The sequence below is a fragment of the Chiloscyllium plagiosum genome, unplaced genomic scaffold (assembly GCF_037043375.1).
Source record: "Chiloscyllium plagiosum isolate Xiang-an unplaced genomic scaffold, Cpla_swu_hap1 HiC_scaffold_6, whole genome shotgun sequence".
NCBI lineage: Eukaryota > Metazoa > Chordata > Chondrichthyes > Orectolobiformes > Hemiscylliidae > Chiloscyllium > Chiloscyllium plagiosum.
Window position 1 is genome coordinate 39550416 of NW_028270144.1, and position 144179 is coordinate 39694594.

Genomic DNA, 144179 nt, shown 5'->3' on the forward strand with positions numbered 1-144179 from the left:
ACTTTGGTGGCAAGAACAGGAAGGCAGATTACTACCTAAATGGAATCAATTTAGGTAAAGGGGCAGTACAAAGAGTGTTCTTGTGCACCAGTCAATGAAAGTAAGCATGTAGGTACAGCAGGAAGTGAAGAAGGCTAATAGCATGCTGGCCTTCATAACAAGAGGGATTGAGTATAGAATCGAAGAGGTTCTTCTGCAGCTGTACAGGGCCCTGGTGAGAGCATACCTGGAGTACTGTGTGCAGTTCTGGTCTCCAAATTTGAGGAAAGACATTCTGGCTATTAAGGGAGTGCAGTGTAGCTTCATGAGGTCAATTCCTGGAATGGCGGGACTACCTTACGCTGAAAGATTGGAGTGACTGGGCTTATATACCCTTGAGTTTAGAAGACTGAGAGGGGATCTGATTGAGACAGAGAAGATTATTAAAGGATTGGACACTCTGGAGGCAGGAAACATGTTTCCGTTGATGGGTGAGTGCCGAACCAGAGGACACAACTTAAAAATACGGGGTAGACCATTTAGGACAGAGATGAGGAGAAACCTCTTCACCCAGTGAGTGGTGGCTGTGTGGAATGCTCTGCCCCAGAGGGCAGTGGAGGCCCAGTCTCTGAATTCATTTAAGAAAGAGTTGGATAGAGCTCTCAAGGATAGTGGAATCAAGGGTTATGGAGATAAGGCAGGAACAGGACACTGATTAAGGATGATCAGCCATGATCATATTGAATGGTGGTGCAGGCTCGAAGGGCAGAATGGCCTACTCCTGCATCTATTGTCTATTGTCTATTGATTCCTAGCTGAAGAAGTGGGCTCTGAGATGAAAATGAATAAAGACAATGCAAATCTCGTTAAGTTTAAAATTTATTAAACCTGGGAGGGTAACTGGATGAAGCTGAGGTTTCTGATGACAACAGACTATTCTATGATGGCAGGCAGAAAGTCGGAGGGTTTCATGAATAAAGGAGGTTTAAAACATGTCCGAAATGTGAAACCCACTTTACTATTATATTAGATTTGGCTATTTGAACAAAGAGAGTTCAATCATCTTACTTTTACTGAAGTAATAGGAGCCGCTGTGCTTTAATCTATTGCCAGACTGCAATTCAGTGTAGAAAACACTGAAATGTTTCTGATTACCTTCATGTCATCCACAGAATGTTGCAGGAAAACCAAAAAAGTGCTCTATTAAAATCAAATAATGGTACATAAAACAGAACCTGTCAAATAAATTAGATTTATATCAGATTTTTGTGAAAGGACATAATCAAAAACACAATTTCAGCATGTCTGAGAGAAAGTCAATGACAGCAGCCTCTTATTTTAGTCTGCCTCAAAAATGGTTTACAGAGATGTTTGTTGTCATACATCTGTGCAGTGAGGTCTGGAATTTAGATTTTTAACAGCTAAAACAAATGTGAAATCAGCTGCTATCGGTTCAATATGGCCTATTTATGATTCAGTGTGGGGCTAACAGTGTGGTTTGTATAGTTTGAGGACTGTGGTTAGGTGGAAAGGCAACAAGGTTTGCAAAATGACTGCAACATTTTTATTCGAATCATTTTGAAATCTATGCTTATCATTTCTCAGTTAATGATATAACCAAAAAATGAATTCAAAACATCACAGAAGCAACAGTAATCTTGAGCTGAGATTGTTTTATCATTTAATATCTAGATTCAGTTATAAAATGTTTAGGGTCCACACTCACAATTTATGTAATCATGTGACCTTGAACTCCTGTACCCACCCCCACCCCGGCCTTGTTAATTTTGGCTATCCAGTGTTCATCATGTGCTTTAGTATTTAATAAAGTGGATGTTCCATTCCAAGCTCTCCACACAGTCCTAAGCAGCCTTTTGTCAAAAAAGAAAGCAGTAGGTTTCCTTTAGTACATTTTTAATTGGTTTTCAGAGTATACACACTTTATACCCATTGGCAATATAGCCAAAATAACACAGTAGGACACTATCAGGGTGAAAAGGACATTGGAAACCCAGGTCTACTGAACAGTATAACTGGGTTATTCATCCGTTAGACAAAAGGCCTGATTTTTAAAACTGAGAGTATTTGTTGTGTAATGCGTATCCCCATTTACTTGCCCAAATGTACAAAAGAACTATGTTCAATGTTTTGTGCATTTGTTTTACAATACCAAATATAGAGATTGACCAGTGAAGTAAAAGTATTTAATGTATCTTTGTGATGGCACTTTTTTTTGGCTTTCAATTGCCAAGTGTGTAATTTATGCAAAACTGTTATAGAACAAAAAGGAAAAACATTAACACTTGAGAAACAGTGATAATGCATTGCTGCAACAACAGTAGCAGTTGCTCAGCCTGAGTGTATGGGATTGGTATTTTGTGCGTAACATTGCTGGATATGTACAGGTAATTCCTGACACCTAGGGAGGTCAAAATTATTCATTTGTGAATGTGACTTTGCAGCACAGTAGTTCAATCTCACATGCAATCTCTAAATCTAAACCATAGTACAAAAGGGGAAAATTCAGAATATGTGGAACTGGATCAGATAAAAGAACTTTTCTCTGTTAGTGGAATTTAAATCAAACAGCCCTTTTACTTTGTGTGCAGCCAGACGAACAACGTGTTCTCAATGCTACATCTAAGGAGGTTGGAACATTGTAATTTGCTTGCTACAATTGTCCAAAGTTAGGTTATGTGCTCAACTCCTCACAAAACTTACACATTTTGTAGCTTCCTGAACCTTGAAACAGGACTAAATTATTTAACTACTCGAGCCTGTTCTGCCATTTATTGAGATTGCTGCTAATCTGTATCCTTACTACATCCATCCATTTTGCTCAATATACTTTATAGCATTGGCTAGGAAAAGTTGATTGACATCACAGTACAATTACAATAGATGAAGATCAAAATCTTTGTTTTCAACTGTTAAGTGATTTTGCAGATGCAGTTTGTTTAACTTAAATTTGTTGAAGAAATGCATTTTATTTGTTGGAGCATGGGAACACTCAGGCTGGACACAACCATTGCAGTTCATCTGGCAGGTCCCAGCATCCCCGTGGTGCCACTCCTCACAATTTCTCTCATTCTCTTCTTTGTTTCTCTAGTTGCTTGTTCATCTGGTCCAATCCACAACCATTTCCTTCAGCCATCCATTCTATACAGTTGACATTGTTGTAATAAAATTGAAGCAATACATTCTAAGTTGCTCCCCCGTGTCTGAGACTTTGTCCTCATTTTATACAAACCTTTACTTACATTCAAAACATCAACATTCAATTCAGCTAACTGTTGGAGTGTGCTAGCCCATGGCTGGCACTCATAATAGAAATGAAAGCTGTAGCCTCATTAAGATTGGGCTTATTGGCAAGCTGTGGAGCACAAAATCAGATCTCCAATAAAGCTCACTTTGACTATCATAATATCAGGCTGACTGAGAAGTTGATAATTATGGAAGGAGTGGGTTTTCCGAAGGATGACTGCAAATCTAATTATTTTTGTGGGACCAAGAAGGGCATTCCAGCTGCTCCTGACCCTAACCACATAACATTATACTAACTTCTGCCTCAAAAATTGACAGTGTTGGTTCACCCTCTGACTATTTTCAAACTAATTTAACAGTTGGAATATCAATATTTTTATTTATATATTGAAGTGAATCTATGACCTGAATGTAGCAACGGACCCATAAAATAGCATCATTACATTGTTGCAGTTAATTGGGACACTAAAAGATAAATATTACATTAAGCGTAATACAATAAACATTTAAAAAAATTATATTTATAATTAGAGGCATTTTAAAAAACCAGCACAAAGAAGGTGTAATGTGGAGATGCTGGTGTTGGATTAGCGTGGATAAAGTCAGAAGTCACTCAACCCCAGGTTATAGTCCAACAGGTTTATTTGAAATCACAAACTTTCAGAGTGCGGCTCTTTCATCAGGTGAAGTGTATTAATTGCTCATAAAACAGTGGTTAGTCTTAAGATATGTTTATGTATCTAATTCCACTAGTGGGACAGATTGACTGTTTCTTCAGAACCAGTGCATGCATAAAAGGCTGAATAGCTTCTTTCCTTTGCAAGTGTTCAAGGATTATGCTGAGCTCATTACTACCATATAAACAACCGAAAATATGAGTTACAATGTGCAGTTCTGGTGATGGTCAATTGTCAGTGACTTATACTGTTGATGTAGTGACATGTCCTTACAAAGTGTTCAAATTGGCAATTGGAATTAAACTAGAGGAGCAATGGAATCAGAAGAGATAGCTGAGAAATTGCAGAATGACATAGCTAAAGTATGTAAGCAGTCAGAACAATGGAGGAACAACATTTAACGCAGAAAACTTTCAAGTGCTACTCAGAGGAAGGAGATAGAAATGGTTTGCATAATTTACAAATAGTATGGAAATAACTGAGGAGATAGTTGAAATAGACTCAGGAGTCTTGGTAGACTGTGTGTTCAAGATGGCGAAAGTGCGTACTGCAGATGCTGGAAATTAGAATCAAGATTAGAGTGGTGCTGTAAAAGCACAGCAGTTTAGGCAGCATCCAAGGAGCAGGAAAACTCTTCATTCAGGCAAAAGCCCATACTCTAATCTTGACCTTCATGCTCAAGACCCTTACTAATTGTACAGCAGCATTCATTAAAACAGAAGTGATAGAATGAAATGCAGAATGCATAATAATCAAAGTTTTTAGTCCCCTAGTCATAACACGCTCTGAATAGATCATGTAATCCTTGTGTAGAAGTAATAGATACACAAATTCCACAAACAGGGTAGAGAACGATTTTAGGCTTATTTCCAGTATTAATGCCTGAGTTATGGGGACAAACAGGACAAATTTAGGCTCTTCAAATACAATAGGGTTTCTAAGAGATGATCTTCAGCAATATAAAATATTGTTATGGGTAGAGGAAAATATACCCCAGATTATTACTGCAATTTAAACTGTGACAATAGACCTAGGGAATAGGGCTTAAAATAGGAAAATTTAACTTTATGATTGATATCAGAACATTTCTTTTCATACAAAAAGCAATTACCATAGGGAATAATACTTCTGATAAAGTAAAAGAGACAAAGACCTTGGAATTCTTTAATATCAATGGGATACCATAAAATAGGAAGGGTGTGAGTGGTGGCGACAGAAATATGTGGTATCAAGCTCTCTCTGATAGGTGAACTAAGATTATCAAAGTGACCCTCCCTCATCCTAAGTTTTCTTGTGATTTTATGAGACTTTCCTTCAGCTTTAAATTCTTCAGTGTGAATTTTGCTAACACCTGCAGTCCCTTCTCATAACTTAACATCCAATTGTACTATCAATTTAGTTTCCTACTGCTGCTTTGTTGCTCATAACATAGTGGCTAAAATTGCAATCCTGGTGGTACTGGATCAACAATCCGGATTAATCTTGGATCAATGGCTCCAATTTGTGCTCCACTTTTCTGGCTCTACAGTCTGATAACTTATTTGCTGTCTATCTTCTTGCCAAGTGCTGTGGGCGGCACGGTGGCACAGTGGTTAGCACTGCTGCCTCGCAGCGCCAGAGACCCGGGTTCAATTCCCGCCTCAGGCGACTGACTGTGTGGAGTTTGCACGTTCTCCCCGTGTCTGCGTGGGTTTCCTCCGGGTGCTCCGGTTTCCTCCCACAGTCATAAAGATGTGCAGGTCAGGTGAATTGGCCATGCTAAATTGCCCGTAGTGTTAGGTAAGGGGGAAATGTAGGGGTATGGGTGGGTTACGCTTCGGCGGCTCGGTGTGGACTTGTTGGGCCGAAGGGCCTGTTTCCACACTGTAAAGTAATCTAATCTAAAATCTAATCTAATCTAAATGATACAACGATTGATTTACATTGCAAATATCAAATCATCGTGTTTTGAGAAGATTTGTAGCTCAGGTTGAGGTTCTGGATGTATGTTTGTTCGCTGAGCTGGAAGGTTCATTTTCAGACGTTTCGTCATCATACTAGGAACATCTTAAGTGAGCCTCTGGGCGAAGCACTGTTGGTGAAAGCAGGAAACACTGGAGGCTCACTGTTACCTAGCATGGTGATGAAACGTCTGAAAATGAGCCTTCCAGCTCAGCGAGCAAACCTACATCCACAAATATCAAATCCGTTCATTACGCCATGACTTACAGAATCCTGTATTTTAGCTCAAATTGCTGTTACTTATTATTGCTTCTCAATCTTATAAATTTAGATTTGTCCAGATTAAATGACATTGCCCATCCAATAAACCAATTCATCAAACTCGGTCCTTCTGTTTTAAAAGAAATTACTCTTGCCTGTTGTTTACTTTCCTCCCAGTTTTCTGCTCTTTGCAAGCCTGTAGAGTTCTGTTCTTCTCAAATTTCAAATTGCTTATGTCGAATATAAACAACTAGTGCCGGCATTAGTTGCAAGTTTCCATGTATAGTGCACCATGAACTTATTTCTTCTTTCTGATCGATTTCAAGGCAATCTACCAAAGCCATGCCCTCCAACAATGAGATACTGGGCACTTTATCAAAAACCTTCCAGAAATCAGGAACAAAGCAACCCCCACTGCTTATGGAATCAGAAATTGTGCAGACGCTGGATATCTGATTCAAAAACAAAAACTGCTGAAAAAACTCAATGGGTCTGGCAGCATCTTTGAAAACAGAGTTAATGCATCAGGTCCAATATGACTCTTCTTTGGAACTGAGCTCAAGAAAAATCATGGTGAACCTGAAATGTTAACTCTGTTTCACAGTTCACAGCTGCTGTCAGAGCTACTGACATCCTCCAGCACTTTCTGTTTCTAATCCTGTGTAATCTCTGGCAAAAAGATTTGATATAGTGCTAAAGAGTGCCAAAATTTTAGTTTTAATAATCATACAAGCTGGAGTGGGGTCTAAGTAAGGATAGCAAATCACCCTTCAGAGTGAGACTCAGGATCTGGAGGCTAACTCAACAATCTGATCTTCAGTTTGACATGAATAATTTTTTCTTCATTTTTTTTTTGCCCTGCTTTCTTGTGTATGCCTAAAAATGTGCAGATAGTAAAATGATAATGAGTTCCTTGCTATTCACTCTGTGGCTTTCTCTGCGGCAACTGCAGGCCTTAGAATTCAAGCTCAGAGTAACCTTCAAAACATCCAAGAAAATGAGAAAATGTTTGCGTTTAGTTGCTTTGTTGTTTCCAGTTTGGAATTTCCAAAATTGAATCACAAACTAAAATGTGCCAAAATAACAAAATAGAAACTAAGAATATCCATCTTCTTTTGCAGGTATTTTATTTTATGAAGTGTTTCATGTTCTAACTCACAATAATAATTGTAATCCAGCAGACTGTGATCGATAGTCATATGCTGCAAGACGCTAGCAGTAGCATCTTCTTTTTTCTTGTTTCCTACTGCTCCTGCAGTAAGATTCATGTAATTAGACCATTCCGTAACTCTGAGTCAACATAGTGCCACAGTAGTGAAAACAGGTGAATAAAAAACAATACCCTTTATTTGCCAGAATTAACTAGATTTGAAGAGTTTTAAGGTGCTTTTGACATGTGATTAGAAGCTATGGAAACACAAATGGTTTCTTTCTTCCATTGGCGAAAAGTTAATATTTAAGCCCATTAATTTTAAGAAGATACATCAATGTGTTGTGATGTTTTAAAATTTGTGCTAGAGAGACACCAATGTATACCTTGCATTTTACTTCCATTTAGCTTCGTCAAATCTGGGGGCCTGAATTCATTCGCTTAATGTCAGTGTCAGGCAGCTATTGCATTCTTTACAAATAAAAAGTGTGAAAAGTGCAGTTGGAGAGATAGCGTATATTAAATAATCTAATTGTATTCCAAGAAACATGATATATTTAATAAACTTTATATGATTCCTTGAAATGGTAAAGATTAGACAATGTTCTTCTTTTGTATCTGTAAAATCTTCCTAAAAACTTCCTCCAACTAGCATTTGGAATTGTGTTGCTGAGATCTTTGGATATGAATAAACAATATTCACAACAGTGAAATATCATTACCCTCTGTCCACTATATTTAACTCCATTACATCCAGTGGCATCTTTCATAGTTTTCAAGATGCAGAATTTTGACATAGCTGATCTATTTCCCTGATCCCACCCATATACAAAATATTTCAATGCAATATACTTGTCATAAAACTTTTCCACATTGCCCTGATTCTATCAATTTATATACAAGAATAGATCCTGTTTGTTGGGCTTGAACCCATTACTTTTATTTTAATTATTTTCTCCCAATTTTGTTCCAATTTCCCACTTATTCCTTCCAAACGTATCTCTTCTGCTGTCATTCTAATTGGGAGTAAGAAAGTATTAGGAATGATGGACAAGGGTATTGTTGAAGGAAAGATCCCTGTAGAATACTGACATTGGAGCTGAGGGGACCATGTGTTTGGTTGTGGCATCCCATTGGTGCTTCTTAAAGGGAATTACTCTTACTATGATAATACGTTGGCTTCTCATTGTCTCAATAACCTTTTGAAATCCTAACGGTCTTATACAACACCATCTTATCAATCACACTGAAGTCATCTTTGCCAATTCCTTTAAATTCTCTTCACTCATACTGACTTCTCCCTCCCTGTTTGAAACTGATATTCCTCTTTAAATTGAACTAATTTGACATTTTATACAGTACTTCCAGTGTAGCACGAGACATCATTTGACTGTGTCATAGTAGTGACTAATCTCCCCCAACATAAACTAAATCTCTAGCACTTGAAAACAAATGAAAGTTCACAATAATCACTGAGGGCATGATGTTCTATTGGGCTGATGTCAAATCGAATCACATTACCTTGTGTTAAAGCAGCATTTGAGACAAAATTATGTGTCAGGCTGAGATGGATTGGCAGCTAACCTTCACATGGATGTTGGGCAAGGGGATAACAGCTATCCTGTTGCCAAGAGGAGTTGACCATAGTTGTTGTCCAAGTGAGTTCAGGTAGGTAATAGACACAGCATAGATTGCCAGTCCCCAAACCAAGACATATCAAAAGGGGTGTGTGGGAAGAGTGTTAAAGGGAGGAAGATTCCAGGGGAATGAGCACCCACCTTTCTGGGAGAAAACTAAGGGTATGATTTTAAAAAATGGCTGCTACAACCAAAGACTACCACCAAGACAGTGAAGCTCCACCACTCCAAACTGTAGGGGTTCAGTTCTTTTGCTTTACCACTCTAAAGAACAGCTTCAAATCTGTAAAATGTAGTATCTTCTGTCACAAGTAATGTTTTTCTTTCCTTTTTCAAATTAAATAATGATTAGTATCTAAACTGCTTCATAACAAACTCAAAAAACTATCTGGGAATTGCTTATGGTTTACTGTCTATATTAGGTAACTGTGATAATGAATCCTCAGAATTTAGCACAGCCCCAGTTCATTTTGTAATTGGAATTAGAATAAATCTCTTCCCAATAACATTATGAGTGCCCTTTCAAACTCAACTCTATAACCTTTGACCCTCCATTTTCTAAATTACTCCTGTATGCCAATCGAATCACATTCTCACAATCATCTTTGATGTCTTAGTCCCCAATAAAAGAGGTACACTCTCCACCACAATGATCATTCACCTTATTTCCATTCCTTTGAACTCAAGGGATGTAAACATGAACATGTGATAGGGTTAGGATTAGTGTGAGGGTTAGAGATTATCATCAAATCTGGATGGATTGTACAAAGCATCATTAGTTCCTGCCAATGCTACTCACTACTTCTGGAATGCAAATGCAATCCTAGTGTTTTTATTGTGTGTAAATCAGAATCTTAAACCTCACTGCACTCTTTCTTTTACACTTGCTTTCAACTAGAAATATAAGGGACTCATTGATTTCATTGCCATTAAGTTGAGATGGTTTAGCTGCCTTGACTATTCCTCCATTCACCGAAGTGATTGGGCCAAATATCTTTTCCTGTGTCTATCTTTCTCTGAACAAAGGGTCACTGAACTCAAAACACTCACTTCTTTTTCTCTACAGATGCTGCCAACCTCTTAAGTTTCTCCAGCACTTTCTTTTTTTGTTTCAGATCTCCAAAGTTCATAATTATTTGATTGTATCTTTCTCTACTGCCTCTTCTAACTCATCTCATGCAGTCTCCAATTTCACCTCATCTATGATACCTCTCTCCTCTCTTGAACCCATTTCAAAATGATTGTCTAGAGCACTCTGTAAAATAAGATGATGATCATTTCTTACTCCTTTTCGTCAAACATTCTCAAAACAATCTATGGGCAATCAGAGCAATTATACTTACTGACTCTGTGATAATTTTCACTCTTAGTGAAAGCAGTGATCTTTAACATGTGCACACTCCAGCAGATCCATCAATATGTTTGATATTATGTTGACCAAAGAAGAAAAAAAAGCCAGAATAACAAGAAAACCACTTAAATTAACATAATAGTATGCAAGCCAGGAAGAGCACTAGAGATAGTCACAGTAAATTCAATTGACAGAGAGCTAAGACATTGTCACACTTAACAGGTTTGTCTTGAAAGACTGGCGAGCCATTATTTGCTAGTGAATCTGCTAAGAATCTTGATATTAAGGTAATGTTAAATGCAACCTAAATATATTTTAAAATAATTTTTGGATAAAAATAACAATCATTGCTTCCTTCATGTACATGGACAGTTTCTTTTTCGTAGTATCGCCAAGATGTTTAGTGTTTATAAATGCAAATTTGTCTTAATTAATTGGTTGCCAGAGGACAGCTGTAACATACAAAAACCCATGATCCATATATACAGGCATCAAACAAGATCAGGTGTGAACAAAAACAAGTGACCTGCAATTCTAAGAAATCATGAATCAATATTACAACTGCGTTCACTGAACGCAGAAAATACAGTATCTCCCTTTCAGCACATTGGAGTGACAACTCAGCCACCTTGGAAACAAATTCCAGGATTCAAATGCATTGAATGGCCGAATACATTAGCTTGGGCCCAAACAAATCTGGAACAAATCTGCATGTCATTGTAAAGGAAAACACAAACATTTCTCCATCATGCATTCAAGATATAGAAACATATTCAATGTAAAGAGGCTTCTGATTACTGAAAGTTTGTACAGAAAAAACACTATACATGGTACCTTAGCCACTTAATATCCTTAAAGACTTTTGCACTTGATATCATTGACCTTAAGTAATGAGTTAAGGGCATATCATTGTCAATTTAATTTTAATAATTTAATTAGGATGCAGTTTTAAATTGATGCTAACCTTTTCAAATAATTAACTGTAGCTTTCAAAAAGTCCAAGTCATGGTATAATTATTCATGCTTCATTATAGCATTACTCACAGTCACATTATAATAGGCAATTGAATTCCATGCTCAACACAAGATTATGTAGCTTGCACGGTGGCTCAGTGATTAGCACTGCTGCCTCACAGCACCAGGATCCCTAGTTTGATTTCAGCCTCGGGCGACTGTTTGTGTGGAGTTTGCACATTTTCCCCGTGTCCGTGTGGGTTTCCTCCGGTTTCCTCCCACAGTGCAAAGATGCGCGGGTCAGGTGAATTGGCCATGCTAAATTGCCCATAGTGTTAGGTGCATTAGTCAGAGGGAAATGGGTCTGGATGGGTTACTCTTCGGAGGGTCGGTGTGGACTTGTTAGGCCGAAGGGCCTGTTTCCACACTGTAGGGAATCTAATAACCTTGGGATAAGTGAGAATAAAATAACTTTTCCATTTTATTGTAACAGTACTAACTTTAAAACCATTTGGATAATTATTAGCAGGTCACATAATTAAATAAAACGATGAGGCTGCATGCTTGATAGTGTTGTGTTTCCTCACCTCTTGGGAAACACTACAGTCATAGGAAGGCAATGCTTGCTTTAAGAAAGAGGTAAACATCTTTCTAACAATGCTTGTGGGTGAAGGAAAGCAGCATTTATCAGATCACCTCTTCCAGATATCATGGATATCCTTCAGATATTATGGATCAGATTCCTTGAGGATCGGGAGTGTGTTCAGTTACTCCTCATTTGGCTTTATGAATCTATTTACCACTAATGTACATTGAGCTTAATTGGTGTAAATTCAGAAAATTAGACAAAGCTGTATGAAGAATTGGAATCCAGACCTATAGCATGGAATTAAAAACTTTAAAAGCACTGTGAAAAAAATCAGTTGCACCAGAAACTGGTGTCACCGCTGCACAGAATTAAGAAATAAAACATGTAACAGGATTGGGGATCAGAAATTGTACCCCCACACTCCTAAACTTGCATTGTTGAACATGTTAATCCCACAATCAGAGACACCCTCTCATAATCGACACATCTTTCAACAATCCCAGTTGCAGGCTTCGTACATGCTTTGTCTGTTACCAAAATAATCAAAAACTTGTTTGAAAAAAAGATGCACACTGTTAAGTCCAAAACCCAAAGTATGCAGGTTTCCCAGCCAAAATCTCCTCCTAAGTCTCACTCACAAGACTCACTTTAGCAATGCAGCCTCACTACCTGACATCACCAACACAGACAGTTCCATAAAATATCCTTGAGTTGTCATTATTTATATGTCAGATCTTGGGCAGTCAATTTCAAAGTTGCAGAGTATAATTACTTTAGGTTCAAAATCCAGATTTGTTCAGAGGATTTCAAATAAAAGGCTAAAGTCATTGTTAAGATTCAGTAGAGTGTGTTCATAGAGAAGCAGTACAGAAATGTCTTTTGAAGATAAAGTAAAAATAATAATGCTTTGAAATTAGCGAAATGTAAAGGAAGAGGAATATGGATAAGACTGTCAGTTTGACATTGCCAAACTCTTCATATGCCTCGGGATGGAATTTCTGGAGTCAAGGATGAACAATATGCCTTATTAACTCAGTACGACAAGTTTAAATTCAATTTAAAAGATAGATCTCACTAACTTTGTTAACTACTGTTCTACAATTTCTCCTTCAAGTATGTGATGGTCTTAATTCAGGAAAACACAATTTTATTTCTTGTTATGAGGGTGAATAACACAAGTGAAGATCCAATCTGGAGCCCACTTTGTGCTATACACCATTCTGGTGTATACATTTTGGAGAATGTATTGAGAGTTATAACTGAGTTCTTATTTTCCTGCATTAACTACAGCACAGAAGGAGCTCTTCGGTACCTCTGAACAGCCCATCAGCCATTGGGAACAAAGCAAAACTCATCCCTCATATAGGTCAGTGTTCCCAGGAAATAGGCTATGCCTGAGCGGTATATCAACTTCTTGGTGGATTTCTTCTTGTTTTAGGATTACAAGTATCCAATTTACCATATTGTTAAACACAGTCAAACAGTGCATCCGTCACTTGTTGTATGGCCACATCAAGAGAATACCAGCTCACACTGTGATGCCACATGTTGAAGCTGAAAGCTTCCAGTGAGACAGAAGCTGAGAGCTGTCATTATATTTTCATCGAATGGTACTGCTGACTGCAGCCAGACCTCCTTCTTTAAACATTAGTAGCTGTTTCCTAACCACAACATGCTACACTGATCTCATCAATATAGGTGATTAGGAGAAATCTTTAAAATCTCAAGTTAACTGCTTTTTGACGTTTACAGTTGACTATATACATCTTTGCTTTCCGTTAATCAACCTGCTCATCGATGTTATTGCACATTCCTAGAATAGGTGGGACTAGAAGCTGGGTCTCCTTCTGGAGTTAGGGATACTAACACTGCATCACAAGAACCATTCCAGCTCCCCACATGTACCAATATTATTCATTCAAAATATCTCTAATGATACACATTTAGATAAGTAGGAATAAACACTAACTTCTCAAATATCCATGCTATTCAATGAGAATCCTATGGACATTTCTATGGGAAAAATCAAAATAAAGAATATCCTGATCAGAGATGCAGTGAATAAACCTCAGTCAGAATCTCAAAAAACATCTGAATAGATAATTACCTTTTACAAAGCAAAATACTGAGGCTAAGTGTGGTGCAGCAGTAGGTTTCTGAGAACTGAAACAAGGATTGTAAAGGCTGAAAAGATGATAATGCCCAGTGAATATTGTAAAGGAAGATTAAATGAATTTGTAGTTTCACTCTTTGTGAGTGCGACAATTTATAGTTCTCATTAGTTATTCAAAATCGATAAGATCTGTCAAGGTTATAGAAATATTCAATTAATTAAAGAGGAAAACAGCATGGACTGTATTCATGACCCCATTCACTGAAAATATCAAATCAGTGTGAATGTGTTGGTACCAAGGCTGGTCAATCACTAAAATACATCTCAAGAACTTCAGGTTGCAAGTTATAAAGGTGGGTTTGTGCCCCCGGACCTCTTTCAACCCAGAAGACATGTGAAATGGGTGTAAATCATCTGCAGTAGGCAAAGATTGTGTTGACATTGGAAATGCATCAGATATGAGGAAAATTCTGTATTGGGAGTTTCAGTAGGGTCTCATGGGATGAAAGCAAGGGATGATCAGAGGCTGCAATCCCATCAGGTTCTAGTTAAAATTGTGTCAGGATCCAATTGACACTATTTAAGTTACATGCATTTGCATCAACAATTAATGTTCCAGGGCAGATACAATTTTGGTTATGATTTGCAAGTGAGAGAAAACCTAACATACCATTGACTCCCTCAACTAACAATCAATAAGATCAATACATTCACATCTAGCTGTTGAATGATCCCAGTGAAAGTCAAGAAGCAAGTCTTCAACTTTGCCAATGCTAAACATTAGAAATTTCAATATAATCCAGAATTTAATATCTGGTAGGCATTTAAATGGGTTGAACTCAGCCTTAGAGATAACGCTAGTGGTGGAGAGGTAGAAATGGGCATGGTCTACATCTAGCAAGAGACACCCGGTCAATGAAGCATGTTACATGTAATGTGAGTAGAAATGGACCTAAATTAAAGTTCTGGCACACACCAGAAATAATAAATCACAGATGAGAATTTAATGTATTTTAAGAAACTGCATTTGGCAAAGCAATCAACAACAAAAAAGAAATAGGTACAGTGGTAGTGGTCTACATAGCAAAGATTGTGGAGCTGATTCACATTCAGTATGTTTAGAAACTTTCCACTCTGGGTTTGATTTTGTCACTGGAGATTTCTTGATGCTTTGAACCCCTTTTCATAATCAACGTATTTCTATTTAACTCCTGTGTGCATTCACTGATGTGCCTGGAAATTGCACCAGATCACAAATCATTCACAAAGCCCATTAACAGTTACTGTCAGTCACACATAATTCTTCACGAACTGAAGAATCCACCTTAGTCTTCCGTAATTGTTTTACTCTGAATTGTCCAAAGACTCAAATGCTCACCAGGATGTTTTGGAATTACCTCGCTAACAAAGTTATAAGCCACAGGAACTGATTCCAAGACGTACGAGGGCTACGTAGCACTCCACCTAGTGGGTAAATTGCAACAAATGGTAGGACACATTCTCACCTCAATTTTGTTTTAGGCAAGCAATCACTTCATTTAACAAACAGATCAAGAACGAAAATAATTGTTTTCATTTCCAACAGATTTAGTTTTGTCAGCACACATGTAATCCAGATGTCTGAAACAACACTGTATATTGCTGTTTAGGTCTCAGCGATTCTGAGATAGCTGAGCTAATTACAGATAAGCAAGCATGTTGAACACATTTGTTTTTCCACATTTGTACTTCCACCTTTCTTTGATATATTGTTTGACACTATTAAGTTGTTTAATTATTGAGAACTGGTTTTAAAGTTTAATTTGTAGCATCTCTGGAAAAAATTAAGACTTTTGAAGATTCCTAACATTTTCTGTTTCTGACCATGGATTTTCTTTTGGAATTGGCACCATTTTTTAATCTTTTTATTTTGTTTGCACCATTGCTAAGCAGCTGCTGGAATATAGTTGTTGAAAGTTTTATTTCCTCTCTTTGCTTTACCTGCATTTGCTAGTTTTGTCATTTTATTTTATGTTGAGTATTAAGGTTTGAAATAAATTAAGAATTGTTCAGTCATTGGTCATAGGTATAAATGTTGGATGTTCTGATTTCCAGCATCTGCAGTTCTTTGTTTTTTTTAAAATATTGGAGCTTGGATAGGTCACTGATGTAAAAGCTCGGAGTGGAATGAAATGGTAAAATAGGTGTGGAGAGCAGGTGTGATCAGGTCTTGCAGTGAAATAGTTGAAGAATTATAGGATACGAACCTACAGATTAGTGACAGGGGTAAGCTATTAGGTCCCTCGGACCTACTCCAGCATTCGTCAAGATCATGACTGATCTGATTGTAGCCTCTACATTTCCATTTTCCTTGACTTCATTTATCCGTGAATAGTCTATCCAACTCAATCTTAAATATATTGAATTGCCCCGCTTCCATCATTCTCTGAGCAAGGGAATACTACAGACTAATAACCCTCAGAGGAAAAAAAAACTCCTCTTCATCTTAATTGGAGATTACATATGATTCTGTTAGTGACCATCATTTTATAGGCGCCAAGGTGTCTTATGAGAATGAAGTCAAAGTGACCACATTATTCTAAACAAAGAAATTATGCACTAAAAAAAATATTTCAGACCCTCTGCACCTTCTTCCATGTCCATACCCCAACCTAGGGTGACTGCTTTGAGGGACAACTATGTTTTGTCCACAAAAATGGCCCTGAGATTTCTGTTGTCTGCTACTTCAACACATTACTATGTTGCCTGGCTAACATCTCGGTCTGAGGCCTGTTGTAGTGCTCCAGCAAAGCTCAGTACATCTCATTTTCCATTTGGGAACTATTCAACCTTCAGGGGTCAATATTGAATTCAATAATTTTACAGCATGATCAGCTTCTCTTATGTCCTTGCCCCAACCCCACGCACCAAGCCTTGTCATCATGTAGGCAGCTAGCACAAACAACCCACTGCAACTGAGGCTCTTGATTCTGCCAGGTTGACTTTGACCTATTCCTTTATCTGCCCAACTGTTGTTTTTGCCCTCTCTGGGCTTAATTTCCATCTACTGTCAACTCTTACTCTGTGCTTCTCCCACCACTAGCTACAATTAGTTCTGAAGAAGGATCACTGGACCTGAAACGTTACCTCTGCTTTCTCTCCACAGATGCTGCTAGACTTGCTGATTTTCCAAAATTTGCATTCCTTTTGGTCAGAGATGGATGAGATAGGTAACTGTGACAGAATTTCAAAATTTCCTGACACCCATATGCTGACTGGGCTTCATCAATGATTGAATATTGAGAAAACTGACTGTAGGGCTCTCAAGATTTTCATTTTGATGCAAAATATGAATGGTTTGTGTGACAGAACGTTGATAATTATGATTCTCCAGAGGGCTGCATTTTTTCTGAAGGTGCATTGTTAAAGGATAAAAATGCTCGTGCTTCACTGAGTATGTGGAAACAATTGATTGCATTCAAAGGGGAGCCAAAGAGAAAATTTAACTAGCAAACAGAGAATGTGACAATCGACTGGCAGTTAACATTCAAGCAAACCCAACAAGCATGCAAATAGATTAGAAAATTGTGGCAAGGTTTTCTATTACCTCCACCTCCACCAGCATCTTGAAATTTAGGCAATTTGAACCCAGAAACTTATCCACTTTAAGCATATCAAGTTTTCCAGGTCAAAGAACAAAGATCAAAGAACAATACAGCGCAGGAACAAGCCCTTTGGCCCTCCAGGCCTGCATTGATACATTCTGCTTTTCTATATTAAAACTGTCTTCGCTTACAGGATCCGTGACCCTCTATTCCCTTCCTATTCATTTATTCATCCAAATGCTTCTTGAATGCTGCTATTGTGTCTGCTTCCACCACCTCTTCTGGAAGTGCATTCCAAGCACTCACCACCATTTTTGTGAAAAACCTGCCTCGCATATCCCTTTTAAACTTCGCCCCTTGCAACTTGAACCTGTGTCCCCTCGTAATATACACCTTCACACGGGGATAAAGCCTCATACTTTCCATTCACAATCTCATAAACATTTACCACTCAACCTCCTGCATTCCAGTGAAAACAAACCCAGTCTACCAAACTTTTTTTCCGAGCTCAAAGCCCCATACTGGGCAACATCCTGGTAAACCTTTTCTGTACCATCTCCAAAACATCTATATCCTATTGGTAGGAGAAAAATGAGGATTGCAGATGCTGGAGATCAGAGTTGAGAGTGTGGCGCTGGAAAAGCACAGCAGGTCAGGCAGCATCCAAGGAGCAGGGGAGTCAATATTTCAGGCATAAGCCCATCATCAGGTGGTGGAATGACCAGAACAGTACAAAATATTTCATGTGTGGCCTAACTAAAGTTCTATAAAGCTGCAGCATAACTTCTCTAACCTTTTACTCAATGTACCTTCCAATGAAGGCAAACATGCCATAGGCCTTTTTTACTACCTTATCTACCTGTGCTGCCACCTTCAGTGATCTGTGGACCTGCACACCCAGATTTCTCTGCATATCAATATTCCTAAGGGTTCTGCCATTCAGTATAATTTTCATTTGTACTCTTGACCTTCCAGAATGCTTCACATCATATTTGTTCATTTTAAACACCATCTGTCATTTTTCTGCACATGCCTCCAACTGATCTTTATCCTGCTGCAACCTCTGAACATCCTCCTCACTATCCACAACTCCACCAATTTTTGTATCATCTGCAAACTTACTAATTAGACCATCATTGTTTTCCTCTAAATCATTTATGTACATCATAAATAGCAGGAGTCCCAGTGCTGATCCCTGTGGAGCAACACTAATCACAGTCCTCCATTCCAAAAAGCATCCTTCCACCCTTACCTTCTTTCTCCTATGACTAAGATGTGGAGGTACTGGTGTTCGACTGGAGAGGACAAAGTTAAAACTCACAATTTCAGGTTATAGTCCAACAGGTTTAGTTGGAAGTACAGAGTGTTGTTCCTTCATTAGGTAGCTGTGGAGCAGGATAATTAGACACAGAATTTATAGCAAAACATTGCAGTGTCCCGCAACTGAAATGATATATTTTTTAAAATCTTAGATTGTTTTTAAGTCTTTCATCTTTTAGAATAGGTTGCAAGTTTTGGTTCATTAATATGTAAGTCCCAGAACTGATTTTAAGTCACATTCTTGAAGTAACTTAAGATTTTATTTTTAAAAAGTAACATTTCAGCTCAGACAATGCATTAAGGGTTAGAGTCTGTCTGTAACCCAATCTTGAGTCAGACTGGTTCTATTTACAAAGTGGGAATTTATAAAATGTTACTTGGATTGACTGCCTGCATCGACTGCATGCAGATTGTTTTTTTGAGCAAAATAGATTGTGTCTGCAAATACAATTCTGCAAATCCAAATTCACCCCATAGACATTTTTGTGTGTGTGTGGGTGCATGAGAGAGAGAGAGAGTGAGTGTGAATGTGTGCATGTGAGTGTAGAGTGTGCATGAATGTGATGGAGTGTCACAATGTTGGTCTTTTTAAAAGGTTACTATGCCCTTGAGTTTTTTTCCAGAGAGCAGGTAGTTGGCCAGGCTCTAACTAGGCCGGGTTTGAAAGTGTCATTGGAGCCCTTTTTGTTTATCCCTAACAGATAATGCCTCCAGCCTAAGGCTTTCAAGTCTTTTTAAAAAAAGTATAATCAAAAGGGAGTGGCCAGCTAGCTGTGTAGCCTGCCTTCATTTAAGTTAGATTTTTAATTCAGTGTATGTGAAGGAAGGCTCCTGGGACCAGTTACTCTGTCTCTCTCTCTAACTTTAAGCCTGTAAGCCCTGGTTTGTTTCATTTTTAATCTTTGTGCTAAGGGATGTGTTTGTTGAGACTGTTGCAAGTATTTTAAGAACAGCATCATTACGTCGGGATAGTCTGTCAGATAGGATAAGTTGTCCGGTATTCTATTTTCTGTTCTTTTTATTTCATTCTGTAGTTTTGTAAATAAACTCTGTGAGTTTAAAACTTGGCAGTCAGATCAGCTAATTATCCCCAGGAATATCCACTATACACTTACCTAAAACAAATAGCAAAGTTACAGTCTGAGCTAACTGCTTAAAAGTTTTTGAGGGGTCGGTCTGGTCCATAACAAGAGAATAAGCCTATGAGAGGATGTGTGCGTGGGTGTGAGTGCGGGAAGTGTATGTGTGTGTATGTATGAGAAAGAACGTGTGTTTGGAAGAGGGTCTGCATGTGTGTCTGTGAGAGAGAGAGATAGCAAGAGAGAGAGATAGCGAGAGATAGAACGAGAGAGATAGAGTGAGAGAGATAGCAAGAGAGAGATAGCAAGAGAGAGCGAGAGAGTGAGAGCGAGAGAGAGCGAGAGAGAGAGAGCGAGAGAGAGCAAGAGACAGAGAGCGAGAGGAAGCGAGAGAGAGCGAGAGAGAGAGTGAAAGAGAGCGAGAGAGAGACCGAGAGAGAGGCCTTGTCTTAGAATATTTCTTTTTTGCTACACAGATTTATTGTCACTATTCTAAAATATCCCCTTTAGTGTTTATCGCCGTCTATCCCCTAGCCTAACATTCCAATTAACTTCAGCTAGCTCAGCATTCATGCTCACCATAGTTGGTCTTAATTATCTTTAAAGTAGTAAGCTTAGATTTACTCTTCTTCATAAAAATCAACTATCAAATTCAATGTCAAACACAATACACTGAATGATTGGATAAAAAACACTGAAAAAATTAAGAATATATGAGAGTGAGAATGGAATACAAACACTATAAAGATGTGATTTGCTCTGGTATTCTACTTGGTGTATTGATACAGTTTAAGGTGACCCAAACATAGAAGTAAGAACAGAAGATTTTGGAGAGAAAGCTGAAGGCTTTGCAAAGAAATGGATGTTGACAATTTCAGTTCTCATAATGGCTGGTTTTTGCACTTTAAGTCACAACATAACCTTATCTATAAGCCACTATGTTGGGAAGATTCATCTCCAGATACTTCATTCAGGATGGCAGGTATAAGCTTATTCAATAACTTAATCAAGGCTATAATTCCACTGATATTTTTAATACAAGTGAATCTTACATCTTCTACAAATACACACCAGATAAAACTTACCTTACCAAGGGCCAAACTGCAAACAGCAGTAAGGAGCCAAATATTGAAGTGTCATTTTTTTGTTGCTGCAAATATGTCTGGAACCAAAAAAAATGACTTAATACTCATCACCAAAAAAAAAGGTCTTAAAATTACATCTAGGAGAAAGTGAGGACTGCAGATGCTGGAGATCAGAGCTGAAAAATGTGTTGCTGGAAAAGCGCAGCAGGTCAGGCAGCATCCAAGGAATAGGCGAATCGAATTTTCGGGCATAAGCCCTTCTTCAGGAAGAATGCCCGAAACATTTATTCTCCTGCTCCTTGGATGCTGCCTGACGTGCTGCGCTTTTCCAGCAACACATTTTTCAGCTTAAAATTACATCAACCAGTCAGCTATGCAGCAAACCAAAGATATGGTTTGCATCAACAATTTTTACTTATGAGTTCAGCAACTTGGATTTCAGAAACTCAAGATCCTATTACTCATGAGTGATTGTCAGCTCATTGTAATGGACAAGGACTAAAAGCCACATGATTTTTGTTTTCTCCCACCCATTTCAACTTCAATGACTTAGCCAATGGACAAAGGTGCAATTAAAAAATTAAAATACTTTTACCCTAAGATGCGTACCCATAAGAAAATGGCCTGCTTGGAACCAAATGAAAACTTAAATGCTTCAAGCAATGGACATCTTGAAGAAAGCCTAGGATTTGGTAAAGCAATAAACAATTCAGAACTACTTCATGCACACAATTTTATTTGAAGGTAGAGATATCAATTTCAATTGATTTTTACAATGCACATCAAGAAATTTTCACTGCCACAGCTGTTGATGATGATGATACTCAACCTTGTGTCATACCAAAGGCTGATGATGCCATTGTGGGGATAGGTCCAAAGACAGCAGCTTTCAAGGAGGCAGCTGAGGAAGATGAGACACAGGCAGAAGCTGAATGTTCACTCATCATCAGTGTAGAAGCATTCAATATGTTTGACTCATTGCACAATGCTTTTCAACAGGCTGCTAATACAAACAGAAAAGCATTCAAGTCAATGTACCAGTTTTCCAGCCTCATAAAAAGGAAACAATGTTCAAGAAAAAAGTAACTACCATTGAAATGGGTCATTGGTGATCCTCTTGTTAATAACAAGGTTGTGACATCTTCCTGCCGTATGATCCAATTCTTCATCATTCTCACTATATCGTACAGGGAGCTTAGGAGAAACTGCAAAATCTTCCTGCAAGGCGTCCTTGATGTGATTCATTTTGCCCTCACTTACCATTTAGTAATACATGGATTACAGTTGAATGAAGTCTGCTGAAGTGGACTGGGTTAGGCAAATTCCATAGAAAATGCTATGTCCAACTCTTAGAGGCAGAAAAGCTGCCTCTCATTTAGTGAGGAGCAGAAAGGAATGGGCGTGGTAAACCCACCAGCTAGTGGTGGCAAGGCAATTAGGTTCATTAATGAGCCATGTAAAGCCAATTATCCCTGATCCCACCAGGAAATAATGGTGACTGAATGATTACATGAGATGATTACATGAATGCTGTGTCCCTCTGAAAAAAAACTATCCAATAAATAAACCAGTTAGGCTTGTCAGCAGCCTAACCATCTTGGATGATTATGACAATAAAATGAGTGTGCAAGGAAGTGGGGAAAAAGTAGGAGATTGGCATTAGGTAATGATGACTTTTGAGTTGCTTTTGCAAATACGATGGGCTGATTAACTTCCTTCTGCACTGTAACTATTCTGTGATAGCCATTTTGGGGATGAAGGTGAGATGCTTCTCGTTCTTAAGACCTCAGTACCTAATCAAGGGACCAAACAGTGGTGGAGGAGGGAGGCTTGCCCTAGCATTGTAGGCCATTCAATCACCCATCTTTGTCTACCCCAATTCCAACCCTTCTCCAGGGAGCCAGTTGTGATCCCCGGTGAAAACTCAAATGGACACTTCTCCTGGTGGCATCTGTGATTGACCTAACAACTCTGAATAGCCAGCAACTCTAGGGCAGGGCAATAGGGGAGGGGAAGATTTCTGTCATGATGGTTACTTAATCCAATGGGAATCCCATCACTGCCCAGGCATGCACCTGCCTGCTGTGTTAGTATGACAATCTTCTCAGAGAATTGACACCAATTGCTTCCACAACTGGTTGGAGAGATACCAGTTTCCAGCATCAAATTCCAAACACTGTAGTTGGTGGAGTGTTCCATATCCTGAGAACAGGTAGATTGAGAGTAACTGAATGTTTCTGATTTTCTTGAGAGTGCAACCCAATTGCAAAACAGGCAATCACTGGCTTAGTCGAGACGCTGAATATTGCCCAGAACCCGAAACACTTATTACACAGATTTAATCATTGAATCATATGGACTCAATTACCGTAGTAGTATGTGTTTGACAACAAAACCGAAGACGTCATCTGATGGTGGATTTAGCATGTGCAGAACAGAATGTTGTGCAGGAGTAACTTGCACAGGACAAATGTGAACAGGACTGAATATCACAGCAGAGAGATGGTATCAATGTTATACTTGTATGAGTGTCTACTCTGTTGAATACACTTGTCACTCCAATTCTGAATAGTGACTGGGAAGATTACACAATCATCCCTTTCTTTGGTTATTTTCTGACCAACGCAATTCCCCTTTATCTGTCTTTGCACATTTAGAATTTCACAGCAGCCCGCGTGTTTCAGCCAGAGGTCTTGCTTGGATTCATCAATTGTTTTACTGCCATTAAAAATTACTAACATTGATGTCAAAATGGGCGTCATCTGTTACTCTAATAGCAGCATTTTAAATCAATTAAAAGATTAAAAGATTTTAATTGGTATTAAAATGAAACAGACGAATCCAAATCCACGCCCTCCCTCTTTCTCCCTTATTTATTTTCTTGTTTCTGAATGTCAAACAAGTCACAATTCAGTTTGTAAAGAAAACACAGCATAACTGCCATAGGAATGACAAAGGAATATCGAGCTGAAAAACAATTTTTCTATTAAATTCACTTCATTCATTTTGGTATTTTTTCTTGGATACAAGCATGTCAGTGTTCCCTACTTACTAAGCTCCTTCCATCCGTTCTAGTGGTTTCCCCCAAATAAATAAACTTTTCAAATCATCAGTCGTGTTTTCTCTTTTCAATTTGAATTCACAGACAGCAATTTCAATACTAGCATTCAGATGCATGATTTGTTGAAATTGCAAACCAGACAGCCATTGTAAATATGGGACAATGTGATGGGGGAACCTACTGATTGTAATGGAGTGTGATATGGGCTCACCATTTTTAAAGGTCTTCAGGATCTCGATGCTATGTCCAGTCAGCGGGAATAAATTGAAGGGGTGACAGCTTAGCAGTATCACTGGGAGCACTGACCACTATTGGGGCTACAAAAAGATGAAGAAAAAGAGTAGCACTCTCATAGTTTTGGGGTCATATAGAGATCAATTTGGCAGGCCTGCCAAATGGGCAGAAATGGAGATTGATAAGAGTAGGTGGCTTTGAGAGCTGTAGGCAGGGGCTGAACTAGCTTCTGGAACAATCTGCTGTGGGCTAAAAAGTGGCTGAAGAGGAGGCATCTTCCCTCTCTCATTGCACCCAGACCCACTATGATGTAACCACAGTTTACCAGATGGTGTTTCTTATGAGAGGAGGAAGAGAGCCTTATTAGGTTACTTATTGATGATGGAAGGAAGGAATGGCCAATTACTGCCTTTCCACTGCTGGCAAGATGGAATGATGTTGGAAAAGTGACCACTCCCTCATCTCACTGTGTAGTGTGTGTCCCCAATAACACCCTCTTCCAACTTCATCCCCAAACTTCAAATCCTTAACATCCATCTCCAGTGGGCCTGGTAAAACCCAAACCAGGACACACTTTTAAGGCTAACTGAATGTGATGAATTGAATGAATTGAATTTATTGTCACATGTACTGAGGCACAGTGAAAAGCTTTGTCTCGCTAGCAATACAGGCAGATCACAGAGTTAAGTAGCATAGATAAGTAAATAATAGGTAAACAGTGGCAAAAACAAAAACACAGGTACAGGCGAATGATAAGAGTTTGTGAGTCCATTCAGTATTCTAACAACAGTAAGGTAGGAACTGTTAAGAAACCAGCTGGTGCGTGTGCTTAGGCATCTGTATCTTCTCCCCGATGGTAGAGGTTGTAGAAAAACATTGCAAGGGTGGGATGGATCTTTAAGAATACTGGCGACCTTTCCTTGCTAGCAGGCCTGGTAGATGGATTCTATAGATGGGATGTTGTACATAGATGGGAATGTACATAGCCACATCCTTGAAGTTGGCTAAAATTTGACCTCCAGCAACTTCACCATTCTTCCCATGTGTAGTGCTATTATTCAAACATAAACATAAAAGAGTAACTTAATCTCAAAAAGAATGAAATATTTCTTGTTTCAGCTAATGATTCACCATTATATCATAGAAACTTAAACGTGATTGATATTATCTCAAGGTAATGGATACCAAAGTTAAAAAAGACTCTATGAAGATTTGGCTTGGAATGCATTATATGTGGTTCATCCTGTTAGTTAAGACAGTTGTTTATCAATGGATTAGAAAGCAGGAAAAAGTTATTTTCTTCCTCGCTAGAAAGCCAAGCTCGGTTATGCAATAGGAATTCAACCACAAACTGAAACATTCATTTTGAAAAGGAAATATAAGTTGACTTTATACAAATCAAAGCAAGACTCTGAGCATTGAAGCAGTCAGGAAAATTATTTTACATGTAAGTTATGATACTAACTAATGTAAAAAGAGGCTGCATGTAAATAAATGAAACACATATTTGGTGAACGTCGAGTGTATTTGATTAAGTGGAGCGGAAGTACATTTAAATTAACAAGTGTTTGGTATTTACAGTTCACTAAAACACAGGATTATGAAGTAAACCAGAAAAGATAAACATTCTGATTCAAATTTTTAACGTAAGTTTCCCTAAAGTACTGTTGAAAGTATTTGAGAGAATAACATTGCTTAGTGGTGTTGCTTTGTTTTCACATTTGAAACTTGCTGATGACTTCAGATAATATATAAAATAATCAAAATCATAAGTTGGAGGGTATTAATGAAAAACTAAAGAAGAAAGACTTCAGAGACAGGTTGGTTTCTGAGTGTTCTAATATCTTTACGGTCGTATGTCTCAGGAAAATAGCACTTCGCCGAGCATCTCAGCCGGGCCCACAGGGGTTGACCTGACCTCCCAGTCACCGTTCGTTTCAATTCCTTTTTCCACTCCATTTCCAACATGAACCTCACCTTCGCCTCCTCCATTGCCACAGTGAATCAGGCCGCAAAGTGGAGGAGGAACACTTCATCTTCCACCTGGGCAGTCGACAGCCTGGAGACCTCAACATTGGGTTCTCCAATTCCAAATAACCTCCCTTGCCATCCTCCGACTCCCTGTCCAGCTCCTCCCCCTCCCTTCCATTCCTGACATCGGCCCTTCCTTCCAGCCACTAACCGGATTCATCCCTCCCATCGACCAACCAGGTCATACTCTCTAACTGTTTTCACCTATGCCCACCTCACCACCCTGCCCCACCACCCCCTTTATCTGCAGCTCGCCTTACACCCACTCCCACTCCTGAAGAAAGGTTACATCCGAAACATTGACTTCTCCACCTCCTGAGGCTGCCTGGCTTGCTGCGTTCTCCCAGCCTCCTGTTTGTCTACCTCAGGAAAATAAAAGACTGTATTTTTGGTCTGTATTCCAGCCTCATCAGCTATCTCTACATGCCATTGAGTACAGCCCATGGCACTGGGAGTGTTTTAGATTGGATAGTTGTCACACTGCAGTTGACCTGGTTCTGGCTAAACAGGGAATTTTCCCTCTCTTACCAGCTGCCTTTTACATACAGGATGGATTTGCAACTTGACAATCAACCACCTTGGCCTTGCTACGATCGCTTGTTAGGTGACTATTGACAACTGGAGTGGAACTCCACCCTGGAGCTTCTGGTTCAGAGGGGGCATTATTACCCTCTGCACTACAAGACCTCCATATAGTGAATTACTTAATATCTCTCAGGTTAATTATAGGGGTACTGCACGTGGTCAATATGAAAGGAAAAGTAAATTAACCAGACACTCAGCTTCTAATTGTAATCTGGGAAACAATACATGGGAATGAGTGAATGACAGATAGAGAGAAAGAGTGAGAAATAAAGAGAGTGTGTGTGTGGGTGTGTGTGTGTGAGAGAGAGTGTCTATGAGTGTGAACGTGTGTGAGAACGAGAGTGTGTGTGAGTGTGTGGGTTTGTGTCTGTGTCTGTGTAAGTATGTGCTGACATGTAGAAGCCTGAATGGTACCTACTTGTAGTGTTTCCTCTTCCACGTCATCAGCTTGTGACTTGAATGGAACTATAGAATGCAGACTGGTGAGTATTAGGTGGGAATCTGGATAATGAACTTGTGGTCTCACAAATACCTGACTGAGAAAATTGGCCTTGAGCAAGTTCATTAAGTCATGGTTCCTTTGCATCGCGGCATGAGAATAAATTGAAGGCTGCTGTATTAACCTTGGTCTTGAATTACCACACCAAACGGAAATATTAATGATTATGTGATGTTAAGCTGGATTTTAACAGAAAAGTTGGTGCGTAGTAAGTTATGATCAATCAGTTTACTTACTCATCAACATGCCACAGTGATTCTGCTGTTGGTAATGTTACCTGTTTTCTTTTTAATGAGGGCTATGCCAGCAGATTCCCACCTTTGCAGTATCAATTGGGATCATGTTGTGTCAATGAGTTGCAACTGCAATTTTAAATCTAGTTTGGCGAGAGTGTGTGACAGAAACTTTTGTCATCAGGATTTCTATCCTGTTTTGTCAGAGTCATTGGGGATGAAAAGTTTTTTTCCCGTGTATACAAGTCAGATTTGAAATCAGAGCAGCCATCTTACATCCCCACGGATGCTCAATACTCCAAGTCAACAGGACTGTTCAAAATATAATGAGTCTGAATTTTAAAATTTAACTCCAGGAAGTCTCTCTCTCTCTCATAGTGTGTTTTAAAAAAAATATGGCGACATAAACATTTGCCAATTAATCCCTGTGTGAACCCCTGTGTATTTTGTGTATAATAGTTGCAAAGAATCTGAAGGTGATGGTGCCCTTGCCCTTGATGAAAATGTGCACTACATATAGAAATGTTAAAATGGTCAGCATGCTGCAATTGAGTGCCACAACTTAAATGTGAAGACATTGACATTTATTTGAGATAGCGCAGTTTCAAGCAGAATCTGCTTAATTATTCTTTCCTTCTTCATAGTAAACTGTGAAACTTTCTCTTTTGGCATCTTTAGTTTTTCCAGTTCTGTTGGTAGATCATTCAAATGAAAATTAACTCTGTGTGTGTACGGAGGCGGAATATTTTCAATATTTTCCAATTTTTATAACAGACTTTCACCATCTGCAACATTTTGCTTCAGCACGTCCTTTTTTTTTGTTCTCCTAAAATGTGAACATCATTGTCAAGATCAACCAAGTGAATGGATTGCTAGGCTATTTAAATAGCTTAGAAATAGTGGGCTGAGTGGATTGTTCCTGTGCTGTACTGCTCTATGTTTTATAAGGTTAAGAGTCAACCACATAGTTGTGGGTAAGGCAACATACTTTCATTCCTAAAGGAAATTACTGAAATCAAAGTTCAAATCTCAAATCAATGTGGATTGTCAACGAAGTGAAAAATGTGAGGAATTGGATCTTTCAGTGACTTTTCAAAGCTGTGAATTTCCAAGTAGGCAGCTTTGTTTTCATGGCAGCAAACATTTCACACGAGCAGTCAGTATTTGCATTTTGTTTGCCTTTAATTGTCTATAATAGCACATGTTTATCTTACTTTTCAAAATAAACATATTTAAAACCACAGGCAGGGTGTCATGTCATATTTACAGAATGCTGTTCTTCCTGCAATATAGCTGTATATTTAAGCAATACCTGCAATTAAACCTCAGAAAGGTATGTTACTTCAAAACACAGTGCAAATCCAAAAGATGCTTGCAGGATGAAAGTGAACATTCCACATTCACCTAGCGTGCCAGGTTAATGAAGCAGCAGCAAAGGAGCAGGGGGCTGCCGGGAAGGTAAATTAATCCTTTAATAACTTATCTCGTGAATAGACAGAATGCTGCTAAGCAGGAGTGGACATGGGAGTAAGTGAGGTAATATATTAGGAAGGTTGCTTTACCTGAAACACCACTTATGTAATGTCTCCCAACCATCCTCCTCCTCTAACCAAAAAAAAAGCTTCTGTGCACCGATTCGGTTAGGTTACTTGTTTTTTTCAATTGTCTCTTCGGGAGTTCAGAACAGTGGGAATGGATGTTAGGGCAGTTGAATGTTCCTCCTGTAGAATGTGGGAGGTAAGGGTCACCACTAGTGTCCCCGCTGAATTCATCTACAGGAAATGCACACAACTTCAGCTCCTCAGAAACCACGTCAGGGAACTGGAGCTAGAGCTGGATGAACTTCGGATCATTCGGGAGGCAGAGTGGGTGATACAGAGGAGTTATGGGGAGGTAGTCTCACCTCAGGTACAGGACAAATGTAGATGGGTTACAGTAAGAGGATGGAAAGGTAACAGGCAGACAGTGCAGGGATCCCCTGTGGCTGTTCCCCTCAACAATAAGTATACTGTTTTAGACACTGTTGGGGAGGGATGGCCTACTTGGCGAACCCATAGTGGCCAGATCCTGGCTCTGTGGCTCAGAAGGGAAGGGAGGAGAATAGAAAAGTGCTAGTGGTAGGTGGCTCAATAGTTAGAGGAATAGACAGGAGATTCTGTGATCACGAACAGGACTCTCGGAAGGTATGTTACATCCCAGATGCCAGGCTTCAGGAGGTCTCTGATCTAGTCGACAAGATTCTGAAGGGGGAGGGTGAATAGCCAGAAGTCGTGGTGCACATTGGTACTAATGACGTAGCGAGGAAAAGGGATGAGGAATGATAAAGTAATTTCAGGGAGTTAGGTTGGAAGCTACAAAGCAAGGCAAGCAGAGTAGTAATCTCAGGATTACTACCGGTGCCATGTGCCAGTGAGGCAAGGAACAGGGAGCGAGTGCAGCTAAACACGTGGCTACAGGGCTGCTGCATGAGGTATGGCTTCAGATATGTAGATCATTGGGATACCTTCTGTGGAAGGTGAGACCTGTACATGAAAGAAGGATTGCACTTAAACTGGGGTGGGGGGGCACCAATATACTGGGCAGGAGATTTGCTAGAGCATTTCGAGTGGAATTAAACTAGATTTGCAGGGGGGTGGGAACCAGAGCTACATACCAGAGGACAGGGTAGTTCTTGAATGGGCAGAAATAGAATACAGAGTGTCTGTCAGGAAGGATACACAGTTGATAGGGCAAAGGGATGGGTTAAAGTGTGTCTGTTTCAATGCAAAGAGTATCAGCAATAAGAATGTGAACTTAGAGCATGGATCAATACTTGGAAATACGATGTTGTGGCCATAACAGAGACATGGATTTCACAGGGATGGGAATGGTTGCTGGATGCTCCAGGGTTTAGATCTTTTAAAAAGAACAGGGAGGGGGAATAAAAGAGGAGGGGGACTATCATTGTTAATTAGAGAGTGCATCACAGCTGCAGGTATGGGATACAGGGAAATTTGGCTGTCTGGATACAGAATTGGCTGGCCGAAAGAAATTAGCGAGTGGTAGTGGATGGAAATTATTCTACCTGGAGGTTGGTGATCAGTGGTGTCCCACAGGGATCTTTCTTGGCCCTCTGCTCTTTATACTTTTTATAAATGACTTGGATGAAGAAGTGGAAGGGTGGGTTAGCAAGTTTGTCGAAGACACAAAGATTGGTGATGTTGCAGATAGTGTTGAGGACTGTTGCAGGCTACGACAATGCATTGACAGGATGCAGAACTGGGCTGAGACGTGACAGGTGGAGTTCAACCTGAATAAATGCAAAGTGATTCATTTTGAAAGGTTGAATTTGAATGCTGAATATGGGGTTAAAGACAGGATTCTTGGCAATATGAAAGAACAGTGGGATCTTGGGGCCCATGTACATAGATCCCTCAAAGTTGTCACCAAAATTGATAAGGTTGTTAAGAAGGTGTATGGTATTTTGGCTTTCATTAAAGGGGGAATGAGCAGGGAGGTTTTGCTGCAGCTCAAGAAAACACTGGTTAAATCACACTTGGAATACTGTTTCCAGCTCTGGTCGCCTCATTATAGGAAAGATGTAGATGTTTTAGAGAGGATGCAGAGGAGATTTACCAGGATGCTGCTTGGATTAGAATGCTTGTCTTATGAAGAAAGGTTGAGTGAGCTGGGGCTTTTCATGCTGGAGATAAGATGGAAGAGAGGTGTATTGGGGGCAGAAATGGCTGTCATGAGGGTCATAATTTTAAGGTGACTGGAAGAAGGTATAGTGGGGATGTCAGAGGTAGGTTCTTTATGCAGAGAGTGGTGGTTGGAAAGCACTGCTAGCGATGGTAATGAAGTCAGAGACATTAGAGATATTTAAGTGATTGCTGGACAAGCACATGGACGGCTATGTAGGATAGATTGATCTTAGATCAAGATAAGTGCTTGGCACAACATCATGGGCTGAAGGGCCTGTACTGTGCTGTACTCTTCTATGTTTTATACTGGTTTATCAATGTCTGGGTACTTATTAATGCCAATTCCTTATGTCATATGTCAAAAGTAGAGAAAGACAATGAACCACATATGAATGAAGATTTGATGTATTGCACCTAAAAAAAAGTTAAATTAGCCAGAATTATGTTAAGGAGCAAAAAAAGTCATTTTCTTCTTAATTTTTATAGCTTTATTTGATTCTAGAACTTTAAAATTATGGGCTTACTCAAAAATGATATACCAGAATGAAGGAAAAATAGCACCTAATGATTTTTGTTTTGAGAATTACAGCTATGGATTCAGAGCAAGTTTTAGAACTTTAATATGATGGTATCATCTGCATTCAATTTCCTTTGTGATTATTCCATGCAGGTAGCATTAATTTTGTTGTTGCATAAACACCACAGTCTACTTTTTTGCATATCTCATTGTGCCAGTCATCCAGTAAATTGTGGCCATTCTCTTTTGACCTGCTCATTTCATAGAACCTTGTCACAGTTGTTTTCCACGTCTATATGCCATAAACAAGACATGTGATTGTGGTATTTTAAAAAAGTGACCAAACTGATTAAAAGACCCTCCGGAACACTCAAGGCCACGACTTGGTGCCCAGGACCCCATCAGGGGCATACATTTACCTCTGAGAGCATCAGACTTTCTTAATTAATGCCCGGGATTGACTAGGAGCAGCCACCTGTCCAAGAAATGTGGGAAATATGTTGGACTGCAGGTGAGGCTGAACTGCATTCAAGAACATAGAACATTACAGCGCAGTACAGGTCCTTCAGCCCTCGATGTTGCGCCGACCAGTCATACCAATCTGAAGCCCATCTAACCTACACTATTCCATGTACGTCCATATGTTTGTCCAATGACGACTTAAGTGCACTTAAAGTTGGTGAATCTATTACCATTGCAGGCAAAGTATTCCATACCCTTACTACTCTCTGTATGGAATATTATTAGTGGTCAATAAAACTACTAAGAACATACTAGTAATTAACATCTGCTTACCTAATTTGTGTTACATTCAGAGAGTACACCACTATGTCACTGCACCATCAAGTGCTGAATTTGATCATTTTAAGTCCAACGATATTGCTACTTATCTGACGAGGAACTCTCAAACGTATAGTATGTAATATTATTTTGACTACTGATCCAGAGAATGTTATCAATTTACTTTCAAAGCATTTCATCGTGGAATTTCACAGAAGAGGATGAAGATGGTCAGATAAAGCTTCAGCCCTAATACTACCATGTCAGCAACTATGTCTACAGGTTAATGCACAGATACTTAGCAATAACTAGGCTCGAACTACTGCTTCAGTTAAGCTATGCATTGTGGCTAGGTGATCTGCAGATAATTTTGGCTATTTGAACAGGAATGTCAATTGCAGTCAAGAGTACGTCTCCCTTCAGAATTCTGCTTTCGTCTGTAAGATCAACAATGTTGCAGCCCACAGATGTATTGCACAAGAAATTGTTGCATAGCTGAAACAGAGTCAGCATATTTATTTTCTTTTCCACAGCATAACAAAATTACAAAGTGTGTAACACAACTGCATAATACCATGTCAAAAATCACATAACACCAGGTTATAGTCCAACAGGTTTAATTGGAAGCACACTAGCTTTCGGAGCGTCGCTCCTTCATCAGGTGAAGGAGCGTCGCACCGAAAGCTAGTGTGCTTCCAATTAAACCTGTTGGACTATAACCTGGTGTTGTGTGATTTTTAATTTTGTACACCCCAGTCCAACACCAGCATCTCCAAATCATGCATAATACCATAGTAGAGGAACACTGACCAAAGAAATGTAGGCGAGTGGATTCCATTCATGGCTTTCCTCAATTGTCATGATTTGGAGATGCCGGTGTTGGACTGGGGTGTACAAAGTTAAAAATCACACAACACCAGGTTATAGTCCAACAGGTTTAATTTGAAGCACACAGGTTTTTGGAGTTTCGCTCCTTCATCAGGTGGTTGTGGACGGCACAATTGTCAGACTCAGAATTTATAGCAAAAGTTTCCAGTGTGATGTAACTGAAATTATACATTGAATAATACCTTAATTGTTTGTTGAGGCTTTCATCTGTTAGAATACTATGATAGTTTCACTTCTTTTATGTGTAAATCACAAAACCTTTTTTTTAAAGTTGCATTCTCCGGTTAACTGTAACAATGGGTGTTAGCTAGACAATATGTTGAAGGTGTTAGCCCTCTGTGTTCCCTGTCTTTACCATAATGTTTAGACTGATTGTAAACTAAAAAGTGAGATAACGGAATTTTACATTAATTCATGCAGTCTTTGAGCAAAGTACAATGTAACTCTGCAAGTCCAAATTCACCCCACAAACGTATATGTATATGTATGTGTGTGCATGTGGGTCTTTGTGTGTGTGTGTGTGTGCATGTGTGTGTATGTGTCTGTCTGTCTGGGTTGGGGGGTTATGAGAGAGAGAGAGTGCATATGTGTGTGTATGTGAGTGTAGAGTGTCTTAAGTCTGTGAGGAGGTGCATGTGTGAGTGTGGGATTGTGTGTGTGTGTCTGGGATGGGGGGTTGTGAGTATCTATGAGAGAGAATGTGTATGTGTGTGCGTGAGTGTAGAGTGGTCTCAGTCTCTGAGAAGATGCATGTGAGTGTGTGGGAGCATGTGCGTCTGTAAGGGTGTGTGTGAGTGTCTGCGTGTGTGTCTGTGTACATGTGTGTTTGTGTGTATGTGTGTGTATAGGAGTGTCTCTGTGTGTGTGTAGGAGTGTCTATGTGTGTGTATAGTGCAATGGTGGTCACCTGTAGTGTGACATGAACTCAAGGTCCTGGTTGAGGCCCTCCCTATGAGTACGGAACTTAGCTATCAGCCTCTGCTCAGCCACTTTTCGCTGCTGCCTGTCCCGAAGTCCGCCTTCAAGGATAGTCATCCGAAGGTCCAAGGTCGAATGTCCTGGACCACTAAGGTGTTCCCCAACTGGGAGGGAACCCTCCTGTCTGTTGATTGTTATGCAGTGCCCATTTATCCGTTGCCGTAGACTTTGCTCAGTTTCCCCAATGTACCATGCCTCAGGGCATCCTTGCCTGCAACGTATAAGATAGACAACGCTGGCTGAGTCACATGAGTACCTGCCACATACATGGTGGGAGATGTCCCCACGTGTAATGGTGGTATCCATGTCCACACTCTGACACATCTTACAGCGCTACCGTGACAGGATTGTATGGAGTTCTCCTGAAAGCTGGGCAGTTTGCTACGAACAGTGATCTGTTTGAGGTTTGGCAGTTATTTAAAGGCAAGCAGTGGAGGTGTGGGGTAGGTCTCACCAAGACAGACAGACAGACAGACACATACACACACACACACACACACGCACGCACATGCACACACACACATGCACACACACACACACACACAAAAACCCACATGCACACACATATACATATACATATACGTTTGTGGGATGAATTTGGACTTCCAGAATTACATTGTACTTTGCTCAAAGACTGCATGAATTAATGTAAAACTCTGTTATCTCACTTTTAGTTTACAATCAGTCTAAACATTATGGCAAAGACAAAGAACACAGAGGGCTAACACCTTCAACATATTGTCTAGCTAACACCCATTGTTACAGTTAACCGGAGAATGCAACTTTAAAAAAAAAGGTTTTGTGATTTACACATGAAAGAAGTGAAACTATCATAGTATTCTAACAGATGAAAGCCTCAACAAACAATTAAGGTATTATTCAATGTATAATTTCAGTTACATCACACTGTAAACTTTTGCTATAAATTCTGAGTCTGACAATTGTGCCGTCCACAACCACCTGATGAAGGAGCGGCGCTCCGAAAACCTGTGTGCTTCAAATTAAACCTGTTGGACTATAACCTGGTGTTGTGTGATTTTTAACTCAATTGTCAACACCTTGATCAGTACTGATTACACCGTGATTCACTCAGCTTGACTGCCTAAAGCTCATTAGTTTAAGCATAAATCACTACGCTGATGCCTGAAAACATTTCTGAAAATGTGTAATTGTAAAGCAAGTAGTAAAGAAAGTAAATGTATGTAAGTTTAAAGTCAGCAATCATGGGCTATCAAAACGTAAGCAGCACACAAATCAACATGATGGTGTTTAGTGTTATAGCCATAAAATTGTCACTTCAACTCCCTGAGTTGCATTCTTATTTAATTTAATTCCCTGCTATGAATTTCATTGACAGTGACAAGATACCTGCCTAACTTGAAGGTCAGAAGTCACACCATATTATGGTCCAACAGGTTTATTTGAAATCACAAGCTGTCAGAGTGCTGCTCCTTCGTCAGGTGAAGTGAAGAGAAGCAGACAGGCACTGAATTTAAAGCAAGAGAGATCAAAGGATAGTACAAATGGTGTGAATGGAGTGTTGACAGGCTAAAAAACAAGCTTCTGCAGGTGACCATAAGTGTCAGACAGTGTGAGTAAACTGTCAACAGCTGAATAGCAAGGGAAGGGATGACCCTATTGTTTAATTAAGGTGCAGAGATAATTACAAAAAATTAAATATAAGATTAGATTACTTTACAGTGTGGAAACAGGCCCTTCAGCCCAACAGGTCCACACCGATCTGCCGAAGCGCAACCCACCCATAACCTTACATTTACCCCTTACCTAACACTACGGGCAATTTAGCATGGCCAATTCACCTGACCTGCACATCTTTGGACTGTGAGAGGAAACCAGAGCACCCGGAGGAAACACAGACATGGGGAGAATGTGCAAACTCCACACAGTCAGTCGCCTGAGGCGGGAATTGAACCCGGGTCTCTGGCGCTGTGAGGCAGCAGTGCTAACCACTATGCCACTGTGCCGCCCACAATGGTGCTGGAGACAAAACAAATGGCTGGAATAATATGATACGTATAAGAGTCGCATGCTGAGGGTCTAACCAAAGTAACAAATAATCTAAAACTGTGCAAACAAATTAAGGTAGAGAGATCATAACAGGTTATCAAGGTGATGGTGTCAAAACAGTACAGTGACGATGATTTTACAGATACAGAACAGTGTGGTGGGGTTACATGCAATGCAACATGAACCCAAGATCACGGTGGAGGCTGTCTTCATGGGTACAGAAATTGGCTATCAGTTCCTGCTCAGAGATTCTTCATTGTTGTGTATCCCGGAGGCCACCTTGGATGATGCTTACCTGAAGATCAGAGGCTGAATGTCCTTGACCACAGAAGTCTTCCCCAACTGGGAGGGAGCACTCCTGTCTGGTGATTGTTGCACAGTGTCCATTCATCTATTGCAAGCCCAACGTGTCAGAGAGTGAGGAACCCCGGCATCTGCAGCACCAGCAAGAACAAACGGACTGAGGCAACAGGCAGACCCAGATTGAGTTCAGTGCAGTCTGGAGCTGAAGCCCATTGCAGACTGCTTGAAGGACAGTAAATGCTGAGTTTTTTTTATTTCTTTTTTTTTCTAATTTATCCCTAAGATGTTGTACTTATGCACCTTATTCCTAAGATGGTGAAAAAGACTGTCATGCTAGGCTTTTTATTTCATTATTTTTCTAATTTGTCCCTAAACTCCTGTACCTAGGTACCTTATACCTCAGATGGCGACATAAGTGGCAATTTTGTAAACATTCCACTGCACTCATGTGAGTGCATGTGACAATAAACCTAATTCGGTTCAATGTTTACATGGTCATAATATCACAGACTTACATTGATAGTCTGAGTACTGCCCTTATTGATACTACTGTACGAAACACACATAACTGATTGACTACACTGACTCCGTAACACAGTGAGAGTGATTGAAGGTGGGTCAGATCTAGTTAAATCCAGAATGCCATATGTTGTGATGTCATTATGTGTTAAAGATGCAGCTGTGGGACTTTGCCATAACATGATAGTAGCAAAGGCTTCTGTTGCTGCAAAAAGCAATTACCTCATAACTGTTGCAGTACTTGGAGGGTAGTCACATAGGATTGCAGTGAGGATTGCAGATGCTGGAGATCAGAGTCAAAGAGTATGTTGCTAGAAAAGCACAGCCAGTCAGGCAGCATCTGAGGAGCAGGAAAATTGACATTTTGAGCATTAGCTCTTCATCAGGAATCCTGATGAAGGGCTTAAGTGCGAAATGTCGATTCTCCTGCTCCTCAGATGCTGTCTGACTGGTTGTGCTTTTCCAGCACAACAGTCTTTGATTGCATATTCACATGCGCAATGCTTTCAGTCAGACTTTTGACCCAGCAACAGCTGTCTGTCTGGAGTAACCAGGTAAGAGTGGCAGATGTCCTTGCCTAAAGAACATCAAATGAGCCTGATCAATTGTCACTGAGACTACTTTCAAATGCTGATATTTTATGAATTGAATTCAAATATCCCCAGCTGCTGCGGTGGGGTGTGAAATCAAATTCCCAAAGTATTAGCCTGACCTTGTATTACTAGTACAATAATATGAATATTTTGTGTCATCATCTAAGAGGTAGTTTGCCTCTAACACCAGGGTGAATGGGTTGTATACTTAGGACTGAAATGAAGAAAAATTGCTTCACTTAATGGGGAGCGAGTCTTCAGACTTGTCTTCAACAGAATATGCACAAGGCTGAGATCTGTAGATTCTTAATTGTAAAGCAAAATTTTCATGATGGCAAAGACCCTTCCTACTGTGGCAAAACTGATGGAAGACTTTGGATATCCTGGCTTCTCCCCCAAATGCAGCACTTCACTTTCCCATGGGCAGGAAATGGAGTCAGCTTAGGTTTCACTCAGATATGGTTCATGGATTTCTGCCCTTCTATCCCATTTTTTATAAACCATGCTAAAGTCTGAATTTCGCAGCACAGATGAGATCACTGTAGGTCCAGTCTCAGTGCATTTATTTTAAAAGCTGAGGTACCTCCATGGAAAGCAAAGGTACCCCTCTGGATATGATATAGGGACTCTGTGGGAGTGGGGGTTCAGCTATCTATTGGCTTTAGGTTTGTTAAATAAGATTTTTTTTTAAAGTTGAACTGTCACATCTATAAAAGTCCAATTAAATTTAACATGAACTGAAAAGAACCGTCATACCTGTCAAGAGCTGTCAAGATGTGATTTTCAGGGAGAGTATTTTCTTCAATATTTTAGTTTGCAGTATAGAACATGAAGCAAAAGAACTTTTTTTCTTTTTCTTTGTGCATGGGAACTGGTGAACACTCTGCACATTGGCATGGTGATGAAGGGCTAAGGTTGATGGATCCATGTAGTACGCTTACTTGACACAGGGGTAGAAGAGGCCATGGTGTTGAGGAGATAGCATTAGGCACATGGAGCATAAATGCACATAGATGGCATAGATGTATGTGGATGGGGCATGGTGGTGAGGTGGAATGAGGGGTGTATGAACGGGGAGAGTTAGAAGAGTGTTTCATCTCAAATTATTTTAATTTTTTGGAAGTACTGAAGACCGAAGGCAGGTTTTCTGCCCAGCCTGGCTTGGGAACTGGCAGCCTCCTCAGCTCTTCTTAGATTGCCTGGCTCAAGTTGAAACTCAGCCTGCCCATTCCCCACCTCAGCCTGGACTGAAAACAAGCAGCTGACAATCCTCTCGTCGCTGTGCGTCTGACTCAGGAATAAAAACGAGGGCCGAAGGGAATCATAAGACATTGGGAGTAAATGGAGAAGAGGAGTTGATGTAGAAGGTTGTCCATGAGCCTATTGAAAGGTGGTGCTGGCTCATGGAGCTGTATGACCTGCTCCTGGCTCTTGTTCTCTTCCTGCTTCTTTTTATGTCTTTTATTAATTCACCACTTGCATTAGGTGCAAATTTGGTCTCGGAGGAGAAAGTGAGGTCTGCAGATGCTGGAGATCAGAGCTGAAAATGTGTTGCTGGAACAGCGCAGCAGGTCAGGCAGCATCCAGGGGACAGGAGAATCGACGTTTCGGCATAAGTTCTCCTGTCCCCTGGATGCTGCCTGACCTGCTGCGCTGTTCCAGCAACTCATTTTCAGCAAATTTGGTCTCGCCCTTCCGGAGCTGTGATAAAATCTACAATTTGAATCAACATATTTAAGCATTTTATATTAGCAGCAACAATACTAACAGTCTAAATCTGTGATGCTGACTGCTTTATTAAATTAAAAATCACACAACACCAGGTTATAGTCCAACAGGTTTAATTGAAAGCACACTAGCTTTCGGAGCAATGCTCCTTCATCAGGTGGAAGGAGCATCGCTCCGAAAGCTAGTGTGCTTCCAATTAAACCTGTTGGACTATAACCTGGTGTTGTGTGATTTTTAACTTTGTACACCCCAGTCTAACACCAGCATCTCCAAATTTTGCTTCATTAAGATAATCCTCAACTCTTCCCAGAGAATATCAATCTAAAATGATGGCTGGTATCATGCTTGTAAAAAGGAACTTCTATGTTTTCAAAAAAAATCTGACATCATCACCACTAAGGTGTTGTTTCTTCTCACATTCCTATCTTTATTCCCACCTAAAACATGCCAAGCATGTTTCAGAATTCCAGGTTCATGTCTGCAAGCTCCCACTCAGTGGGCTGAGAGATGGAACTTGTCAACAATACTGAATGATGAGAAACCTTCTGTATATTGTCTTAAAGATTCCGAGGAGCATCTCTCCATTAAGTCACCCAAAATAGAATTTATCCCTTGACAATCTATAAGCTACATCGCAAAATTCTGAACATTTCAATTGAATTTGCTCTCACTCAGTGACTGAGAACATCATTGGCGTGATTTTCAGAAACAGTTGAAGAAGCATTTAGTCGCTGCATCAAGACTGCTATTATTGCTGTCTCTACAGCAACAAAGAAGAGTTTTAAACTTTGAAGAATAGAGACATAAATTTCCATGTGTTAAATATTTAACAGGAGAAAGCTGAACATTTTATTTACATGATATGTTTGTAATGATGTGACTTGTAATTATGTAGCTTACAATGACATGACTTGTAATGATGTGGTTTGTAATGATGTGGTTTGTAATGATATGGTATGTAATGATGCAGTTCACAATGCCTAATTTCTCTCCACAGATTCAATGATATTTTCTTCTTGTTGGCCAATCATTATGTATTTATGGTCGATAGAAATGTGTCCAGCCATAATCTAACCCTGCCATCAGGAATCCGATGCGATTGACTGTAAATCTGGTTTAGTAGAGTGGCTGACTTTATTTGCTGTTGAACTGAATGGATGGTAATACTGTCTGTGTCATAAAATTAGCTTTCACCCGATTCCAAGCGTCTTTCCCCTGTCAAGTTAGGTTCGGACTTTTCAACCTGTCCAAAATGTAATTTAAGATGGAAAAAAACTGTTATATCCATGTGAACAAGCAAATTAGAAAGAAAATCATCCAATAATACCCTGAATGAATATAGGGCTGTCATAGATTGATGAACCAACAGAAGCAAAGAGTTCAAATTGCTATTCATATGTATGCATTCAGCTACTGTAGAGTAGAGTTGCATTTTCCTGTCTGTGATATTTTAGGTAAATGTAAACATAAATTAATGGGTAGATATTTACTTGTCAATGAGAATACCAATGGTGAGAAAGTGCTTGAGGTACTGGTAGTACTGTATTACCCATTTGGTAATGACTCACTAGACTTCGCTCATAATACATTTTTTGCTAGTTATCAATGTTCTGACAAACCGTCATTATTAAATGGTTAACTCTGATTCCCTGTCCACAGATGCTGCAAAACCTTTGGCGAACTTAATCATTTTATGTTTTTTGTTTGTGTTCTGACAACTTCTGCCATTCAAAGATATAAGAAACAAAAATGCAATCAGGGCTAATTGAATTGTAATTGAAATAAAATAAGTCTTTATGATAAAAAAAAGGTTTACAACAGGAGTAAAACAACTTACAAGCTCATACTGTAAGGCACATTGTTGTGGTTCTGTTCGCCGAGCTGGGAATTTGTGTTGCAGACGTTTCATCTCCTGTCTAGGTGACATCCTCAGCGCTTGGATGTCCTCCTGTGAAGCGCTTCTGTGATCTTTCCTCCGGCATTTATAGTGGTTTGAGTCTGCCACTTCCGATTGTCAGTTCCAACTGTCCGCTGCAGTGGCCGGTACATTGGGTCCAGGTCAATGTGTGTGTTGATAGAATCTGTGGATGAGTGCCATCCCTCTAGGAATTCCCTGGCTGTTCTCTGTAAGGCACATTTTAGGAGGCAGGAGCCTTAAGCACCCTTTAGGTCCATATCAATATAAATGATAGCAGAAGAACCTTGCATATCCTAAGGTCAGTATCTCCTTCGGAGTTGACTACAGTATAAACCAATTCCGATAGACAAGATAAAAGAAAGACCCAGGATGGAAGATTTCTGATTATCATACAAGGATAAAATGCAAACAATGAATCATGGATTTAAATGTTGATGAATTTCTGCATGTATGGTTTAAGGACCAGAGTGAAGTAGAACCAGAGTGAGGTAGGACTGAGTTTCAGACAGAATTCTACTTAGCCAGTATAAGAGTTTGTGTGAGTAAATACAATGTTAACCTGCATGTCTGTGTTCTTCTGTGGTCTGTGTGAGGGAATGACCACAACAAACATATTTTTTCATTGAGTTGTGGAATTGGCCAGCATTATTTTCTTTGGATATGTTTTCTTTCTTCATTTCTGTTAAGTTTTTGATGTATATAGGTTGTTTGGTCTTTCACCACAGTACATATTGGCAAGACGTAAAATTTGTGGGTAAATTCATTGACAGAATGCTCTGAGCAGGGATTTGCGCTTGAAAGAAATGCAGGCATGAGACAGCTACTGCATTATTCTCTAACCCACAGTTCCTTAGATCACAGTTCCCTACTTGGAATCAATTCATCATGAAGTTGCCTTCAACTTTATAAGCTACGTGATGATAATTCTACATTGCCTTCACTGCCCCTTGTGAGTCTTGCATTTTTCTGCACTGATTATAAATATGCCCTTTGAAATCTGATTTTATGCTGCCTAACTTTCTGGAGTTTCTCTTTTGCTCACTGTTAATTAAGGGTTTAGTAAGAGACAACCTGTGCAGCAGGATTTAATTGCATGACACTAATTCTTCAGTAGTTCTACATACTCAAAGCTCAGTTGGAGTGAGCATAAAGATGCTTCTGTCAAGTGATATTGCTGACTGACAGATATCACTTATTATCTTAGACAATCATTTAGGAAGTCAATTACGAATATATTACCTGTCTCTCAACAATGGGCAAAGGCAACTTCAAAATTTATCTCCTGTCACATCATGAAAGGCCTCTGCGCAGACATACTTCAGGGCAGCGTTTAATTCTCTCTGGAAGTGTATTGGCTACACCATTTTCCCAATTATATTTTTGTTTTCAGTAAGTGAACCCTCTTTAAAACCTCATTCTGTGAAGTAATGATGCTTGCAGACTAAAGCTGCAGTCTGGGAGGAAACATTTCCACTGTGTTGTCTGTATCTTTCAGTGCAATGCGTCAGACTTCTGGATTCCAACCCTATGATTCAAACTGTTCGGCAAACCATAAGTCACTAGTATTAACTATGCAATGTCTCAAATTATTTCTTCATTAAATAAATAATGTAATATTTACTGGCAGCATTCTAGCTCAGAATCAGAATAAATTATTATGGAGAATGAGAAAATGGCAGAGATATGAATAAACATTTTACATCAGCTTTCACAGCACAACATATCTGTTCAATATCAGAAATAGACTGTACTCAATGGATGAATAAGAGTGAAGAACTTAATGCAATCGATACCAGCAGATAAAAATACTGAAGAAATTTGATGGACTAATTTTCACCAAATCCCCTAGACCTGGTTGCTTACATATTATAATGTTCAATAACCAATGGTTGAAGAGACAATGGATACACTGGTTATGAATTTCCTTGAATCTAAAATGTTCCCACTGGATTGGAACTTAGCAAATGTAACACCAATTTTCAATAAAGCTTGAAGAAAGAAAACAGGGAAATAACAGCCCAATTACATTCCTTCAAGTCAGTCAAGAAAGTGTTGAAATAAGAATATCTTAATAATGTCTGAGAAAATCATATTACAATTAAGCAAAGACAACATGGCTGTATAAAACTGCAAACATCTGTGACAAATTTGTTAGAGTGACTTGAGAATGCATCTTTTACAAATTATAGAAATCAATAAGGTGTAGTATGCCTGAATGCATCCATAATGGTGCCAAACAAAAGGTTAATAGACAAGGTAAAGGTGCATTGAGTTGGGGATAATAATTAACATTAAAAGAAGATTGGTTAATTGGCAGACAGCAAAGATATAGAAATGGTAGGGCATTTTCAAATCAAACATTTGTATCAAGAATCAATGCTATTCAATGAGTTTGATGAAGATATAGTGTAATATATCTGACTTAGCTAACGAAACAAAGCTTAGCTGGGAATGAAAACTGTGAGCTGTGCAGAAAGACACTGCAAAAGACTGGTTAAATGACTGGGCAACAAAATGACAGATGAAGTATGACGTATTGAAATATAAGGCTTTTCACTTTGACAGTAACAATAGAAAAGCAAAATGTTTTAAAAGGATTGAAACTTGCAAACAAGCTGTCAGAAAGACTGAGTTGTACCTGTACAAGAAACACATAAAGCAGATAAAGCAAGAACGAGGAAAGCTCAAAACATGTTGGCACTGTGATGACCAGCTAAGGAATGAAATGAGTCCCCATTCTTTGAAACAAAGATATTAAGTTATTTTCAGCACAGAGCTGTATCAAACTCAACTAAAATGTAATTTGCTAATTCAACATTAAGAAGCTAATTACAAGTTTATCTTGAGTGAAAGAAAGAATAATTTTATTTCTTTTGAATTCCGAGGAAAAGAAATGGAATACTACATTGATCAAACACAGAAACTCAGATGTAAATATTTAAAAAGAAGCCAATGTGCTAAGTAAAAAGAATGAGGAATATGAAATTTTAAAATTCCTCAGAGTCCTTGAAACGTTATATTCTAACCTGAGACCAAGAATGCTTAATTGTTGACTCATACCAAGAGCAGTAGTGAAATTTGTAAATGCTTTTATGTTTTTTTTGTGATGAATGGATATTTCTTCAAATATTTTTTCACTTGGCATTAGCTTCAAAGAGGCAAAGACTTAAACTGCAATTTGAAAGACTTTCTCAAGTCATTTTTTTTTCCTTTCTGCTCTCTCCAAATGTTTGAAATGAAGGTATTCTTGATTGAAATAAAGTTAATTTGTTCATTTCTGTCTGCCTTCATTTTTCTAACCTGAATAATCTGCAGGCATGTTTTCCATCTTAACAGGCAAAATTCCTTAAAGGTGAAAATGAAACAAGAGATGCAGTTCTGAGTAGCTCTTGTTTATTGATGGTTTTATGAAAAATAAATTCAACTTATCTGCATGCTGTTACAAGCAGTCAGAGCTGGGCAGAAGTCCTAAGATGTTTGAATTCACTGAGAAGAAAGGTTCAGAAGCAGAAGGTTGTGGTATTTTCAGAGAAAAAGACATCCTACAAAAAGCTGTCAAAGACTTAAATTTGGGGAACTTATTTTAAGGAATGGTGATCTGAGTTAGCAGTTTGTTTTAAGGGTTTTGGGGAGAGGTATTAACTGCAGAAAATAGCATCCAGCAAATTTGCAAAAATTGTGTTTTTTTATAACTTTGATCAGGGTAAAGGAGGGAGGGTGGCCCATCACACAAGACAAAGATTGTTAATTGTGGTGAAAGGAGGATAGAATTAGGGAAGAAATGGGTCCATTCTATTGACAGTATAGTAAACAAGAAAAAACTAAGACTAATTTTAGGACTAATCCTACACATGTTTTCCCACTTGTTCTAATAGCACCTTCATTCTTATCCAATTGCAAAATTTTGATCAAATAGGAATGTGCAATTAAGTCACTTGTTCTTTGGACTGACCAAGCCTATTGTTTGAATCTATGATTCCAACCATAAATTGAAAAGATGCACACAAAGACACTTGGGCTTTATAAAAAATGTTATTGAGTACCTTTATAAAGTTCTGCTTCGGACATTAATTGTGCATTGCATCCAATTCTGGTCAGTACACTTTGCAAATGTTTGCTGATAGGAATTAGAAGAAAGTGAGGATTGCAGACGATGGAGATCAGAGTCAAAACGTGTGGTTCTGGAAAAGCACAGTTGGTCAGGTGGCATCTGAGGAGCAGGAGACACAAGGTTTTGAGCATAAGCTCAACGTTTCAAGCATAAGCTCTTCATCAGCTCACCATCATTCCTGACTGGAATTAGAGTCATGCCAACTGCATTAGAGTCATTAGCGTGGAGGTAAGAATTTATCTCACTGAAGTTTTAATGACTCAAGGATATTACTGAGTAAAAGGATCTAATCTTTCTTTCTGAAATTGTAATGAGATATTCTAACAGTTTTTTTTTCTTCCTTTGTATAATGAACCTCAATGTTATTTTGTTGAATGTACATTGCAGCCTCATGTGAGATATGTTTAGTGGCTGACCTCTACAAAAAGATTAAACTTGTAGTCTATCAAGCTGGATTTCACCAGGGGATCTGACTTGTCTACTGTTGCTGTTGACAGAAGAGGTTAAGTCAATTAGGTCTACTGTATATTCTCTGCTGGTTTGGGAAGCAAGAGCATATAATCATTAACATGTATGAATAAACACAATTGAAAGCAATTGGAGTTGTTTTCTGTGACCAGTATTGTTCAGTTTCACAAACTTGTAAAATAGACTTGCCAAATATCTCTGCTGATTGAACAATTGTTCATGATGAAGGCTGCTGCCATCACACTGCTTATATGAAGCATATGTTTATCTGATGAGGCAATGCTTAATTTATCTCCCGTAACATTTAAACCTGGACATGGGCAGTGGGATATAGGAAGAGTCAACAGACGTTTATTATAGCTCACTAAAATATACAGACATTACATTTACAGTCACAGAGATGAGGAGAATAGATTCTTGAGAATACAAGAGGTGAAGTGAGATTTACAGGGTTGGATGAGAATGTGGAATTCAAAACAGAGACAGATCAGACATGATCTTACGGAATGTTGCAGCAGGCTTGAGGGGTCGAATGGTCTACTCCTGCTCCTATTTCATGTACTTGCATATATATTTGGATCTGGGACAGCATTAAGCTATTTTCTTATATAGAGTATTGTGCTTCGATTGGTGTGTAACACTTCAAGTGACCTAGTTCAGATGGCATGTGAGACCTTTGAACTTTCAGGTTACATGCTTTGATACACTGAAGATATCATGAGTGTATCTCTTAAAGATATGCCAATATACTCTCTATTATTGTTGCCAATTTGTAGAGTGGACACAAGTATTCTTTAAGAGAGGATGATATCCTTTTAGCTTTTTTTTAAATACCTAAAAAATATACTAACATACCAATTGTGAGGTATAATAACTTTAGCACCTGCTTGGTCTTGCATAATACAGGAAAAACATTTCTTAGATTAACTCGAAGCAACAGGTAACATTCACATTTGTTGTATAAGATGCTTAGTATCTAAAAAGGTTGACATATATCATGCCATATGTTCCAGTCATCAGGATATAGCTGGTTGTTCTAGGGAATCAGTGTAGTCTTATGTTGCAAGAAGAGCCAAATGCAACAGATGTGGAAATCTGAAATAACCATAGAAAATGCTGGAGAGACTCAGCAGGTCTAGCAGCATCTGTGGAGTGAGAAACAGAACTAATATTTTGAGTCTATTATGACATCTCAGAACTAATAGGGGTTGAAAATTGTGCTTTTTTATAACTTTGATCAGGGTAAAGGAAGGAGGGTAACAGTTGGTAAGAGAGGCCCATCACAAAAGACAAATAGTTGCTAATTATGGTGAAAGGAGGATAGAAATAGAGAAGACATGGGTCCTTTCTACTGACAGCATAGTAAACAAGAGATAACTAAGACTAATCCTACACATGTTTTCCAACTTGTTCTTATAGCACCTTCCTTCTTATCCAACTGCAAAATTTTGATGAAGCAGGAATGTGCAATAATGTCAGTTGCTCTTTGAATTGACCAAGCCATGATTCCAATCATAAATTGTAAAGACATGCACAAAGACACTTGGGCTTTATAAAAAAGTGTTATTGAGTACAAAAGCAGGACAGTGTTGATGTACCATTATAAAGCTCTGCTTAGGCCATTGCATTGCATCCAATTCTGGTCAGTAAACTTTAGGAATGATGCAAGCATCCTTGAGGGGTTTGCAGGACAGATTTGTCAGAATTGTTTCAGGGATGGAAGATCTTAGCTTCAAAGTTATGTTTGAGAAGCTGGTACGTTGTTCTTGGAGCAAAGGAAATGAGAGGTAGATTTAATAAAGGTACAAGATCATGGCAGGTTTGGATAAGATAAACCAGAGAAACTGTTTCCATAAGTTAATGGTACAAGGATTAGGGGTGCATTTTTTAAGGTTTTGGCAAGAGATGCAGGAGAAATGTGAGGAAAAACATTTTTACACTTTGGATAGTAGTAACTTGGCTCTCACTGCCTTGGAGAGTGGTGGCAGTGGAGATGAGCCATTACTCAAAAGGAAATTTCATGCGCTCTTGAAGGAGATTAACTTGCAGGAAGAAAGAAATAGAGCAAGACAATGAATGAGATTGAGTGAATTGTTTTGCAAAGAACCAGCACAAACACTACAGGCCAAATGGTCTTGCCTGGGCTGAAAATAACTATAGGCCACAGTTTCATATATTTGGGAAGAGGCTGCAGATATTCAAAAATGATGCTCAGGACCTGGTTGCAGAAATCCAACTGATTCTGAAAGATCATCATTTTTGCTGGGGTGAAGGGATGAATCTTGATTCTCACAGGAGAGAGACCAAAAATCAGTGAGGTTATTTGAAACTTGTGTTGAGTTCAAATAGACTGCATTTTCACTATTACAAGGGGCATGACACAGGAGTATCAAGACTGTGAGTCGCAAATTTGAAGGGTGGTCACATATATTCTTTAAGGAAGGATGATGTCCCTTTGGCTATCATTTTTTTTGAATATCTAGCTCCTTAAACTGGAAAATATAACCAGCTGTAACTGATAATGATAATTAAGAAAAGATATTTGATAGATTGCTTTAATTGTAAGGCTAGAATCCATTTATGTTGTTTTAGTTGAGTTCTTTGCTGATATTTTTTCTAAGGGATATTCATCATTAATGCATGGATGACTTTCAAAAGCTACAAATATCTCAGTAGAGGGTTCTGAACTCATAGCTTGACTTGGATTTAAAAAGCTTTTAGTGAAGTACTTGTGTTATGACCAGAGCTTTTTGCTTTTTTCCATAAGAAATAAACCACTTGACACAAATTTTTAATTCAACTTTGGGCACGGCATAAATGTCAGAGGACTGAAGAATAGCAAATGTGGTTCCACTTTTTAAGAATAGTGTTAGAGATGCATCAGAAAATTAAACACCAGTGAGTCTCATGTCAGTGGTAGAGAAGTTATTGGAAGAAGAGAATTTACATCCACGTAGAAAGGCACGGTTTAATTAGGGATGCCTAACAAAGTTATTTAATATTTTTTAGGAATTTCATCAATTGTGTAGATGAGGGAAGTTCACTTGATGTAGTTTGTACAGATTTTAACAAAGCTTTTGACATGGTTCCACATGGGAGACAAACTGAAAAGGTTAAACTACATGGAATTGAGGGAAATGTGGTGAGATGGATCAGAAATTGGCTTAGAAATCGGACACAAGGTGTAATAGAAGAAAGTTGCTTGAGTAGTGGAGACCGGTGTGCAGTGGTGTACCACAAGGATTACTATTAGGGCTCTTACTGTTCGTTATATGCATAAATGATATAGATAAAAATGTGGGAGGAATGTTAAACAAATCTGCAGACAACACCAAGATCAGTAGCATGGTAAATCACGAAGAAGATGGTTGTTGATTACAGGAAGACATAGATGGGTTGGTCAGATGGGTAGTCCAGTTGTATAAGGTATTTAACCCTGATAAGTGCAAGATGATGCACTTTGGAAGAAGAAGCAAGATAAGGAAGTATTAATGAATAGCTTAGAGAAACAGAGGGATCTTAGGGTGATTATTCGCATATCACTGAAGTTGGCAGAGCACATGAATAGCATAGTTAAGAAGGCATAAGGGACACTTGCTTCATTGCTCTTGGCTTAGAGTATATGAGCAATATGATAATGTTGATGTTGTACAAAGCAATGGGGGTTAGGCCACAACTGGACTACAGTGTGCAGTTCTGGTCGCCTCACTACAGGAAGGATGTGATCGCGCTGGACGTACACCAGGATGTTGCCTGGGATGGAGAAATTGAGCTATAAGGAGACACGAGATAGGCTTGGATTGTTTTCTTTAGAGCACAGAAGACTGAGGGAGGGCGTGATTGAGGTGTATCAGAAAAGAGCAGCTGTTCCCCTTGCTTGAGGGTTTAAACACAAGAGGGCATAATTTTAGGGTACAGGGCAGGAAACTCAGAAGGGATTTGGGGAAAAACTTTTCTTTGAGCAGGTGATGGGAATCTGGAATGTACTCTCAAAACCTTTCAAAAAAAAAATTGGATGAGCCTTCCAGTAGCATAACATTTGAGGATATGGGACAAATGCAAGAAATTTGGATTAGTGCACTTTGAGTGGTAGTTATGTTGGTGCACACTCAATGGGCCGAAGGGTTTTATCTGTGCTGTATGAATCTATGAATCTACTTGAGGAGATCTAAATGGTTAGATTAGATTCCCTCCAGTGTGGAAACAGGCCTTTCGGCTGAACAAGTCCACACCAACCCTCCAAAGAGAAACCCACCCAGACCCACTTCCCTCTGACTAAATCACCTAACGCTATGGGCAATATATAATGGCCAATTCACCTGACCTGCATATCTTTGGACTGTGGGAGGAGGAAACTGGAGCAACCGAAAGAAACCCACGCAGACACAGGGAGAATGTGCAAACTCCACACAGGCAGTCACCCAAGGCTGGAATTGAACCTGGGTCGCTGGCACTCTGAGGCAGCAGTGCTAACCACTGAGCCACGATGCAGTCCTAATGCTTTGATGCTTTCAAACAATTGATTTTTTTTTTCATTAATAGCAACTGGTGTAATTTCATTTTTAGAAGTTCATTGTATTTCTTATGTACTTAGATTGTGAGGTCTTTCCATATTGGATACTGGGCAAGTGGCTATGGAATTGCTATGGATGCTACGAGAGTCTATAGGATATTATGGACTTTGATGTGTGAGTAATGAGGCATGGAGGGCATGAAATCTTATAAACCAGTTGGACCAAAGACTCAGAGAACTGTTCAATAAGACTGGGACAGGCTGTTCCTCAGTCATAAAGTCAAAGACTCACAGAGACGTACAGCATGGAAACAGACCTTTCAGTCCAACTTGTCCATGCTGACCAGATATTCCAATCCAATCTAGTCCACCTGCTAGCACCTGGCCCATATCCCTCCAAACTCTTCCTATTCATATACCCATTCAGATGTTTTTAAATATTGCAGTTGTATCAGCCTCCACCACTTCCCCTGGCAGCACATTCCATATGCACACCACCCTCTGCATGAAAAAGTCGCCCCTTAGGTCTCTTTTATATCTTTCCCCTCTCACCCTAAACCTATGCCCTCTAGTTCTGGACTCCCCTACCCCAGGGAAAAGACCTCTTCTACTTATCCAATTCATGCCCCTTATGATTTTATAAACATTTAGAAGGTCATCCCTCAACCTCCAATGCTCCAGGAAAAACAGCCCCAGCCTATTCAACCTCTCCTTACAGCTCAAATCCTCCATCCCTGGCAACATCCTTATAAATCTTTTCTGAACCCTTTCAAGTTTCACAACATCTTTCCGATAGGAAGGAGACCAGAATTGCACACGAAATTCCAACAGTGGCCTGACCAATGTCCTGTACAGCTGCAACATGACCTCCCAACTCCTGTACTCAATACTCTGACCAATAAAAGAAAGCATACCAAACGCCTTCTTCACTATCCTATCTACCTGCGATTCCACTTTCAAGGAGCTATGAACTTGCACTCCAAGGTCTCTTTGTTCAGCAACACTCCGTAGGACCTTACCATTAATATATAAGTCCTGCTAAGATTTGCTTTCCCAAAATGCAGCACCTCGCATTTATCTGAATTAAACTCCATCTGTCACTTCTCAGCCCATTGGCCCATCTGGTCAAGATCCTGTTGTAATCTGAGGTAACCCTCTTCTCTGTCCCCCACACCTCCAAATTTAGTGTCATCTGCAAACTTACTCTCTATAGCTCTTATGCTCACATCCAATCATTTATATAAATGATGAAAAGTAGTGCACCCAGCATCAATCCTTGTGGCACTCCACTGGTCACAGACCACCAGTCTGAAAAACAACCCTCCACCTCTATTCAATGTCTTCTACCTTTGAGCCAGTTCTGATCCAAATGGTTAGTTCTCCCTGTATTTCATGAGACTTAAGCTTGCTTAACAGTCTCCCATTGTTGAACGCCTTACTGAAATCCATATGGATCACGTCCACTGCTCTGCCCTCATCAATCCTCTTTGTTACTTCTTCAAAAAACTCAGTCAAGTTTGTGAGACATGATTTCCCATGCACAAAGCCATGTTGACTATCCCTAATCAGTCCTTGCCCAGAGAAGATGGTTACCTCAGATTACAACAGGATCTGGACCAGATGGGCCATTGGGCTGAGAAGTGGCAGATGGAGTTTAATTCAGATAAATGCGAGGTGCTGCATTTTGGGAAAGCAAATCTTAGCAGGACTTATACACTTAATGGTAAGGTCCTGGGGAGTGTTGCTGAACAAAGAGACCTTGGAGTGCAGGTTCATAGCTCCTTGAAAGTGGAGTCGCAGACAGATAGGATAGTGAAGAAGGCGTTTGGTATGCTTTCCTTTATTGGTCAGAGTATTGAGTACAAGAGTTGGGAGGTTATGTTGTGGCTGTACAGGACATTGGTCAGGCCACTGTTGGAATATTGCATGCAATTCTGGTCTCCTTCCTATTGGAAGGATGTTGTGAAACTTGAAAGGGTTCAGAAAGGATTTACAAGGATGTTGCCAGGGTTGGAGGATCTGAGCTACAGGGAGAAGTTGAACAGGCTGGGGCTGTTTTTCCTGGACCATTGGAGGCTGAGGGGTGACCTTATACAGGTTTACAAAATTATGAGGGGAATGGATAGGATAAATAGAGAAAGTCTTTTACCTGGGGTCGTGGAGTCCAGAAATAGAGGGCATAGGTTTAGGGTGAGAGGGGAAAGATATAAAACAGACCTCAGCGGCAACTTTTTCACACTGATGGTGGTACGTGTATGGAATGAGCTGCCAGAGGATGTGGTGGAGGCTGGTACAATTGCAACATTTAAGAGGCATTTGGATAGGTATATGAATAGGAAGGGGTTTGGAGGGATATGGGCCAAATGCTGGTAGGTGGGACTAGATTGGGTTGGGATATCTGGTTGGCATGGACGGGTTGGATCGAAGGGTCTGTTTCCATGCTGTACATCTCTATGATTCTATAAATATATCTTGTCCCTCAGGATTCACTCCAACAACTTGCCCACCACCAACGTCAGGGTCATTGGTCCATAGTTCCCTGACTTGTCCTTATCACCTTTCTTAAACAGTGGCATCATGTTAGCCAACCTCCAGTCTTCAGGCACCTCATCTGTGACTATCGATGATACAAATATCTCAGTAAAAGGCCCATCAATGACTTGCCTAGCTTTCCACCAGAGTTCTAGAGTACACCTGATCAGGTCCTGAGGATTTATCCACTTGTATGCGTTTCAAGACATCCAGCACTTCCTCATCTGTAATATGGACATTTTTCAAGAGGTCACCATCTATTTCCCTACATTATATATCTTCCAAGTCCTTTTCCACAGTAAATACTGAAGCAAAATACTCGTTTAGTATCTTCTCCATTTCCTGCGGCTCCAAAGGCCGCCTTGCTAATCTTTGAAGGGCCCTATTCTCTTCCTAGTTACTTGTCTTTAATATATTTATAAACATCCTTTGGATTCTCCAATTCCAGGAGCAGCAATTACTGTTTTATATGCTGTTGCATTGTTTTGGAACTTTGGCACTTTCAAAAGGGAGAACTACGGACAAAGAATGCACATGGTGAGGTCAGCACAGGAGAGAGAGAGAAAGAAACTTACAGAGCAGTGAATCTGCACAGTTACTGCCTTTGCTGTTTGAATTCATGTTTTGCTAAACATCGGAGTGCATCTGGAAAAATTAACCAACAGTGAAATTCACAACTAATCTTGGAGGAACCTGTTTGGGAGAGGTCACAGCACAGAAACGGATAAGTGGATATTTAAGTGTGACCTTACAGTAAGTCTGCAGTAATGACTAGAGTGGGTTCTTTCTTGATTATATGTTTTATTGAGATATGTCTCTGATTAAACTTAAAATGTAAGCCATAAGTATTAATATAACCTGGAGCAGTGTTTTGTAGAGGAATAAGACGGTGTTATTTTCTGGGTCTGTGGATTGAGAGAAGCAAAAATAGCCTTTAGTCGAGTGCTTTGCAGTTCTTGTCAGATGTGGGAGCTTATGGAGAGTTTACGGGTTACTGAGAATTATATCTGCAATAAATGACATTGGTTACAAATCCTATCAGATCGAATGGATCGGTTGGAGAGACAGTTAGAGGCAATGAGGAATCTGCAAGAGCAAGGGGATGTAATGGATGGCACTTATAGGAAGGGGGAAAGATCGCAGATACAGTCATGTAGATGGGTCAACTCTAGGAAAAGTAAAAGAGATAGGCAGTTAGTGTCGGAGTCTTCTGTGGCTATCCCCATTTCAAACACGAATGCTGTTTTGGAAAATGTAGGGGGTGATAGATTCTCAGGGGAATGTAGCACGAACAGCCAAACTTCTGGTATTGAGACTGGCTCTAATGCAATTAGGGGCATGTCAGGTTTCAAGCGGTTGGTTGTGTTAGGGGACTCTCTAGTTCAAGGTACAGACGAACGTTTCTGTGGCCAGCAGCAAAAAATCAGAATGGTGTGCTGCTTCCCTGGTGCCAAGATCAAGGATGTCTCCGAGATGGTGCAGAATGTTCTCAAGGGGGAGAGGGGACAGCAGGAGTTCATTGTGCACAGAGGAACCAAAGACATAGGAAGGGAAAAGGATATGATTCTGAAGAGAGATTACTGAAAGCTAGGCAGGAATTTAAAAAGAGATCCTCGAGAGTAGTAATACCTGGATTACTCCCGGTGCTATGAGCTAGTGAGGGCAGGAATAGGAGGATAGTGCAGATGAATGCATGGCTGAGGAGCTGGTGTATGGGAGAAAGATTCATATTTTTGGATCATTGAAAGCTCTTTTGGGGTAGAGGTGACCTGTACAAGAAGGATGGATTGCACATATATTGGAAGGGGACTAATATACTGGCAGTGGGGTTTGCTAGAGCTGCTCAGGAGAATTTAAGCTAGTAAGGTGGAGGGGGGGGGGGGGAGGGGAAACCCACCGAAATACTGAGGAAAGAGATCAATCTGAGACTGGTACAGTGGAGAAAAGAAGTGAATCAAACAGTCAGGGCAGGCAGGGACAAAGCAAAGAACAACATTGGACTGATAAACTGCATTTATTTCAATGCAAGGGGCCGAACAGGGAAGGCAGACAAATTCAGGGCATGGTTAGGAGCATGGGACTGGGATATCATAGCTATTACAGAAACATGGCTCAGGGATGGACAGGACTGACAGCTTAATGTTTCAAGATACAAATGCTACAGGAAGGAGAGAAAGGGAGGCAAGAGAGGAGGGAGTGTGGCATTTTTGATAAAGGATATCGTTACAGCTGTACTGAGGGAGGATATTCCTGGAAATATATCCAGGAAAGTTATTTGGTTGGAACTGAGAAATAAGAAAGGGATAATTACCTTATTGGAATTGTATTATAGACCCCCAATAGTCAAAGGGAAATTGAGAAACAAATTTGTAAGGAGATCTCAATTATCTGTAAGAATAATAGGGTGGTTATAGTCGAGGATTTTAACTTTCCAAACATAGACTGGGACTGCCATAGCGTTAAGAGTTTAGATGGAGAGTAAGTTGTTAAGTGTGCACAAGAAAATTTTCTGATTCAGTCTGTGAATGTACCTACTAAAGAAGGTGCAAAACTCTTGGGAAATAAGGCAGGGTAGGTGACTGAGGTGTCAGTGGAGAAGCACTTTGGGGCCAGCTACCATAACTCTATTAGCTTTAAAATAGTGATGGAAAAGGATAGGCCAATTTTGACAGTATGAGGCAAGAACTTTCAAAAGCTGAATGGGGGCAGATGTTCGCAGGTAAAGGGATGGCTGGAAAATGGGAAGCCTTCAGAAATGAGATAACGAGAGTCCGGAGAAAGTATAATTCTGTTAGGGTGAAAGGAAAAGCTGGTAGGTATAGTGAATACTGAATGATTAAAGAAATTGAAGACTTGGATAAGAAAACAAAGGAAGCATATGGCAGGTATAGACAGGATTGATCAAATGAAACCTTAGAAGAGTATAAAGACAATGGGAGTGTACTTAAGAGAGAAATCAGGAGGGCAAAAAGGAGATATGAGATAGCTTTGGCAAATAAAGTTAAGGAGAATCCAAAGGATTTTCACAAATCCATTAAGGACACAGGTGATATTTCAGGATCTGCAGTGATCGATTTGTGCTTCCCCTTTCATCTAGGGCTGGTTCTATCTTTGGGTCATCTTAGTGAGCTTAGTTGGTCTGATGGTGCTTGTCACGAGGTACAAGGAGCTTCAGGTGTCATTGCCATTTGAAGGTGCACTCTGGAGATGCCATTGAAGAAGATGCAGAGACAGCTGGAGCTCTATGTTATCCTTCTTTATTCTCCTCTTCACAGCTTCTTGAAGATTCTATGGGCTGTCTCCAATACCATCATCAGGCAAGTCCAATATACTTCCTATATTGAGAGGTCATAGAATATGGTTTTGAACTTTCAACTCTCAATTGCTGTTCTTGTCAAGCCATGCCTATAGCCTCCTACTGAGCTGGTTCCATCAAGTCTGTGTAGCAATCTGCTAATGAAGCAAGTTCATTGGAGGTGCAAACAACCGCTCTTTCCAAGCAATGCAGCCATTAATATCTGGCCAGGCAGCTCCAGGCCTGTCTGATTTCAATGGAAATTTGACTATCCAAGGCTGCATGAATACTGTCTGTTCCAGCTCTGCAGTTTGCAAATTGCAGAGTATGACTCACTTTAAATGTAGCTCTCACAATCCTGGAGGTCATGTGTCACCTGACCACAACATTTAAAACTTTAAGAATGATACCATTTACAAATTTGATCGAGATAAATGTAGGAAAACTATCACTTCTATTAATAGTAGGAGCTGCTCTATGTGCACACCATGCCTGATTTGCAGTATATTGCATTTACATAGAATGTACAACACAGAAAGAAGACATTCAGTCCACCCAATCCATGCCAGCTTTTACATTCCAATTGAGCCTGCTTCCTTATTTAGCACTGTCAGCTGATCTTTTTAATGTCTATTCCACTCACTTCTCTTTGTTTATCCAATGTCTCCTGAAAAGGCATTGATGGTGTATAACTCAACTATTTCCTTTGAATGTGAGTTCCACATTTTGCATCCTTCACTGGGTAAAAAAGTTACTTCTTGAGTTCCTAAATATCCTAAATATCAGGCTGTGAGTGTAACAAGCAACCTGAAATGATTTTTCTGACATTATATTTGTACTTTGAAGACATTACCAGTAATCGCAAGACACTATTTTCCTCCAGGTACCTGTGCCCACTTTATTGTAAAGCAATCTAGGTAATCCGAGGCAACTTGCACAGTTTTGTTTGTAAATATTTGGAACTACTCACTGTTGCCAGTAGTCCCTTGATTTGAGGATGAACTCCATTCAGGATCATGAGTTTCTGCCATGCGTCTTCCTGTGACTGATTCTCAATCCTCACATACTTGGACAAACAGGGCAACTCATTCCATGTGGGAGCTGGAGTGTTAGATTTTATTGAGTATTGATGAAAAAAAAACATTTTGTTGATGTTTTTTCATCTTGTGTTCACAAGATCAATCACAAGAAATACCAATATAAAGGGAGATAACATATTTATACTACATGAAAACGTGTACTGATTGAGTAGCAAGTAGGGGTGTGCTCTTCCTCTTTTGATACAGTATGAGGAATATTATTGCTCTTTACAGTGGTATTTCTCGTTAATTTTCTTGATGAGTGCAAGATTAAAAGCTTCAACAAAATATAGTCAAAAGTGAGGACTGCAGATGTTGGAAACCAGAGTTTAGATCAGAGAGGTGCTGGAAAAGCACAGCAGGTCAGGCAGCATCCGAGGAGCAAGAAAATCGACATTTCGGGCAAAAGCCCTTCATCAGGAAATGTCTCTTTTCACTAATGGTCAAGTCCAAATGACAATTTAGATTTTCTTGTTTTTCTTTCCTTCTCCATAGTCACTCCTCCTTATTATTAAGACAGTGTGTATGAAGTAGCATGATGGACAGGCTGTCACCATCTTCAATAATTTGTAGGAAGCTTCTCCAGGTCATTAATATCAACCCTGCCACATTTCAAGGAGAGTAACAGAATTGTTTCTTTGACCTTTCCTGCAATGTTGGCCATTTCAGAATTGAGAAAAGGCGAACTGATGAGTAGACTGTTTTTGGCCATCCAAACAAAGTTACGTCCATTGAAATCTCTTGCAGGAGATTTGCATGATTGCTTTCAGAGATGATTTCAAGATGGATGCAAACATTTGTTTGATGTTCCTCCCATTCAATCCAGAGAAGTTGTGATAAAGGAATTGTTGATGGAATCTCTCTAGTGCTTCTATATATTGCAGAACACACAATTCAGAATTCACTGTGGTTCAAAGCTGTGGTGATGACATCTCTCTGCACACTAGGACTTCTGTTACATTCCAGAAACCTATTGTTGACAAACACTTAGTACTGTAGGTTGTAAAATAATAAGCTGAAGCAGCTGACCCCTGTTGGATTTCATAGTCGGCTATAGAAAGATGTTGCTAAAGTATATGAAGTGCTTAACATATTCCAGGAGGAAAATTCTTCACTGGTTAGAATCATACCTGGCTCACAGGAAGGTTGGTTATGGTTGTTGGAAGTCAGGCTTCCAGGACATAACTGCAGGAGGTCTTCGGCACAAACTCCTTCAGCTGTTTTATCTTAGACCTTCCCTTCATCATAAAGTCAGAAGTGGAGATGTTCACCAATGATTGCACAATGTTCAGCACCATTTACAACTCCTCAGATTGTGAAGCCGTCCATGTTGAAATGCAACAAGATCTTGCCCTGAGGAATATTGCTGATCAAAGAGTGTAAGTGCATAGTTCCTTGAAAGTGGAGTCACGGGTAAACAGGGTGGTGAAGAAGGCATTTGACATGCTTGCCTTCATTGGTCAGTGCATTGAGTATAGGAGTTGGGATGTGATGTTGCAACTGTACTGGACATTAGAGAGGACATTTTTAGAATACTGCATTTAATTCTAGTCTTTTTGCCTGAAGGAAGAAATTGTTTGACTTGAAAGGGCTCAGAAAAGATTTACAAGGATGTTGCTGGAATTGGAGGGTTTGAGCGAAAGGGAGAGGCTGAATAGGCTGGGGCTTTATTTCCTGGAAGGTTGGAGACCAAGGTGAACCTTATAGAGGATCTGAGGACAACATTTTCACACAGTGAATAATGTATGTCTGGAACAGGCTGCAAGAGGAAGTTGTGGAAATGTGTACAATTACTTCATTTAAAAGGCTCTGGATGGGTACATCAATAGGATGAGTTTAGAGGGGTTTTGGACAAATGTTGGAAAATGGGACTAGATCAGTTTAGGATATCTGGTCAGCGTGGACAATTTGGAACAAAGGGTCTGTTTCCCTGGTGTGTAACCCTATGAATCTATGACATAAACTCAATGGCTACTGGAACAGGTCAGAGGCTAGAAATACTGTAGCGAGTAACTCATCTCGTGACCACGCAAAGCCTGTCCATCATCTACAAGCATATGTCAGGAATGTGATGGAATACTCCCCACTTATTTGGATGGCTACAGTTCCAACAACACTGAAGAAGTCTGACACCATCAAGACAAATCTTCCCCCTCAATTGGCACATCCACAAGCATCCACTTGGTCCGCCACATTCAGTACAAGCAGTGTGTACCATCTATGAGGTACACTGCAAAACTTCACCAAAGATCCTTAGACAGCACCTTCAAAACCCACAACCACATCCATGTGTAAGGACAAGGGCTGCAGATGCATGAGAACATTACCACCAGTAAGGTTCCTTTCAAGCCACTCACTAAAATGACTAAGAAATAGGACACCAGTCCTTCACTGATGCTGAATCAAAATCCTGGAATTCCCTTCTGAAGGGTAACATTGCAGCAGTTCAAGAAGGCAACTTTCTCAAAGGCTGCAATGGATTGGTAATCAATGCTGGCCAAACAATAATGTCCACGTCCCAGTATATATATAAAAAAAACTGTTGCAGAATGAACAATCATACTGCTGACATCCGATGGGCAGTTCAGTTTATTCATGGAGGTAACTGAGATCGAAGGGTTTTCTATCTGGACATGATCACACACACACACACCTCGGTGGTTGGTCTCTGATGAATAGGTGACGATGGTGAAGTTAAGGGGTAGCCACACAGACTTACTTGACACCGTTCAACTTTTGAAGGCATCTGTTTCAGATTTCCCAATTAGGGAAGTTGCAGTCATATCATCATGAAGCACTTACAGGATCATGATGAAGTGGTCGACGTTAGTATCCATGTAGCTTATTGACAGTTCACAATTGACCATCAGTGCACACATGTTCTATTTGATTAGTTAACTGAAACTCTAAAGCTGTAATTCAGTTTAACTAATCCAGAAAATCATGACCACCAAAACAAATGCATAAATTTTAATGTTTATTTCAGGAGGGAAGATGCTTCCGTGTGATAAGTATTGGCATACATACAATGCATCTGACAAATTCAATTCTATGTAATTCTAAAACACAGCTGACTCTTTCTATAAATAATATGTATAATGCACGTCTTCATTCACTGCAATGTGTGTAATATTCTTGATATGACCAACATCTCATCCAGATACCTATTCATATATGTGACTGTGCATAGCCTGTCTGGGATTCCACCCTCTCCTGTGATGAGGTAGAGCGCACATAAACAATTTAACCTGTTGAAAGTGTCTAAATGCTCAAAAAGACAGTTCAAAACATGCCTTGCTCTTTGGACAAAGCAGGGTGGATTAATTTTTAAAAATTGGTATGTGTTTATGCAGCAGCTTCTGTTTAAAACATGCCCATCCTTTTGACCTGAAGCATCAGCATTAAAATTGTTACATCCAAACCTGTGCTGTTGAAAGAAAAGCATAGCTACAGGATTGTATTTAATCTAGTACAACCTGCATCAGAGCTACAAAGCTCACGCTGACAGACTGGCACTCATCACTGACAGAGTTATCAGTGGAATGAGGTACTGGCAGCTAAATTTAGTGCAGATGAGGCAATAAAGTGCACATTATGTTTTCTCTTGGTGTATGAAATGGATTCTCTTCCCATTATGATCACTGACTAAATAAACAGCATTTGAATTGTTATTTGTTGGTACCAAGTCTTTGACAGAAGTATGACAACTACCTGATGAAGGAGCAGTGCTCTGAAAGCTAGTGCTTCCAATTAAACCAGGTTGGACTATAACCTGATGTTGTGTGATTTTTAACTTTGATGGAAGTAGCTTTCTTATTTTATTTTGCAAAATTATTTCCAGTGAATTCTGGCTGAAATTGGTTAAGGTTTACAGAGGAAATGTGAAGTACATTGATTAAAGAAGATGGAATGGAACATGGAGAAAGTTAGACTCCTGGCACATCTGGAAGTATTAATTCGATAGTGCAAAAACGGCCAGTGTATTATAGTAGTCAGTGATTTGGCATATCATTTTAACACAATGTTGAAAGGCCTGGAACCAAGAGCAGCTTCATGTCTTACAAATTCCTCCCCCATTTTGTATTTTGGAGATATTAAATGCCTACTTCATTGGTACTGGAAGGTAAAACAGAATATCAATGCCTACTTGAGAACTAAGGCCACAAAGATTATAGTGAGATGGTTAAGTACACCCTTACTCTAAGAATGGCTATTGAGCATACGCAAAAGGAGCAAGGTCATATTGACATAAGTCTTACCATACATGATTGTATTCTGTGTTTATAAGGATTCAAAGGCATGTTGTCTCCTATGATGGCTTGTTGGCCATCACATCAATAACATTGTTAAGATTTGCTAAGCAAGTTGTAATTTGCAGCTTTTTACATGGTGGAAAGCAGTGATCAGACTTATTACTCTGGAAACAAGTGGCAACAAGAGCACAAGGTGAAACACAGAAACAGCAGTGATACAGATAAACCACAAGGTCATCCCATTCAACTAAACCCAGAAGTCATGGAAATACCTGATGAGAGGCTTAGTAGCAGGAATGATGAATGTCAAGACCCACCTAGCCTCTGAACTGTGGAGAGACAAAGCCCACGCTAAAGCTGAAAAACACAGTGCAGAAATCCCACCATTGAGAATATGACACGCAAGGAGCAATAAAAAGAGCGGAAGTCTAATAAATTTTTGGAGGTTAGAAAACCTCACAGAAAGGCATAACCACACAGTGGAAGAGATCTTTGTTATGTTCTGCCAAGAGGAGAAGCCTGCAGATAACTTGAAATAGGTGTAGAAAACAAAAGCTGCGTCTTGGTCACATAGGCTGTGGAGTAAATAATAACAAGGACTTACCTGTACAAGACCCTGCAGATAATGTGGAAGGTCATGATTGGGCTATGCATCAGCTTCAATGGTGTTCATGATTTACCAGAAACTGTACAGTTTCAGGCCTCAGTACAAAGCCAGACAAAAACTAAGCTAATTTACTGATTTGCACAGTTGGGATGTTAAATCATTTGGAACTATAGAACTATTGGAACTATCTGTCTGTAAGGCTGTGGAAGCCTGTCCATCTCAGCATGCCTTTAGTATCTTAGCAATGGTTATATGAATAAAGTTGTTGATGTGCACTCATTAGACAGTGAGAATGCAACCTATCAGTAAATATTTCATTTTTGAACAATAAGGCATAGAATTTCCTTCTAATTTCTTCAGTTTCTAGCCATAACTTTAGACAAAGATTGGTCAAAACCCAATAGAAATGCTGAAAACTGGAAATCAGAAATGTGGAGTTATTCAATACAAAAGATTGTTTAAATTGTTTGTGCTAATCTCAAAGAATATTAGACAATAAGTGGCAAGTTGTATTTTTGTGTTTTATATGCAATGTTTGATCAGCATGCATTTATTTAAACATTTTTTTTGTGTTATTTATTGTGGACTGATATGAAAAACGGGCTGCTTTTAAACCAAGCATTGTGAATTAAATTCTTGCTGCATCAAAATGCAAGTTACGGAAACTCACTGTAAGCTGTTTTTATACTGTCGCTTTGTTGAAGAAGTAGGGGAGATTGTTTGTAATTGGGCCAGTCTCAGAGAGCATGTGTGCAAAGTGAGATCCGGCCAGCAACCAATAGCTTGACGGTTTGTGGAGTTGTAACCAGTTATGGATGCCAAAAGTTATTAGCCTGAAAACAACATTTTGATTTGTTCTTATGCGGCTGAACCGCTTGCGGATGTGAATATTACTGGCAGGAGTCTTCACACTGTTGCAAGAGCAGGTAGCGTATCTTTCTCTCAATAAAATATCTAAAGTCTGAAAAACGATCTTAATTTTTCCTTACGAGTTGAAGCAAGATATATAATTTAACCATTAAACTTTACAGTTAGGATATCAATCAACTATCCTTCAAGTAAAGAAGTAAAAATAACTTGGAGAAAAAGAGATTAAAGAACAGAAAGCCCTCCCAAGCATAAGGAGAATCTCAGTGATCCCCGTCGGCTGGGCAATTAAACTGCTTCACTAGGTGCGTTTTTTCCCTCTATATGCAACAACAATTTTTTTGCCTGTCTGTGGATTTTCATGTACTTTGATAGAACTTTAAGTTTTGAGATGACTCTAAGAACAATGAGCCTCAATTTCCAACATGTTACCTCAGTGAGGTAGGACACATATTTATCAATTTTATTATTAAGTCCTATGCTACTCTTCTCTCAAGGCATGAGATTGCAGCTTTTTGTGGTAAAATTTCCACAGCTGTCTGTGCACAGTGTCATATTGAGAGGGGATGATTAACTATTTCTTCAATGAAAATTGAACACAAAGTTTCACTCTCAAAATAAAACTAATCCATTCTTCACATAGCGTGATCATAGCAAAGTTTTTAGTGCATCTTAATTTGCAAAGCAAATGTACACCCTGCTTCCATGCTAATACACCCTCTGTTTTGTTTCAGACTTGGAGAAAAACAAAATGACAATCTAATTAGCAGCAGCACATATAACGTCCCTGAGAAAAATAATAAATTCACATGAAGCATCATACTGGTTTTTGCATGTGGAAATGGTCATTGCTTGGTACCCATGTGCTAGAAGGCTTGATAATCACTGGAGTTGCCATCACTGAAGTCACACAATATCAAATCCAGGGTTTCCACTGAGCAGATATTGGCAGGGACCAACAATATAAACAATGTGGCTATAAGAGCAGGCAAGAGGCTGGACATTCTGCATGATTTGGAGATGCCGGTGTTGGACTGGGTGTACAAATTTAAAAATCACATAACACCAGGTTATAGTCCAACAGGTTTAATTGGAAGCACACTAGCTTTCAGAGCAACGCCTGATGAGGGAGCGTCGCTCCGAAAGCTAGTGTGCTTCCAATTAAACCTGTTGGACTATAACCTGGTGTTGTGTGATTTTTGACATTCTGCAGCAAGTAACTCACTTCTTGACTCCCCAGCGCCTGTTCAATATCTACAATCAGGGATGTGCTGAAATACTTCCCACTTGTCTGGATGAATAGAGCGCCAAAAAGACACTAAACATTTAGTAGCATTCTGGATGAAGAACCCATCGACCAATTTTAATATTCACTCCCTCTACCACTAGCCTCCAGTGACAGCAGTGTGTACCATCTACAATACGCAGTGCTGTTTCACAGTACATCAGGAAGCTGTGTTACCATGTCTGCAGCTGCTTTCCCCATTATGTTCAGTATGTCAATCTAATTAATGTGCAACGTGTAGATGTAAACCAGTACTCATTTGTTAAACTTGTTCAATATTTGTTTTTGATAAGTGATGCATCTGTAATAAATTATCACAGAAAAATGTAGTAAAAACTAAGACAGAAATTCACATGTGACTATTAAGGTGAGTATTTTTTGCATCAATTTCAAACGACACAATGCTGCAATCTTCATTTTTGCTTTGAGATAGCATTAAAACAACTGGTGGTAGAAAGCAATGCTTTGTAATAATGAACATAAAATGATTATTACATTCATTTAAATACTGTTACAAAGGGTTTAGAATCCTTTTTTTCCAGATACATAAGAGAGAAATGACTTCCATTTATAAAGAAGCTATCAGTTCATAGGGACTTACCAAAAACTTTTACAAGCAGCAGATTTCTTTTGAAATGTAAGTTTTTTTTCTGGGCAATAAAAGTAGCTAACCTGCACACTGCAAGGCCTCACAAACAGAAAATGAACAAATCACAAGCAAATCTATTTTTAGTAGTATTGGCTGAGGAAGGAATATTGGCCAGGACATGCATACCATCTTGTTAACTTGCTTTTGTTAAAGTAATGCAATTGTATTGTTTGCAGACTGATTAGCATCTATACTGGGTGGTTCTCTGTAACAGAGTAGAGATCAACTTGTAAAACATTCACAGCAAAAATTAGGTTGGATGTGGGTTTTGCCATGAATTCAGTAAAGGAAGATGAAGGAAAATGGGAGTAGTAATTCCATAGAATCAGATATTATAGACACTGCATTTAGAACATAGAACATAGAAAAGTACAGCACAGAACAGGCCCTTTAGCCCACGATGTTGTGCTGAGATTTAATCCTAATGTAAAATATAGTAACAACCTATGTACCCCTCAACTCACTGCTATCCATGTGCATGTCCAGCAGTCGCTTAAATGTCCCCAGTGACACTGCTTCCACCACCACCGCTGGTAACACATTCCATGCATTCACAACTCTCTATGTAAAAAACCTACCTCTGAAATCTCCTTTATACTTTCCTTCTAATATCTTCAAACTATGACTTCTCATACCAGTCAATCCTGCCCTGGGGAAAAGTCTCTGGCTATTGACTCGTTATATTCCTCTCATTATTTTGTACACCTCTATCAGGTCTCCTCTCTTCCTCCTTCTCTCCAGAGAGAAAGGTCCGAGCTTATTCAACCTTTCTTCATAAGGCAAGCCCTCCAGTCCAGGCTGCATCCTGGAAACCTTAATTGCACCCTCTCCAAAGACTCTGTATCTTTCCTATAGTAGGGCAACCAGAACTGGACACAATATTTCAAGTGTGGCCTCACCAGGAACTTGTAGAGCTGTAGCAAAACCTCACAGCTCTTAAACACTATCCCCCTGTTAATGAAAGCCAAGACACCATATGCTTTCTTAACAACCCTATCCACTTGGCTGGCAACTTTGAGGGATCTATGTACTTGCACACCCAGATCCCTCTGTTCCTCCACACTGCCAAGAATCCTGTCTTTAATCCTATATTCAGCATTCGGGTTCGACCTTCCAAAATGCATCACTTTGCATTTATCCAGGTTGAACTCCATCTGCCATTTCTCACCCAGCTCTGCATTCTGTCTATGTCACACTGCAGCCTGCAGTAGCCCTCTATACTATTGATGACACCTCCAACATTTGTGTCATCTGCAAATTTACTAACCCACACCTCAACCTCCTCATCCAAGTCATTTATAAAAAACGACCAAAGTACAGAGCCCTGCGGGATCAAACTCAACACTGTCCTCCAGGCAGAATACTTTCCATCTACAACCACTCTCTGCCTTCTGTCAGCCAGCCAATTCTGAATCCAGACAGCCAAATCTCCCTGTATCCCATACTTCCTGACTTTATGAATGAGCTGAAAATGTGTTGCTGGAAAAGCGCAGCAGGTCAGGCAGCATCCAAGGAACAGGAGAATCGACGTTTCGGGCATAAGCCCTTCTTCAGGATGAGCCTACCATGGGGAACCCTATCAAATGCCTTGCTGAAATCCATATACACCACATCCACTGCTCAACCGTCGTCGACCTATCTTGACACCTCCTCAAAGAACTCAATAAGATTTGTGAGGCATGACCTGCCCCTCACAAAGTCATGCTTACTGCCTTTAATCATGCTATGTTTTATCAAATAGTCATAAATCCTGTCCCTCAGAATTCTTTCCAAAACTTTGCTGACCACAGATGTAAGACTGACCGGTCTGTAATTGCCAGCGACTTCCTTATTACCCTTCTTGAAAACATTCGCCTCCTTCCAATCCTCTGGTACGACTCCTGTGGAGAGTGAGGAGGCAAATATCCTCGCCAGCGGCTTAGCAACCTCCTTTCTCGCTTCCCGGAGCAGCCTAGGATAAATCTGGTCTGGCCCTGGGGACTTATCAATCTTAATGTTTTCCAAAATGTCTAGCACATCAACTTCATCAATCTTGATCTGGTCAAGATTGTATCCCAGCTCCTCTAAGTTTTCATTTATAACAAGTTCCCTTTCCTTGGTGAAAACCGAAGCAAAAAACTCATTTAGGGCTTCCCCTATCTGCTCAGACTCCATGCACAAGTTCCCTTCGCTATCCCTGATCGGCCGTACCTTTTCCCTGATCATTATCTTAGTCCTCACAAATGAGTAAAACGCCTTTGGGTTCTCCCTAATCCTTCTTGCCAAGCCTTTTTTGTGCCCCGTCCTGGCTCTCCTCAGTCTATTTCTGAGCTCCTTTCTAACAACCCTGTAATCCTCTAAAGCTGTGCTAAATCCTTGCTTCCTCCACCTTACATAAGCTGCCTTCTTCCTTTTGACGAGAAGTTCCTCTGTTCTTGTCATCCAAGGTTCCTTAATCTTATCTCTTCTTACCTGCCTCAGAGGAACAAATTTGTGCATCACTCGCAACAACTGTTCCTTAAATAGTCTCCACATGTCTGCTGTGCCCTTTCTGTAGAACAATTGCTCCCAGTCTGAACTTCCCAACTCCTGTCTGATAGCATCATAATTTCCTTTTCCACAATTAAATAACTTTCCTCGGTAATTGCTCCTTTCACTTTCCAAGGCTGTGCTAAATGTGAGGCAGTTGTGATCACTGTCACCAAAGTGCTCTCCCACCATGAGATCTGACACCTATCCTGGCTCGTGGCCGAGCACCAAATCCAAAATGTCCTCTCCCCTCAACGGTCTGTCTAAATACTGAGTAAGGAAACCCTCTTGAACACACCTGACAAAATTGGCTCCATGCAGACCATCTACACTTAAGAGCTTCCAGTCGATATTGGGAAAGTTGAAATCTCCCATAACAACAACCCTGCTACTTTTGCATGTTTCCAGAATCTGCCCACCTATGAGATCTTCAATCTCTCTACTGCTATTAGGTGGTCTGTAGAAAACCCCCAATGCAGTGGCTGTTCCCTTGCTGTTCCTAACTTCCACCCATACTGACTCAGTAGACAAACCTTCCTCAACAACCTTCATTTCTGTAGCTGTGATGCACTCGCTGATGAGCAATGCTACACCCCCTCCTCTTTTTCCACCCTCCCTGTTCTTTTTAAACATTCTAAACCCTGGAACATCAAGCAACCATCCCTGCCCCTGTGAAACCCACGTCTCCGTTATGGCCACAAAATCATAGTCCCAGATGCTGATCCATGCTCTAATTTCGTCACTCTTATTTCGAACACTCCTTGCATTAAAGCAGACGCACTTTAACCGATCCCTTTGTTTCATCACGTGAGAAACCTTCCTTTTAGATTCAATATATCCTGTCACTGTCACATCTGCAACTGACCCCCTCTCAGACATGTGACTCTGATTCCCACCCCCCCCTACCAAATTAGTTTAAACCCTCCTGAATCACACGTGCAAATCTCCCACCAGGACATTTGTACCCCTCCAGTTCAGATGCAACCCATCCTTCATGTCCGGCCCCATCTTCCCCAGAAAGTATCCCAATGGTCTAGGTATCTGAAGCACTCCCTCCTGCACCAGCCTCGCAGCCACGTGTTAAGTTGCATTCACTGACTGTTCCTCAACTCACTATCTCGTGGCACTGGTAGCAAACCTGAAATCACTACTCTATTGATCCTGTTCTTCAGCTTCCAACCCAACTGTCTGTAGTCACTTTTCAGATCGTCAGTCTCTTTCCTGGCTAGATCATTGGTGCCAATATGTACCACGATTTCTGGCTGCTCCCCCTCCCCCTTCAGAATCTTGTAAACCCGAACGGCGACATCCCGGACCCTGGCACCGGGGAGGCAACATACCTTCCGGGTGTCCCATTCCTGACCACAAAATCTCCTGTCAATTCATCTAACTATTGAGTCCCCTACCACTAGCGCTTTTCTGTTCTCCCCCTTCCCTTCTGAGCCACAGTGTCAGGCTCAGTGCCAGTGACACGTAGGGCTTTCCCCTGGTAGGCCGTCCCCACCAGCAGTATCCAAAATGGTATACTTATTGCTGAGGGAAACGGCCACAGAGGATCCCTGCTCTGACAGTCGGTTCCCTTTCTTCCCCCTAACAGTAACCCAGTTGTCCTTATCCTGTGTCTAGGGAGTGAGCACCTCTCTGTTCATCCTCTCAATTTCCCCCTCAGCCTCCCGGATGATCCATAGTTCATCCAGCTCCAGCTCCAGTTCCCTAACTCGGTTTTTGAGGAGCTGGAGTTGGGTGCACTTCCCCCAGAGGTGGCAAATGGAGGCTCCGACACCTGAAGTGAGTCTTTTAAATGGTTTTACTCACGTTCCCAGAAGTCCTTCGCTCCTCCCTTGCACCTCTTGGCATTTCTGTTGATATTAAGCACAGTGGTGATTCTGTTTCAGCTAGATATGCATGGGATGTTTGATGAGTCTTTAGAGCCTTAGTGTGGTCCAGGTAACCAGCTGCAGAATCTGCAGAATGACGTTTATCCCAGTATTTTTATTCTAATCAACAATGGGAGAAAGGTTTGCCCAAATTTTTTTTAAGTCGGCTGTCATTGCACAAATTTCATGGGCTGATTTTGTTTCTGTCTTGAAGCAGGACAAACCCACCACTGGGCAGAATGGATGGACACCTCCCTCATGTTGTGTATCAATTCCATTCCCGTCTGTGTCAACTTTAGCACGAATTGTTGGCTTTATTGTGCATCTGTCTGGTTCTTTAAGGCAGGACATCACACCCAGGTCAAGTCTGCCTCACGTAAATTAACTCTGCTCACTGTGTAAAATGATGTGGTGTCAGGAATGCCTCTGCATTTGGGAGGTGGGGTACGAAACATATCCATCTGCAAAATTAGCCCCTACATCCAATTCATCATCCATGAGTAAATCTATTGTAAATGTTAAGAATGATTTGAAAATAAAACGTCACTGAATCAAATATTCAGAAATTACTTTAATTACATATTGAAAAGAAAAAGGTCCATTTAAAAACATTTAACTTGGACTTGATAATACGCTTGCATCTCAAAGAACCAGTTTAATTTCAAACATTACCTTGAAGGCTCACAGATAGACTGTAAGTGGATTCTCACCATGGTGATCAAGTCAATTTGTGCCAGTTTTATTATTTTTGCAATGTATTTTAAACAATATTGAGGTCCCATTATCTTGTGCTCTGCCTTAGCACAGTACTCACTAGTCCACCTTACATTCAGTCCATCTGTTTTTATTCTGCCAAACCGACCGACTCCCACAGCTACCTGGACTACACCTCCTCCCACCCTGCCCTGCCCTGCCCCCTGTAAAAACGCCATCCCATTCTCCCAATTCCTTCGACTCCGCCGCATCAGCTCCCAGGAGGACCAGTTCCAAAAATGTACAACCCAGATGGCCTCCTTCTTCAAGGACCGCAATTTTCCCCCCCGACGTGGTCGACGATGCCCTCCACCGCATCTCTTCCACTTCCCGCTCCTCCGCCCTTGAGCCCTGCCCCTCCAACCGCCACCAGGACAGAACCCCACTGGTCCTCACCTACCACCCCACCAATCTCCATGTACAGCGCATCATCCGCCGTCATTTCCGCCACCTCCAAACGGACCCCACCACCAAGGATATATTTCCATCTCCTCCCCTATCAGCATTCCGTAAAGACCACTCCCTCCGTGACTCCCTCATCAGATCCACACCACCCACCAACCCAACCTCCACTCCCGGCACCTTCCCCTGCAACCGCAGGAGGTGCAAGACTTGCGCCCACACCTCCCCCCTCACCTCCCTCCAAGGCCCCAAAGGAAACTTCCATATCCGCCACAGATTCACCTGCACCTCCACACACATCATCTATTGCATCCTCTGCACCCGATGTGGCTTCCTCTATATTGGGGAGACAGGCCGGCTACTTGCGGAGCGTTTCAGAGAACACCTCTGGGACACCTGGACCAACCAACCCAACCACCCTGTGGCTCAACACTTCAACTCCCCCTCCCACTCCACCAAGGATATGCAGGTCTTTGGACTCCTCCATCGCCAGATCACAACAACACGACGGTTGGAGGAAGAGCGCCTCATCTTCCGCCTAGGAACCCTCCAATCACAAGGGATGAACTCGGATTTCACCAGTTTCCTCATTTCCCCTCCCCCCACCTGGTCTCAGTCAAATCCATCGAATTCAGCACCGCCTTCCTAACCTGCAATCTTCTTCCTGACCTCTCTGCCCCCACCCCAGTCTGACCTATCACCCTCACCTTGACCTCTTTCCACCTATCACATTTCCGACGTCCCTCCCCTAAGTCCCTCCTCCCTACCTTTTATCTTAGCCTGCTGGACAAACTTTCCTCATTCCTGAAGAAGGGCTTATGCCCGAAACGTCGATTCTCCTGTTCCCTGGATGCTGCCTGACCTGCTGCGCTTTTCCAGCAACACATTTTCAGCTTTATTCTGCCAAACACAGTCACAAACGTCCATCAACAAGCATCCACTTCAAATAAAAGGGAAAATTAAAAGCAGCTACTTATTTATCTGACTGATTTTATACAACAATTAATTTATTTTTCTTTGGGAGCCAAGTGAACTGGAAACTATAGGGTTATTAGGGTATTATCAACGCAGGAATTGACAGGACTGAGTCTGAATGTTATAGCCACCAGAAAACTTATCACATCTGTGATATCGAATAATGGATCTTGTGGACAACAATCCAGTGTATTGCAAAAGGTTGCTGACACTCAATTTGCACCGGGCATGATCTATATTAATGATTCTGTCAAATGTTTTAATTCTTTGGGAAATTGAAGGTGAACTGCACTGATAGAGTAGTACCTACAGAGATGTTTTGATTAGACAAAAGGAACTACCAAGAGGAGCTGTTTGCTTCTTCCAGAATATGTCATATGTTATATCTTGGGGAAGTAGCACAACAATAGAGGATAGCCTATTCAAAGCATATAGGAATAGTGATGAAGAGAAGAAAGTTGCAGAAATATCAATACATCAAGGAAACTTAAGTTTTAACAGCATGTAAAATTATACATTACATTTTAAAATTTGAATTATCCCTCTTATCAGTCCACTGTCATTCTCTCCCTTGCTTTACGTCCACAAAAAGGTTTTGTGACAGGTTAGGTGGAGTGGCTGAGTGTGGTGTTGGCATTGATAGAGATGGCTTGCTGATGTTTATACTTTGCACTATGATAGCGCAGGCAAGTCCAATCTACCAGCTAAGTTGGTCCAGTCCTTTGTTTCCATGTTAGCGTGATTTTAAATGGTAGTTTTGTCAGGAAGAATGGGCAAGTTACTTATTACTTGGAAGGTACAAGTCTAGGTGGAGCAGAGCAATAAAGGAACTTAGGAGTACAAATATGCTAATTGTAAATAGTTATGCCATAGGTTAACAAGGCAATGAAAAAAAACAAGCACTTAATTTTACTTATAAAGAAATAAGATTGAAAATTAGGGACACTATGCTCAAGCTAAGCTTTCATTTGTCAGACCACTCTTTAAAAAATGCAGGCTGTTTTAGTTGCTACAGCATAAAAAGGACATGGAGGCATTGGAGAGAATATATTTAATAAATTATAAGGGTGATACCATAAATGTATGTGCATATATATCAGGAAATGATTACCAACTTGGAAAAAGACTAAAAAAGAAGACAAAAACAGGCCTTTAACCAGGGCCCTCTTGGAGTTTGATAGCAAAAATGCAGAGAGATTGTTTCTTCTTCTGGGGAAGAGCCTAACTAGATTTCATCAAGATCAGGTAGTCACCAAGAAATTTATTAATAAATTCAGAGGAAAAAAAGGATTTTCAGCTGAAGAGTGGTGAGAATGTAGAAACCCTGACCATATAAGATATGAGAGAGAAGGAAATAGATGGTTACAATGATGCATTTCGATGACAAAAGAGGGAAGAAGTCTTGATTGGAGTATTAACATTAGAATGAATTAATTGGACTGAATAGACTGTTTGTGGGCCTCATATCTTAAGCAATTCTATGTAAGTTTAGCATGCAGCAGTTTACATGATACATATAAATGGAAATATGCTAATACTTCATACAATCCTAAAATAAGGAGGTTCTATTCCTTTTGTCTGCAGGACAGTTTGGAATTCCTCCAGCATTCTTGATGCACATATCTCTTTTTTCTGTTGGTTGAAGAGATTAGAAATATCAAAGATCTATGGAGGTTTAATTCTAGTCATTCAAGCTTGGGCATCATCATGGGAAAGGACTGTTGGTACCAATGAGATTCCAGGAAGATCCAGCATCTTAAAGTGGGAAAAATAAATGCTGTTTATTACAAACAAGTAAACTCTGCATGTAAAATGCATTATTTATTAAAAATGTTAAATTTTAGTTGGAGGTATTTCTGGATGCAATGTCATTGAATCAGCAACCAGAGGCTAAGCTGATTAAAAAGGCACAGACCAACATGAAGAATGTCTTCTGTGTGCTTGTGTTTCTAGTGTTTGCCAGACAATTGGAATTCAGTGTAGGTCATTTCTAGTGACAAGAGAAGCATATTAACTGAGAGAGAACAAAGGTGGATAGAAGTAACTATTTTCTGGAAAGTATACTTGCTGTGCCAATAAACTATGAACATCACAGATGGTCAGTGCTTTGAAGTTAGGCTCTGAAGTGGAGCCAAATCTCCCATGATATTCACAGCGAATATGCTGTTGTGATAAAGGAATTCTATGATCTAAATAAAGGTTCCATATCTCATTCGAAGGAAATAAAAGCACATTTATCATTGTGAATTTCATTGTACCTCATGGTCTTTAATGCAATGTATTTACAACTGTTTTGGGAAGGCCAAGAAACACCACAACAACGTTTTATAAATTAAAATACTGGGCATCTTTCCTTTCTTACTAAATATCAAGCTAAATGTATTGATCCATAGATTTAAATTGAGACAACAATCACAAGTGTGGATTTTCCAGCGGTTGGCCTCCTGCCCAAACCTCAGCAGCGTTAAACCTGACATGCTTTAAAACTTAGGCCTGATCCTCATGCTTTGGTCACTTTCCATCTGACTGGCAGCAACAGTTGACCAGTGAACAAGAGCTTAACATTGGGAATAAGTGAATGAAAGGATATATGGCAGATTTGGAACTACAAGATCACCATAGATTAATCTTGTACAAGGCTTATCTTCAACTTTCTAGCTGTATCTTCACTAGTGATTCTGGTGAATGAATGGACCTGGTCAATTAACCATTCAACTGGGCACTGGATTGGGGGGGGTATGGAAATCAGAATGTTATTGGTCGAAGTGGCAAACAAATCTTTTTCACTGAGGATCCACTGTTAATTAATTCTTACTTTAAAAAGTTCTATCACTTTGCAATCCATAAAATTAAGACATGAGAGCCACTACCAAAGAAATGAGGATTTATGTGCATGATTGTACACCTGCAGTACACATCCAGCTGAAGTGGTTTGTTTTCTTTGGAGCATGAAGGCTGAGGAAAGACCAGATTGAAGAGTCCGTGACAAGGTGTATAGGAGGTAGCTGTCCCGCTTAGGGTCAATAACGAAGGAGCATAACTTTAAGTTGAAGGGCAGGAGTTTTACAGGAGATGTGATGAAAATGATTTTCACCCAGAAGGAGGTGGAATTCTGGGATACATGACCTGAGAAGGTAGTAGAGGCAGGAAACCTCATGACCTTTAAAATGTTCTTGGATGAATTCTTAAAATGTCATAACTTTCAAGGGCCAGAAGCTGAGAGTAGTGTATATGGACAGTGCAGACTTGATGGGCTGAATGGCTTATTCTGTCATGTATGACTCTGTGGCTCCATGAAACAATATCTGTATCTGTTGCTGTATATGCTAATGATGCTGTTGGTGATGGGATCTCATATGTCCATGTTGCCTCATCTATGGCTTCTTGGGTGCTAGGGAGTCCCATCATTCAGTGAAATGTCAATGCATTGTTATTTTGAGGCCAGAACATTTTGGGAGAACTGATAAAATATCTAGCTTTAAAAAATAATGTTAGTGTGATTCACAGATGCTGAGATTAGTTCTTTGGTGGCAGTCTTCACTGACTTCATTGTGTACAAATGAAGGATGATGATGATCTTAACAGCCATGAGTAGAGAGATGCATGTGGTGACAGTAAATTGCAATAAGTAGGAGAGGAACTCAATGGCAGACTATTAACACATTTTGAGTGCAGGCAAGAACGTCTCTGCCCACGTAACCTGTTTCAGAACATTAATGTGCGAATTGTATGCATCTTTGTTGCAGTCATAGTAGTCTCCTCTCTCTTTGTGTGTCCTCTTCTTCAAGATGCTAAGAAGGCAGGGAACTCACAATGTAAATATATTGTGGCTTGCTTGAAAGGAGAGGTTAGTAACAAATTCACAATAAAATGGTAACTTTGCAACAAAAGACATAAGGGCAGATAGCAAAATAAGTGATAAAAATAGGTGACAAGAAAAATAATTTTAAAAATTAACAATACAATAATTTAACAGCAATATAAATTAAATTAGATTTTCCATTTATAGTTCACTTTCAGTGAAGTGTCCTGAATGTGTACATGATGGTAAAATGGATATTGACATCCCAACATCATAACTTACTCATTTTCTTGAGATTACCAAAACTGACTGACCACTTCTAACTTTGTTTGATAACAAGTCGTTAAAAAGATGATCATTCACTTTAACAAATACTTGTGTATTTTCTGCTTATGCATGTCCAATAATTGTGGAGAAATGTGGTGGTAGATCCGAGCTGAGAGGTATAACAATAGCATTACACATTAACAGCCTTGTTGTGCCGAAAACTGAATTCTACATTAGTGTCTGAAGACCTGACAACATCATGTCAGTACTTCTGAAATTGTATGCTTCGCACTGTGGGTGGCACAGTGGTTAGCACTGCTGCCTCACAGTGCCAGAGACCCAGATTCAATTCCCACCTCAGGTGACTGTCTGTGTGGAGTTTGCACATTCTCCCTGTGTCTGCATGGGTTTCCTCTGGGTGCTCTGGCTTCCTCCCACAGTCCAAAAATGTGCAGGTTAGGTGAATTGGCCATGCTAAATTGCCCGTAATGTTAGGTGTAGGGGGGTGGGTTAGTGTGGACTTGTTGGGCCAAAGGGCCTGTTTCCACACTCTAAGTAAAAAAAATGTTATTTTAACACTCATATTTTATATGGACACATTACAAACTGGACAATTATTAACGGGAAGAAAAAATGAAACATAAAAATGAAGACAAATTTTAGATGCTCCTATCACTGACACTTACTGAGAAAAACTGGCCTAGACAATAGCTTTGCCAATTCAAACAAAACAAGTTGAACCAGATAAATATGAGTTCTATGAAAATCTGTTGAAAGCAAATCTTCAGATAAAGTTTCAAGAATGGTTCATAGGTAAACCTTATTTACAAACATTGAGCTAGCAGTTACCTTGCTGAAAGAGTACAGAAAAGCTTTTTAACGATCCATTCCAGACTAAAGGGTGACAGCTTTTGCTGCAATTCCTTCGAGCCTTCATGGCTGACTGGCAATGACTGTAAAGTTAATTGTCGAGAACAAGTGATGTAAAATGATCTTGCATGCACCACAAATATTGCAGAAAACAAAAACAGTGCCTGAAATATTCTTGTTTCTAAGTATTAGCATCTAAGATTTTGATGCATATATTTTTATAGATATACATGATAGTTCAACGTTTTGAAAAGGTATATTAGCATGAATGATTCACATAATCAAGGCTTGAATTTTCTTGAACAGCCCACTGCTGCACTATCGCAATTTCATTGAGTGTGCAATGCAAACCCTGTTTCTAGGCATCCTTAGGATACGTTCACAGACAGAGGAAATTTGGCACCCAAACACCAAGTATATTTTGAAAGAAGCAACAACTGATTTTAAAATAAAACTTCTTAAGTTGGACATAACGAGAAGCACATTTCTGTATCAGACCTATGAACATAGCAGATGCTTCCAAAGAATTCTTCCACACCTGACCCCATCCCACTTGCACCCAGTTGGACCCTATCATGCCATCCACTGCAGCCAGACTGACATTTCCATCTCAGACCGAACAATTGACCTCCACTCCCATTGATATATCTAATTTCTACCACCTACTCCATAAGCACTGTATCACTTACTTGATCCCTTACCAACCTTGCACTCTGGCACCCTTCCAACTTGGCAACTTAGCCACTGGGTACACTACCCCAGCATTCTACTTTCTATCCACTTGGCACCCTGCTCATAGGTGCATTTCATCACCTGTCATTCCACACCCAGGATGCATCTTATCCAGCTCGAACTTTACATCTCTGGCACCTTACACAACTTGCACCCTATTCTCTAATCATCTGATGCCCTAACATTTCATCATCGCAACACCTGCTTATCTCATGCTCTTACCTTGCAACAGCAGCTATCAGAGTGCTTGGATCTTTTTGTTTTCAAAATAATGCAACTTTAATGATCACCAACTGAGAGCTGTAAAAAGCATATATGCTTAGTCTTCCTCTGTGCTATTAAAGAATTGTCAGAATGCAAGTACTAATCCACATTTCTGGGGCAACTTGAGCAGAATCTCCCCTCCAAAATGCAGAGTTCACTCCTACTTTGAAAAAAGTGGCAATCTGTATGAATGAAGAGTTCTCAGTCCATTCAATGCGATATTCTTAATTCCCTCATCAAAGCAGATTATCTACAAAATGATTGAAAGTTTTGGGTTCTTTTATTTTTTACCTAGAATTCAACGTAGTCAAAATACTCATTGTGAACTGGTTCATGAACTCAGTCCTGAATTTTCCTTTCACCAGTTTGCAACTGTGTTTCTTTCGTAGTTTAAAATATGAATACTCAACATGTGTAAAGACTGAATAATTTAAATGAGAATTTGGTGATCATTAAAGTAGCTCCCACACAAAAATAGTTCTGTTTAGTACAAAATCAAAGATGTTTTAATGAATATTGATTCATCCTTAATAACGTTTTAGCTCAGGATGCTTGGGTTCCTCAAAGGTTGTGAGTACATATTTAGAAACTCAGGAACAGAAATGGTCCTTTTCATTTTCTAAGTATTATAGTTGTTACAACTCTGCCAGCATTAACTGTAACCACACACTGATAAACAGTAATGACTGGATAATTGAAACTAGTAATTAACATATCAAATTTTCAACAACCATTTTCTCTTCATATGCACTTGTTAACAAATTGTACATTGTATTTATAGTCTATAAGCTGAGAAATTTTTATTCCTCTTCTTCAAAACATGTGGCAATTCTGTTATGATGGTAACAAAAATCTCATTTTTGCCCACAGTCTGCACAAAAAACATAGTTTCACCAGCTTTTTCATTAACTAAAAGAAATGATTCTCTCTCAATTTTTCTTTTTGTCTCTATACAATAATTCACAGTGACCATAAAGCAAAATTAACCCGGGAGTGGAGGACAGATGAAGACCTAATAATTTCATTTGTGTTCTTAATAAGTTGGAAATATTGCTTGTGGTTGTTCAAATTTACACATCTTTTGCTAGTTGTGGAGTTTTGGAATTCACGTCTTACCACGTTATTCATCAGGGAATGTGACAAAACACTTAGAATTCACAACAGGCTAAATTGCTGTCCTCTCAACAGGCACTCACATTTGAAAAAGAACCAGCACTGAGTGCAGTCACCTTACCATCAAGCTGTGCTTCCTTCAATCATGTTTACTGCCTAGGAGTACATTTATCACCACATCTATCTTAAAGTTGAAGAAGCATTTGATGGGTAACATTATGACAGCAGTTTCTTGGTGAGTTTTCTGCAATGGACATTTGAATGTGTGTGATTTTAGTGCGCAATGATAAATATTGACCCGAAGACAGACAAATCATAAATTATAAGGTAGAGAAACAATGAATTTTGAAAAATGAAAAAAATTAGGAAGAGAAGATTGACATAACATTACACAAATACAACACCTTATTTTCAAAACATAACTTCATCTGTTCAGTATTCTTAGTTGTACCATTAGTTTATATCACTATATCAATTTTCTGCTCCCATGCCCACATGTCTGTCCTTGGCCTGCTGCAATGTTCCACTGAAGCTCAATGCAAACTGGAGGAACAGCATCTCACCTTCCAACTAGGCACGTTACAGCCTGCCAGTCTCAACATTGAATTCAATAACTTCAGATGATTATCCCATCTCAACCCTTCTGTTTTCATTCTGCTCTGTAATTTTATTTTATTTATCTTCTTTATATATTTTTTTCACTGTTCTGTATCTCTTATTTTTTGATTGTCTCTTTCTCTCGCTCCCCACTCTCTCATTACCTTTTTCCTCTCCTCTTCCCCCTTTGCTACCCTTCTCCCCTGTTTTCCATTTTGCCTCTGCTTCACCCATCCCCCCCTATCCCCCACATATTTTATCACATAGCACTGGTCATTCACAGCTCCTAATCTCCCTATAATCTCTCTATGTACCATCATTATCACCTCTTTATTGCTACTTTTGCTTCTGGAGCCATGACTCACGTTCTCTCAGCCTAGTATAAATACCTCCCTATTTCTCCCTTTTTTAGCTTTGACAAAGGGTCAGTTAGACTCGAAATGTCAGCTCTTTTCATTCCTTACAGATGCTGCCTGACCTGCTGAGATTTTCCAGCATTTTCTCTTTTTGTTTTCAATTTCCTTTTCATTTGTCTTTTGTACTTTATTAGCTAATTGAGAAAAGTATTAAATAATCATTGAAGTAAGATAATTGCTGACTTAAAATCAGTTTTTAGGAGATAGTCTGTTAATAATGACTTTTTTAGATACCAATAAATTGAAATGAATTTTATATTTTGTTAACAATTCAAGTATGAATTTCTTAAATTTACTGAGCTCTAAAATTTTATTTGTAATGATCGTGATGTCAGCCCAAGTAATACACTGCCCAGGAATAATGTCATTTCACACAGTTATAGTGAGGTGTGGTGATGAATTCCAAAATTGTTTTATCCTTTCAGTAGTTTTTATTGCATTTCACACTTCACTCACCAAGAGCAGTTTATTTTAATGTTATGGAAAGCAGGTCATTCAATTAAGAAAACTAAAAGAACTGCATCTGTGGATCACTGCACCACATCCAGACATCTCAGCTTGCTTTTTCACACAATTAAATCTCTTGGAATTTTTAAAACTTTATTCACAGGACATGAATGTCACTGACTGGCCAGCATTAAATGTCAATCCCTAGCTGGCCAGAGCATAGTTAAATGTCAACCAAATTGATGTGGGTTTAGAGTTACATAGAGACCAGATCAGGGAAGGACACAAGTTTCCTACCCTAAAAGACATGAGTTATTCTAAAACCTAACCTTATTAAGCATGCCAACGTCAGATAGGAGCACACTTACAACTAGTGTAGTTCAGTTCCCTGCCACTAATAATTGAAGGAAGTTAACAGAAAGCTGTACAATCCCAAAAGCAAAGTTGGAAAGAAGAAACATAAAACAAAGGTGAAAGATCACTTTGAATAGTCATTGGGTCAAGAACCAGCCCAGAACATGAAACTATACCAACATTTTATAAATAAAACTTGATAACAACACAGAAAAAGTTGCTCTTGAAGAATTAGATAAAGCATGTACCCCAAACAGTACAAGAAACATCCCTGAGATGGTAATAAGTCCTTCAAAACTTTGAAATTTGCAATGCTTTCAAAATTACCTCTTCCAGCTGCCTGACTATATTTTTCATCAACTTTAAGAAACCAGAAAACGTTTCTTCAGACCAGCAGCAAAGAAAGGAAATTTAAGCCTCACAATCAATGTCAGGAAGCTATCATTTACGTTAACAGCTGCACACATTGACAACAGACTCGTGTTGAATACATGTTGTCCACCATACAGAAACATTTGACAAAGAATGGGAATGGGCTTCAGAAAAGGAAGGTCAACTTGTGGTCATATATTCACTTTGAACAGTGGAAGAAAATGGTCTACCCTGTGTCATTACATTTTAAGGAGATTTTTGACACCATACATCATTGTCAGAGGCTCAAATTTTGAGGCTGTATTGAATTTCATACAAAACTGACATAGGCATTTCACTGATTGAAGACAATAACTCAGACATACTACAACCCCAGAATTATGCCTTATAGATTAAAGTAAGAGTTCTTTGAAGAGGTAAGCTAGCTCTCTTAACATTTAACAATATGGTTCACTTTGTAATAAGAAATGTCTCAGGCCTGGCAAATTGATACAACAGGTGACATGCCATTTAAGGTAGAAATGAGGAGAAATTTCTTCCGTTCGAAGAAATCTTACTGTTAATCCCTGGAATTCTCTTTCCCAGAGAACAGTGGAGGCTGGGTCATTGAATACATTAATAGAGTCATAGATATGTACAGCACAGTAACAGACCCTTCGGTCCAACTCATCCATCCTAATCTAATCTAGTCCCATTTGCCAGCACTTGGCCCAGATCCCTCTAAACCTTTCCTATTCATATACCCATCCAGATGCCTTTTAATTGCTGCAGTTGTACCAGCCTCCACCACTTCCTCTGGCAGCTTATTCTATACATGCATCACCCTCTGTGTGAAAACGTTGGCCCTTAGGTCCCTTTTATACCTTTCCCCTCTCACCCTATCCTATGTCCTCTAGTTCTGGATTCCCCCACCCCAGGGAAAAGACCTTGTCCATTTATCCTCTCAATGCCCTTCATGATTTTATATAACTCTATAAGGTCACCCCCTCAGCTTCCGATGTTCCAGGAAAAGCAGCCCCAGCCTATTCAGCCTCTCCCTAGAGCTCAAAACTTCCAACCCTGGCAACATTCTTTTAAATCTTTTCTGAACCCTTTCAAGTTTCACAACATCCTTCTCGATAGGAGGGAGACTAGAATTGCATGCAATATTCCAAACATGGCCTAATCAATGTCCTGTACAAGCTGCAACATGACCTTCCAACTCCTGTACTCAATGCTCTGATCAATAAAGAAGAGCATACCAAATGCCTTCTTCACAATCCTATCTTCCTGTGACTCTACTTTCAAGGAGCTATGAACCTGCTCTCCAAGTTCTCTTTATGCAGCAACACTCCCCAGGACCTTGACGTTAAGTGTATAAGTCCAGCTCTGCTTTGCTTTTCCAAAATGCAGTACCACGCATTTATCTCATTTAAACTCCATTTGCTACCCCTTAGCTCATTGGCCCATCTGATCAAGATATTGTTGTACTCTGAGGTAACCTTCTTCGCTGACTACTACACCTCCAATTTTGGTATATTCTGCAAAATTACTGACTAAAACTCCTACGTTCACATCCAAATCATTTGTATAAATGACAAAAAGCAGTAGACCCAGCACTTACCCTTGTGGCACTCCACTGGTCACAGGCCTCCAGTCTGAAAAGCTATCCTCTACCACCACCCTCTGTCTTCTACCTTTGAGCCAGTTCTATATTAAAATGGCTAGTTCTCACTGTGTTCCACGAGATCTAACCTTGCTAACCAGTCTCCCAATCGAACCTTGTCGATTGCCTTACTGAAGTCTATATAGATCATGTCCACTGCTCTGCCCTCATCAATCCTCTTTGTTACTTCTTCAAAAAGCTCAATTGATTTCAAGGCAAACTTAGACAGATTATTTATCCACAAGGGAGTTGAGGGTAATAGATGACAGGCAGTTAAGTTCAGTTAAGACACAATCAGATGAACCTGGTTTTACTAAATGGTTTGTGGGGTTCAATGGCTGGCTCCTACACTATTTCTAATGCTCAACCATGCCTTTTGCAACACTATTGGAAAGGTGGCCAATTGCCCATCTGCCCAGAGTCCAGATGAACTAGCTAAGTGACAGTTTCAGTGCTCTTCTATCTCTGTTGACACTTGGGACCCTTGCCAAGCAGTAAACACCAGTGATCGCTCAGAGCGATCTGTGAATGTGTCCTCCTTTTCGGTTACTCCTTGGGAAAAGGAGAGGCTGACTAGTGGCAATGGTCTGCAACAACACTGCCTGTTCTCAACAATTCCTGCCTCTCTTGTTGGGGCCAGCCTGACCCATTAATAATATCCTCTCCTCCAAGATCAAAAACATCTCCTACCTAACATTCAGGTCACATACACATCTCAACCTGCAGCCTGAACAGTGGGCCTTACTAGCAATGATGCTGCTGAGGCTGCAGAGCTGACAGTCCTTTGATGAGAGCAACAGTTCTCAGGGGCAAGCTACAGCAGCTGGTGAAGTGCAGTCCTCTCCCCTGCCCACCATCTTCCCAACTAGGGGTAAAGCTTCCTTTTCACCAGAGGGGAGAAACCCCTACCATTTTCCCACAACCCTGTCTTCAGACTCAGAGTGAAAAAGAAAATCAAATATGATTTTATAATCAAGCAAGTGACAGGGTGAAGAATTTCAAAAATGAAGGTCATAGATTTTGATTTTTTGAATGCTACAACTTGCTGCAATAACACAGATGAAAACGAAGAAAGGTTATTAAATGAGATGGAAAATAAAACAGCAAAAGCTGTTTTTAAAATGAATGCAATGAATGAAAATATATACGATTAACAATTAATGAAGAAGCAAGAGAATTGATAACTATGTGAAATGAAAGCAATTCTTTAAATCTGTGGGTTTATGGACTAGAACAGCAAAAATAGGATATGAGCTCAATATGTTTGAGACCTGATAGGTTTGCAATCAATTTAATGAATTCTCGAGACTCAGAGGGCTGGATAGCAAAGAATAGGAACAAGATATTTAAACAGTAGAGTTACTGTTCGGAAAAGGGTCTGTTTTATTTTTTAGTAGTGAAGAAATACCAGTAAGTATTTGGTCTTGAAGGAAACGTCATATTCAACTCAAATAAAAATGTTTCCTCTGTTTCTCTCTTGACAGATGAAGCAAGGAATATGTTTCCAGCACTCTCTCTCTCTTAATGAAGGAAGTCTTGTAGTGAGCTCCATTGATCTCCCTGGAGACAGTATAATGTCCAACACATGCAGTGATGCTGTGCTGCACTGGATTGCAGTGCTCCTTAGCAAATCAATGTTATGTGGCTGTGCAAGTAGTCTTTCAAATCCTATCAAGTTTATGCAATTTCGCAGACATACTCTGCACTGTCCCACCATGCTCCCATCCTATCCAAAACCATCACCACCACACCACCAGCCCCATAGCAAGAAACTAAAATACTGAAATGGAGGTAGTGGTGTGGTGTTGCGGTATTGACACTTATCTGGTGATCCAATCATCCAAGGTAATGCTCTGGGAGCTGAGGTCAAATCCCACCAGAACAAATAGAGCAATTTAAATGAATTTCTCAATGTAAGTAAAATCCAGTCTAACAGTGACCATAAAACAATTGTTTGATCATGGTAAAAAGAAAGATCTGGTTCATTAATGTCTTTTAAGAACATAAGAAGTGGACCATTTCGTCCTCAAGCCTGCATGCAGATTAAAGCTGATTTTCCCCAGGCCTCAATTCTTTTTTTGTACCAGCTCCTTGTAGATCTCAATGCCTTGTTATGTCAAAAAATCTGTTGACCTCCTCTTTAAATATTTTCAGTGATCCAGTCTCATAATATATTGGAGCAGAAAATTTCAGATAGTACTAACCCCCCCAGAGAAGAAATTCCTTCACATCTCAGTTTTAAATGAGTGTTCACTTATTCTGCAACTGTGTCCCCTAGTTTGAGATTCCCTCACTGATGGAAACATCTTTCCAAAATGTATCCTACCAAGTCCCACTCAAAGTCTTGTACAATTCAATAAGACCATCCTTTACTCTTCTAAACTGTAATGAATAAAGGATCAACATGCTTAGCCATTCTTGATAAGACAATCTCTCCTGCACAGGAATTAGATTAATGAAACAAATAAGACCATGCAGGTCTTGGGCATCCTCCGTTGCCACTCCCTAACTACCTGCGCCTGAAGGAAGAATGCTTCATCTTCTGCCTCAGGACCCTCCAACCTCATGGCATCAATGAGGATTTTACCAGGTTCCTCATTTCCCCTTCCCCCACCTTATCCAGTTCCAACCTTCCAGCTCAGCACCGCCCTCATGACCTGTCCCACCTGTCTATCTTCCTTCCCAGCTATCTGCTCCACCCTCTCCTCTGACGTATCACCAATACCCCCACCTCCACCTCAAACTCTCAGCTACCTTTCCCCCACCCCCACCCCTCTCCCATTTATCTCTCCACCCCAAGGCTTCCAGCTTCATTCCTGATGAAGAGCTTTTGCCTGAACCATTGATTCTTCGGCTCCTCGGATGCTGCCTGACCTGCAGTGCTTTTCCAGCACCACACTCTCAACTCTACATTATATACATAACTGACTGGTTGACTAACTTATGAACAGACTGACACTGAACTGACTGAGTAAGATGGAAACATTTTGCACCAGGATGTCACATGGCATGATGTTGTTGGCTGTCCGATAGGTACTGTGCCTTTCTGAGATTCATGCAATAACATGACAGCCACATTATACAACATAAGTCAGAGGTGTGATGGAACGTTCACCATTTGCCTGCATGGGTGTACCTCCAACAACATTCAACAAGCTTGCCACCATCCAGGATAAAGTAGCCCATTTGCTTGGCACTTTAACATCTTCTATTATCTAATGCCTTCAGAATTCACTTCTTTCAAGACTGATCCAGAGTTGCACTGCAACAACGCACCAAGACTAACATCTTCCAAACCCCACATCTACCTCGACTGCTAAGAAGGGCAGAAGATAAATGGGAACACTATCAACTGCAATTTTTTTTCCAAGCCTCACACAATTCTGGCTTGGAAATGTATCACTGTTTCTTCACTGCCATTGTGTCATAATCCTGAAACTATCTCCTTAACAGTATTGTGGGTATGCTACACTGCAAAGACTGCACTCGTGCAAGATGGTAAGCTCACTACAATCTTCTCAAGGGCAATCATAGATGGGTAATAACTACTGGCCTAAACAGAAACTTCCACATCCCAGAAATGAGTTTTAAAAATCTAAAAATCTAAGTGGGTGGCATGATGGTACATTGGTTAGCTCTGCTGCCTCATAGCACCAGAGACCCGGGTTCAATTCCCGCCTCAGGCGACTGACTGTGTGGAGTTTGCACATTCTCCCCATGTCTGCATGGGTTTCCTTTGGGTGCTCTGGTTTCCTCCCACAGTCCAAAAATGTGCAGGTTAGGCAAATTGGCCATGCTAAATTGCCCGTAGTGTTAGGTCAAAGGGCAAATGTAGGGGACTGGGTCTGGGTGGGTTGCGGGTCGGTGTGGACTTGTTGGGCTGAAGAGCCTGTTTCCACACTGTAAGTAATCTAATCCAAATCTAAAATAAATGTTGGTATCCGACAATCAAAAACTATCCTGATTTACATATTATACCACACAAGTGGGTATAGTTGGAGAGTTAAATGTGGATTGTGTGAAAATAACACCAGGTACAGTTCTGGTATTGTTCACACACTGTAGATTATATGCAAAATTCAGATCCTAAATTATTTTCTGCCAGAAATTGATACATTTTGAGTTGAATTTCTCCTCATAGACATGTATCAGAGCAAATTCAGAGCTGTTATCTGGAAAAAATATGATAATTATATTACATAGTACAGCAAAATAAAGGAAAAACATGCAACAAAAATTTGATATCACATTGATCACAACACAGATTAAAAAAAACTTGTGTACTCATTGTAACTAAAGCTGACTTACATCACACTGGATGTGTTAGGTTTGTGTTCAGATTTGAAATAATAAAACAGCAATTATCCAGATCACAAATAACACATCTAAAACTTAGTTAAGTTTTCTTGAACTGCATCATCAATTTTAATCACACTGGCAAGTTTGTTTTTTTTTGAATGGTAACTGTTCCAGAGATAAAACGTCAAAACAGTTTGATTAAGATTTAGTTCATTCAGCTGTTCTTAACATACTGGAACATTTACATTTTTTTCGTCTGTCTGATTTGTAATTTATATTTCACAGGTGCTTTGGAAACATAAAGACTGTTTTTGAACTTAAATCAGTTGCAGGTGACTTTGGCTAAAAAGCTCAGTTATGACAGAGGGGGAGAAAGTTCCTAAAATGCATTTTGTTTAACAAGCATTCCTGTTATTGATTGTAGGAAGTTGAGAATTTCAGGTTTAAGGTTGAATAGTTAAAGGGAGAATCCTCACTGATATAAGTTCTTTTCCTCATACAAAAGCTCCCTTCGTCTTGCCGCATTCATTTTGGAAATAACTATCCTGCCATATGCATAGTTAATCATACATACAACCCAAATTTTAACTTTCTTTTAATCAACAAACTGGAATAATTGAATATTATAGCAAAGCAATGCATCATTAAGTTCATCAAGTTTGCGTTGCTGTTAATATAAACTATGTAACTCTTGATGTATCTTACTATGTAGCCTTTGATATATCTCATTTTAAAGCAGCCAACTCCTCTTTGACAAAAAATGTGTTAATTCTGTTCTTCCAAAGTTTTGTTGGAGAAAATTCTGCATTTGGATTTCACATAACCTTTAAATAAATATCTTTTAAATTTTCATCTGTGCCCTCATGTTTTGACTCACTGATCAGTAGGAATAAACTAGGGAGGAATATGTTCACATGGCTTCACTTGTATTCCTCAGGAGGCAGAGACCACTGGCACTGCAACCTGTGAATCCAGTAAATCTTCCTTCTCTGGTATTAGTGAAGTAACATCCATGGGTTTTGTAGATTTAGTGCCTGCAGAGATTCCTATCTCCATAGGTTGACCAGAAGAAGCATAACGTTAAAAGCAATGCTATATGAACAAATTTCTCCACCTTCCTTGCTATTCATTTGATCAGAATCTTTCCCAATTTAGAGTAACTGTTACAGGTCACTTCCGAAACTCCTCAGATACTCTAACCTTTCCATTCCTGGCAATAACCTTTCCGTGATCTTCATATCATTTATCTTGGGCATTTCCAACAATGTTTTTAAATAAGAATTTTTTTTCAAGCTCAATATTACCTTCTTTTATCCAAACCCCAGTAACATTTGATCCTTAGTCAAAAAGCTTTAGACTGCAAATGACATTTGAGTGTGTGCTCACTCAGAAACAGAGTTCTGAGTCATTATCAACTCCTTCCCCAAAACTTATTGGAACATTTGCTTTTCACTGGCCTTCTTTCAACCAGTTCCCAAAGAAAGGCACCTTCTTCCATCAATTAATATTTATAGTGAGATCCTAAAAAATGTGAACCATTTTTCTGTCTTGGGAACCTCTTCTCAATAAAGGCTGGCATAGATGACAAAATTCATCATGACTTCTGATGTTCCAGCTTCATTAATGGCTAACTGAGGAAAAGAGTGTTTCAGGACTGGGATCTTGAAATTGAGAGTAAAGTCATACTTTACTGAACAGCATGATTCCCGCATCACTGCATGTTTTGGACCAAAGGAGAAATACTATCAGTAATATCTTTGCAACATCCTCCCAAAACATGTGAGAATAAAGCTGATCCACAATCTTCTAAGCTGACGTTTTAGTATTGAGACACTAATCTCTCAGATGTATGATACTCATATTCCTGACACCAGGTTCCTGAAGCTACTGCTCCACCAGGAATTCAGGTGCAGCAGGAGACTTCGAGGAAAGCTGTAGAAGCAATTAATAATGCCCTTAAAGCATCATAAAGCATGAGACACCATGAAGGATCAAAGTGGAGAGGCTCATTCTGGAAGGCACTGAGTACATTGAGAGACTTCAGTGAGAATATGGAGAAGTGAAGTCCATGCATTGGAAGGAGTTTGTGAACTTCCAACAAGCCAACTACCCGACCCTTGAAGCATGACCTCTTTCAGAATCTGCAGATTTCACACTAGGCTTCTCAACCATGCCAGAACACAATGTGTGAAAGCAAGTCACCTTCAATCCTGAGAGACTGCCTTAGAAGAAGATAAACAGAGATTTTATTCAAACTCAGTAATGCCTCCTGACTTTATTCTGTGTACCTAGGTAGAAAATCAAGGTTTTTGCTACTTTTTTGCTAGAGTTACACAATTAAAGGGACAAACTCAAAATTTGCCAAGTGCACCAAGTTGAACAATATAACAAATTGCACCCAGAAGTAAAAGACTACAGGGGAAAGTGTAGTTAGATTAGACAGCAAATGTTGTTGTCAAAACACATTAAAATATTGTGAAATGATGTATTCTTGATTTAAAAATGGAAATATATGGTCAAATGGTAGTGTTACCACCCAGATAGTTGGAATATACTGCCACTCTTGTCTCACTACACCATGGGTCACAACAAAAAATGAAAATGATTTTCCAATTGCTAATATAGCCAAATATTATTTGACATGAGATTTTAAAAAAAACTAACACCCAGGTTTCATAACTAAGACAACTGTCAGTTTATTACCAAAAGAAAACTTTCTCAATGAAGATGCAATATTTCGATAATATACTCAGTCAGTAATATAATAATGTAAAATCTGAATTATTCCACAGATATTAGTTCTCTGAAAAAAAGACTTTAGATCAGTGGCTTATTCTTGAAGTTGATAGAATAAAAAGCAGAACCTTCCAAAGGCTATTGTTCTGATGTTCTGACTTATGTGATCAAGTCACTCATCTTGCATAATTGTCTCTAGAGACTTTTAGACAAAGCTTGGTCAGAAGGTACAGTAATAAAAAGCTCCTGAAATCATCTTTCAGAAAAATAAACAGGTTTTATCCTGAGCTGAACAAGATAATTTTCATTTCAGAAATAACTGGGGTCAGCTGCAGTAACCCTTCCTCATGTACAACTGCAAACAAAGTACTGATGCACTGTTCAAACAGCTCCTGCAGGATCCACAGATGAAGAATTGGTTATCATCAGTCATATGATTTCCAAGAAGTCTTGTTAAAAAGAAACATTAAATTCTACAGTGACATTTCAACAACCTCTTTTAGAAAACACTAGCTATTTCTACAAAACTTGAATAAATCCAATTTTCCACAAAATCCTTCAAAATGTAATTCATGTAAACATTAAATATTAGGTATCTCCATAACAGTCGGAGTTATAACAGCCCTCAGGAACAGACAGACCTCAAAATAATAATACATAGATAGCAGGATATTTCACTGTGTCAAAGTGGACAGAAGACAAAAATCTAGATATTGTTTAACAAAAAACTGAACAGGTTAATTGTAACATTGTTGGGGCTTGTACTGTACTATTGTGCTTACTTTGTTCTTTTTTTCTGATTGTAATTCTACAACGATCTGTTCTCTAAACTACTGCCTCCAATTCTGGAGAACACTGACATGAAAATTTGTAGCTTTTATGCCTGTCACCTACTTTACACTGAATTTCCAACCCATGTAACAAGATTCCCCCAAACTCCATAAGCCTTTAGTTTCGCGGATAATCATTTGTGCAGTATGTTATCAAATATCTTTTTGAAGTCCATATGGATGACAACTGGAAATTCTTTGTATGTCATAACTGTTGCCACCTTTGGAACTTCGAATACATTGTGTAGACATGTCTTGCTCTTCACATGCTGACCCTCTTTGATCAGTGCATGTGCTCAGTCACTTTCTCCCCGTTAAGAGATTCCAGTAACATCTCCACAACTGACATTAAGCTGGCAGCTCTGTAGTTACCTAAAGGACAGGGAGTAATCTTCAATTACTGTCGATGAAACGATAGATTAGATTTGATTTAGAGCAACAAAATGAAAATGTTCAATTGGATTGATCTTGAAAACTGAATTCAGTTAAAAGACATTCTACGCTGGAGAACCGTGGTGAGGTGACAGGAATGAAATTAAAATCAAACTATTACGAACAGTGCAATTAATTTTATTCACAATTTCTAATGCCAGGAAAGCTTCAATTTGTAACTGAATTCTGTAATAAAGAAATGTCTTCAAACTTTGAGTTTTTTAGGTTTGGCAGATGAAAGCTATGATGCAGATAGCCAGATTGGGATTCAGTGCAGCTGAGAATTAAAGGTTCTGATTGAGAGACCCTGACACTTCTACTCAAAGGACGAGCAGTAAGGGGTGGGGAATGTCTGTGGAGTGGGAGACATGGGAGATGGAGTTGCTGACAATTAATGGCACTTTAAACTAAGGTGCTAGATGCTCAGACCTGACAATTCATTATCTGAAATGTTAAATCGTTTCTCCATTGAGCCCAGTCTTATGATTCTGTCAGATTTGCCTGTGTGCTGTAGGAAATCATTTTGCATTAGTATTAAATTTGCTCTGTGAGTCTAACCAGCAAGGGCAGCAGACCTTTCTCATATACACAGGCACTTTCCACACTTGCCACCTCATGGAGCAGCCTGCTATCATCAACAAGATAACTGCAACCACCAAGATGACTAACATTCAAATTTGACACGAGCAACAGGCAGGCAGCTCCCCCGATTCATCAAGCTCATTTGTAGTTAAAAACAGCTTTGAACAGTTTGAGCACAATATGGAAATTTGGAATTCAGCTGGATGTCAGGTTCTCAAGCTCACTCTGAACATCTTTCGAGTATTTTCTGAAGGTAGGATTTGTTTGGTGACAAGGTTCTCATCAACTGGTCAAAGGATTGGCAGGGAGTCCCTTTCGGCACTGGGGCTAGGCCTGTTAAAGAACAAAGAAGAACAAAGAAAATTTACAGCCCAGGAACAGGCCCTGTGGCCCTCCAAGCCTGAGCCAATCCAAATTTACTGTCTAAACCTGTTGCCCAATTTCTAAGCATCTGTATCCCTCTGCTCTCCACCTACTCATACATCTGTCCAGATGCATCTTAAATGAATCTACCATGCCTGCTTCAACCACCTCTGCTGGCAATGTGTTCCAGATGCCCAGCACCCTCTGTGTGAAGTAATTGCTACGTGTATCCCCCTTAATCTTTCCATCTCTCACTTTGAAAGCATGACCCCTCGTTATTGAATCCTTCACCCTGGGAAAAAAGCTTGTCTCTATCCACCCTGTCTATACCCTCATGATTCTGTAAACCTCAATCAGGTCCCCCTTCGATTTCCTTTTTTCTAATGAAAACAAACCTAACCTACTCAACCTCTCTTCATAGCTAACACCTTCTATACCAGGCAACATCCTCATAAACCTTCTCTGCATCCTCTCCAAAGCATCCACATCCTTTTGGTAATGTGGCGACCAGAACTGTACACAGTATTCTGAATATGGCTGAACAAATGTCTTGTACAATTTTAACATGACTTAGATTAGATTAGACTACTTACAGTGTGGAAACAGGCCCTTCGGCCCAATAAGTCCACACCGCCCCGCCGAAGCGGAACCCACCCATTCCCCTACATTTACCCCTTACCTAACACTACGGGCAATTTAGCATGGCCAATTCACCTGACCTGCACATCTTTGGACTGTGGGAGGAAACCGGAGCACCCGGAGGAAACCCACGCAGACACGGGGAGAACGTGCAAACTCCACACAGTCAGTCGCCTGAGGCGGGAATTGAACCCGGGACTTACTGACTTGCCAGCTCTTATACTCAATACCCCGTCCAATGAAGGTATGCATACTTTATTGGTCACTCTATCCACCTTTGAACCTTCCCTGTGATTGAGGACCCTAGCAGCAAAAGCTCTGCTAACTGAGATCTGCAGGCCAATCAGAGGCGGCAATTGTAACAGCTAAAGGACTCTGGATCAAAGCTGAGAGAAAGCAGGTTATTGATTGTAAGCATGAAATAAGGTAAGGACACAAAAGTGGTTTTCATTTACCAATACCATCCTCTTGGATGGCAAATACCTTTGAACAGGTAGTGATTGCAAATGAGATCAACCCTAGAGGGCACTTGCAAGCACAAGAATATTTGTTGAGCATCATTTTGTGTGAGGGTTATGCAACCCCATTAAATCCCTGAACTACCAATGAATTGCGAGGGGCTCAGGGATAATGGGTGTCAATTCTCACGTGAATAAGCCTAACTGATATCTTGCTTGATTATCAGAAAACCTGTGTCAATCCCTTCAGTAGTGATTGTTTCAGGGTCAGCCAGGTGGACCTCCAGGAATATGTGTTCCTGATTGAGGCTGTTAACCTGGTCCAGTCAAGGAGTCCTGTCTGACAAATATAAACAGGACATAAAAAATAAGCACTAGCGCAATTAGGCGGTAGTGTGGGGGTACAAGAAAAAGAATAGAATAATGAAAAAATAAATAAACAGGAGTGTCAGAGGTTCTACTCATTCTGAGAGCTGGCTCTGAGGGAACTGAATCAGTGTCAAGGACTCTCCACATGTAAGTAAAGGGTGACTTGGTGACAGGATAACAGCCTTCGTGGAGTTATTTTACCTTCCATCCTCTAGTTGTGCTATTCTGGGCAGACTGATACTGGGTCTCTTCCATAAATTAACTACTGTGGCTGCCATGTTTCCTGTTCCAACGGTCCACATCAAATCCAGTCCTGAAATTCAGCATGTGGATAAATTGGGAAACTATTAAAAGGCTACTTTTCTGACTATATTCATCTAGGAGAGGAATTTATCTGCTGACCAGCAGCATTAAAAAAAAACTGGCCCTCAATTTTTCTTTGTATTTTGGAATCACAATCTTTCTCCTGGTGGCATTTATTTCTCTTGGGCACAAATATTCAAAATTTCATTTTTTTAATTAATTGTATTATGTGATTTTGATGTGCCCTATCCACCAGCAGAGATGGAAGGAAAATACACTAACCTTTAATGATATTTTTAAAAACTTCAGCATTAATAAATTGTTCATGGATTTATGAGCATTAGTAATACAGTTCAAAATTATCATCTAAAGTATTTGACCTTTAATGTAAAAAGTTGTATCATTCCTCAGGATCCAGAAACATCTCAGAACACTTCAGAATTAATCCACCATGGAGTTGAAGGTCATATAAATCAAATTAATTTACTTGAGTGCTGGCACTAAATAGAACAGGGAAACAAAACTGTCCCTTTGCTCTCTCGGACATCAATTTGTATTCAGTCTAGACAGACAGACAATTAAAAATTATTTCTCAGAATTGTGAACATTCCCATGAAATTAATATGAACAATCTTAATGACATTCCCAGCGGGAATATCTGTATAACTAAACTTTGCTTAAATTAGACAATAATGAGCAATAATTGCCAATCTTGTTCAAGACAAACATATGTGAAAAATGAAAATGACACATTGACATGCCAATGGTTAATCTGACAAAATGCTGGGGTTCAGATACCTTTTTATAACAATCCAATGCTGGTTCTGATCATAAATTACAGAATTCTTCAGTTTAAATCAGCAGTTTTGGGAACTGCTGAGGGTTTGTTGGTTGCCGCTGGGCAGGAGTTATCGCTGTTAAAATCAGAATGATATCAACTGGCCAAAACCCAGAGGTCAACGAACAAGGTCAGACTCTGCAATTTCAACTCAATTGCTTTAAGTAATTTTAAGCTCTGCATTCTGTATCTCCAAGATGCACTCAGGGCATGATGGCCAACTACATGTGAACTGTATATGAAGAGACAGTTCATAAATGGATGGTAGTTACAGTGCAAGGGCAGTTCCCATTTTCAATGACATTCACTGGAATTACTGCAGCATGCAGTCAGGAGGGAAATTTTCCCTGTGACTGGAGGTAGCTGATGACATAAGTCAAAATAATTCTGTATCCAGCAGCAGGGTCTCCTGTCCTCATTGATGCTGTACTTGGCAATGGAAAGGACATGTAATTAGTTGGACTGGTGTCATACCGGGATGCTGCCACTTTCCCAACTCCACTAAAATTAAATTCTGTACGGAAAGTGCCTTCACGCCTCACCTCCAATCAAGGCCCTGAATATTGGAGAAATAATGATCACGTAAAAGTGCGAACCCACAATCGCCAGATTTAATCACTCTGCAAGTTAGTCAGTCACTGGCGTGCATTGTGAACAGTAGCTAAAACCATTAGCACAGCTTGTCGCCTGAGGCGGTAGGGATGTGCAGCGTGAGAGGTAGATGGGATGTGTGGTTGAGAGTATGCAGCTGGAAAAGCACAGCAGGTCAGGCCGCTTCCGAGGAGCAGGAGAATATCAACATTTCGGGAAAGAGCCCTTCATCAGAACTGAGGCTTGTGAGCCGAGAGGATGGAGAGATAAATGGGAGGGGAGTGGGGCTGGGGGGAATGTAGCTGAGAGTGTGGTAGGTAGAGACAAGGGTGGAGAAAAGGGTGGAGCGGATACTTTGGAAGGGAGATGGACAGATAGAACAGGTCATGAGGGTGGTGCCGAGTTGGAAGGTTGGAGCTGGGATAAGGTGGAGGGAGGGGAATTGAGAAAACTGGTGAAGTCCACATTGATCCTGTAAGGTTGGAGGGTCCCAACGTGGAAGATGAGGCCTTCTTTCTCTAAATGTTAGATGGTTAGAGGAGGTCCAGGACCTGCATGTCCTTGGCAGAGTGGGAGGGGGAATTGAATTGTTCGGCCACAGGGTGGTGGGGTTGGTTGGTGCGGATGTCCCAGAGATGTTCTCTGAAGCACTCTGAGTAGGTGTCCTGGCTTCCCAATATAGAGGAGAATGAATCAGAAGCAACGGTTACAGTAAATGACATTTGTGGAAGTGCAGGTGAAACTCTTATGGATGTGGGATTGGCCCAGCAGTGGATGAACAATAAAAGAGAACATGAAAGTGAGAACTCCATTAAAAGCACTTTTTTTTTCACTTGTTGACCTCCAAACCCCCTCAGCCAGTCTTTGGAGGGCATTCAGAGTCTTCAAAATCCTTAGGCTAAAAGCATCTCAACTATCATTGCATGAATCTGAATAGCCAGCACTCTTCTCTGCTGGAATCCGCTAATTATGTTGTGGAACTGATAGGGGCTATATGGTTAAAAAAAATCATCATTCACCAAATGTGTAGCCAGAAGTTTTACTTGGTGAAAGTGAGGACTGCAGATGCTGGAAACCAGAGTTTAGATTAGAGTTGTGCTGGAAAAGCACAGCAGGTCAGGCAGCATCTGAGGAGCAGGAAAATTGATGTTTCAGGCAAAAACCCTTCATCAGAAACGGGAAAAACTTTACTTGTTCATCCCCTCCACCTCCTCCTCCTGCTATTGGTTCTTCTCTTCCTTCTTAGAAAGTGTGTGATGAACCCTATCCTTCTCCATTTTTATTGCCTCTACTACACATTGTGCTGGGCTCAGCATACTATGATCATTCTGGTCATAGTTTACCTTCAAACTGATAGAGCCACAGGGTTGTACAATGATACAGATTTAGAAGGACTTCATTTGGCCCATGATGTCAATGCTGGCTTTTTGATAATGATATTCACTAAATCCACTGCTCAGGTCTTTCTCCATAGCTCTTTTCTTTTCAAGTATTTAACCAATTCTTTTTTGAATGTCACAAGTCAATTTCTACCATCTTTCAGGCAGTGCATTCTAGACCATCACCGTTTGAAGTGTAAAGCAATGTGTCATCATGTGATTATCTTTTCACCAATCACTTTGAATCCGTGCCCATCGGTATCAATCTTTCAGTATCTTCTCATTTGGTCTCTTAAAGCAATTCATTTTTTTAAGCATCTTTGTCAAATCTCATCTTAGCCTTCTCTGCTCCAAGAAGAACAAACATAGCTTTTCCAGTCTCCACAAAACTTCCAGAGAAAACTAAAACGCCAGTTGCTTTAATTGAGAGTAGAGTCTGAGGGACTTGGGCTCTGGCAAGATGTGTGGCAGAATCAGGTGACAAGTGTGGCAAGGCCCATCTCAACAATGAGAACATCCCACTCTAACTTTTATGTGTTTTACTGTGGAAATTCCTCAGTGGCAAGTCACCAGTTCGCAATCATTCACATTTGTTCAACATTCTATTAATGCCACAATCCACCTCATTAATATTCAGTCTGCCATTTTGCCAAAACAAGTTCAATGTTAGGAAAACTAAACAAGGAAAGTAGAGCATATATCAAGTGGATTCAGCTGGCCACTTGCTCCAAATGAACTCCATGTTGGAAACCGGACACCAAATTCTCACAGCAGGCTCTATTGGCCACCAGCCATAAGCAGTCTGTATTCACTGACATTGGCATCAGACATGTACCAGCCTTTTGGAACATTTATGGTACATCTCCAATCCATTTACATGATGCTCTGCGCTTCAATGCTGCACATTAGGTTGCACCGGCAACTGACATTATTATGCTGCAGCAAAAGCTTTATGATTTCAGAGTCATACACCTAGCTCATGGACTGGACTATACTGTATCTTAGGTTCCTTACTTGCTCTCACAGAGCTCCTTTACTCTGAGCCTATCTGGATGTTCATAGTGCTTATGCCTTGCATTGCCTTGCTTTGATCTTCTTCCCACAGTGTTGAGAATTCCTTTAGAAGACTAAGATTGCTTTAACGCAACATTAAAACAGGCTGGCATGGTCTGGTGTTGTGGTTCTGGAGAAAGATAAAGTCCCACCTCAGCACCATTCCACCCAGCAGGACTTCCAGAACCTTGTCTAGACAATGGATGCCAATTTCCTCATTTCTGCATCGTGCTCAGGCAAATGTCAGGCACTGTACAGGACAGCCCTGGATTTACAGTGCTTGTCTGAATGCAGCATGCATTTTTAAAGATAGCTCAGGCACAAGGAATGCCAATGAATTCTGGGATATCTGGCGAATGGAGAAGTGTTCAGAAATGCCATGTGGTAATATGAAGCAGAAATCAAATATGAGAAATACCATAGAGATGAACTAGGTAATTAATGAGGTGAATACGTTAAGATATAGTGAGAAAACTCACCATGACTTGTGGGGATAAATCCTCCAAAAAACTCATTGCAATTTGGACTTAGCCAAAAAAAAGATTTTGTCCTGAGGGACAGTGATATGTTTAAATATCAACCTAAAATGTGTATTAGTCTTCTTTCTGTTGTCCTAATCATTTTCCTGACCTCAGGAGCTACTACTGTACACTTTAAATTTGTAATAACATTGAAATCAGTTTACCAAACATTTCATCAGTATGTTCAAATGATGTCAATGGTGTCATTAAATGCATGTTCGCAGTTAATAAATCTTCAACTTTGATGGATGGGTTTCATGTAATGCACTTGTGTTAAATGTAGGAGTGATACCTTGGAGCTGGCTTGCACTTGTGATCAAAAAATCAAAAATGTTAACCTTCAACAGTTCCCAAACCACCTGTGTTTGACACTTGCTGTTACTAACATGTTGCAGAGGTTGCTAGTTCAACTATAAAATCCAAGCTATTACCCCAATGCTGAACTGAAATAGTTCTGCACTCTGAGATGCTGTTTGCTTCTCAAGTGGGAACAAAATATTTTATGTCACTACTTGAAAATGTTGAGAGGAATGGTTTTGATGTCCTGCCAAAGTTAGGTCATCAGCTCATTTATGTCACTTCCATTTGAGGAAGCTTCTGCACTGGAAAAGACACCCGATATTGCTGGAGAGGAGGGCATGTTAGTGTCCAGCATAAAACAACACATGTAAATGAACATTGGACTTAATTATTGCCTAGTCCTTCAGCAGCTAATTCCAGCAGCTATCAGTTGATATCCTTCTGGAGGGTTATTCTGTGTAGTTGTCTACAAATGAATCTGATAGCATCGAATTCGGGCAATTGTGCATCACCCTCTCTTTATGCTTTGACACCTGTTATTAAATATTTTGGTAATACATTTTTTTCAGTTGAAGATCGAATCTTGATTAACTTCTAACTTTAGCTCCTTCTCGTTACCCATTTGGCTCTAATTAACTCTGACTGAATTTTAGTTAACCCAGCTTGCTTAGGTTTGACATTTCTCTTTTCTAATAGACTGGATTACAGTGAGAAAAACCCAACTAAAATATTTAACTGAATTGACTTTTCAATGACTTATAGTAGGAATTAAATAAGTTTTATTAAAAAAAAAATGTTATGAGAAACGTAAATGTCATCTTACAAGCTGGTACTTAAAGGCACATTTTAATAGACATGAGCCTTAAAAACCCAAAGACCCTGAGGAGCAAACTAGACAGTATAAACAGATTTCTGTCAACAGAATAAGTGAAGACACAGAGTGGGGAGTTAAGAAGATTGGGATGCAAACAGTATAATCACTGGTATATAAAGGTTGATGATTTTCAGTATGTATTAGGCAGAGTTTAGCCAGATGAAGTATTGGATAGAATTTTGTTTGTGAATTCTCAACAGTTAGGCTCTCTCTCTGGGGTTGTTTGAATAAACAAAAAAAGACCTGGATACCTAAGTCCTCCTGTGGTCTATGCAGGAGATTAACCACAACAGACTGAGCCGAGTGCCTTCAGTTTGAATGCCTGACTTCCCATCTTCCAAACCATTGGAAATAAGCCTTGATTAAATGTCAACAGCTACTCCTTTTCTGAGTTCAGATAATGCCGAGTTAGGGTTAACTGGATCATTTGCGTTTCTCCAATGTGCAATGAAAGATTGAAGAGTACATGGAGCAGGCAAATTCTCCAGTTTTGAGTGGTGTTTGAGGAGCAAGGACTTCCACACACCTTAATACTACTACTTCAACCATTGTTTTGATATTCAGTACATGTGGTTTGTTCTGAGTGAGGTTTCCTCCTTCAAAAAGGAGCCCATTAATACAAAGAGAATCAGCATTGGCAACACTGCAACAAGGATTCCAGCAGAATGCCAAAAGACCCAGGAAGAGCGGATGTTGCAAATCTAAAACGTACACAGAGAATGCTAAAGAATTGGCAATATCTCAGAAGAGCGAAACAGAGTTAATGTTTTGAGTCCAGTAAAATTTCTTTAGAAGAGCATCTCCTTGTACTGCATTATATGTCTGGAATGCTAACCATTCATAATGTCCTCACAGCATAGAAGCAGGTCATTTGGGCCATCGAGCCCATACCAACGTTCTGAAGAACATCCCACCCAAACCTACCCTCTTACTCCATCCCTATCACCCTGCATTTCTACAATCCTGGACACTGTGAGCAATTTAGCAGAGCCAATCCACCTAACCTGTACATCTTTGGGCTATGGGAGGAAACCAGTTTTCAGGGAGAAAATGCAAACATGGAGAATATGCAAACTCCACACAGATAGGCACCTGAGGATGGAATCAAACCCAGGTCCCTGGTGTTGTGAAACAGCAGTGCTAACCACTGAGACAGCTTGCTGCACTTGTGATATAGATACCTGCAGAGACACGTTAGCTTCATGGTTAATCAGTAAAATTGCAAGTTACACATATCTTGTGAAAATGTTTCAATAACAACATACTAATAGTTGGTTATCTGCAATTCGAGCCTCTGTCTCAATGGAAACTGTTTCTCCCTGACTACAGGAACGAAGTCAAATGTCTTCCAAACAACTGAAAAGAACTGCCTTTTAACCACACAATGGAGAAAAAGTGGTCAGTTAAGCAATCAGTGCTACTCTATACCATGTCTACAGACAACATCTGCACTCTTAACTTTGGTTTATAAAGAAAAATCTCCAGCTGGTAAAATATAACCAATGATCTGGATTTGTGCAGGGAATCAATATTCTTTCATCATGACAGCAAAGTAGAAATGGCATTTTATCTATATTCATCAGAAGTATATTCAAAACGATTTTTAAAGCAAAGAATTGGTCTGTCACTACTGACCAAAGAATTCCAGCCTGTTAACCCCTGTTTTGGACTTTTAGACTCTATCTTAATTGCTAGAGCATTGATAAAGTGGCATCGTTTTGCTGTTTTGCATTCAAGTTGCTGCTAATTGAATAATCTATTCATCCTTTTCAATTTAGTCTCTTTGGGTATGGTTTGCAAGTGTGCTTGTGCTACAAACTATCCTCTTCCCATCTCACTCTACATCTAAATGTACAAATTGAACCCTACTTTTGGTTTAACTTTACAGTAATGTTGTTGTGATGTTTATAATGCCAGAGCCCATGAATAAAGGATGTGGTAAATATGGTTAATAAAATGAAACGTTGAAATCTCAATCATTTTATGCATTGATGATGAGTAGCAGTGGTGAGATTTGTTTTCTCGCCATCTGTCAGTGACATTCAATTTCCAAGCTCTGGACGCAGACCATTTTTTTCACGAATAAAATGTCAATTAATTTCCATAGAACAGGCTGATTTTCCTATTAAATACCCAACTCTAACTGACATTGCCAAATGAGTAATCATTCTAACGGGGAGATTGCTTCTGGGAAAGTGCATATGGGAGGAAATATGATGTGGAGTTAGCCTGTTCAAAAGATTGGGCAATTGCAAGTAAAAGTTACATTTAGCACAAATTGTGATCACTTAATAGTAGCTTAGAAAGCATTATGTGGCAACCTGGCATAAACACCCACGAAATGGCCACAACCTCGAATAACTTAATCACTACAATGACTATTTGTCAGTTGCGCTTTGTTCTTTATGAGCACCTTTGAAGAGACTCTTAAGATTAAAATGTTTTCAGAGGCAAGGCCATTGATAAGCCCATTCTAAAATCATCTGAATTATGGAGAAATTGCCTAATGCACACCAATGAAACTTGTGAATGGTTCTCTGTAATCATTTTTAAGCATTGTCAGATATTTAAAATCAGGTCACTCAAAAAGACATATTTAAAAAGGTGTCTTTGTTTGTGATAAAGCCATTTTCAGCTGCAAAACTATCTGAGTTACCACGTTTAAATATATAAAAAATAAGTTGTTCTATGTCCAAACTTTTTTTTTTAACAAGTGACTTTCTAATATGTGGCCTAATGGTATAGTCTTTAATCCAGAGACTTGGATATCCGAGTTTCTGTTGTGGGACCGAAATCAGTGAGTGACAAAAATAGCATCTTTATCAGTAGCATACGTTCGAGGCAGCAATAGGATCCCGAAATACAGCTCTTACAAGAGTCCCTATTTACACAGTTCTTAAATATATTAAAATTCCATTACTATGGTATTTCATTTTTTATCTATAGTGAGGGGCTTCTGTCCTGGGAGACAGGAGATGGGTTAAAACACGTGCTAAGTGTTTAATGGGCGGCACGGTAGCACAGTGGTTAGCACTGCTGCTTCACAGCGCCAGAGACCCGGGTTCAATTCCCGCCTCAGGCGACTCTCTGTGTGGAGTTTGCACATTCTCCCCGTGTCTGCGTGGGTTTCCTCTGGGTGCTCTGGTTTCCTCCCACAATCCAAAAATGTGCAGGGGTTAGGTGAATTGGCCATGCTAAATTGCCCGTAGTGTTAGTGTTAGGTGAAGGGGTAAATGTAGGAGAATGGGTCTGGGTGGGTTACGCTTCGGCGGGTCGGTGTGGACTTGTTGGGCCGAAGGGCCTGTTTCCACACTGTAAGTAATCTAATCTAATCTAAGTGCTGGCTGCCAATTCTGTTGGGATTAAGAGTGTGTATCCAGTCTGCTTGCATAATTAAGAGGTGTTAGTCCCTTTGTCTTTTACGTTAGAAAATGTTCATCAAAATACTAGGCCTGTATGCTCTAAATAAGTTCGAATTTGTGCCTGTATTTGATAAAAGAACAAAGGATATTAAACAGATTACTGCAGCTGGGTTGTGAGATTTGTTGACTATTTGCTGGTGTGAGTTTCATTCATACATACAATTTCATATAAGTGCTATTTTGATAGTTTCTTAAAGGGATTATGGCCCAGTTAAAAGGTATTTAACAAATGCATACAAATTGGGGAAAACATTTGGTGTTCTGTAATCTATTCGGGTCTGAGAGATGGTTGGTAAGGGCTGATTAATATTATAGCATTTTGTGGAGACTTGATGTGGATGGTCTTGTCCTGTACACTGCACTTATTCAGAAGTAGCAAGGGCTGATAAGGTGTGAAAATGCAGTAATGGATTTGAAAAGGTTGTTTTGATTAGAAAAGGTTGTTTTAAATTTGTCTACCTTATGACAGTAAAATATACTACAGAACCATGTTATAAGAATGAAACTATGTTATAGTATGGAGTTATGAATGAATGAAACAGGAATACAGTGTTTGCTTGTGAGTGGGTTAGTAAAGGAGTTATGAATGAATAGACATAAAGTGCTAGGCAAAAGTGAGGACTGCAGATGCTGGAGATCAGAGTCTAGATTAGAATGGTGCTGGAAAAGCACAGCAGGTCAGGCAGCATCCGAGGAGCAGGAAAATCGACGTTTCAGGCAAAAGCCCTTCATTAGGAATGGAATTTCTCATGAAGGAATGAATTCATTCCTGATGAAGGGCTTTCGCCCGAAACATCAATTTTCCTGCACCTCAGATGCTGCCTGACCTGCTGTGCTTTTCCAGCACTACTCTAATCTAGACATAAAGTGCTTGTGAGTGGGAAATATAAAGTGCTTGTGTATGAGGCTTCTGGGTAATCCAAGATGGAGGATAGGCAAAATTTCTGAGTGTAACAGCTGCTCTTTTTTGAGGTATTTTAGGTGCTCGAGGTGATTCCCTCGAATTCCAGGAACAGCAATTACTGTTTCATATGCTGTTGCATTGTTTTGGAACTTTGGGAAAAAAAAAGTCAAAACAACAGCAGTTTTAAAAGGGAGAAGAACAGACAAAGGAAGCACATGGTGAGGTCATTGCAGGAGAGAGAGAGAGAGAGAGAGAGAGAAAGAAAACCTGCACAGTTAGTGCCTTTGCTGTTTGAATTCATGTATCGTTGGACATTTGAGTGCATTTGAGAAAATTAACAAACAGTGAAATTCACAACTGATCTTGGAGGAACTGTTTGGGTAAAGTTCACAGCACAGAAGCAGAGAAGTAAATCGTAGTTTTAAGTGTGGCCTACAGAGAATCTGCAGTAGTGAGTAGAGTGTGTACTTTCTTGATTATATGTTTTTGGAGATATGTCTCTTAAAATATAAGCCAGAACTATTAATTTAATCCTGGGAAGTGTTTGTTGAGGAATAAGATGGTGTTAATGTCTGGGTCTGTAGATTGTGAAGGAGCAAAAATGGCCTTTGCAGTGATATGTTCTTCTTGTCAGATGTGGGAGTTTAAAGAGAATTTAAGGGTTACTGTGGATTACATCTGCCATAAATGCTGTTTGCTGCGAATCTTATCAGATCAAATGGATCGGTTGGAGAGACAGTTAGAATCAATGAGGAATTTGCTACAGCAACAGTATGTGATGGATGGCAGTTACAGGAAGGGGGATAAGTCTCAGATACAGTCACATAGATGGGTTAACTCCGGGAAAGGTAAGAGAGGTAGGCAGCTAATGCAGGAGTCTTTTGTGGATATACCCATTTCAAACAGGTATGCTGTTTTGGAAAATGTGGGGGTGATGGATTCTCAGGGGAACGTAGCATGAACAGCCAAGTTTCTGGTTTTGAGACTGGCTCTAATGCAATGAGGGGTACATCGGGTTCCAAGAGATCAATTATGTTAGGGGATTCTCTAGTCCTAGGTACAGACCGATGTTTCTGTGGTCAGCAGCGAAAAAGCACAATGGTGTGTGTGGGATATAGGTAAAGTAGTGTTACTTCTGCAATTATAATTACTTATACAAAGTAAATGAACTCACACCAGTGTGTAATTGTTTCAGCCAAGAGCTGAGTCAACTAGAATGCAAACTATGTGGAGGAAATACATAATTGTTTTTGTATTAGCTAAAATTGTATGCAAGAATGAAACGTGACTGCAAAACAATGATAGATGTTACAGACAAATAGATAAGGTGCTGTGAGGAAGTAGGTTAAGCCAGATACGCCTGTACAAACAGTAGGTATGGATATCTGTTTCCCACTTTTACAGAAACACAGGAATAAAACCCCAATTAAAAGGGTCATAAGGATAAGTATGGTAGGGGAAGGCACAGATGGAGGGAGTAGGTAATGGTGAAGAAAGGATATGCCTAACAATAACCCACAGCGGGATGTGGTCAAACGGCCTTGTGAGGCCAGAATTAAGCATTTTGTCACAGATAAGGCCGGATAAGGCAAGAAATAAACAGGAGTAATGGGTGCTGGTCTTAGAGAAGTGGAATATGTAAACGGGGAGGAGCAATGAAATAAAATAATAGAAACCAAATTATATAAATATCGTGTATTAGATGAATTCGGTGTGTGTGTCCCTTGCCTTGTGGACAGTGGACATCACACCCTCTTGCAAGAGTAAAATAAAGGACACTACTGATTCAGATTTTGTCTCGGACTGAAATTATTGAAGTATGTGAGCTTTGTTTCTTACAGTGTGTTGTCTCCCTGGTGCCAGGATCAAGGATGTCTCAAAGAGGGTGCACAATGTTCTTAAGGGGGAGAGGGGCCAGCAAGAGATCATTGTCTACATTGGAACCAACGACATAGGAAGGGAAAAGGTTGAGATTCTGAAGGGAGATTACAGGGAGTTAGGCAGAAATTTAAAAAGGATGTCCTCGAGAGTAGGAATATCTGAATTACTCGGTGCTACGAGCTGGTGATGGCAGGAATAGGAGGATAGTGCAGATTAATGCATGGCTGAGGAAGGGGACTAATATACTGGCAGGGAAATTTGTTGGAGCTGCTGGGAGGATTTAAACTAGTAAAGTGGGGAGGTGGGACCCAGGGAGATAGTGAGGAAATCTGAGACTGGTGCAGTTGAGAACAGAAGTGAGTGAAACAGTCAGGGCAGGCAGGGACAAGGTAGAACTAATAAATTAAACTGCACTTATTTCAATGTAAGGGGCCTAAAAGGGAAGGCAGATGAACTCAGGACATGGTTAGGAACATGGGACTGGGATATCATAGCAATTACAGAAACATGGCTCAGGGATGGGCAGGACTGGCAGCTTAATGTTCCAGGTTATAAATGCTACAGGAATGATAGAAAGGGAGGCAAGAGAAGAGGGGGTGGGGGTCACATTTTTGATAAGGGATAGCATTACAGCTGTGCTGTGGGAGGATATTCCCGGAAATACATCCAGAAAAGTTATATGGGTGGAACTGAGAAATAAGAAAGCGAAGATAACTTTATTGGGATTGTTTTATAGACTCCCTAATAATCAAAGGAAAATTGAGAAACAAACTTGTAAGGAGATCTCAGCTATCTGTAAGAATAATAGGGTGGTTATGGTAGGGGATTTTAAATTCCAAACATAGACTGGACTGCCATAGTGTTAAGGGTTTAGATGGAGAGGAATTTCTTAAGTGTGTACAAGACAATTTTCTGATTCAGTATGTGGGTGTACCTATTAGAGAAGGTGTAAAACTTGACCAACTGTTGGGAAATAAGGCAGGGCAGGTGACAATGGGGGAGCACTTTGGGGCCAGCGACCATAATTCTATTAGGTTTAAAATAATGATGGAAAAGGATAGACCAGATCTAAAAGTTGAAGTTCTAATTTGGAGAAAGGCCAATTTTGATGGTATTAGGCAAGAACTTTCAAAAGCTGATTGGAGGCAGATGTGCGCAGGTAAAGGGATGGCAGGAAAATGGGAAGCCTTCAGAAATGAGTTAACAAGAATCCAGAGAAAATATATTCCTGTTAGGGTGAAAGGAATGGCTGGTAGGTACAGGGAATGCTGGATGACTAAAGAAATTGAGGGTTTGGTTAAGAAAAAGATCAAGTGAATCCTTAGAAGAGTACAAAGGAAGTAGAAGTATACTTAAGAGGAAATCAGGAGGGCAAAATGGGGACATGAGATAGCTTTGGAAAATTGAATTAATGAGAATCCAAAGAGTTTTTACAAATACAATAAGGACAAAAGGGTAACTAGGGAGTGAATAGGGCCTCTCAAAGATCAGCAAGGCGGCCTTTGTGTAGAGCCGCAGAAAATGGGGGAGATACTAAATGAGTATTTTGCATTAGTATTTACTGTGGAAAAGGATATGGAAGATATAGACTGTAGGGAAATAGATGGTGACATCTTGCAAGATGTCCATATTATAGAGGAGGAAGTGCTGGATGTCTTGAAACAGGTAAAGGTGGATAAATCCCCAAGACCTGATCAGGTGAACCCCAAACTCTGTGGGAAGCTAGAGAAGTGATTGCTGGGCCTCTAGCTGAGATATTCACAGGTGTGGTGCCTGAAGACTGGAGGTTGGCTAACGTGGTGCCAATGTTTAAGAAGGGTGGTAAGGACAAACCAGTGAATTACCGACCAGTGAGCCTGATGTCGGTGGTGGGCAAGTTGCTGGAGGGAATCCTGAGGGACATAATGTACATGTATTTGTAAAGGCAAGGACTAATTAGGGATAGTCAATATGGCTTTGTGCATGGGAAATCATGTCACACAAACTTGATTGAGTTTTTTGAGGAAGTAACAAAGAGGGTTGATGAGGGCAGAGAGATAGATGTGATCTATATGGACTTCAGTAAGGCGTTCGACAAAGTTCCTCATGGGAGACCGATTAGCAAGGTTAGAAGACAGAGTATGGTGGTGGAGGGTTGTTTTTCAGACTGGAGGCCTGTGATCAGTGGAGTGCCACAAGGGTCAGTGTTGTGTCCTCTACATTTTGTCATTTACATAAATGATTTGGAAGAGAGCATAAGAGTTACAGTTAGTAAGTGTGAGAGACGATTTCGGTACAAACAACTGAGATGTGCATGACCTCAGAGTCTAAGGGGAATAGAGCCATAGGGGTAGGGTAAAACATGTTTCTCTGTAATAAAAGACGAGACATCTGCTGCTACGGGTTGATAAGACCACTCACATTGACAGAGTAGAAAAACAAGTCCTTGATTGATAAGACCACTCACACAGAATAGAAAAACAAGTCATAGAACATAGAACATAGAACAATACAGCACAGAACAGGCCCTTCGGCCCACGATGTTGTGCCGAACTTCTAACCTAGATTAAGTACCCATCCATGTACCTATCCAAATGCCGCTTAAAGGTCGCCAATGATTCCGACTCTACCACTCCCACGGGCAGCGCATTCCATGCCCCCACCACTCTCTGGGTAAAGAACCCACCCCTGACATCTCCCCTATACCTTCCACCCTTCACCTTAAATTTATGTCCCCTTGTAACACTCTGTTGTACCCGGGGAAAAAGTTTCTGACTGTCTACTCTATCTATTCCTCTGATCATCTTATAAACCTCTATCAAGTCACCCCTCATCCTTCGCCGTTCCAACGAGAAAAGGCCGAGAACTCTCAACCTATCCTCGTACGACTTCCTCTCCATTCCAGGCAACATCCTGGTAAATCTTCTCTGCACCCTCTCCAAAGCTTCCACATCTTTCCTAAAGTGAGGCGACCAGAACTGCACACAGTACTCCAACTGTGGCCTAACCAAAGTCCTGTACAGCTGCAACATCACTTCACAACTCTTGAATTCAATCCCTCTGCTAATGAACGATAATACTCCAGAGGCCTTCTTACAAACTCTATCCACCTGAGTGGCAACCTTCAAAGATCTATGTACATAGACCCCAAGATCCCTCTGTTCCTCCACCTGACTAAGAACCCTACCATTAACCCTGTATTCCGCATTCTTATTTGTTCTTCCAAAATGGACAACCTCACACTTGGCAGGGTTGAACTCCATCTGCCACTCCTCAGCCCAGCTCTGCATCATATCTAAGTCCCTCTGCAGCCGACAACAGCCCTCCTCACTGTCCACAACTCCACCTATCTTCGTATCATCTGCAAATTTACTGACCCACCCTTCGACTCCCTCATCTAAGTCATTAATAAAAATTACAAACAGCAGAGGACCCAGAACTGATCCCTGCGGAACTCCACTTGTAACTGGGCTCCAGGCTGAATATTTACCATCTACCACCACTCTCTGCCTTCGACCGGTTAGCCAGTTTTCTATCCAATTGGCCAAATTTCCCTCTATCCCATGCCTCCTGACTTTCCGCATAAGCCTACCATGGGGAACCTTATCAAATGCCTTACTAAAATCCATGTACACTACATCCACTGCTCTTCCCTCATCCACATGCTTGGTCACCTCCTCGAAGAATTCAATAAGACTTGTAAGGCAAGACCTACCCTTCACAAATCCGTGCTGGCTGTCCCTAATCAAGCAGTGTCTTTCCAGATACTCATAAATCCTATCCCTCAGTACCCTTTCCATTACTTTGCCTACCACAGAAGTAAGACTAACAGGCCTGTAATTCCCGGGGTTATCCCTATTCCCTTTTTTGAACAGGGGCACAACATTCGCTACTCTCCAGTCCCCTGGTACCACCCCCGTTGCCAGTGAAGACGAGAAGATCATTGCCAACGGTACTGCAATTTCTTCTCTTGCTTCCCACATAATCCTAGGATATATCCCGTCAGGCCCGGGGGACTTGTCTATCCTCAAGTTGTTCAAAATGTCCAACACATCTTCCTTCCTAACAGGTATCTCTTCTAGCTTACCAGTCCATTTCACACTCTCCTCTTCTACAATACGGTCCCTCTCGTTCGTAAATACTGAAGAGAAGTACTTGTTCAAGACCTCTCCTATCTCTTCCGACTCAATACACAGTCTCCCACTACTGTCCTTGATCGGACCTACCCTCGTTCTCGTCATTCTCAGGTTTCTCACATGCGCATAAAATGCCTTGGGGTTATCCTTGATCCTATCCGCCAACGATTTTTCATGCCCTCTCTTAGCTCTCCTAATCCCTTTCTTCAGGTCCCTTCTGGCTATCCTGTATCCCTCCACTGCTCTGTCTGAATCCTGTTTCCTCAACCTTATGTAAGCCTCCTTCTTCCTCTTTACCAGACATTCAACCTCTCTTGTCAACCAAGGCTCCCTCACACGACCATTTCTTTCCTGCCTGATAGGTACATACATATCATGGACACGTTGTATCTGCTCTTTGAAAAAGTTCCACATTTCCACCACATCCTTCCCTGACAGCCTATGCTCCCAACGTATGCTCCTCAAATCCTGCCTTACAGCATCGTAATTTCCCTTCCCCCAATTATAAAATCTACCTTGTTGTGCGCACCTATCTCTCTCCATAACCAAGGTGAAAGTCACAGAATTGTGGTCACCATCACCAAAATGTTCACCCACTAACAAGCCCACCACTTGTCCCGGTTCATTACCGAGTACCAAATCCAATATGGCCTCCCCTCTGGTTGGACAATCTACATACTGCGTTAGAAAAGCTTCCTGGACACACTGCACAAACACCGCCCCATCCAATCTACTTGATCTAAAGAGCTTCCAATCAATATTTGGGAAGTTGAAGTCGCCCATGACTACGACCCTGTGGCTTCTGCACCTTTCCAAAATCTGTTTCCCAATCTGTTTCTCCACATCTCTGCTGCTATTGGGGGGCCTATAGTAAACACCCAACAAGGTGACTGCACCTTTCCTATTTCTGACTTCAGCCCATACTACCTCCAGAGGCAGATCCCCCTCAAACTTCCTTTCTGCAGCCGTTATACCATTTCTAATTAGCAATGCCACCCCCCCTCCTTTTTTCCCACCCTCCCTAATCTTACTGAAACACCTGTAACCAGGAACCTCCAACAGCCATTCCTGTCCCACATCTATCCACGTTTCCGTGATGGCCACAACATCGTAGTCCCAGGTACCGATCCACGCCTTAAGTTCACCCACCTTATTTCTGATACTCCTTGCGTTGAAGTATACGCACTTGAGCCCATCTCTGTGTCCGCAAGTAGTCCCTGTCAGTGCTACCTTCTCCACAGCCTCCCTACAGTCTTGGGCATCCTGACAAACAGCTAACCTACTTGCTGGACTACAAGTCCGGATCCCATCCCCCTGCCAAATTAGTTTAAACCCCCCCGAAGAGTGCTAGCAAACCTACCCCCCAGGATATTGGTGCCCTTCTGGTTCAGGTGCAACCTGTCCTGTTTGTACAGGTCCCACCTTCCCCAGAATGCAGTCCAATTGTCCAAATATCTGAAGTCCTCCCTCCTACACCAGCCTTGCAGCCACGTGTTCAACTGCACTCTCTCCCTATTCTTTGCCTCACTGTCACGTGGCACCGGCAACAACCCAGAGATGACGACTCTGTCTGTCCTAGCTTTTAGCTTCCAGCCTAACTCCTTGAGCTCTTGAATGACCTCCCCACCCCTCTTCCTACCTATGTCGTTGGTGCCAATGTGCACCACGACTTCTGGCTGCACACCCTCCCCCTTAAGGATTCTGAAGACACGGTCTGAGACGTCTCGGACCCTAGCACCCGGGAGGCAACAAACCATCCGTGAGTCTCGCCCATGTCCACAGAACCGCCTGTCCGTCCCTCTAACTAGAGAGTCCCCTATAACTAGCGCTCTCCTCCTCTCCCCCTTTCCCTTCTGAGTCTCAGAGCCACAGACCCCTTCACTGCAGCTTACACCTGCAACGCTGTCCCCCCCAACAGTTTCCAAAGCTGTATTTTTTAGGGGAACGACCACAGGGGAACCCTGCACTGCCTGCTTCTTCCCCTTCCCACCTCTAACTGTTACCCAGCTACCTCTGTTCTCCGGCGTAACTATGTCCCTGTAGCTACTATCAATCACCCTCTCAGCCTCTCGAATAATCCTCAGTTCATCCAACTCCAGTTCCAGTTCCCTAACTCGTTCGGTGAGGATCAGGATCTGACTGCATTTCCTGCAGACGAAGTCGGCAGGAGTATCGGTGGTCACCCCTACCTCAAACATCCTGCAGGAGGAACATTTCACCGCCTGCGCTGCCATGACTGTACACTTTCTCCAAAAACAAGAACACTGAGTCCTTGATTAATAGGACCACTAACTCTGACAGAGAAGAATAAGTCCTAGACTGATAAGACTACAGGGTAAGAAGGAAAAAACAACTCGGGAGACATCTGCTATAGACTTTAAGATAAGGATATAGAATGGAAAATTGCTGAACGGTTTAGAATGTGAACCTCGTGACTCTTTAGAGCCACAGAGGGGAGGGACTTGTCCTGTATTTAATCAGAAGACATTGTTAGCCTCGGGGCACTTTTCTCAGAAGAGTGCCCAACTCTGCAGACTTGCTAATAAAACTTTGTTTTCCTGAATTTGTCTAGAGCGATTATTGAGAAGCGATTTTCGTTTCTAACAGTAAGTTTGCAGATGACACCAAAATTGGAGGTGTAGTGGACAGAGAAGGGGGTTACCTCAGATTACAATGGGATCTTGACCAGATGGGCTAATGGGCTGAGAAGTGGCAGATGGAGTTTAATTCAGATAAATGCGAGGTGATGAATTTTGGGAAAGCAAAATAGTGGGGTCTGGGAGTCCAGAACTGGAGGCAAAGTTTTAGGGTGAGAGGTGAAAGATATAAAAGAGACCTACAGGGAAACCTTTTCACAAAGAGGGTGGTACGTGTATGGAATGAGCTGCCAGATGAAGTGGTGGAGGCTGGTGCAATTGCAACATTTAAGAGGCATTTGGATGGTTATATGAATAGGAAGGGTTTGGAGGGATATGGGCCGGGTGCTGGCAGGTGGGACTAGATTGGGTTGGGATATCTGGTCGGCATGGACAGGTTAGACTGTAGGGTCTGTTTCCATGCTGTACATCTCTATGACTCTATGACTGGGTTAGTGATGGGACCTAGAACACAATATCTCTTATAGTTAATAACAAATTAAGTAACTCAACGAATCTATTTCCTCTTGTGGAATATAATCTTAAAATTAGAAGTAGGGAAGAAGAAGGTGAAATCAGGAATCACTTTTCTAATACAAGATTTGGAAAGAATGAAAAACCTTGTCAACAAATGTTGGATTAATAAACATTTCCAAGGTTGAGATGAATAGAATGTTGTTAGACAAGGTTTTTGAAGTGTGATAAACAAACAAGTTTAGTTGGTGTATGGATCAGCCACATTCTAATTGAATGGTAGACCAGGGGTGAAAGGCAGAATGGCCATACTGTTTTTTTCCCAATGTGATTCTATAATTAGAGGCAAAAGGAGATGATTGCTGCAATTAATTCAACTTAAATTTTGAAGAAATGCATGGTGTGCCTCATGTGAGATGGAAATATTAATAATGGGATTATTGGGATTGTTTTTAACTTTAACTACAATCAGTTGAGTTAAATATGTGGCTGATTTTGGAAAAAATATTCTCATGAAAAGCTAATTCTGCCAAAATAAAGGTTAGACATTAATTTTGAAAGCTTTTAACAACTCTCGTCTCCTGGATCCACTCAGAATTGCAATTGGATTGATGACAGTGTACGGGGTCATGCAATCAATGAGTTAAATTGCAGTTACTTACAAAGCTTGGAATCTGTGTCACAGATTAAAAGAGCATAGCAACAATAGAGCAATATGTTAACCATATGCCAGGAAAGCATTCCTTGCAATTTTACTTTGTGAAGTGTCTGAATGATATTTAATTGAGTTGGTTAGTTATTTTTAGAAGTATGTGGAGGCTTAGGGTGAATTTGACCATGCATTTTCAGAACCGTGTCTCAGGGTGAAGAAAGAGTCTCGAACTTTTGAGTTTTTCCAGCACACTCTGTCTTTATTTCAGATCTTTAGTAATTTTGCTATTTGCTCAGTTCTAAGCACCATGCATTTTTTGATACCTAGGTCTGATTTTGACTCAAATGTAATAGTTATGAAGAAAAGGTTTGCAAATGACTGTTCTGGTTATTAATGAGGGAGATAGCTATAATGGAGTGTTCAAAAAAGCAGAAACATGCAAATAAAATTCACTTCAGAGAACATTGAGGTAATACATTTAGGGAGAATAAAGAAGGCAAGGTAACATACAATAAATTCTAGGTAATGGAGAAGTGTAAATTAACAATGGGAGCTTGGATCATATGTCCATAGATCTCTGAAGGTAGCAGGACAACTAAATGAGCATAGATATTTTTGAGGTGTATAAAGTCATCGAGGGTTCAGATAGAATGAACATGAATTTGATACCTGCCTTTGCAGGAAGGTCAACAAAAATGGAGCATAGGTTAAGTTTATTGGCATAAGGATTGGCGGAGAGTTGGAGAGGAATAGTTTCACCCAGAAGGAATAGACATTTGTAACTCACTGCTTGAATGAATGGTAGGGCCTGTCACTGCTTTGAGAAAGGACCTGGATGTGCACTTGAATTTTAAGGTTGGAAAGTGGGATTTCAAGCAGATAACTTCTCTTAGACCAGCTGACTTACTGTATAACCAATGTCAATAAATCTTCAATTCTGAAAGAATTATAAGGAAAAATACTGAAATAAATGAACTACTTCCTATGCAAATACTTATTATTTATTGCTCAGTTTAAGTTTTTTTTGGTCTTCATTTCGTCAAGTTTCTTCTTTGAATCATGTAACATTGAGTTACAGAAGCATTTATACATTGTGTTTTTATTACATGCATAATTTTCCATCAAGCAGGAATTAAACAATGCTCTCTTTTTTAAATGAACTGTGCAAATAGTGACAATGCAGATAGTGCTCTGTGGAGTTGCATGGTTTGTCTGCATCATGCCTAGATACCAGCCTATGAATCCAGCGTTGACAAACCAGCAAGGAACACTGCCAAGTTTAATTTCATCACTTTACACAATTTCAAGAAGTTCAGAGGCCTGGTGCTGTCCATGTCAATCTAATGATTTTGAATGTCTCAAACTGGGTGGTTCTGATCCATTACTGTTTTAAATAACTTTGTCGTTTTCAATACTCACTGCAAGGTTCTGGTCATAATTATCCTGGAATGTATGTTGCCCTCTAAACAGCATGTTTGCACTTGTCTTCTTTGTGAAATATATCTGTGAATGCTACAAATGAAAAGGATTTTTCCTATTTTCTAAGGCTGAGAAACTTCTTCATGAACATTTGTTCACTGCGCTTTTCATTCTGAAGAATATTACAAAGGTTATCAATTTTAAGGAGGAAGTGGTTGATTAAGTTAGCAACTTCACTCAGTTTGCAGTTCTATTACTGAATTCATCACTGACGTCCTATGTCACAGAATTGCTCAGTTTATTAATTTTGGAACATGAGCTGAAACAAGAGCAATATTAACCATTTAGTCAACCATGTTGGTATAGGGTGCAATGTGCTGTTGAAACACATTCATGTGTTACAATTCAACCATCAATTGAGAACACGTTGAAATTTTTAAATTACAAGTATCTTCATCAACATAAATTACAGCGGCTTGTACCTCCTAAATTATCAAAAATCATAAATCTGTGAGAAATCTTGTCTTCTTATTCTTCCAGGAAGAAAAGTGTCTACCTGACACATTGAGATAAGGTTTATACTCAGCTGTTGTAGCTTCTGATTTCTAACTTACCATCTGCTCAGCTATACATGATGTGGAGGTGCTAATGTTGGACTGGGGTAGACAAAGTTAAAAATCACACAATACCACGTTATAGTCCAGCAAGTTCATTTGCAAGTAGCACACTCACATGCACACCCTCTCATAGACATATACTCCATCGCATTCACATACACTCTCTGTCAAGCATACATACACACACACAACTACATACACACATTTAAGTCTATGGGGTGCATTTGCATTTGGAGATTTGTATTTGCAGATGCATTCCATTTTGTTCAAAAAGCGCACAATCTGTAGGCAGTCAGTCCGTGTGACATTTTATCAATTCCTACTTTGGAAATAGAACCAGTCTGACTCAAGATTGGAATACAGACAGACCCTAACCTCACACCTTTAATGCATTGTCAGAACTGAGATGTCGCCTTTTTTTATAAAACCTGAAGTCATCTCGATTGTGACTTGAAAGAAATTCTGGGATTTACATTGACAAGGATCGAAACCTGCAATCCATTCTAAGTGATTAAAACCTTAACAGCAATCGAGGTTTATTCAATACATCACATCAGCTGTATGATACTTAAATCTTTTACCATAAATTCTATGTCTTATGATCTTGCCCCACGAGCTACCTGATGAAGGAGCAATGCTTTGAAATCTTGTACTTCCAAATAAACCTGTTGGACTATAACCTGGTGTTGTGTGATTTCATATAAGGAAGAGACAATAGAGCCCATTTCCAGCTTCTATCATTAAGTAGCACACCATTGATATTCTAAGCTGGTACACCCACTGCATCCATCAATCAACAAAAGCATTGATGTAAATCCCTTTGATACCATGCTGAGCACTATATAATTTTAGTTTTGCAGAGGGGTCTTTCATTTGAAATATCTGTGCATGACAGGAACCAGGGAGGATTCCAGCATCCATTGGAGCAGCACTTGGACACACGAGAGAGTGACTGAATTGCTGACCACTCATAATTGCATTGTCTAATCAATAATTAAAGAGATATCTGTCTCTTTGAACTTGGACATGATGATCAAATGCTGATAATCGAATGCAATGCTGAGAAATTGTTTCTCTGCTGAAGGTTTTTGGCTCAGTACAAGTTGCATTGAGTACTTTGGAGTGTTTTCCTCTGTGAGGCCCAGCAAAGTTTCTTACTCCATCTTACCATAATTTCATCATTAACTGCGTGACCCCCTCTAATCACATGCCCTATGTTGACCCTATCACCTAATTCCATCCATTTTACCATGTACTGTTCACAGAACATCTGCACAAAAACCAGTATCCCTTACACTTGCGCCACTTTTAAAAGATCATTGTGCACCTGGACAATGATTGGAAATCAGGTGTTGCTGCCTCATTGGCAACATTTTGGCACAGCAACCATAAAGGCATGTTGCTCATGACACATAGCTCTCGCACGTACAACACATTATTACTACCTAGTCCTCTTTAAGCACAAGGCCATAGTCTCTACCTGGCCTTATCATCACCATCTTTTGCTCACTGCTACTCTGTCCTCACTGCCCACTGAGGGGGCAGTGAGGACAGAATAAACCAACACAGAACAAACCAACACAACCAAAATGAATAGGATCTGCATTACAAACCAAATGCTGGCATTCTCACAGCCACCAACAACAACTTCACTGTATATGATAATCTACTACACCCAGCACTCACCCACTGGAACTCAATGATAATCTGGTTCAAATTGGTCCATCTCTGCTTGATAGCATGTGACATGCCTAAGCTATGTCATGGGCTAGCTAACCTTCTTACACCTTGGTGTTCTGATTCTCCTCCTTGGAACACAGCTTCCATTCCCCCAGTTCCTCAATATCTACCATATACCTCTTTTCTTGCTCCATTTGTGCAGCATATAGCACACCAGTATAACGGGGCACACTCTGTCCAGAATATACCTAAGGTTGCTCCCAGACTGAGCCAAGCAGCAGAGTTGTATTTCTAGCAGCCCTGTTGTCTGCTCCAACATGGCCCTCATCGATGCAGAGATGGCATCATATCTGTGCTCTGCATCAGTCAGGGGTTTGTGCAATAGTGTCATAAGTAATAATCACATTGGATAACCCTTGACCCACAGTAATAAGTCTTGAAAGGTTCCAAGAGACTTAAGTGTCCCAGGATAGGGGAGTCATGGGAGCTGGCAGGGTAGTGGGCACACACCTCCAGAAAATGGGAACAGTGATCAGAGATCACCTGACTATTCATGGAATAGAATCATTCCCTGTTGATAAATTCTGGAACATTGTGATAAGGCCATCTCAGTGCTACATTTGAGCAGTTAATGGCATCCTGCACCTGACAGCACATAGCTGCTCAGGCAGCAGCACTGACCTTATTATTGGTGAATTAAATAAACTCGTGTGATCTTGCACAGATGACTACAAATCCTGATGCATTTATGGATGCATGTTTGAGAGATCCCAAACAGGTCACCCATTGTTCCCTGGAAAGAACCAGTCACATAGAAGTTCAAAGCAGCTGTAAGCTTCACAGTAACCAAAGGAGATGTCCCCCCCACTCCTGATGCCTTTGGGTCCGGCTCTGACAGAGTATCATCACCACAGTGTCCCAGGACATATCTGGCCTGCACCAACCCAGACATTGTACATCCTAGGAGAACAAAGAAGCCTTGTTCCTCCTCCACCTTCAGCCATCCTTATAGGCTGCCAACTGCCACCTCTCTCACTGAGTTGTGTATTCTTCAGACTCAGCGGGAGTCTACAGCTACTCCTGGACTTGCCATCAGCCCTGCTCTTCCTGCATACATGTTCACCTTCTTCGGAAGGACCCCGGATGGAAATGCCCCACAATAGAAACATGAGGGGGCGAAAGAAGAGGTTATGTCTTTGAACAGTCAGAGTTGGCATAGTCTGCAGACGAGAGCTGCAGATGCGTCCATACAGTAAAACATGCAACACCCCAAAATGAAGGTTATGTCTCCATCATTCTTGCAGCTTAAGGCTCAGCATCTGCACCTCACCATCACAATGAATCTACCTCCCAATCCAATCCTACCTACCAAATCAAGATGAAAATTTTCTCTTCAAGGAAAGTAAACAGAGCATAGATGAGAAGATTTTGTTCCATGGACAGACAGCTTTAAATTGAACTAACAAGGATTCCTTGAGAATCCTTGGGTTGCTTCTCAAAGACATAAAACTCTGTGGAAAAACCAAAAAAGCCTTGTTATGAATGTAAGAAAAGACTGATACCGACCTCCCACATTTGTTCCAGAAAAGCATATTTTGCTACTTTAGGCACAAGTTATTGTCACGTTAAGGAACAGATAAAAACACTGATTCCATGTAATTATCTGATTATGATAAACCAGTTAGATTCAACGTAATCTGCTTACTATGGCTGCATTGATGTCTAAGTCGCTGACATTAAGCACTTATTGTTGTATTAATCCATGTCTGACTTACTGATGTGAAAGAGTATGATTATGTGAAAATGATCCTCATCCAAACTATTCATTTTGAAATGTTTGATCATGACAATCACAACCTGAAATGATGAGGTAGACCTTGTTTCTGCCATTCTATTTCCAAATTCTAAAATTGCCCTGATATATCCTCCATTTTGTATGACAATTCACTGTTGGATTAATTGCTGGGACTATATTATCTAAAGAATCTATTAATTTAGTTATGACCAGCTCTGGCTATGCTTTAAAAGATTTAAAGTGACATATACTCGGTTCAGTGCATTCTTGACTTGTTGCAACATAATATTTGATGAGATGTCTGAAGTAAACTATTGCTAAAGGCTCTCAGATTAACTTTTGCATGAAAACAAGTTAAACTGGATTTTGATTTCAACATGTGTAGGTTTGTTCCTGCCAGTGTTTGCATGTGTTTGTGCTTCAAAGTTAGGCTGCATAATATTAGAATTCATTTTGCAAGGCAGGCTGAGACTCTTGCTTAACTAGAATATGTAAAGGATCAAAGAAAACGCCATGGAAGTCAGGATGGATGATTCGTGACACTTGGAATTTTACAGAGATCTATTTTATTGACTGCTAAAACAGATATGCTGCAAATCAGGTTCACTGATCTCTGAGCCTTGCTACAATTCCCATGTGAAAACCTTAAGTCAAAATAACCAAATCCCCAAATGGAGAAATTGCATAGAAGATTCCACTTTTTCTAGCCCTTACTTTAACAGGAACCAGAGCCAAGGCAAATACAACATGAGTTAACAGCAAGGGAAATGTAAGTTCAAATAAAACAATAAATTTAACTTTAAATGGCCAATATAACAACAAAATGTTGAACAAAACCACAGGAACCCCACCACTCCATATCACTTACAATTTCTCTCTGATTTTCTAACAACATATTTTGCTGGAGACAGAAGCTAATGGGTTTCTCCTGCTTTAGTGGCATCTGTGATAATGATCTTCAAAATGATCATAGTGCAATTTGCAGGAATAATTTAACAAACTCTATTCCATCGCAGGGTTATTGTTGATATCTCATGGACTTGGCACATATTCAAGGTCTGTGCTCCTTTCCATGGAATTCTGTGAGGAGCTAGCTGACTTTTGGGATTGTGACGTCGCCCTGCTCCCCACCTTGGTTGCAGAGCATGTATGCTGAGAGCAAGAATTTGAAATATTTCTCATTCTCTATAAAACAGTGACCTGAGTTCCTGACATGAGTCAGAACCTTCATTTCACATCTGTGTAACTCTGCTTCTTTGACTTGCAGTTGTAGTTTTACTTGAAATGCTGTTTTGCTTTAACCTTTCCATTTGACCAAGCATTTCATACAGGGATAATGGTGGTGAAATGAGGAATATCACTGGGTCCATTATCAAGACCCCAGTCTAAACTTCTGGAGACATGGGTTCATGTTTCACTATGGTAGCTGACGGAAAATAAATTTGTATTTATGGAGTAGATAACTAGTTCAGTAATGTTGGCCATGAATCTACCCCATAGAATATTGTAACAATAACCAACTGGTTCAAAAACATCCTTGAAGGGAGGAAATCTGTTACCCTTACCTGGTCTGGCCGACATGTGATTCCACACCCACAGCGACATGGTTAACTCATAATTACTATGTGAAGTGATCTAGCAATCCAGTAAGGTGAATTAGGAACAGGGAGTATTTACCAGCCTTCTCAGTGATATTTACATCCTAAAAAAGAGCAAAGCTTGAAATTAAGAATGGGTCAATATCCCAACACTATTCTGATTTCCTTTAGGTTTCCCAGTGTGTGTTCCAAGTCCAGCAAGGCATCTCTATCTGGCTGTGGGAGAAAATTATCATATTAAAAAGTCAACTTGGAATGAAGTAGTCACCAACTGCTGAGATTACCAAGATGACCTGACCCCTCAATATCTTCATAATCCAGATCTTTCCAAGGAACTGCTGGTGACTTGTGTAGGATCTTACAGCCTGCAAAATTAGTCAAGTTACCAATGCCTTGTTAATAAAATCTTCCAAGTATAACTTCGAGATGGATGAAGCTAGTCAAAAGCAGAAGGCCATCAGCTTGGATTCCTTCACAGGATTTCAAGGGCACACGGCTACCATTATGCGGCCATCAGACCAGTCACATGTACCTTTTAATCAGATGATCTTTCATTGTTTTTAAATGCAACTCGTATGCAATCACCCACTAAAAAGAAAAATGTAGCTAGGAAGCTGTATTGACATATGTAAATGTTTTTTCCACCAGACAGTCTTAACAGTTGACTCCTGGGAGATGTGGCATAACCAAGCAACCTCTGACCCCAGATAGAGACCTAATCATACAGGTACATTAGAGGTACAAACACCAGGGTAGCAATGGATTGACACAAGGTTTCACTTCTTTTATAGGTCTCTAGGTTCCCTGCATTGTGTCCCAGCAAAGGCTCTTGTTATCTGCTGCATCCTGTAAAACATAGCACTGCAGTGAGGACTGGAGCTGATACAAAGGGAGGTAGGAAGTGCCCAGTATCCTTGGAAGGGATTCGGAAGAGGAAGAAGAGCAGGCAACAGAGAAACATTAAGATTATGGAAGATGAGTGTCTGAGCTGTGATTGGTTACAAACAGTTACAAACCTGATGACCAGGGAAGCCTGTGATGGCCTTGGGAATATGCTTCTCCTGAGAGGTTTTCTGGCAGCATTGCAAACTTCTCACCTACAGCCCTGCACAAACATCAGTCTCAAAGATGCTCCCTACAGTGATCCAACCAACCATCGCACCTTACTTTCTCAGCAAAGTGGTTTATTCCATCCTTCACAAACTGATCAGAATAAATGGGAGATCCCACAAATTAGCAGCCAATGACTAGCTCACATAAACTTTTTATTTTATTTGAATAAAGAAAGACAAGACAAGGATAATAGTTTCATAAGCTTCCAGTAACATACCTTTGTTTTTAAAAAAAGACACCTTTGTCTTATACATTTTCTGTTAATACTCTGCCCAAAACTCTTGGAGGCAACTTGCTTGTTCCTCTGCTCTAATAGATGAAACATTGTGATGGCCATCCTCTGTGATTTGGAACTCTTGAGGGTGCTACCATTGACTGTGCCAACAGTATCAGCAGAGGACTACAGTCAACCATTGAGGTGGAAGCATTATATGTGGCTCTGTCTGAGGGGTGAAGGTGACAGCTGAGAAGTGGGTAATTTGAGAAGAGGCTGTAGTCTCGTGAGATGGAGATTTGAAGAGTCTGGAGATATAGGAATGGTTGTGACAGCAAGTTTGTACCCATCAGGGGAATTCTGTGCAGGAGAACATTAGAGAGGTGGCAATGTGATAGCTGTCAGTTGAGAGTTGCAGGATACACATCTTGCCAGGTCTCATAAGGTCAATCAAAGCTTCAGTGGACTGGATCTCAGACTTCAGCTGCATATCATCACCTTTGGGATTACAACCAGGCCCAGTTATTGAGGCTGGTCTCCTCCCACACATTTTGAGAAAAAAAAGACATTTTTAATTTGTCCTCACTGCATCAAACATCACCTCCAGGATGATACCTGTGAACCAAGTGGTAATCTTTCCACAACATCATCTAGGTCTTTTGCTCCCTCTTGCTGGATGATTTACCACAGTCAATGCTGACAATGTGATTCCTGCAAAGGTCCCTATCAGTGGAGATATTTGATTGCTTGGCTAAGAAGTTTAAATGTCTTCCACATCCTGAGAGATCATGGAATATAAAGGTGGGATGAAAGTTACATTGAAATGGTAAGACACACAAATTAGGGTTTCCATCTTAATAATGGCCTGTCAGTCTAGCAGGGAGTAATATCACAAGAGCATATGACGTTCTTTAATTTTATCACCAACAAACATGACAAATAAAGCCACTTAAAAGTTTCCAAAAAAAACAGCATCAAAAATGTCAAACATAGATTATCTCAAGTCAGTTCACTAGTAATGGAACGACAAATCAAACTTTGATCTGTGTTAAAAACTTACATTTTGGGAACTTATACTATGAATGTTTTTAAGTTATTTTAACAACTAAAACTGGTTAGGATCAGGCAGCACAAAAAGGAAGCATTTGTATCAGTATTATTTATTCACTCATTGGATGTGGGCAATACTGGCTGGGTCAGGATTTATTGGCCACTCCTAGTTGCCTTTGACAAGGTGCTGCACATGAGGCTGCTGCATAAGATAAAATGCATGGTGTTAGGGTAGAGTATTAGTGTGAATAGAGGATTGGTTGACTGACAGGAAGCAAAGAGTGGGGATAAATGACTGCTATTCTGGCTGGCAATCAGTGACTAGTGGTGTGCCTCAGGGATCGGTGTTGGGACCATAATTATTTATAACTTATATAGATGATTTGGAGTTGGGGACCAAGTGTACAGTGTCAAAATTTGTTGATGTCACTAAGATGAGTGGCAGAACAAAGTGTGCAGAGGACTGTGAAACTTTGCGGAGGAACATAGATACATTGATTGAGTGGGCAAAGGTCTGGCAGATGGAATGCAATGTTAGTAAATGTGAAGTCATACATTTTGGTAGGAGTTAAGTAAAATAGATTATTACTTGAATGGTAAAAGGTTGCAGCATGCTGATTTGCAGAGAGTGTCCTTGTGCATGAATTGCAGAAGGTTGGTCTGCAGGTGCAACAAATAATTAGGAAGGCAAATGGAATTTTGTTCTTCATTGCTAAAGGGATTGAACTTAAAAGCAGAGAGGTAATGTTACAGCTGTACAAGGTGCTGGTGAGGCCACAGCTGGAGTACCGCGTGCAGATTTGGTTCCCTTACTTAAGAACGGATGTACTGGCACTGGAGAGGGTGCAGAGGACGTTCACTAGGTTGATTCCTGAGTTGAGGGGGTTGGCTTATGAGGAGAGGCTGAGTTGATTGTGATTATATTTATTGGAATTCAGAAGAATGAGGGTGGATCATATAGAAACTTCTGAAATTACAAAGGATATTGATAAAATAGAAATATATAGGGTGTTTCCACTGGTTGGTGAGACTAGGACAAGAGGGCATGACACCATGATTAGAGGAAGCAGGTTTAAACTGAACTGAGAAGGAACTTCTTCACCCAGAAGGTTGTTAATCTATGGAATTCCTTGCCCAGGGAAGTTGTTGACACTACTTCAGTAATCACTTTTAAAGCTAAGGTAGATAGTTTTTTAAAAAATAAAGGAATTAAGGGATATAATGAGAGTGCGGGTAAATGGAGCTGAGTCCACAAAAAGATTACCCATGATCTTATTGAGTAGCGGTGCAGGCTCGAAGGGCCGGACGGCCTACTCCTGCTTTTGGTTCTTATGTTCTTATGAGAAGGTGGTGCTGTAGGTAGAGTCATAAAGTCTTTTGGGAGGGAATAGCAGGAAATTGCACCAGTGACAGATTTCCAACTTAGGATGCTGAGTAGTCTCGATCGGCTCTTTGAAACAATTACTAATTAGTCTTAATAACATGCTGTATCCCCCAGCCCAAGACATGGTTTTCACCTTCAATTATTTATCCAATTTCTTGATTATGCTTCAAGATATTTTCTGATCTCAATCAACACTTCTTCCTGGTATAACTTTGAATGTTTTTAAAACTTTAACCCAGAATTGAACCCAACAGGAACAGGTGGATCCATGTCAGACACCTGTTTTAGACCTCAACCAATTTTCTACTTGAAGTCATAGTACATCAAATCAGACAAGGTTTAAAGTGGGCATCAAACTCCATTTCACTGTTTCAAACTAAGAGGTGAGGTTAAACTCTGGACTCAATCGTGTTCAACTATGCAAGTTATTTACACGAGTATTTTATCCTAAATCTCAAACATAAATGCCAAACAGTTTCCCATTAAATGCAGCTGGAAATCCCAAGTTAAAATTGTATTTGTATGATATTCAGCAAAAAGAGCATGGACCCAATTAAAATAAACTGGCATTCATTTATATTAAAATACTAGACAAAGGAATATTGTAAGAATGCTGCAATTTGTTTCAATACTGATCTTGCACAGTATTGGAAAGATATCACTTTTCTTTCAGTATTAATGGAACCCAACCTAACATCATAGTCGGTCTACTTCCAGCACATGGACTGCAACAGTTTAAGAAGCCAACTCATCACCATCTTCCCAAGGGCAATTAAAAGGGCAGGCAATAAATGTTGGCCCAGCCAGTGACACCTATATCCTATTAATGAATAATATTAAATATTAAATGTAAAACAGGGTGAATATCTGATTGACAAAGAGATGGAAAATTCTCAAGTAATAAAAAAGAATACAAACTTATCCAGCAGACATTAAAATTCTAATTTTTGCTCAGCCCAGATGAGTGTTTGTTGTCAGCAAATCCATTATTGTTCATGAACCAGAGTGTGGTATTCTGATATGTGAGCTTATTTGGTAAAATAACAACACACAAACATAACATTTATGTTTTGGCAGTCTGTGTATGAATCGATTAAGCCAGAATATCCTTTGAAGAGTATTAAACAGTAAAAGACCACTTGTTTTAATATTTCTTAAACATTTTCCTCTGGAAGTTATTTTGTTTAAGAAGTATGTAACATGACTAAAGTCAAAACAACAGGAGGTTTAAAAGGGAGAAGAACAGACAAAGGAAGCACATGGTGAGGTCATTGCAGGAGAGAGAGAGAGAGAAAGAAACTGACACAGTAGTGAAACTGTACAGTTACTGCCTTTGCTGTTTGAATTCATGTATTGCTGGACATCGGAGTGCGTCTGGGAAAATTAACAAACAGCGAAATTCACAACTGATCTTGGAGGAACTGTTGGGTGAAGTTCACAGCACAGAAGCAGATAAGTGTACTGTTTTTAAGTGTGGCCTACAGAGAATCTACAGTAGTGATTAGAGTGGGTTCTTTCTTGATTATATGTTTTTGGAGATATGTCTCTTGATTAAACTTAAAATATAAGCCATAACTATTAACTTAACCTGGGTCAGTGTTTTGTAGAGAAATGGGACAGTGTTATTTTCTGGGTCTGTAGATTGTGAAGGAGCAAAAATGGCCTTCAGTAGAGTGATATGCGCTTCTTATCTGAGGTGGGCGTTTAAAGAGAGTTTAGGGGTTACTGCAAATTATATCTGCAATTAATGCTGTTAGTTGTGAATCTTATCAGATTGAATGGATTGGTTAGAGAGACAATTAGAAGCAATGAAGAATTTGCAACAGCAACAGTGTGTGATGGATGGCAGTTATAGGAAGGGGGGTGGGGGAAGGTCTCAGATACAGTCATATAGATGGATTAACTCCAGGAAAGGTAAGAGAGGTAGGCAGCTAGTGCAGTAATCTTCTGTGGCTATACCCATTTCAAACAAGTATGCAGTTTTGGAAAATGAAGGGGGTGGTGGATTCTCAGGGGAACGTAGCATGAACAGCCAAGTCTCTGGTATTGAGACTGGCTCTAATACAATGAGGGGTACATCGGGTTCCAAGAGATCAATTGTGTTAGGGGACTTTCTAGTCCGAGGTACAGATAGACGTTTCTGTGACCAGCAGCGAGAAAACAGAATGGTGTGTTGCTACCCTGGTGCCAGGATCAAGGATGTCTCAGAGAGACATTCCTGATGAAAGGCTTTTGCCTGAAACATTGATTTTCCTGCTCCTCGGATGCTGCCTGACCTGCTGTGCTTCTCCAGCACCACTCTGATCTAAACTCAGAGAGGGTGCAGAATGTTTTCAAGGGGGAGAGGGGCCAGTACAGGCCATTGTCCATATTGGAACCAACGACATAGGAAGGGAAAAGGTTGAGAATCTGAAGGGAAATTACAGAGTTAGGCAGGATTTTGAAAAGGAGGTCCTTGAGAGTAGTAATATCAGGATTACTCCCAGTGCTATGAGTTAATGAGCTGGAAATGTGTTGCTGGAAAAGCGCAGCAGGTCAGGCAGCATCCAGGGAACAGGAGAATCGATGTTTCGGGCATAAGCCCTTCTTCAGGAATGAGGAAAGTTTGTCCAGCAGGCTAAGATAAAAGGTAGGGAGGAGGGACTTGGGGGAGGGGCGTCGGAAATGTGATAGGTGGAAAGAGGTCAAGGTGAGGGTGATAGGTCAGACTGGGGTGGGGCGGAGAGGTCAAGAAGAAGATTGCAGGTTGGAAGGGCAGGAATAGGAAGATAGAGCAGATGAATGCATGGCTGTGTATGGAGGAAGGATTCACATTTTTGGACCAATGGAATCTCTTTTGGGGTAGAAGTGACCTGTACAAGAAGAACATTTTGCACCTAAATTGGAAGGGGACTAATATACCGGCAGGGAGATTTGCTAGAGCTGCTCAGGATGATTTAAACTAGTAATGTGGTGGAGGGTGGGGGGGAATGTGGGGAGCGGAGTGGTGGCACCCAGGGAGATAGTGAGGAAAGGAATCAATCTGAGACTGGTACAGTGGAGAACAGAAGCGAATCAAACAGTCAGGGCAGGCAGGGACAAGGTACGACTAATAAATTAAACTGCATTTATTTCAATGCAAGGAGCCTAACAGGGAAGGCAGATGAACTCAGGGCATAGTTAGGAACATGGGATTAGGATATCATAGCAATTGTAGAAACATGGCTCAAGGATGGGCAGGACAGTCAGCTTAATGTTCCAGGATACAAATGCTACAGGAAGGATAGAAAGGGAGGCAAGAGAGGAGGGGGAGGGGAAGGGGCATTTTTGATAAGGGATAGCATTACAGCTCTGCTGAGGGAGTCATGATTTGGAGATGCCCTTGTTGGACTGGGATGTACAAAGTTAAAAATCACACACAACAGGTTATAGTCCAACAGGTTTAATTGGAAGCACACTAGCTTTCGGAGCGACGCTCCTTCAGGAGACTATTACCTGATGAAGGAGCATCGCTCCGAAAGCTAGTGTGCTTCCAATTAAACCTGTTGGACTATAACCTGGTGTTGTGTGATTTTTAACTACTGAGGGAAGATATTCCTGGAAATACATCCAGGGAAGTTATTTGGGTGGAACTGAGAAATAAGAAAGGGATGATAACCTTATTGGGATTGTGTTATTGACACTCTAATAGCCAGAGGGAACTTGAGAAACAAACTTGTAAGGAGATCTCAGCTATCTGTAAGAATAATAGGGTGGTTATGGTAGGGGATTTTAACTTTCCAAACATAGACTGGGACTGCAATAGTGTTAAGTGTTTAGATGGAGAGGAATTCATTAAGTGCGTACGAGAAAAATTTCTGATTCAGTATGTGGATGTACCTACTAGAGAAGGTGCAAAACTTGACCTACTCTTAGGAAATAAGGCAGGGCAGGTGACTAGGGTGTCAGTGGGGGAGCACTTTTGGGCCAGTGACCATAATTCTATTAGATTTAAGATAGTGATGGCAAAGGATAGACCAGATCTAAAAGTTGAAGTTCTAAATTGGAGAAAGGCCAATTTTGATGGTATTAGGCAAGAACTTTCAAAAGCTGACTGGGGGCAGATGTTCGCAGGTAAAGGGATGGCTGGAAAATGGGAAGCTTTCAGAGAAAGTATATTCCTGTCAGGGTGAAAGGAAAGGCTGGTAGGTAGAGGGAATGCTGGATGACTAAAGAAATTGAGGGTTTGGTGAAGAAAAAGAAGGAAGCATATGTAAGGTGTAGACAGGATAGATTGAGTGAACCCTTAGAAGAGTACAAAGGAAGTACAAGTATATTTAAGAGTGAAATCAGGAGGGCAAAAAGGGAACATGAAATAACTTTGGCAAATAGAGTTAAGGAGAATTCAAAGAGTTTTTACAAATATATTAAGGACAAAAGGGTAACTAGAGAGAGAATAGGGCCCCTCAAAGATCAGCAAGGCAGCCTTTGTGTGGAGCTGCAGAAACTGGGGAAGATACTAAACATGTATTTTGCATTAGTATTTACTGTGGAAAAGTATATGGAAGATATACAAAGTAGGGAAATAGATGGTGACACCTTGCAAAATGTCCATATCACAGAGGAGGAAGTGCTGGGTCTTGAAACACATAAAGATGAAAACACCCCCAGGACCTGATCAGGTGTACCCTTGAACTCTGCGGGAAACTAGAGAAGTGATTGTTGGCCCTCTTGCTGAGATATTTGTATCATCGATAGTCACAGGTGAGGTGCCGGAAATCTGGAGATTGGCTAACATAGTGCCCCTCTTTAAGAAGTGTAGTAAGGACAAGCAAGGGAACTATAGACCAGTGAGCCTGACATTGGTGGTGGGCAAATTGTTGGAGGGAATCCTGAGGAATAGGATAAACGTGTATTTGGAAAGGCAAGGACTGATTTGGGACAGCTAACATGGCTTTGTGCATGGGAAATCATGTCTCACAAACTTGATTGATTTTTTTTTAAGAAGTGACAAGCAGGATTAATGAGGGCAAAGTGGTAGATGTGGTCTATATGGACTTCAGTAAGGCGTTCGACAAGGTTCCCCATGGGAGACTGATTAGCAAGGTTAGATCTCACAGAATACAGGGAGAACTAGTCATTTGTATACAGAATTGGCTCAAACATAGAAGACAGAGGGTGGTGGTGGAGGGTTGTTTTTCAGACTGGAGGCCTATAACCAGTGGAGTGCCACAAGGAGTGCCACAAGGCCTATAACCAGTGGAGTGCTGGGTCCTCTACTTTTTGTCATTTACATAAATGATTTAGATGCGAGCGTAAGAGGTACAGTTAGTAAGTTTGTAGATGACACCAAAATTGGAGGTGTAGTGGACAGCTAAGAAGGTTACCTCAGATTACAACAGGATCTGGACCAGATGGGCCAATGGGCCGAGAAGTGGCAAATGGAGTTTAATTCAAATAAATGCGAGCCGCTGCATTTTGGGAAAGCAAATCTTAGCAGGACTTATACACTTAATGGTAAGTTCCTAGAGAGTGTTGCTGAACAAACAAATCTTGGAATGCAGGTTCATAGCTCCTTGAAAGTGGACTCGCAGGTAGATAGGATAGTTTGGTATGCTTTCCTTTATTGGTCAGAGTATTGAGTACAGGAGTTGCAAGGTCATGTTGCAGCTGTACAGGACATTGTTAGGCCACTGTTGGAATATTGCGTGCAATTCTGGTCTCCTTCCTATGGGAAAGATGTTGTGAAACTTGAAAGGGTTCAGAAAAGATTTACAAGGATGTTGCCAGGGTTGGAGGTTTTGAGCAATGGAATGAGGCTGAACAGGGTGGAGTTGCTTTCTCTGGATTGTCGGAGGCTAAGGGGTGACCTTATAGAGGTTTACAAAATTATGAGGGCCATGGATAGTATAAATAGAGAAAGTCTTTTTCTTGGGGTGGAGGAGTCCAGAACTAGAGGGCTTAGTTTTAGGGTGAGAGGGGAAAGATATAAAAGTGACCTAAGGGGCAACTTTTTCATGCAGAGGGTGGTACGTGTATGGAATGAGCTGCCAGAGGAAGTGGTGGAGGCTGGTACAATTGCAACATTTAAGAGGCATTTAGATGGGTATATGAATAGGAAGGGTTTGGAGGGATATGGGCTGGATGCTGGTAGGTGGGACTAGATTGGGTTGGGGTATCTGGTCAGCATGGACGGGTTGGACCGAAGGGTCTGTTTCCATGCTTTACACCTCTATGACTCTATGACTCAGAAGGATGAGAAAAAAAAGTTTACTTGCCAAGCTTTTCTTTTGTACCTATTCAGATCTGCTCATCAAGTGTTACATTGGTAAGAACGGAATTCATCAAGCAAGCATGATAAGATGAATGTAATTTTATTTTTGTTTGTTTCAAGTTTAAATAAATTGCACCTTTTAACAAAAAATTACCAGTTAAACTATTCCGAGCCCTTCATTTCCGTACCCTTAAATGTTCCATTGTGTTTCAAATGTTCTTCCAGTTTTCTTTTCAAAGACGCAATAACCTCTGCCTGACTGAGCCCTCTCTCTGTGAAATATTCCTTTATCCATCAAAGTTATATTTGAAGAAATGCATTTTAATGTAACCTTTACCCTCTTAATGGCAATTGCAACTTACTGATCACTCAACACTAACTACCAATTCAATTTTACGTACTTTAAAGTAACATTGTGAACTGAAGATGTGATATCTTTAAGAGAATTATTCTGCAAATAGCTAAAAGGATACAAAATCAGGTTTCATTTTACTGTGCTACTTATAGCTTTTGCAAACAAATTACTTTTAATTCTCTTGAAAACTGACTCCTATATATTGAATGACATTTTCTTGTGTAGCTTTATCTCCAGGTAAGAACTTACTGTATTACTGCAGGGTATGCAATAAAATGGCTTCATAGCTTCAGGGTCTCAAATGATCCAATTTCACAATATAATCCCTACAAAGTTCAATTGCTATGCAGGATATTTTTCAGTAGAGTGAACATCATAGAGTTCAGTATAATTCAAACCAAAAGAGGCAAAACTATTATTAAAGTAGCAAATAACAACTTCAAACACTAAAATAAACAAAGATTTTGTGCAATATGGAATTGATTTAAAATAACTGTTCATGTTGTTACACATTTGTAACTGGAATTGAGGCAACTATTTAAATTTATATTGGCATAAATCTCACATTATAGCAATTTTGCAATTTGGATGTCATAAATTCTAACATATTAAATGAAGATGAAAGAAAACACTATCTAAATTTTGTTTCTTTAAAATAATTGTTTTATAGTACTTAAATAAACATAAACTCTGCAGATGAAAACACGTTAGGAGTTGATATCTGTACAATACTAAGTAAAGATAGTTCGACAAATTTAATGGTGGTGATAGTAATCAACACTTTTACTCTCTTTCATGTGATATGTGTAAACTGGTGAAGATGTTCTTATCCCTTAGCTTGCTAGGCCATTTCAAAGAGTAGCTCAAAGTCAATCATATTGCTGTAGTCACATGTAGTCCAGACCAGGTAAGGATGGCAGATTTCCTTCCCAAAAGGACTTTAGCAAACAAAAAAGCCTTTTATGACAAGTTCATGTTTCCTATTACTCAGACTCGCCTTCAATTCTAGATTTGTATAAATTTGAATTGAAGTTCCACTGCTATCTTCATGGAACTTGAACCAACACCCCCAGAGCATTTGTCTGGGTGATTCTATGATATTATCACTATGCTCCAATGCTTCTGCCAGTAACAACCCTCAGATTATTAAGTATTTATGTAAATACATATGTAAAATAAGTAAATAAGAAATATATTGGTTCACTGGTATCTTTCAGTTTTCAAATCTCCTTCCTGATCGATGATTCTTTATTCCAAATGAGTACAGTCTGCAGAGCTGAAGCAGTGTATCACAAATTTTCCAACCTGTAGAATCTATCAGTACACCTACTTACTGAAACAATAAAGTTACACACTTAGTAGTTTCATATTACTTATTACATGTGCTTCAATACTTTTGACCATCATAGATGGGGGCAATTATGCAACAAAATATTATAAAGTAACATCCAGCAGTCAGTTGTGCAATCACTTATCTCTATCTATGTGGTTGCTTTCACTTTATTGTGCAATTCCGGGAAATTATATAACATGTTGACATCAAGTTAGCATCTGATTTTTGATTATACCTGGTGCTCCTCCCAGCATGTTCTTTTACATTTTTCGATAAACTGAGGAATACCATGGTGAAAGTGAGAACTGCAGTTGCTGGAGATCAGAGCTGAAAATGTGTTGCTGGAAAAGCGCAGCAGGTCAGACAGCATCCAGGAACAGGAGCATCGACGTTTCGGGCATAAGCCCTTCTTCAGGAATTTTGGTTATACCTGGTGAAGGGCTTATGCCCGAAACGTCGATTCTCCTGTTCCTTGGATGCTGTCTGACCTGCTGCGCTTTTCCAGCAACACATTTTCAGTGCTGGAGATCGGAGTCAAGAGGGTATACTGGAAAAGCATAGCCAGTCCAGGCAGTATCTGAGGAGCAGGAAAATCGAGTTTCGGGCATAAGCCCTTCATTAATGTTGGGCTGATGCCCAAAACATCGATTCTCCTTCTCCTCAGATGCTACCTGACTTGCTGTGCTTTTCTAGCACTGCATTCTAGTTACTATCAAAATATGCCCACCATTTCCCTCCTGTTTTTGTATGGTGATATATTTAATCGAATCAATGTGCATGCTACTGTAATGGCCAGAGGGCACGAAGAGAAATCAGAATCATTTTGTTTGTGGAGAACCATAATCTCTTCATGATTTTACTGTTTAAACATTTTTTAAAGAAAAATAAAGTCAACATTGCCAGACTCTTATGATGACTACTCCATTCACATGACCTAAATTTAGTTGGAACTCTTCACAGTTTGCAGCAAATCAAATACAGCTGGTCCACCCACAACTTCTTTAACTCCTGGAAACACTTCCATTAACTCCTGTAATGTTACCTCCAAGCCACTTACCATTCTAGCTTGGAAATGTATCACCATTCCTTCACTATCGCTGAGTCAAAATCTTGGAATCCCCTGTCTAAAGGCATTTTGGGTCTACCTCTCGCACATGAACCATTGCAACAGTTCAGGTTGGCAATCCAACACCAACTTCTCAAAAGCAACTACGGGCTGGCAACTAATTCTGGCCAGCCGGCGATGCCCACATCCCATGAGTGAATGAAAATAGACTTGGCCTGCTACAGATTGTGACTCTGAGCTGCTTTAAGGTGACCTGTCATAACAACCATGACACAAAAGAGTTGTAAAGTACTTCTGCCTGATGCCCAAAATGCTAATGAAATTCTAATTAGCTCCTGAGATGAACCCTAACCCTAGCCCACTCCAAAATGCTTTACCTGACAAGACTATGTTGATGAAAGCAATCAAAGTATCTCCTGTCATATGACAGGAACCTGAAGGTATTGAAATAGTTAACCATAGAGTTCTGAATTGTAGCACCTGTTTCTGTCTTAACATCAGGCGGAGAGCAGTTCCAGGCCACAGCAACTGGAAGACCTGCTCTCCATTTCTCTCTCTCTCACTTTCTACAACCTCGTCCCCTAAAAAATCTCAGTTTCTCCTGCAAAACTGATGAAATTCTCTGAGCACAAGAAATGCTGCAACATTTAGATCTGACTGCAAGCCATCTGCTTCGGGCTCTCAGATAAAGAATTGCTGCAAGGTTGGCTAACTGACAGACTTCCAACTGGACATTGACTTTCTGGACTTTGTCAGGTCAGCGAATACTAACATCTTTGATTTTTTAAGGAAGCCATAAGCTATAACTTGTCTCCCTCCTTTGCTTTCTTTCTACCTTGTATGCGAATGTGTGTGAATGAAGAAGCAGAGCAATACCAGCATGTTTTGAATGTTTTGTTAGATAGACCCTTTCTTGATTTCATCTTAAGAGATTTTGCTCTGGATTGATTTGTACAATAGAAAATATATTTTTAAAAGCACGATTTGGAGGTACCAGTGTAGGACTGGGGTGTGCAAAGTTAAAATTCACACAACACCAGGTTCCAGTCCAAAAGGTTTATTTGGAAGCATTAGCTTTCGGAGTGCTGCTCCTTCATCAGGTGGTTGTGGAGTATCAGATCATAGGACACAGAATTTATAGCAAAAGTTTATAGTGTGATGTAACAGAAATTATATATTGAAAAAGATCTAAATTGTTTGTAAAGTCTCTCATCTTCTCGAATGAGCATGTTGGTTTCAGTTCTTTCATATGTAAATCCCAGAAATTTCTTAAAGTTACATTCTCAAGTGAACTTTTACAATAGGTGCCATGTTGACCCAGATAATGCATTGAAGGTGTGTGGTGCCTTGTGTAGTCTGTGCCCCAATGTTCAGTCTGATTCTAATCTAAAAAAGGGATTTACAGAACCATACATGGATTCATGCAGTTTTTGAGCAAATTAAAATGTAATGCTGCAAGTACAAATTCACTCCACAAACTTATGTGTGTGTGTGTAAGTGGGTCTATGTGTGCGGGGGTAGGGGCATATGAGTGTCTATGAGAGAATGCGTGTATGTGTGTGAGTGTGACTGTGAAGGGATATAAGTCTGTGAGAGGTTGCGTATGTGGATGTAAGTGTGGGAGTGTTTTTGTGAGCGTATGAGAGAGACCTTGTGTATGAGAGAGGGTCTGTGTGAGTGTATAGGTCTGTAGGAGTATCTGTGTGTGTCTTGTGTGTGTCTGTCTGTCTGTGTTTGTCATGCAGTGGAATCATGTGTAGTATGACATGAGGATGGTCCTGGTTGAGGCCATCCCCATGGGTACCAAACTTGACTATCAGCCTCTGCTTGACCACTTTGCGTTGTTGCCTGTACTGATGTCCGCCTTGGAGAGTGGTCACCTGATGGTCCGGTCAAATGTCCCGGACCGCTGAAGTGTTCTCCGACTGGGGAGGGAACACTCCTGTCTGTTGATTGTTGTGCAGTGCCCGTTCAACCGTTGCCGTAGCCTCAGCTCGGTCTTGCTAATGTACCATGCCTCAGAGCATCCTTGTTTGCAGTGTATGAGATAGACAACATTGGCCGAGTCACATGAATACCTGCCATATACATGGTGGGAGGTGTCCCCATGTGTGATGGTGGTATCCGTGTTGACAGGCTGACATGTCTTGCAGCATCAACTGTGACAAGGTTGTATGTTGTTGTCCTGAAAGGTGGGCAGTTTGCGACAAACAATGATAATGTTTGAGGTTTGGTGGTTATTTAAAGGTGAGAAGTGGAGGCATGGGGAAGGTCTTGACAAGGTGCTCATCGTCATTGATAATGTGTTGCAGGCTGCGAAGAACATGGTGTAGGCTCCTGGGAAGTACTGGACAACAAAGGGTACCCTGTTGGTTGCAGCTCGTGTCTGTCTCCTGAGGAGGTCGTTATAGTTTCTCGCTGTGGCACGTCGGAAGTGTCAGATGATGAGTTGAGCATTGTAGCCTGTTCTTATGAGGGCATCCTTGAGTACTTCCAAGCGCCCGTCATGTTCCTCCTCATCTGAACAGATCCTGTGTATGCATAGTGCTTGTCCATTGGGATGGCTATTTTAATATGTTTCAGGTGGAAGTTGGAGAAGTGTAGCATAGTGAGGTTATCCATGGGTTTGTGGTAGAGTGAGGTGTTGAGTTGCCCATTCTTGATGGAGAAGCATCTTTCTAAGAATGAGACAGATACTAGAGAGTAGTCCATGGTGAGTTTGATGGTGGGATGAAACTTGTTGATACCATTGTGTAGCAGTTTCAGTGACTCCTGAACACACCAGGACATGCTATCGTATCAAACATTGGGACCCTGTGTGAAAACCTCCCTGGCTTTGTTGAAGGCAACTTGAAACCCATTGCATAGGGGACCCCCAGCTTCTGTCATGACACTACAGATTTCTTACAGAAACTCAGCACCCACGGACCATTCGAACTGGGAACTTCCTCGTCACAATGGACATTTCAACACTCTACACCAACATCCCCCACAACGACGGCACCACGGCAACAGCCCCAGTACTCAACACCAACAACTGCCAATCTCTGAGCACCAACGTACATCTCATCCGGTTTACCCTTGACCATGACATTTTCACCTTTGACAACTAGTTCTTCATCCAGACACACGGAACAGCCATGGGGATGAAATTTGCACCCCGCAATGCCAACATTTTCATGCACAGGTTCAAACAAGACTTCTTCTCTCGTAGGACCTCCAAACAACACGATACACCAGGTACATTGATAACATTTTCTTCCTCTGGACCAATGGTGAGGAGTCACTGAAACAACTACACAGTGATATCAACGAGTTTCATCACATCATCAAACTCATCATGCACTACTCTTTGTATTTGAGTCATTCTTGGATACATGTATCGCCATCAAGGATGGGCACCTCAGCACCTCACTGTACCATAAACCCATGGATAACCCTACGATGCTACACTTCTCCAGCTTCCACCCAAAACATATTAAAACAGTTCTCCCCTATGGACAGGCCATCCGCATACACAGGACCTGTTCAGATAGAGGAGGAACATGACGGGCACCTGGGAGTACTCAAAGATGCCCTCTTAGGAATGGGGTACGATGGTCAACTCATCGACTGCCAGTTCCAACGTGTCACAGTGAGAAACCATAATGACCTCCTCAGGAGGCAGGCATGAGCTGCAACCGACAGGATATCCTTAGTTGTACTTCCCGGGAGCTGAAAAGCTAAGCCATGTTCTTCAAAGCCTGCAACATGTTATAAATGAGGATGAGCACCTCACCAAAATCTTCCCCGCACCTCACTTTTTGCCTTTAAACAACCACCAAACCTCAAACAGATCATTCTTCATAGCAAACTGCCCAGCTTTCAGGACAACACCACACAACCTTGTCACGGTTGATGCTGCCAGATAAGTCCCAGTGTCAACATGGATACCACCATTACACGTGGGGACACCTCCCACCATGTACATGGCAGGTACTCATGTGACTTGGCCAAAGTTGTCTATTTCATACACTGCAGGCAAGGATGCCCTGCTACATTGGTGAGACAGAGCAGAAGCTATGGCAACGGATGAATGGACAGTGCATAACAATTAACAGACAGGAGTGTTTCCTCCCAGTCGGAGAACACTTCAGCGGTCCGGGACATTTGACTTTGGACCTTCCCATGACCCTCCTTCAAGGTGGATTTCGGGACAGGTAACAACATAAAGTGGCCGAGCAGAGGTTGATAGCCAAGTTTGGAACCCATGGGGATGGCCTCTACCGGGACCTTATGTTCATGCACACATACACTCCCACACACGCACGTTCTCACGCACCCTCTCACAGACTCATACCTCTTTATGCTCTCACTCACACACATACACATATACACTCTCCCACAGACACCCATACCCCCGCCGCACACACACATCCACATGCACACCCACCCACATAGAAGTTTCTGGAGTGAATTTGTACTTGCAGCATTACATTTTACTTTGCTCAAAAACTGCATGAGTCTATGTAAGATTCTGTAAATCCCCTTTTTAGGTTAAAATCAATCTGAACATTGGGGCACAGACAACCTCACACAGGGTACCACACACCTTCAATGCATTATCTGGGTCAACATGGTACCTATTGTAAAAGTTCACTTGAGAATGTAACTTAAAGAAAGTTCTGGAATTTACATATGAAAGAACTGAAACCAACATGCTCATTCTAGAAGATGAGAGACTTAACAATCAATCCAGATTTTTTTCAATATATAATTTCTGTTACATCACACTGTAAACTTTTGCTATAAATTCTATGTCCTGCGATCTTATATTCCACAACCACCTGATAAAGGAGCTGCGCTCCGAAAGCTAGTGCTTCCAAATAAACCTTTTGAACTATAACCTGGCGTTGTGTGAATTTTAAACTTAAAAAAACACAGCATTTGGGAACACCTTTAGGCTTAATGCAATAAAGGAATAAAAATGGAAACACCAAGGAGAAAGGGGAGAGAGGTGGAAGAAGTGGTGACCTTGGGGTGCCTTTCCATAGTTCCGTGAAGGTAACGCGTCTGGTAGATATGGTGATAGCGATGGCACATCAGATTCTTCTCTTCATTACACAAGGGATTAAAAACAACAGCAGGAATGCAATAGTGAAACTATATAAGACACTGGTTCAGCCACAGCTGGAATTTGTTTGCATTTCTGGTTCCCAAGGTTTTAAAAAAAGCATAATTATTGTAGAGTATGTGCATATTTACAAGAATATTGTCTGGACTTGAAAGCTGCAGTGAGTAAATATACACTGGGATTGTTTTGCGTAGAACAGAGGAAACAGAGGGACAATAGATGAATAGAAGTGTACTAAATAATGAGGGATTTGTACAGAATAAGACCACAGACATGGGTGCAGAGGTTGACAATTTGGCCCATTGAGTCTGCTTTCTCATTTAATGAGATAATGGCTGACTGGTGGACCTCGACTCTTATATTCCTGCCTTATCCCCATAACCCTTGGTTCCCTTACTGATTAGAAATTTGTCTATTTCAGCCTTAAACATGCTAAATGACACAGTCTCAACAGCCCTCTGTGGTAAAAAAAAAATAATAGATTAAAACATCCTCTGAGAGTAAATGTCCCTCCTCATTTCTGGTTCTGAATAACTCCTTACTCTAACACTATGCCCTCTGAAGTGGACAAGGAAGATCTGTTTTCCCTAGTGGAGAGGTCAACAACAGGGGCAGATTTAAGATAATTGGTAAAAGGATTAGAGGAAATTAGGAAAACTGTTTTCACCACATGGTGGTGTGTGTTTGGAATTTGTCATCCAGTTTATTTGAAAGGAACCTAGAACTGTACCTGAAGTGCTACAACCTGCAGGATGACATACCATGTGCTGGAAAGTGGGATTACAATGGGTGGTTAGTTTATTGAGCTGACACAAATACAATGCGTTGAGGTGGTTTTTCAATGCCACTCCCTTCCTATGGTGGTATGAGAGGAAAATAAAATCAAATAATACTTGGGCTTAAGGAAGAAAATCAATCATAACTTGAAATCAGGCCCATTTCCGCTTTGTTTGTGACAGCTACTTTTATGTTGATATAATGTAATTTTGTCAATATCCAATTTCTTTAGCAAATACTTTCTATGTTCTGTTACGAAAATAGTTTTTGGATTTTTGCTGAACATATAGAATTGTTTCCATCTGGTTTTTTTTTGCTACACATAATGACACAATGAAAAATCCTTTCACAGTGCACAACATTATGTTCTGCAACAACAATGGGAAAAATACAAGAGTTTCCCTTCCATTCCTGGTGAGTTGGTGTTTTCAGTCCAGCCGTCGAGGTGAAATGCCCGCAGAGCATCAAATCAGTACTTTGTCAGATGATTAGAAACAGAAGTTGGAGGGCAATTCTCTTACCTCGCTTTCTCTGTGTTTCCGAGCAACAGGATTAGAGCACCAGCTGATCGGACAGCATGTCCCATTCATACGGTTTACCATCTTCGCAAAAGACATTGATATATAAGCATGATGAGGGTAATTTCCACTTTGGATATGGTTCTAAAGCTGGCAGGAGATGGTCAACTGCCAATTGTCCTTTCCCCAGACCTCAATGGAATAGAAAATCAAGCAGGGTTTACACTGATGGTGATTTACAGCACTCCATTTTCTACTCTCAGCTAATCTTGAAAATAACACTCATTAGTCAAAGATAGAAGGTGCTATTGAAGAAACTATCTTGTTGATGATAAACATTGCTGACAAATGAGGATGGAGTGAATAAAGGTTTGTGGATGTAGTGTAAATCAAATGAGATACTTTGCCTTGCATGGTATGAAGCATTTTGAGTGATGTTGAAACTGCAGTCATGCAGACAAGTGGATACATAGTCCTCAACTATGCCTTGCACATGGTGGTTCGTTTATGGGGAACCAGGAGATGAGCTACTTACCATAGAATTCCCAGCCTCTGATCTGCTCTTATAGCCACATTTGTGGGCGGCACAGTGGCACAGTGGTTAGCACTGCTGCCTCACAGCGCCAGAGACCCGGGTTCAATTCCCGCCTCAGGCGACTGACTGTGTGGAGTTTGCACATTCTCCCTGTGTCTGCGTGGGTTTCGTCCGGGTGCTCCGGTTTCCTCCCACAGTCCAAAGATGTGCAGGTCAGGTGAATTGGCCATGCTAAATTGCCCGTAGCCTTAGGTAAGGGGTACATGTAAGGGTATGGGTGGGTTGCGCTTCGGCGGGGCGGTGTGGACTTGTTGGGCCGAAGGGCCTGTTTCCACACTGTAAGTAATCTAATCTAAAAAAAAATTATTGCTATGACTTGTCCAGTTCTGCTTTTGGTCAATGATGTGTTTCAGACAGGGATGGTAATACACTAAATGTATTGTTCTAGATTCTGTCCTCCTGGAGTTCATAATTTCCTGACATTTATATGGCATGAATATAACTTGCCACCTATCAGCCCAAACCTGAAAAAACACAAACGACTTCAGTGTCTGAGGAGTTGTTTGCAACAAGAGTTGATCTAGCTAGTTGCCACAAGTTAATTTGATTAGATTAATTATGGAAATGGACTGGAAAATATCAAAGTAAGAATGCTCACTCATGTAGAGTTAATTTAAATGACTTAAGAAGGAATGAATACAGGTAAATTTGAAAATGCAATTGCAGCAGCTGCAGTAATAATTCATTGGATGACATTCAGTGAAAAGAAGCTAGGTATATTCTTTTGGAAGGAGGAGGTAAAACAGTCAAAAGTAATGCATACTGAATTTAAAAAAAGGTTAAAAAAAAGGAAATAAAGTTTCATTATTAGTGCCAAGAGCAAGATTCAGTTAGCAACCAGAACAGAGTTGAAAAAGTTAATCAGAAAGGAAGTATCGGTTACACATAAAAATTTGTCAGCAACATTTAATTGAATTGGAAATACCAATAGGGATAAAATTGGCCTTTTAAATATTCTGAGGGAAATCTCAGGTAGAGGCAGAAAATATTTGCGTTACATAAGTTTGCATCTGTCTTGAAGGTTACACTAGAAAAGGGTAAGGAGGTCAATGAGAAGAATCCCTAAAAAGATAACATAACTGATTGTTAGTTAGCTATCTTCTGAGTGAATAATAGCTGCATTGATCATAATTTTTTGATCTTTATTGGAGGAGAAAGTGAGGACTGCAGATGCTGAAGAAGGGCTTATGCCCGGAACATCGATTCTCCTGCTCCTTGGATGCTGCCGATTCTTGAAGGGCTTATGCCCGAAACGTCGATTCTCCTGCTCCTTGGATGCTGCCATGACCTGCTGCGCTTTTCCAGCAACACATTTTCAGCTCTGATCTTTATTGGAGACAGGTATGTTGCCAGAGGGGTACAGGTTTTCTATTATTCCACACAACTTAAGAAATAGGAATGGAATAAACTTGGAAGTTACTGGCCAAAGAGATCAAGGAAATGTAATCAATGTTACATGTATCTTTCATTTGTGAGGCTCTAGGTATACAGTTATAAACTGTTAGCATAATTAAGCATACTAATTAAAACTCTAATCCCCCTCTAATCTCCACCTTACACACACACAGTTCCATCTGCATGCAACTCCTGGGCTCTAATTAGTCTTCAAACATTGTTGTAACCCAAATACAGCTGTACAAATTACTTGATTTCAAATCATGCAGCAATTTTTGATTTTTAAAGCAGTTATAATTTCAGTTCAGTCCACAATTAAAAAAAACACAAAAAAATGTGGTCTTATGCAAGTAAAGAGCATCTGTTGGTATGGAAACAACATTGATGGATGGCAGATGGATGCTTTCCAGATGTTTTCAAATGTTTGGGAGAAATTTTTTACAAGTATCAGTTCTAACTTCAGTATTTTCTTTAACTTTTATGATAATTTTAGCTTTTGTATGGGGAAGAACATTATAAAGATAAGAAATTTGGCAAAATATTAGGTAACAGTAAAGATATTTTTCAGCATTAGGATAGCAGGTGGGATGTCATACCTAATGGGAATATGCAGATGGAGTTCAACACAGAGTAGTGTCCATTTTGGGAAGGCTAATGTTGAAAGACAATATATGAAAAATGGCACAGTTTTGAAAAGCATGAGGCGAACAGAGAGTCCCTGGTGTCAATTTACGTGAATCAGTGAAAATAACATGGGACATGTTGCTGATTAAAGAAAACATTCAGGTTTATACTCAAAGGACAATGTTTTAAAAGCAAGTTGAGCATGCTAGGACTGTGTAAATCACTGGCTAAGCTTCAGACCATGAATATTGTGACAAGTTGGCCTACTGCACTTCAGGAAAGATTTACAGGTATTCAAAAGGTTGCCAGAGTTTTAAAAACAGATTTTTTAAAAAAATCGTTCGTGAGATGTGAGTATTTCTGGCTGACCAGCATTTGTTACTGATTCCTAATTGCCTTGAGGACACTGCAGTATCAACCACATTGATGTACATCTGAAGTCACATGTAGGCCAGACCAGGTAATAACGGCAGATTTCCTTCCCTGAAGGACATTGTTGGAGCAACTGGACATTTATGACAAATCAACAGTGGTTACATCATTGAAAACTAGAACTTAAATCATTAGCAAAATATCTTGAGGTAGACTGAAGAGAATTCTTTTCATCACTCTTTCCCATTCACATAGGGAACTGCTGGGATCTGAAACATTCCATATGAAAAGGTGGTGGAATCCTGTACCATACATAATTTTTAAATAAAGATGTGGATTAGATTTATGGACTAACGCATAACTGCTGTTCTAAAGATACACACATAGATTCAACAGCCAAATTGACTTTCTTCTGTTCTGTACGTTTCTATGATCCAGTAATAAATTAAGCATAAATGATAGGAAAGAGGATGAGATGGAAGAGCTGCATCAATTGCACATCATATGTATATGACAGCAGGAAAAAGTACTACGTTTAACAGTCAGATATAGAATCCATATGGATTTCGATGAAAGGTAAAGGAGAGTTTCAATTACTCTGAGGTAACTTTGAGAGGTAACAAAAAAGATACAGGCACTTTGTATTCACAATTCAGTCAGGTAATTATTCCAACAGATGGCAGAAGACTATTAGATCTAGTAATGGAAAACAATTGGGGCAACTAGGAGGTATAAGTCTCAGAGAATTTCTAGGTAACAGTGATCAAAATGTCATAGCATTTAAGATGAAGATTAAAAAGGACATAAGTGTGGCAAAACTAAAGTAACAGCTTGGAAAATCTTGATTTGGGATGATTCAAAATAGAGCTAAGGAAAAACACTAGAAACTTTTACTGTCAAGGAAATAAAATGGCAGTGGGAAGTTTCATATCCAGTGGGAATATACCCCACAGAAAAGGAAACACAAATCAGGAAGTAATGACACGCCATTTACCAGTAAAGTAAGGTGAACAATGAAACCATAGAAAAAGACATGTACAAAGTACAGAAGCAAAAAAAAGGAAATGCAAACATGGATTACAAAAATATTAAAGAAGAAAATTTAAATATAATTAGAAAGGCAAAGACAAAGTACAAAATTAAGCTACCATTGAGCATTGAAGGAAATAATAAAGTATTCCACAGAAACAAAAATATCGAATGATGAGGAAATGGATAATGACACAACAGCATAAATAGGACAAGGCAGAGACAAAAACAGAATGATTAAATAATGACTTTGCTTCAGCATTTGTCAAGGAATCTAACATGATAGATGACATGAGAAAAAGAAAATTTAAAAAATGCAAAAAGCATTCGTATAGAAAGTAAGGAAATAACTAGTAAACTAATCAAACTGAGAGAGCTGAAACCTCTGGTCCGGATGAATTACTTTGAAATATATTAAGATAAATTAGGAAACAAAGCACAGTTACTACTTGCATAAATAAAAATTAATTAGACACAATAGTTAGCACTGACTGACTGTAATTTCAGAATTGAAAATTGGAGATAGAACAATTCCATGGATTCCGTTGACCAATAGGTTTAATGCCAATGGTAGGAATGCTCATGTAATCATTATTCAAGGATGGAGCACAAAATATACGTCTGAACTGAAAGT